This window comes from Guillardia theta (genome assembly GCF_000315625.1).
Source record: "Guillardia theta CCMP2712 unplaced genomic scaffold GUITHscaffold_6, whole genome shotgun sequence".
In the NCBI taxonomy this organism is placed as follows: domain Eukaryota; class Cryptophyceae; order Pyrenomonadales; family Geminigeraceae; genus Guillardia; species Guillardia theta.
This window is the reverse complement of record NW_005434668.1, coordinates 247,868-380,702: the sequence shown is the minus strand read 5'-3', so window position 1 is coordinate 380,702 and position 132,835 is coordinate 247,868. Positions and strand designations below refer to the sequence as shown.

The 132,835-nt window shown below is 49.6% G+C and overlaps 33 protein-coding genes across 33 annotated transcripts; 19 read left to right on the top strand and 14 right to left on the bottom strand.

Moving 5' to 3' along the window:
* Positions 1-840: 840 nt before the first annotated feature.
* On the top strand, positions 841-1,798 carry GUITHDRAFT_150354 (hypothetical protein). The gene is made up of 4 exons (XM_005840170.1): positions 841-1,003; positions 1,077-1,160; positions 1,207-1,260; positions 1,358-1,798. Exons 1-4 carry the CDS (start codon positions 971-973, stop codon positions 1,610-1,612), a joined length of 426 nt encoding a protein of 141 aa, XP_005840227.1. The 5' UTR covers positions 841-970; the 3' UTR covers positions 1,613-1,798.
* Positions 1,799-3,292: 1,494 nt separating this feature from the next.
* Positions 3,293-3,805, top strand: GUITHDRAFT_64500 (hypothetical protein; the record flags this gene model as incomplete). Its single annotated transcript, XM_005840169.1, has 1 exon — positions 3,293-3,805. A coding segment is annotated over one exon (513 nt), but the record flags the coding sequence as incomplete, so codon positions are not given.
* Positions 3,806-5,897: 2,092 nt separating this feature from the next.
* Positions 5,898-7,144, top strand: GUITHDRAFT_100952 (hypothetical protein; the record flags this gene model as incomplete). The annotated part of the gene is made up of 8 exons (XM_005840168.1): positions 5,898-6,060; positions 6,106-6,239; positions 6,292-6,519; positions 6,565-6,618; positions 6,665-6,805; positions 6,859-6,931; positions 6,983-7,053; positions 7,106-7,144. The coding sequence occupies 8 exons, from the start codon at positions 5,898-5,900 to the stop codon at positions 7,142-7,144; spliced, it is 903 nt and encodes a 300-aa protein (XP_005840225.1).
* A 2,073-nt stretch (positions 7,145-9,217) lies between these two features.
* Positions 9,218-10,805, top strand: GUITHDRAFT_100951 (hypothetical protein; the record flags this gene model as incomplete). The annotated part of the gene is made up of 3 exons (XM_005840167.1): positions 9,218-10,474; positions 10,535-10,639; positions 10,680-10,805. 3 exons carry the CDS (start codon positions 9,218-9,220, stop codon positions 10,803-10,805), a joined length of 1,488 nt encoding a protein of 495 aa, XP_005840224.1.
* Positions 10,806-11,047: 242 nt separating this feature from the next.
* Positions 11,048-11,477, bottom strand: GUITHDRAFT_100950 (hypothetical protein; the record flags this gene model as incomplete). The annotated part of the gene is made up of 2 exons (XM_005840166.1): positions 11,048-11,345; positions 11,395-11,477. 2 exons carry the CDS (start codon positions 11,475-11,477, stop codon positions 11,048-11,050), a joined length of 381 nt encoding a protein of 126 aa, XP_005840223.1.
* A 2,014-nt stretch (positions 11,478-13,491) lies between these two features.
* GUITHDRAFT_132991 (hypothetical protein) lies at positions 13,492-14,755 on the bottom strand (the record flags this gene model as incomplete). Its single annotated transcript, XM_005840165.1, has 6 exons — positions 13,492-13,584; positions 13,639-13,751; positions 14,058-14,086; positions 14,123-14,235; positions 14,492-14,599; positions 14,678-14,755. The coding sequence occupies 6 exons, from the start codon at positions 14,753-14,755 to the stop codon at positions 13,492-13,494; spliced, it is 534 nt and encodes a 177-aa protein (XP_005840222.1).
* Positions 14,756-16,548: 1,793 nt separating this feature from the next.
* GUITHDRAFT_64450 (hypothetical protein) lies at positions 16,549-17,490 on the bottom strand (the record flags this gene model as incomplete). Its single annotated transcript, XM_005840164.1, has 1 exon — positions 16,549-17,490. A coding segment is annotated over one exon (942 nt), but the record flags the coding sequence as incomplete, so codon positions are not given.
* Positions 17,491-23,481: 5,991 nt separating this feature from the next.
* GUITHDRAFT_100947 (hypothetical protein) lies at positions 23,482-23,721 on the top strand (the record flags this gene model as incomplete). Its single annotated transcript, XM_005840163.1, has 1 exon — positions 23,482-23,721. The coding sequence occupies one exon, from the start codon at positions 23,482-23,484 to the stop codon at positions 23,719-23,721; it is 240 nt and encodes a 79-aa protein (XP_005840220.1).
* A 1,929-nt stretch (positions 23,722-25,650) lies between these two features.
* On the top strand, positions 25,651-27,573 carry GUITHDRAFT_132989 (hypothetical protein; the record flags this gene model as incomplete). Its single annotated transcript, XM_005840162.1, has 6 exons — positions 25,651-26,485; positions 26,565-26,868; positions 26,911-27,004; positions 27,052-27,095; positions 27,294-27,363; positions 27,412-27,573. The coding sequence occupies 6 exons, from the start codon at positions 25,651-25,653 to the stop codon at positions 27,571-27,573; spliced, it is 1,509 nt and encodes a 502-aa protein (XP_005840219.1).
* An 892-nt stretch (positions 27,574-28,465) lies between these two features.
* On the bottom strand, positions 28,466-33,033 carry GUITHDRAFT_160985 (hypothetical protein; the record flags this gene model as incomplete). Its single annotated transcript, XM_005840161.1, has 6 exons — positions 28,466-28,824; positions 29,408-30,648; positions 30,882-31,144; positions 31,367-31,513; positions 31,572-32,073; positions 32,171-33,033. 6 exons carry the CDS (start codon positions 33,031-33,033, stop codon positions 28,682-28,684), a joined length of 3,159 nt encoding a protein of 1,052 aa, XP_005840218.1. The 3' UTR covers positions 28,466-28,681.
* Positions 33,034-35,702: 2,669 nt separating this feature from the next.
* Positions 35,703-39,375, top strand: GUITHDRAFT_132987 (hypothetical protein; the record flags this gene model as incomplete). The annotated part of the gene is given in 5 exon segments (XM_005840160.1): positions 35,703-35,738; positions 35,770-35,829; positions 35,877-36,334; positions 36,536-39,352; positions 39,372-39,375. 5 exon segments carry the CDS (start codon positions 35,703-35,705, stop codon positions 39,373-39,375), a joined length of 3,375 nt encoding a protein of 1,124 aa, XP_005840217.1.
* Positions 39,376-40,007: 632 nt separating this feature from the next.
* GUITHDRAFT_100942 (hypothetical protein) lies at positions 40,008-43,089 on the bottom strand (the record flags this gene model as incomplete). Its single annotated transcript, XM_005840159.1, has 13 exons — positions 40,008-40,510; positions 40,567-40,827; positions 41,020-41,053; positions 41,111-41,167; positions 41,334-41,423; positions 41,519-41,696; positions 41,848-41,969; positions 42,189-42,338; positions 42,395-42,520; positions 42,574-42,612; positions 42,659-42,813; positions 42,883-42,930; positions 42,981-43,089. 13 exons carry the CDS (start codon positions 43,087-43,089, stop codon positions 40,008-40,010), a joined length of 1,872 nt encoding a protein of 623 aa, XP_005840216.1.
* Positions 43,090-44,197: 1,108 nt separating this feature from the next.
* Positions 44,198-46,016, top strand: GUITHDRAFT_132985 (hypothetical protein; the record flags this gene model as incomplete). Its single annotated transcript, XM_005840158.1, has 9 exons — positions 44,198-44,353; positions 44,401-44,539; positions 44,589-44,676; positions 44,725-45,169; positions 45,222-45,281; positions 45,346-45,419; positions 45,514-45,571; positions 45,624-45,722; positions 45,948-46,016. The coding sequence occupies 9 exons, from the start codon at positions 44,198-44,200 to the stop codon at positions 46,014-46,016; spliced, it is 1,188 nt and encodes a 395-aa protein (XP_005840215.1).
* An 897-nt stretch (positions 46,017-46,913) lies between these two features.
* Positions 46,914-52,229, top strand: GUITHDRAFT_100940 (hypothetical protein; the record flags this gene model as incomplete). Its single annotated transcript, XM_005840157.1, has 27 exons — positions 46,914-47,003; positions 47,053-47,125; positions 47,186-47,334; positions 47,479-47,595; positions 47,648-47,701; positions 47,983-48,042; positions 48,279-48,386; positions 48,436-48,518; positions 48,576-48,663; positions 48,713-48,783; positions 48,834-48,905; positions 49,393-49,437; positions 49,774-49,840; positions 49,894-49,983; positions 50,041-50,099; positions 50,140-50,211; positions 50,263-50,389; positions 50,577-50,658; positions 50,708-50,844; positions 50,982-51,092; positions 51,135-51,173; positions 51,226-51,339; positions 51,386-51,501; positions 51,556-51,708; positions 51,757-51,854; positions 51,907-52,091; positions 52,140-52,229. 27 exons carry the CDS (start codon positions 46,914-46,916, stop codon positions 52,227-52,229), a joined length of 2,550 nt encoding a protein of 849 aa, XP_005840214.1.
* Positions 52,230-52,254: 25 nt separating this feature from the next.
* GUITHDRAFT_100939 (hypothetical protein) lies at positions 52,255-53,978 on the bottom strand (the record flags this gene model as incomplete). The annotated part of the gene is made up of 4 exons (XM_005840156.1): positions 52,255-53,249; positions 53,298-53,575; positions 53,695-53,764; positions 53,936-53,978. The coding sequence occupies 4 exons, from the start codon at positions 53,976-53,978 to the stop codon at positions 52,255-52,257; spliced, it is 1,386 nt and encodes a 461-aa protein (XP_005840213.1).
* Positions 53,979-54,475: 497 nt separating this feature from the next.
* On the top strand, positions 54,476-55,694 carry GUITHDRAFT_64327 (hypothetical protein; the record flags this gene model as incomplete). Its single annotated transcript, XM_005840155.1, has 3 exons — positions 54,476-54,607; positions 54,755-54,994; positions 55,053-55,694. The coding sequence occupies 3 exons, from the start codon at positions 54,476-54,478 to the stop codon at positions 55,692-55,694; spliced, it is 1,014 nt and encodes a 337-aa protein (XP_005840212.1).
* Positions 55,695-56,844: 1,150 nt separating this feature from the next.
* GUITHDRAFT_100937 (hypothetical protein) lies at positions 56,845-58,338 on the bottom strand (the record flags this gene model as incomplete). The annotated part of the gene is made up of 11 exons (XM_005840154.1): positions 56,845-56,955; positions 57,003-57,074; positions 57,124-57,179; positions 57,223-57,289; positions 57,338-57,406; positions 57,691-57,726; positions 57,783-57,830; positions 57,876-57,947; positions 57,996-58,028; positions 58,079-58,199; positions 58,283-58,338. The coding sequence occupies 11 exons, from the start codon at positions 58,336-58,338 to the stop codon at positions 56,845-56,847; spliced, it is 741 nt and encodes a 246-aa protein (XP_005840211.1).
* Positions 58,339-60,668: 2,330 nt separating this feature from the next.
* Positions 60,669-61,227, top strand: GUITHDRAFT_132980 (hypothetical protein; the record flags this gene model as incomplete). Its single annotated transcript, XM_005840153.1, has 4 exons — positions 60,669-60,827; positions 60,919-61,021; positions 61,086-61,145; positions 61,196-61,227. 4 exons carry the CDS (start codon positions 60,669-60,671, stop codon positions 61,225-61,227), a joined length of 354 nt encoding a protein of 117 aa, XP_005840210.1.
* A 1,604-nt stretch (positions 61,228-62,831) lies between these two features.
* GUITHDRAFT_150350 (hypothetical protein) lies at positions 62,832-63,562 on the top strand (the record flags this gene model as incomplete). Its single annotated transcript, XM_005840152.1, has 3 exons — positions 62,832-63,023; positions 63,222-63,333; positions 63,519-63,562. Coding segments are annotated over 2 exons (156 nt in total), but the record flags the coding sequence as incomplete, so codon positions are not given.
* A 3,387-nt stretch (positions 63,563-66,949) lies between these two features.
* GUITHDRAFT_156993 (3'-phosphate RNA ligase RtcB) lies at positions 66,950-69,079 on the bottom strand (the record flags this gene model as incomplete). Its single annotated transcript, XM_005840151.1, has 11 exons — positions 66,950-66,970; positions 67,021-67,077; positions 67,164-67,265; positions 67,309-67,399; positions 67,548-67,649; positions 67,700-67,784; positions 67,844-67,874; positions 67,923-67,982; positions 68,030-68,087; positions 68,141-68,208; positions 68,261-69,079. The coding sequence occupies 11 exons, from the start codon at positions 69,077-69,079 to the stop codon at positions 66,950-66,952; spliced, it is 1,494 nt and encodes a 497-aa protein (XP_005840208.1).
* A 557-nt stretch (positions 69,080-69,636) lies between these two features.
* Positions 69,637-70,289, bottom strand: GUITHDRAFT_150349 (hypothetical protein). The gene has a single exon (XM_005840150.1). The coding sequence runs from the start codon at positions 70,119-70,121 to the stop codon at positions 69,900-69,902; it is 222 nt and encodes a 73-aa protein (XP_005840207.1). The 5' UTR covers positions 70,122-70,289; the 3' UTR covers positions 69,637-69,899.
* A 7-nt stretch (positions 70,290-70,296) lies between these two features.
* On the bottom strand, positions 70,297-72,111 carry GUITHDRAFT_150348 (hypothetical protein; the record flags this gene model as incomplete). Its single annotated transcript, XM_005840149.1, has 15 exons — positions 70,297-70,373; positions 70,424-70,454; positions 70,501-70,613; positions 70,663-70,711; positions 70,760-70,868; positions 70,916-71,013; positions 71,056-71,118; positions 71,171-71,269; positions 71,316-71,364; positions 71,419-71,493; positions 71,540-71,574; positions 71,626-71,711; positions 71,763-71,815; positions 71,865-71,996; positions 72,050-72,111. The coding sequence occupies 13 exons, from the start codon at positions 72,109-72,111 to the stop codon at positions 70,534-70,536; spliced, it is 990 nt and encodes a 329-aa protein (XP_005840206.1). The 3' UTR covers positions 70,297-70,373; positions 70,424-70,454; positions 70,501-70,533.
* Positions 72,112-72,778: 667 nt separating this feature from the next.
* GUITHDRAFT_150347 (hypothetical protein) lies at positions 72,779-73,400 on the top strand (the record flags this gene model as incomplete). Its single annotated transcript, XM_005840148.1, has 4 exons — positions 72,779-72,898; positions 72,951-73,033; positions 73,079-73,193; positions 73,248-73,400. The coding sequence occupies 4 exons, from the start codon at positions 72,782-72,784 to the stop codon at positions 73,275-73,277; spliced, it is 345 nt and encodes a 114-aa protein (XP_005840205.1). The 3' UTR covers positions 73,278-73,400.
* Positions 73,401-73,572: 172 nt separating this feature from the next.
* GUITHDRAFT_132977 (hypothetical protein) lies at positions 73,573-74,394 on the bottom strand (the record flags this gene model as incomplete). The annotated part of the gene is made up of 1 exon (XM_005840147.1): positions 73,573-74,394. The coding sequence occupies one exon, from the start codon at positions 74,392-74,394 to the stop codon at positions 73,573-73,575; it is 822 nt and encodes a 273-aa protein (XP_005840204.1).
* A 958-nt stretch (positions 74,395-75,352) lies between these two features.
* On the top strand, positions 75,353-76,506 carry GUITHDRAFT_64331 (4-diphosphocytidyl-2C-methyl-D-erythritol 2-phosphate synthase; the record flags this gene model as incomplete). Its single annotated transcript, XM_005840146.1, has 8 exons — positions 75,353-75,490; positions 75,551-75,633; positions 75,685-75,795; positions 75,838-75,909; positions 75,956-76,079; positions 76,129-76,211; positions 76,270-76,342; positions 76,387-76,506. The coding sequence occupies 8 exons, from the start codon at positions 75,353-75,355 to the stop codon at positions 76,504-76,506; spliced, it is 804 nt and encodes a 267-aa protein (XP_005840203.1).
* Positions 76,507-77,878: 1,372 nt separating this feature from the next.
* On the top strand, positions 77,879-88,269 carry GUITHDRAFT_100931 (hypothetical protein; the record flags this gene model as incomplete). Its single annotated transcript, XM_005840145.1, has 18 exons — positions 77,879-84,736; positions 84,780-84,855; positions 84,897-85,007; positions 85,073-85,177; positions 85,226-85,320; positions 85,369-85,491; positions 85,535-85,657; positions 85,712-85,798; positions 85,853-85,948; positions 85,996-86,082; positions 86,133-86,256; positions 86,307-86,389; positions 86,990-87,064; positions 87,114-87,252; positions 87,296-87,354; positions 87,406-87,483; positions 87,534-87,610; positions 88,224-88,269. The coding sequence occupies 18 exons, from the start codon at positions 77,879-77,881 to the stop codon at positions 88,267-88,269; spliced, it is 8,442 nt and encodes a 2,813-aa protein (XP_005840202.1).
* On the bottom strand, positions 87,790-102,578 carry GUITHDRAFT_132974 (hypothetical protein; the record flags this gene model as incomplete). Its single annotated transcript, XM_005840144.1, has 8 exons — positions 87,790-94,715; positions 94,768-97,378; positions 97,967-98,049; positions 98,099-98,183; positions 98,241-98,306; positions 98,495-98,545; positions 98,751-99,510; positions 100,006-102,578. 8 exons carry the CDS (start codon positions 102,576-102,578, stop codon positions 87,790-87,792), a joined length of 13,155 nt encoding a protein of 4,384 aa, XP_005840201.1.
* A 7,962-nt stretch (positions 102,579-110,540) lies between these two features.
* On the bottom strand, positions 110,541-111,033 carry GUITHDRAFT_150346 (hypothetical protein). The gene is made up of 2 exons (XM_005840143.1): positions 110,890-111,033; positions 110,541-110,841 (listed from the first exon to the last, which is right to left on the bottom strand). The coding sequence occupies exons 1-2, from the start codon at positions 110,896-110,898 to the stop codon at positions 110,668-110,670; spliced, it is 183 nt and encodes a 60-aa protein (XP_005840200.1). The 5' UTR covers positions 110,899-111,033; the 3' UTR covers positions 110,541-110,667.
* A 3,261-nt stretch (positions 111,034-114,294) lies between these two features.
* On the bottom strand, positions 114,295-115,420 carry GUITHDRAFT_100929 (hypothetical protein; the record flags this gene model as incomplete). The annotated part of the gene is made up of 9 exons (XM_005840142.1): positions 114,295-114,325; positions 114,371-114,446; positions 114,499-114,582; positions 114,629-114,740; positions 114,791-114,874; positions 114,945-115,033; positions 115,077-115,134; positions 115,212-115,271; positions 115,349-115,420. 9 exons carry the CDS (start codon positions 115,418-115,420, stop codon positions 114,295-114,297), a joined length of 666 nt encoding a protein of 221 aa, XP_005840199.1.
* A 1,861-nt stretch (positions 115,421-117,281) lies between these two features.
* On the top strand, positions 117,282-119,458 carry GUITHDRAFT_100928 (hypothetical protein; the record flags this gene model as incomplete). Its single annotated transcript, XM_005840141.1, has 20 exons — positions 117,282-117,305; positions 117,351-117,415; positions 117,473-117,519; positions 117,569-117,612; positions 117,665-117,701; positions 117,747-117,820; positions 117,864-117,905; positions 117,952-118,069; positions 118,125-118,216; positions 118,294-118,335; positions 118,381-118,434; positions 118,484-118,540; positions 118,585-118,663; positions 118,710-118,761; positions 118,807-118,900; positions 118,944-118,991; positions 119,039-119,079; positions 119,141-119,241; positions 119,289-119,338; positions 119,387-119,458. 20 exons carry the CDS (start codon positions 117,282-117,284, stop codon positions 119,456-119,458), a joined length of 1,233 nt encoding a protein of 410 aa, XP_005840198.1.
* A 717-nt stretch (positions 119,459-120,175) lies between these two features.
* On the top strand, positions 120,176-121,634 carry GUITHDRAFT_53010 (hypothetical protein; the record flags this gene model as incomplete). Its single annotated transcript, XM_005840140.1, has 6 exons — positions 120,176-120,232; positions 120,278-120,476; positions 120,520-120,731; positions 120,792-121,374; positions 121,420-121,535; positions 121,584-121,634. Coding segments are annotated over 6 exons (1,218 nt in total), but the record flags the coding sequence as incomplete, so codon positions are not given.
* Positions 121,635-122,499: 865 nt separating this feature from the next.
* On the top strand, positions 122,500-123,470 carry GUITHDRAFT_44302 (hypothetical protein; the record flags this gene model as incomplete). The annotated part of the gene is made up of 4 exons (XM_005840139.1): positions 122,500-123,084; positions 123,135-123,259; positions 123,314-123,387; positions 123,439-123,470. Coding segments are annotated over 4 exons (816 nt in total), but the record flags the coding sequence as incomplete, so codon positions are not given.
* Positions 123,471-125,408: 1,938 nt separating this feature from the next.
* Positions 125,409-130,717, top strand: GUITHDRAFT_100925 (hypothetical protein; the record flags this gene model as incomplete). Its single annotated transcript, XM_005840138.1, has 24 exons — positions 125,409-125,605; positions 125,669-125,760; positions 125,808-125,843; positions 126,128-126,232; positions 126,531-126,688; positions 126,744-126,827; positions 126,951-127,017; positions 127,066-127,166; positions 127,217-127,466; positions 127,967-128,046; positions 128,092-128,263; positions 128,309-128,457; positions 128,504-128,598; positions 128,648-128,776; positions 128,838-128,961; positions 129,014-129,044; positions 129,155-129,237; positions 129,287-129,541; positions 129,598-129,695; positions 130,024-130,194; positions 130,244-130,303; positions 130,348-130,402; positions 130,449-130,520; positions 130,565-130,717. The coding sequence occupies 24 exons, from the start codon at positions 125,409-125,411 to the stop codon at positions 130,715-130,717; spliced, it is 2,817 nt and encodes a 938-aa protein (XP_005840195.1).
* Between the last annotated feature and the right edge of the window lie 2,118 nt (positions 130,718-132,835).

Below are 132,835 nucleotides of genomic sequence, written 5' to 3'. Positions count from 1 at the left end.
TAGAAAGATCGTGCAAGAAGATCGAGTCGCCGCGCTCAAGTGGCCTCTCAACGGCTACGACGTGATGCAGATCACCGGGATCCAGGTCTTTCCCACCTGACGCCCCTGCTACCCTGACACGTGGACGACAGCCGGGGATGCACCTCGGGTCTATCCTGGCAGATGCGCGAGATGACTACCTCGCCAGGGGTCCCTACTCACACGGTATGCAGGAGGAGACGTGGGGTGTGAGTGTGTCTGGGGAGGGACGGGAGGGGAGGGGAGGGGAGGGGAGGCAGGACGCTCAGAGGCTCTTGTTGTGAAGACCCTGAACTCGCAATGCAGCGGAGGCTGCTGCTGTAGTCCAGAGGCTTTACAAGAAGGTCTCAACCAAGAGCATTCAGATGCTGCGCCAGGAGAAGAAGGAGGCGAGGTTGAAGAAAATCGATTGTGATCCTGCGCTGGAAGACCTGCACAAGATCAAGAGCCCCTCCTTCCAGGTCTACGCCTCGGACTCCTTCAGCCAGGACCGCCCTGTCTACGTCTTTCGCCTCCGCCTCCTGGAAGTCGAGGGAGGAAGTGAAGGTGCTGCGCGCATGGTGGAAGTGCCGTCGTACCTCAACCGGGAGCTCTTCCGTGACATTGCAGTGCATGAGTCTGCGGGGATTTACGAGTTTGCGCTGATCATCACGTGCGACCCTGCCGACCTCGCTGAGTTTCACTTGACCCGCCCTCTCGCAGGCACGCATTCGACTTCGACTTCGACGACGACTTCACCTTCTATCGACGGAAGAATCTCAAGGGCTGCCCTGGTAGTCGCACATGCTCGTCCTCCCCATCTCTGATGACCGTCGGAGCAGGAGCTTCAGCTGCGACGCTGTGCATTGAAGAAAAGAAAGGCAAGCTGGAGAGCTACCAGATCGCGGCAAGCCGTCGAGATGACCTAAAGGACTTCGCCATCGATCCCTCCAAGTTGGAGGATGAGTTTGACATGCTGATCCATGTGTCGGGACAGCAAGCCAAGGTAAGCCCCTCTACTGCATGAGTCGAGGAAGCGAAGAGCATGCGAGGGTGAGGGAGACTGAGCAGACGTGCAGGACTTGAACAAGCACCTCAAGGTTATCAACTATCGGAGGATCCCTGGGTGTCTTATGTCAGAGGAGGAGCTGGAGGATCTCAAGGTGGGAGAGGAGTCGCAGGAGGACGAGCGACTGAACTTGATGGCAGTGGTCCTCTGCGAACGAACCCCCACAGGAGGAGGTGCAGACTGACGACGTGACGGTAAAATAGTTTCCTCCCCCTCCTGTTCCTCTCTCCTTCTCTCTCCTCCTCTCTCCTCCCCCCCTCGAAATTTTCTCACACCCAATCTTCATTGCAGCTCGACACCCAGCAAGTCAACCTCGCCTACCCCCTGCGTACCCCCCACAAGGGCCCAGCCAGCCTCGCTACGACGCTCATCTGCCACCTCTTCGACCGAACGCGCTCCTGCATTGTCTTGGAGCTCCGGCAGGGAGGGCCCTGGTACATCCGGGTGGACCTGCTGGAAATCCGAAGACGAAAGGAGTACGAGATAGCGATCCCCCGCACCATCGCCAGCCTCGGACAAGCGCCGGATCAGTACGAAGAATCCTAAGCATCTCCTCCTCCTCCTCCTCCTCCTCCTCCTCCTCCACTTCTCCCTCCCCCTCCTCTCCTTCCGGCTATGAACGTCTTGAGCCGCTTCCTGATGACGCTGGCATGGTCGATCCTCGACCTCAGCGCCTCTGCCTTCTCCCTCGTTGTCAGTACCTGTACAGTAGAGTAAACGCGAAATTCGCCCTGCTCCTGCTCCTGCTCCTGCTCCTGCTCCTGCTCCTGCTCCTGCTCCTTCTCCTTCTCCTGCTACTACTCCTCCTGCTCTCTCTCCTCCTCACCCGCTCCTTTAGTTGTTGGCTTCCTTCTCCTCCTGGAGGACCCTGCAGGCCAGGAGGACCGGGTTCACCCTCCCCGTCCGGCACTGCGTTGTAGCCCTGGGGTCCTGATGCCAACGACGTCAGTAAGAAAGTGAAGGACAAGATGACGATGAGAGAGAAGAGGCAGAGGAAGAGGAGAGAAAGGAGGAGAAGACCGAGAAGAGGTGGAGGAGGAAGCGGAGGAAGTAGGCGGGGAGGAGAGGAGAGGAGAGAAGAGAAAGAAGATCACGGGACAGAAGTCATCCGAGATCTTCGAGGTCAACCTGGAGGTCCAGGACGACCAGGAGGCCCGCGCGGTCCTCGCCTTGCGAACATGGACTCTAGGTATGCGTCCGCAGCACGTAGATGGTCAACGTCGTGGGAGCTGAAAGGAGGGAGGTAAGCACCTCGAACTGACCACGTCTCCTTCCCCTCACATCTCAGAGATCGCGTCCTCGTCGTTGTCGAACTTTCTGTCGAAGCTCTCCTGGCTGTAAGGCACTGCATGCAACCATCGTGAACAAGGGAGTGGGGTAGAGGAGGGGCAATGCCGACCGGTGCCATCGGGGGTGTAGTAGATGTAACCGACTATGCCGTTTCTTCCAAGAAGTTTGCTTCTACCAGCCGCAGCTGACGAGAGGCAGACGAGGAGGAGCAGAAGAGATAGCCTTCCCTTCATTTCAATGGAGCATAATTATCCTCCTGAACCTGAATGGGAGGCAAAGGTCAAACACTCTGGCATTCATGTGAAGAGTTCATTGTCTTTCTCACTGTCTTCAAAAACCCCACCAGGACAAAAGAATACATGCAACACAAATCACAACTTTAATTTTACCATCGTTGAACAATCTAGCTCAACATCTTTCAGAATGAGTTCTTCCTGCTTTGCCTGATTCCTTCCTTTCCTTCCATTCCCCTTCCCCCGTTCTCCTTCGCCTCCTCTGATTCTTCTCTCCTGCCCCATTCTACCCTTTGTTCGTAATCCTCTTCCTCATCCTCATCCTCCTCTTCCTCCTCTTCCTCTGCCTTCTGCCCCTCTTCACCCTCCCTTGCGTTTCTCCTTGGCTAGCATGTCGCCTGTCCATTCGCGGCTGGATCCGCCTCAGATGTTTGTGACAAATTCCAGAAAAAAGATTGGGGCTTTAGGCTATGCTGAGAGAAGGCAGTGAAGGGAAGGAGAGGCGACTAAGAGAGGAGACAGGTGGAAGGAGAGCAGGCAGCAGACGAAAATGCGCATGAAGACATGTCGTGTGTAAGGTGAAGCTAGTTGGTATGAGCTGTAAGTTGATGCTAGTTGGTATGAGCTGTAAGGTGATGCTAGTTGGTATGAGGTGATACCATGTGAAGGAGGGCATGTCTTGACTCCGGTTGCTCCTTGACGCATGTCAGAAGAAACGAATGCAGCGCAAGAAGCAAAGAAGCGAGACGCTGCTCTGCTGCAGAGCTTCAGGCTGTTTCAGCGAGCTACCCAGGAGAACCCGAGGGACTCGCGCTCTCTCTTCGGGCTGGCGACGGTCCTCCACAGGATGGGGAAGTTGCAGTCAGCAGAGAGTTTCTACCGCAAGAGCCTTGAGATCCAGCCGGACAATGTCGAATGCCTGACGAACCTGTCGATCCTGCTCGATGATGAGGGGCGATTGGAGGAGGCGTGCTGCTGCATGGAGAGAGCTTTCACCAAGAACTCGCGCGACCTGGGAGTCCTCAGCAACTACGGACATCTGCTGTGCAAACAGAATGATTTCACCAAGGCCGAGCAAGTGTTGAAGAGGGCCCTGCGGCTCTGCCCGACGCATGTCCTCTCCCTCCACAACTATGCCTGCCTGCTGTGGAGGAAGGATCGTGACATCAGAAAGGCCGAGGAGCTTTTCGCGGCTGCCCTGCGTCTGGACCCTTCCCACGAGATTACGCGCTCAGCGCTGAGAGACATGAAGGAGGAGGAGGAGAAGCTCGAAGACGCTGCTGACTACCAGGCACGCCACCTCCTCGCTGAGATGGAGCAGGAGCAGTCCCAGGACTCGAGAGGGTTGAGGTGCAGGTGCCCGAAGCCGAGGGGGGTTAGGGTGGTGGAGATGTCGGCGAAGCTCTTGACAGTGACGTTCCTGGTGGACCCTGAGAACAAGTGCTTCCATGCATCCTCCTCCTCGCTTTTCCCAACACACTCCCAGCTGAGGGTGAACGAGCACTGCTATCCCATCCTGACGGTGCACGGGGACCTTGTCTGCTCTGTGCAGCCTCTGCCGCTGCATGCTGTCTGCGCGAGACTGGAGGTAAGCGTGAGAATCAGGTACGGGAGCAGAGCCAAGTTCAGCTCCTGGAGCGATCCCTTGACTTTCAATCGCACGGGCAAGGAGGGAGGGGAGGACGGGCAGGAGGAGGGAAGTACGGCCCCTGCCATGGCTGCTGCTCTCGACGACATTGCTAGTCTTGGCGTCCGGCAACTCGCTCAAGGCTACGATCCTCCTGCTGGATCGCTCTCCCCCTCCTCAGAGCTGACTAGACCTCGTCATGGTGTGGACGAGCTGCTTGAGAGCTCCAGAGAAAGCGGGTTCAGGGAAGCGGCGGCTGGCCGTACGATCCTCGACTCTGACAGGGCTCCACGTCTTCCTGGAATGCTGAGAACCAAGACAAAGTTCGCAGGCTTCCAGCATCCTCCGCTTGCCATGCGCTCCTGGCTGACTTCCTCCTTCGACGATGAGTGCTCTCCTCTTGCCCCTCTCGAGCAGAAAGATGTGATAAGCCCCAGCGGTGATGATGAGATCTGTGCAGGAGTTGCAGGAGGAGGAAGAAGTGAGGTCGGAGGAGGAGAAAGGGATGCGGCAGGAGGAGCGATACAACTACCGCAGGACATGGCTGAGAGCAAGGCAGCAGGGCACAGTGCCGCGGGTGGAGGGGTAGCTATGGATGCAAGGAGCGACAAAGGAGAGGACGAGTGCGTGATCTGCATGGAGAATGTGCTGTCGCATGTGATTGTGCCCTGCGGTCACCTGGCGATCTGTGAAGTTTGTTCGTTGCTGCTCGAGCAAGGCGTCATCGACAGATGCCCTGTCTGCAACGTGAAGTCTACCCCTCCTCACACGATGAAAGTCTATCGCCCATGAACTTCCCGGAAGTTCAAGTTCCAGGGTGCTCGGGTCTACCTGAATGACTCAGTGATGCAGAAACGGCGCCCCGGCGGGGCCCACTGAGTGAACTTCGCTGGCACCAGGCACGGTTCCATAGCTCCCGGAGTAAGGTCAGAGCTATTCAAGCCGGATTCGGACTTCTGTTCTCAGAACTTATCGGATTCGGAAGTTTGGCTGAGCCTCGAGGCTCAGAGACGGTCTTAGCCGATCATGAGTCACCGGGCCGTACAGAGTAAACTTGTTAACTTCTTATCCGATCATCTATCATATTATTTGCAAAAGTTTCACCGTACGGTAGCCGGGTAGCCTCCCCTCGGCAGCCGCCCGGCCTCCACGCGGCGTTGTCACCGGGACCCGCCGCCCGGCCGCCCGGGGGCCCGGACGGTATGGCGGAGTACGGTCCGATCACCGTCACGGTGCTACGGTGCTGCGGCAGTGCCAACTGAGTTAATCGGAGTCCTGCGAAACTCCACAATTTTCTAAAGTCTCTCCGACCAAAAGGCCCTTCGTTTCCCGCAAAAAATGGTTCGGATGGGGAACAAGGGGAAGAGAGGCACAATTGGAGAGATAGTGAGAGCAAGAGAGAGAGAGAGAGAGAGAGAGAGGAGAAAGAGGTTGAGGCAAGATGAAGCAAGGGGGGAAGAGAGGGGGAGGGAGGAGAGAAGGAGACGGGGAGAGAGGGAGGGAAGGAGAGGGGAGGGGGGCAGGGGGGAGGTTAGGAGACAGGGAAGCAGGAAGGGACAACAAGGAGAGGAGAGCTATTTATCAGATGGGACGAGCGGAGGGTGTTTCCTTAGTATCAATGTTCACCATAATAACAAATTCCGTACCTTTGCGATTCGAGACTGTCTTGACTTTTTTCTAGATGCCTTCTGCTGATCAGCGCCCAGTATCCAACAGCAACAAGAGGATTCTGATCATTGAAGATGGGAGATTGCTCGGCAGTGATTCGGGCTTGCACAAGTTCTTCAGGTGCAGTCACAACATCGGGAAAGAGCGAGTGTTGTACCTACACATCGACAGCAAAGGTATCGCCCCGTCTTCCTCGTCTTCTTCTGACATGGTGACGGCAGTGCTGGAAGTGAAGAGAGCGAAGAGAAACAAGTATTCTTGCTGGTTCGTCGGAGACTCGTGCATCGCTGAAGGGGACTTCTTCCTTGCTACCAGGGTCGATCCTCTTTTCTTGGCGCTCCCTTTCCTGGAAAAGGTGAGTGGCACCCAGGACACATGAGTCTCCAGTGTTTTGACCTCTGGAGCAGGCCAGGAATAAGACGGCTGAGCACGCTGGCCGTTTCTGCAGCAAAGAACAGATTTTCATTGACAACCCAGACGATGAAAGCGCGTCGATCTTGAATTCTGTCACGAAACAAGACGATCTTTCTGTTTTGTGCGATGTACAGCTCGTTGGCGATGACCAGTACTTTCGGCTCAGCGATGACAAAGTTCTGGGTTGGATGCGATCGAAAGTTTTCGCTGTTGTCGAGTATGTATACCCGGGGTTCAGTTGCAGGGATTGGCGTTGTGATGCCAAGGTTGTAGCAGACCCTTCGAAGGAAGAGTCTATGTCAGAAAAGATCAAGTTGATGGTCAGATCCTGTGAAGATATCAAGGGATCCTGACCTTCACACACAGGAACAGGCCGATGGAATCCGGTCTGAGCGCGAGCGCATGATATTTGGAATTCTGTTAGTGGGAGATTACCTCGCCGAGCAGTGGGTGCAGAGCCTGAAGGCCTCGTTTGGGGTAACAGCAGAACATCTCACAAAAACTAAGGTGAAAGGCACACGTTGCGAGATGGGGTGCATCATAGCTCACTTACTATCCAGGAAATTTCCTCTCCAGGCGATGAGAGGTATCGCACTCACAACTCGGGGCCCTCCAAGAGGGAGGCAGAACAAGGTCCTGCTCTACCGGGGAATCTCCTCTCTGGTTCCTCTGATGCTCCTGCAGCTCCCGGATCGCAGCAGAAGAAATCAAAGACAAGTTCCAAGGCGGATAAAATACCCACAAAGGGCATGCAGGTCATCCGCTTCCACGGAGTTTCTCAATCGTCGTCTTGATGCTCTTCAGCAGGCAATGACTGCATTTTTCAAGCCAACGGCCAAGGCATAGCTTACGAGCAAGATACGGAATCAAACAGCTCGATGTCGTGCGATTGATGACCCTTCCCCCCTTTCGTTTCACTGGAGTTCTGCATTGGAGTTCTGCACAGTAGTCGATTTATTCAACAGTTATGTTACAATCTTGTGCGATACACCAAAGTCCTAGATTTCATGGTATAGATGCATCACTTCGCTCAGTCTACCTCTGTTTTGTTTGCAATGAAACTCAACGAGGGCAGTTTACTTGTAGCCGCATGCTAGTAGGAGGGCTCCACAACGAAGCTTGAGGGCTCTGCTCTCCATTCAAGATCAAGCAGGACGCTTACCAGGCGAGGGTCTCAGCAGCAACACTTTTGGCTCATCGATGGTATGGAAATATCTTTCCTCTACCAGCAGCGCCGTCCATCCAACTTTGAATTGCGATGAAGTTGAATCCTTTGAGTCCTCCCTGATTAGCCCTTGGCTGTTATCTTCTGAGAACTCCTTAATGAATCGATTATCGGTCATCATTATGCGATTCAGTCTCGTGTTTTGGATCATTATCTCAATCTCGTTCTGTTCTTCAACAGCAACTGGCGTTATCATTGCACAACCCATCTTGGATTTGCCAGATTTTCACGCACAACCACTAGAGCTTTCCCGTCTCAGGGCTTCCGAGTCAACATGTTTCAGCCTCCTTTTCGTCTTCCCAGCTTCAACCAAGCTTCGGAGACAGTCTGAACACACCACGTCTTCCCCGTTTTTGAATGTTTCCTCTCTGCTCCCCTTGCTACTCACTCCCCTCAGTCCATGAAACTCTATTCACTCAACGGCCTTCCCTCTTCCTTCTTGTCTCTCTCTTCTCCCTTCAAACCGCAGCTTCGCTCCTCACCAGCGCGCAGAAGCTTTCGTCCTCGTTCCCCTTCCTTGTTTCGGAGACCGTGGGTTGAGGCCTGATTCCCCCACCCACCTTCACCGTAAGTTTCTGCACCCTCCATTAAATGTCTCTATGAAATTTCAAATGTCAAGTTAATTATTGGAATATTTGATTGAAATATTCATAAATCCACCCACCCCACATCTCCGTTGAGACCCCAATATTGGTGAAACGACGGGGTTTCTTTTTTTCTTGGTTTCCTCAACGAAGTACCCCTACCCACCACTTTTGGTAAGTACCCCACATTAAAGCCATATTTTCATTCTAATTGATGGGTTACCTCAACTCTTAAATTTGATGACAGAGGGTAGGGTACACTACCGGCCTTGGTGTTAATGCGCCTTTCTTCTTGTCCACCAACACAATACCCACCCCACCACAGTACCCACCCCAACAATCCACTACTCTACCCACCCATCTTCTCAAACTAGTGTAGCCAAGGACCCTGGTAGACGAATGAAAATAGTACCCACCCCCACATGACAAGTCGATTTGATAACCCCACCCCTAGCAGGTACTGAAATCTTTCTTTTTCGTCTGCCGCTTTACGGTTTTCCTGCAGTCGACAATCCATACAATTTGACGTGGGTGGGGTACATCGAGATTCTGGGGTGGTGAACTGGAACAGGGTCTAAAGCACTCCTATCTGTGGGGATGTTGGACTCATAATAAGGGGTACAGACAAACGGAAGGCTTATGGACACACTTAGGGAATCACCAACCATCAGCCTTTACCCTTCAGGTGCTCAAGAGGTCTCAAGGTGTTGTGTGTCACGTAACAGGCCGCGCCCTTTTACTCGGAGCGGGTTCAAAGCCCGGAGTATACCTCTTTACTCAAAGTTCAGTTAAAAATCAGCACGAGGAGAGAGATTAATAACTAGTGAAGGACTCGGCCCGGCGGCCCGGGCCCGGCGGTACCGGGACCAGCATCTGAATCTGTGATGGCAGACGAGTGCGGGTGTAGGAGGAGGTACTGAAGCTACGATGATAGCATGAACTTCATTGAACTTGTGCAGTCTTCTTCTCATTTCATCCAAACCAACTTTCATTTAAGAACCTTCATGGCACAACTACTTCTTTACCCATGGTAGCTGGGGGGGCGCATCTGTGAAGAGGATGTGGCTCGGACATCCAGGCACGAAAACCGATCGCGCAGGATCATTCAAGATGCAGAGTCTGCCCTTCTCCATACCAGTTCTCAGCATCCTCCTCGCATCGTCGTTGGTTGCCAGCTTAGACGCCGAAGAGGAGCCATACGTTTACGAGGACTTTGGACGCTGCCACTTGGTAGGAGCTTGTCGAAGGACAAGCATAGTCAACGGGACCTGGGAGGACAGCGGTATCGCGTACAAACTAGAAAGGCTATGTTTAGAGAGGGCGCAGACCTTCTTTCGATGGTGTGGAAATGAAGGGTGCGAAGCCGTCGAGGCAGTTTACCTTCCAACAGCAAGACGCCGCAGGTACCCAGAGGGTTGTGAGATTCAGGGGACGAGAACACTTCAACAAGACCAGCAGCAAGACATGCGCAAAGATGATGATGAGGTAGACCGCCATCTTGCCTCTGTTCCTTCCAAGAATGCAGACAGCAATCCTTTCAAGGCCTTCGAGGCTCTGCAGGACGAGACAATGTTGCAGGTTGCTGAGAAGAAGGTACTGCTCGTCCGCATCAACCCCTTCACTGGGTTTGCCAATAGGCTCTTCGCAATAGCCTCAAGCATGATTCTTTGTCTTGTTCTGGGGGACAGAGGGCTATTGGTTGATTGGCCGGTGGATACTACTCCAAGGAAACATCCCAACAGGGAGTTGTCGTTTATGGGAGCACTTCACGATCTCCTTGATGTTCCGCACATCCTCGATTTCAACGTTGTTGTCACCAAACACGATGGAGCGAAGTTTCACCAGGATGTCAAGTTCTGGCATTCCTTCCATGACGACGACGAAAACTTCCTCTCGTTGCTGCGCACTGAGGAGGATCTTAACCAGCACTTCCGATCACGAGTGATCCAAGTTTTCTCATCCTACGGGTACTTCTACTCTCATCTCATCCTTGACAACCCGCATCTGCGAGCCCCGCTAGAACGGATGATGGGGAGAGAGTGCTGCTTCTACCCAGTCCTCCAGTACTTGATGAAGCCCTCAAAGATAGTTGCGTTCAGACTGTGGAGAATGAATAGGAGGATGCCAAGCCATGCAAACTTTACTGGAGTTCACTTGAGAACTTTCTTGATGAACGAAGAGACTCGTTTGACTGCGCTTCGCTGTGCTCTCAACCTTTCAGAGGGGAAGGAAGACGGCCGCATCTCTATCTTCTCAGACGCTGAGAAGGGCATCCAGGAGGCGAACCGATTCTTCGAAGGGCTTCACGGGGACAGAAATGTTTCTGTCCACGTCAGCAGCGCACATGGAAGAAGTTCCTTTGATGAGGTTGGACTGCGTCTATTGGCTTTTAACCTCCAATGTTCAGGGTAACTTTTTCCTTGGCAGGTGGTTGAGGGTGTAGCTTCGCTCTTTCATCTAGCTCAGAGCGTTCGAATGGTTGGAACCACGAACTCAACGTTCTTAATCTTGGCCGCGATGTTATCGTGCAAGGTAAGACATAAGAAACACATGTGTTTTCTTACTTGTGTAGGATCCGACTGGAACTGTTCGCCTTCATCATGTTCAGAACGGAAACTGCATCGCTGTGGAATGCAAGTTGCCTCCAGCACCTGTCCGATGTGTCGAGGTCGGTGAACAGCTGTGTACACCGAAATGATCGCTGTATTCTTTTCTGGCTTTTATTCATTAGTTTGGAATTATTTAGAAATAATCTTGACATATGTGATCAAGGCACGTTTATATTCATTTCAGATCATTGCACTGAAGGAAAGTAGTCTTACAACAGCAATGGAACATGTATAATCCTTCAAGAAAGTGCAATCAAGTTCTTGTACACATTCTACAATGAAAGATGCCGAAATTTCACAGAAAGACTTCTAGGGCACCAAGGATTGATTCTCAATTGTTAGAAGTCCAATCGCTATACACAGCCGCACTCAAACTGCTCATGTACACGTCACGGTCGTTGATCTGACAGTTATCGAACATTGAGTCTTTGATCAACGGGTTCTGATTGCGACTTGGCGGCTTGACGATGGGCAAAGTATCAACATAAGCATTACAATTACTGTACACAGTTGAGCTGCGAGGGGATCCTTGAAAGATTTCTAGGATCTCTTGTCCCAACTCTTCATCTTCACACAACTTGTCTTTGGAATGATATTCCCACTGTTTCTCATTCAATGGCTGTGACTCTCTGTAAAAAAAAGATCAGATATCCCGCATGGCAGAGAGACTTTCTTAACCTTATAGGCGATCCCGCAGGTGAAATCGGTCGGATGGGAGTAGGAGAAACCAACATAGGAGCTACGATGTTCGATTGCGCCATACTGGAAGGGCTTAGGCCCAACCGCTGTTACGAAGTCGTGGGGGGTTGTGGTGCAACGTGCGCAAAAATCTTCGAGTGCACCAACAGAAGATGAATAGTCAATAACAACTTCTGGCGCTCGCTAAATTGAGAAGGGGGGTGGGCCTATTGATAGTCCATCAATGTGTCGTTTGTAGAGAACAGAAACTGAGTTCTGCTGAATTACTGTAGAGCGGGACCACAGTAGCCGACGTTTAAGTAACTGATAGCTGCAAGGGATGACGCAACAAGGCACTGAGAGGAGAAGAGGAGGGGGAGAGAGGGGAGAGGAAAGAGAGAGTGAGGGCACTCAGTGCAAGTGAGGATGCGATGAAACCGAGTAGGAGGGAAGGGGAAGGATCAGTGCAAGGAGGGCGGGAAGGGTGGGTGAGTGGAACAAGGAGGAGGGGTGGGGGGAGGAGGATGCAACGCACGCGTGAAGGGATAGGATGGGTAAATCGGGGGTGGGGTAGGAAAGAAGCAGGGGTACTGACTCCAGACATGAAAGAAACAGGGGTACCCCTCCGTCTTCAGGTCCTTATTCATCCTTCCAGATTAGCTTCTTTAAGGAATCTTTGGGGTAGGGGGGTTGCAACAGTGGTTCATTAGGTGGGGTACTGAGATTTGGTGGGGTGGTGAAATGTGAAAGAGGCAGAGTCATGGGTAGAGTGGAGGGGCTGTGTAGCTCGGGTAGGTGATCATTCCGTTGGAATAGCTTCACTGTTGGTCGTAGCTCTCCTACCACCCTGATATGACCTACACGAGCCTCTATTAGACCACTTATAGATCCGTGGGGTCCTCTATTTTCTTTTGAAACCAAGGGTAGGTGTTTCGGTTTGTTTCAATCCGGTGGGTGGGGTGGTTTTTGCATCAGCTGTCTTGGGTGCTTTAAAGGGTTCAAAATGGTTTTAGGAAGGGTGGGGTGTCATAACGAGTAGTCTATATCCGTCGGTGGATTATTAAGTAGGGTGGGGTTAAGAGGTTTATTTTAAATGGAGCACTCGTGCCACTTGATGCGGACGGGGCTACAGTAGTGGGAGGTCAGGGGGTAATGGAGGGTATAGGACCCTACCCCTTCTTTACCACATGAAAGTTAGAAATGGAGAGGGTCAAGCTATCCTGATGGCTCGGTAACCTTTTACATCGATCTTTTGATGAGTAAAATCTTATGATTGAATCACACGGACCCCTGGTAGATTCATTCAAATGGGTGCTTGTGTATCAGGGGTGGGGTAATTTCATGGAATGTTGATTGGTTGGTGGGGGTACCCACCCTTTAGAACTCGACGGCCCCTCACTGCACGAAGGACCAGCATAGAAGGTGGGGTGCTTGTTGGGTCACAACAAAGGTTGTATTAAGAAAAAGAATCATGATCCGAGGGTGGGTGGTGACTAAAATATCATCATGGTCCCACAGGAAACGAAAATGAGTTCTTTCATAGAAAAGTGTCGTACATGTGAATCTAAAAATAGACTTTTCATTCCTACAGCTACTGAGGAGTAGACCAAAGTGATTCTTTTCACATGTTTTCCTTTACTGACAGGCTGGCTGGTACCACTGCTACATGTCGCCCCCCGGATACCATGGAGGTCACAATGGTGGGTATCTCCCTATGGCCAGCTGTCCTAGGAACATGTATCCTGCTTGCTCGTATAGCAAGGGCCCTTGAATCCTCTGAAGTACCCCTTCCTCAGATAAAATTTCAGCAGATTCAACGATGGGTGGGTTATAGATATGACCGGCCACCGACCCATGAGTCTTTTGCTCCTTCGCTCGGAGGGAAACGTGGGGCTTGATGGGACGTGACTCGGACGGGCGATGTGATGACTATCTATCACATAATAGATAGAGCAGAGGATACAGACAACAATACAGACAACTTGTGTTAGTATTAGTAGTAGACTTGATTAGAGTACTAGTGTGACCTTGAGTTGAGCCTCTCTCACTCCACCGACGAGCAGCTGATATGATGTATCCCGACAAGCGATCACACGATCATTCCATGCCTGCCCATCTCAAGCCGTTGTGCTCCGGCTTGAGCAGAGAGCTCACAATCAACTTGACCATGTCCAGCAGGGTCCTTGTGACCTTCACGCAAGGTAAACAGCGCTTCCAGGGATACCAGTCTGACACCAAACTGACCTCGGCTGCGTCATTGCCGTGCAGCTGGACGTAGTACTTCAGCTTGGCCTCGGTGCCGCTTCCATGCAAGCTTGCGATACCAGGTAGGGTCTTGTGAGGTACCAGGGGTGGTGCTAGGGGCTAAAGTTAATCAGATGCGGGGGGAGACAGGGGTCTGAGATGAGAGGGGCCTTGCAAGGAGGGGTACCTAGAGGAGTAGGGGTGATGGAGGGGGCTGAAGTGATCAGGACGATCATCATCATCATCATGATAAAGATGATGATGACGACGACGTCGTCGACGACGACGACGAGATTGATGCGATCAGGAGGGACATATTCGTTGGGCAGGTAACCTTGAGTCTCGATGGATTTTTCAGAGATAAAGAACGTATCCGATCCATGGGTGACGTGGCATGTAGCAACCTCTCAGTCTCTCACCCTTGGTGCTACTAAACCCGAGCGATCGCCTGGTCTGAGGGTCAAAGGAACATTTTCCTCATCACCTCAGCTGGCAGGACCGAAAGTCAACACTCGCACAGACCTTGATTACAGGCCTTGTAGTGCAGAGAGGTCTTGCAGCGAAGAGATAATGCACCAGCTGATTGCAAGCTGACAGCTGGAAGGCACGTGACCGGGTCAGTTGAGGATGAGGGATTAGGTATTGATTGAAGAGGAGGGTATACTGTCTCGAAGTATAGCCTCCTCTTCGATGAATCCGCAATGATCAGAGATGGAATAGAGTTGATCGCCAAACAGCCTGAGACTCTCTTCCATCACTTGTTGTTTTGTCTTCTCGCGTTCTCATCTGGTTGCGCAACCGTTGTTCCATTCTTTCTCCCTCAGGTCTCTGTGAGCCATGGGCTGCAGCTCACGGGGGCATCCCACGCTGACTGAGTCGCTAGCGCATGTGTCTCCCATGTTCTGACAAGGCTGTCCTGAAGGATGTTCATGACCCTGTTGTGGGCCAGTTGGAAGGCTGGCTGCATGGCCGTACAGCTGAGTTGGACGTGTCAGCCTCCAGCACATCCTTGTCCGGGTGTCTACAGAGCAGGCTGAACTTGCGCACTGCCGATCTCCCGGATCATGGCGAGGAACAGGTCAAGGCTTTCCTGCATGTAATATCCAGTGACCTCCATGCTGATCCCAGAGTGAAGGGCTAAGTATGGTGGCGTCAGGGTGCGGGTGGGACAGCCTTCCACGCAAAAAGAAACGAAATAGAAGGACAGGTGGAGTTTGTTTGCAGATGATATGATCTATCACCAGGCTGAACGTTTTCGAGGTTCGTGCCGTGAACACGGAAAAAGCAACAGCCTTGAAACCTGGAACGATCTTACAGGGCATCAACAATATTACTGTGAGAGCTGTACATTAATGGTGGCGCTTGTATGCTCCTGGCGCACAAGGAGCTGCTCTAGAGCTACGTCATAGTATCGTTTTACTCTTCCAGAACAATCATGGAATTCCACACGCTTCACGCAAAGTTCTTAACATCAACCCGACAGCCGGGGTTGAAGAAGAAAGCCTCCGTAAGCATTGTCAAAAACGGAGCCATCTGGACCATGTTGGTCTTGTTGATCACAGATTTCCTTGTCTCTTCCATCACATCGTTCAAACTCTTGTCCTCTGCAAGGATGTTCGCCGCAAACACCGACATGAAAGGTCCCCCACGCCCTGGCTCCCCATCGAACGCTACTTGTCCGGCCTGCGTGGAATAGACAACGCAAGAGTTGACCACGTCGATCCCAGGAGCGCTGAGCTTGTCTGTTCCGACATCAAAGGACCGAGAGACAGAGGCGGAGAGCCCGTTGCTGCGACAGCAGTCGAGTACGAATACAGTTGGATTTCGTCCCTTCCTTGCAGTTCGCAAGAAAGATTGCACCTTGCTGAAGGGCAGGGCATAGCTCTGAAGATCTTCTTCCATGTCTTCGTCCGTCAAGCTGTCTGCCAGAAAGCCCTTGGGGATGAGGAAAAGTTTCCCGTTGACTTCTACCGCATGCCCGATGAAGGCGAACAAGGCGGCATCACGGTCCTCCCTCACAGAATCCCTGAAGCCCTTCACAGCCTTTACCATGTCCTCGAGCCCCAAGTTCACCTCGAACTCCACATCCCACCCCAGCTCCATCAGGGCTGACTCAAGCTTCGAGCCGTCCATGATGGCGTTGGGAAGGTCCTTGATCTGCGTGTGCTGGTACTTCTTGTTGCTGATGATCAGTGCTTTCTTTGCTCCCGCTGGAGTTGCAAGCGACAAGGCTTTAGGGATAACAAGAGACCGCACCCAGGTGGTGCAACGCTCTGCTTCCATCAGCAGCCCATGCATGGACCTGCAGATCCCCGGGTTCTCCCGCCAGCGCCAGCCTTCAGCTGGCAGGTTGGGGAGCACCTCGCTCCCATGCCTTTCCTTCCACTTGTTGAGGTCCACGCACTTGCGATGGTACGCGAGCTCCACCTTCCTAGTCGTGTGTCGGATGTTCAGTTGCGTGATCATCGATGTGTCTCGCCTGTCCCGTGCGGCGGTCCACTTGCCCGCGTAGTGCACGTGCAGGATGACGTAACCGTCCTCCCCAGCCACACGCCTGTCGATGCGATCGAGCTTCAGCCAGTACTCGCGCTCGATGGTCCAGTTAGCCTCTTTCAGCCTCCTTCCGTTGGTGAAAGGGAATTCGGAGAAGCCGATGATCTGCGGGGTTCATCATTCGGAGAAACGATTCAACAAGTCGGACCTTGACGACGTCGCGTGGCCCCTTGTCGATCTGATCCAGGAATGCCTTCACGTCGTTGGGATTGAATTGCCTCGTGCTCTCCGCTTCCGGCATCCAGTTTGCCAAGGCAAGGGCCAAGTCGTGTCGAGTCTTGTTTTCACCAGCACTTTCAGGGTTCAAACTGACATCAAAATAGTTTTCCAGTACATCCTGGGGCCTCGGATTCCCAATCACCTGGAACAAGGTCTTACAATACAAAAATGCAAGACAAGAAAGAAGAAAAGGCTTACTTTCCCTTCGTCTTGTCGTCGGATGGAGAGACTGAGCAGAGCATCGTAATATTGTCCTTGAAGCGATTTCTGAAGGTCAATAAAGTTCGGGCGCGCATGTTTGCTGGCCTTCCAGCATTCCTGCATGATTCTGTAGCATCCCCAAGGACATGTCTCAGGTTTAGAGAGCCTGTCGCCCTCCAGCACCTTAGGTCCTACAAGCGAATCGTCTGTGAAGGCCCAGTAAGGAATCTTGCCGTAGGTCCAGACCTCCCACATGGTCACCCCGAACGCCCACACATCGCTCTTCTCCGAGTACTGCCTCCTCTCGATGCTCTCCGGCGCCATCCACCGCACTGGTCGAGCCGTCGAGCCTGCCGTGCTCACGCTCCCGGCCCTGCTCTCCCCGTACCCGCGCGAGGCCATGATGGACAGCGCGTAGTCTGCGATCTTGACGCTGACAGCCAGGTGATCCTCCGGGTCCAGGCTGAACACAAGCACGTTCCTCGCCGCCAGGTCCCGATGCACGACCTCATGCAGCGACAGCTGCACCATCCCGTCGCAGATCTGCCTCGCCACCTGCAGCTGCACCAGAAGACTCATCGTCTCCTCCTTCTCGGCGTAGTTGGACAAGATCCCATCGAGAGAGCCCTTGGAAGCGAACTCAGTCACCAGGCAGTAGTCGCCGGAGCTCGGCTCGATGCTGGTGGCGAGGAGGCGAAGGAGGTTGGGGTGACGACCCAGCTGTTGGAAGATCTTCACCTCCTGCTCGAACTCTTCTCTCCTCCCAGTGGGTCCGCTGCCTTGGATTCGCTGGATCGCCACGTCAGCGCTGCTGCCATGCGGCTGCTGCCACCGAGCCCTGTAGACGAGCTTGAAGGAGCCTGAGCCGATCTGCTGCAGGTCCGTGAAGGACTCGAAGTTCCACGATGGGATTTGACCCAACTTGAAAGAAAAGGGATTCACACATCATCGAGATATAAGACATGGCATAAAGGACCTGGGAAGCAACGTCGTGCTCCTCCCTCTCTCTGCGCTGCTGCTCCTCCCTCTCCTTGCGCTGCTGCTCCTCCCTCTCCTTGCGCTGCTGCTCCTCCCTCTCCTTGCGCTGCTGCTCCTCCCTCTCCTTGCGCTGCTGCTCCTCCCTCTCCTTGCGCGAGTCGCTGCTCCCCTCCTTTCGCTCGTTGTAGATAAAGGAGATGCGGTTCCTCAGGCTCGTTCCCTCCGACGACAGCAAACTACCGATCAAGCTCTCCAAAGCGTCCTTGGCCTCCGTCCACTTCGATCGGAATTCGTCGTGATCCATGGAGAGGTCCTTGAAGCTAGCGGAATGAACAAACTCGTCCCTCTGATCTCTCAGTGACTCCACTGCTCGTTCTAAGCTCGACGAGTCCATGTAGCCAGGATTGTTCACCAGAAGAGCTGAGAGCAGCGTGATGTCCCAGCTATCGATATCGTCTTCCTTCAGCCGCTCAAGCATGGCTTTGCCCAATCTACTTCGCTGGTAGTCATTCATCCGAGAGGCTATCTCTCGCCCTGTCCTGTGGTACCAGTTCTTGCCTGTTCTCGACTTGTAACATTTTCTCAGCACCTTCACCAAGACTTCAGTTCCCAGGCCCAGCATCAGTTTCATGTAACGGCTGAAGTTGTCCTGCGGCGTGAAGGTTTCTACCGGCGGGTCGGGATCATTCTTCCAGTCTATCACCGCACCTCCTTTCGTTTCGTTCTTGAGCGAGCAGCCTTCGATGATGCAAGAGGAGGGGACGACGATCTCGAGCCCCTTCCCCTCGGCCACGATCGGTCTGAAGCACTTCTCGATCGTGCAGGTGTCCAAGCGGATTTTTTGTGCATTGAAAGGTTGATTCCAAAAGACGCGAAAAGCTGATTCATTGCAGTCTTTGATGGTTGTCTCAGATACCTTGAAGGTTCCCCCAGTAGTATGGATACCAACCTTGCAGCCTGAAATGTTCAAGTTCATAAAGTTTGCCTCACAACAATCATTGGCCGCAACACCAACCATTGCACAATTTTCTATCGTTGAATTCTTCACGATAATTTCCTCAGCGCATGAACTTAAGACGATACCGTGCCTTCCACAAGGCCCAACCTTGCAGCCGTCTACTTGAAGCCCATGACAACCAGTCTCGTTGATGCAGACTGCGGAGCCGTTGGGGCATCTGACTGCGACGTTCTTCAATGTCAAAGATCCTGATGCCAGCAACACTCCACAACAGCCACCCGAGGTAAACGACAAGTTCTTACTCAGCGATGAAAGAGCCATGATGGAGAGAGTGTCAAGAACAACTCCAGAAGCAGAGATTCTCAGAGCAGAAGACCCGACAGATACCAACTTGGGTATCCCCGAGGTAGCACCAGAGGTAGCACCAGAGGTAGCACGCTCTGCCACAATACTGCAAGGCTTGGTGATCTCTAGAGGAGCAAGAAAGTACTGAGAGATTTCAGAGTTCTGGATGATGACAGTGTCGTCAGCTTGCAGCACCTCCAGCGCTAGAGACAAGGTAGGGAACTCTACCTCAACAGAAGCTCCTGACTCTGAAGGTTTTACTTCCCCTGCCTTGGCATAATGCAGCACATCTGACCCTTCAAACAGGACCGGAACTCCTCGAGGACCTTCCTTTCCCACCTGCTTTCCTGCCCTCCACTCGCCTGTCACCGTGTCCAGCACATCCATGCCTGCAGTTTGAAGAAGGCAAGCTGATAGGGCGGGACGAGGAGGGCAGGGCTTGCAGTCGAAGGCGACCATGGCGCCATGACTGGAGGTGATGGTAGCGAAGGGAAACGACATGTCAGGATCTAGATCCATTCTTCCTATCTCGATTCCATTCCTAACAAAGTAGATCGCACTGGCCTCATTCGTCAAGCTCAGTATGCCGCATCCTATCCTGTCTCCCGCCATGGATTTTGGTCCGAAGTTAATGTGATTGGATGAAAACATGTTGTTCGTGCAATAGTGCAACTTGCCGTCGTGGCTGTGATAGCCGATAGATCCCAGCTGCTTCCCCACCATAGACCCAGCATTGAAGGCCCCACAAGAAACCCCAACAGCAATACCGAAGTTGAGGTCTGCGTCTTTCAGTAGGAACACTTCGAAGTATGGATACTCTCTACTCAAGGGATAGCTTGCTTTCACAATCCCCATTTTGTTTGCTGATTCGCCTTCAAACTTGATCTTGCCCTGATCAAACTGCACGTGCTCAACCTGCGCGAACCTTGAGTCTTGCGGTTTCGACTGAAACAATGGCGCAGGAGGAAAGGCCGGGGTTGCTTCTCTGATCCTTGAACCATTCACAGTAGCAAAACCAGAATTGTTGCCAAATCCAATCAGACATGGTTGATCAGTCCTGCCTACTGGGCTCGGGTTCCCCGGTTCAAGAAAGCGACGATTAAGCAAATAGTCCCCGACTCTGAGTTCTTCAAAAGAGCTCCCCGAGTACACAGCCATGTGCGTAATCGAAAGATACATCCCTACTACTACTGCAGAGGCAGTACCTGTACCGTCAGGCCCTTTAGTGGCTTCATACTTGCAGATCCGTGTGTCCTCAATGCCACAATTCTTTCCATCCCCAAACTCTGACCCGCTGCTCGATGCCGCGCTCGAGCTCGAGCTCGCTCCAGCGCTCGACGACGCCTGGCTGCCTCCTGATCCGAGCCCAGCTGCTCCACCGAATGCTGGCCCGGTGCTGCCCCCGAAGCCCGACAAGGTGCTGCTCGTCTGCCCGAAGCCCGACAAGGCGCTGCTCGATGCTTCAGACAATCTTGAACTTGGTTTTAAGCCACTATGTATTTCTGATTTACCGTTTTGATTCAATGACTTCAAGTTGCTTGTTCGCCGTGCTCGGATTATTTTACGTGCGTTTTTTCGAGAGCTGAATTTTGGAGTGGGGAGCGTATCACAGCTTGTAGTTGTGTAGGTTGCAGCAACTGGTTTCAGTACGATAGAAGCTTCAATAGCTGTACCTGTAGGCTGTGATAGCTCACTAGCTGTACCTGTAGCCTGCGATAGCTCACTAGCTGTATCTGTAGGCTGCGATAGCTCACTAGCTGTACATTGAGACTGTGATCCATCCCTTTGAATCTCTTCAAGTTCCGAGCGAGTGGTTGTGATCGAGTTGGCAGAACCTGGTCTGCTATTTTGACTAAGAGGTCTTGTAGGCAAGGGTTGGTCTTCTGCCTTCATCGAGCTGACGCTTTCAGCTTGATTGGACAAGGAAAATGCAGGACAAGAAACCGAAGTGCTGCTGCTGCTGCTGCCTGCGATGCTGCTGCCTGCGATGCTGCTGCCTGCGATGCTGTTGATGCCTGCGATGCTGCTGCTGCTGCTGCTTGTGATGCTGCTTGAGGAGCTGCTTGAGGACCTGCTTGTTGTTGTGGTTCTGCTTGTCATGCCGCTGCTTGTGCTGCTGATGGATTTGGTGCTGCTAACGATACTATTGGTGCTGAAGGTGGTTCTGAAAGACATGTATTCAGGGAAGAGCTTGCATCCAGATTCCACTTCATAAAAGTCTGAAGCTGATAAAAAGTCTTGAAATCCGAACGACGTGATTGATCGGATGACCATTGCTTGGAGAGCACTGTCGGCTCGTTCAGGTCCATTGTAATTCTCACTGAGGGCTGCTCCATCAGATGTACTGTACATGCTCTTACAGCTCTTATATGAACAACGTAGCAGCAACTTTTACCTAGATTCAACGCATGTAATCATCCCGGCTACTGCTGCACGATTCTTTGAAAGACCCTTCAAAAGGAGGAGTATCAAACATTTGTCATGCTGACCTACGGAGCTCAATCACCTTTGCGATGACTTCTGAATTGGTTTTACCGAAATAGTAAAGCATCTGCAACTGGTCGTCAGAAGTTGTTGGTCGGCGAACTCTCACGAGGTATCGATGTCACTTACAATACTATCAACCATATGCTTGCTTCGAAACTTCTTGCCTCCAGGAGAAAACTGCAAGCAAGTCCTTAAGGGTTGTTGTGCGTGCAGAAAAGGTACCTCAACAACTCCCTTTGAGACATCTCTTGCACTTGGGTGTACCGTCACTGCATGATACGATGTTCTCCCGAACACATTTCGAACTTCATCAACCGCATTGAGAAAAAACAAGAAGGATATCTCTTGTTGATTATAATGGTCAGAAGCGATCAGCAGTGTGCTAGAAACTCTCTTCATGTCATACATGAGTTGAACGTCCTTCGTCCAAGGATCAAGGGACATACAACTGCAAACTCCTTCTATCGCAGGTAGCGCAACGTAGCCGTTCCATTGTTTTGTGCTCACAGACAGACCTGCACCACTCTTCCTCGAGGAAAGACTGACAGTGAGGACTATGCACGGAGAAATTTGGTCTCCTCCATCAAGAATATCTGACATACCCTCCATCCTCGCCTGGACTTGTGAACAAGAGCCGGCTCAGCGTGTTCTGCTCCCGAGGTTCTTTCTTTTGTCTCTCTGCTTGTGTTATCTCTTGTCTTCCCCTCCTCTGCGGTCTCTTGGTGTCTCTGATCTCGTTCCTGTTTCTCTGTCTCTTGTCTTCCCCTCCGCCTCCTCACTGCATGGCTCTCAGCACAAACCTGTGGTCTCTCCAAGCTCAACAAACCTAAATCAACTCGGCTAGCCGGCCTGTGACAGTTTACTCAAAGTTAAGTTAAAATCAGTACGAGGACAGTACTAACCTTCACTTAACTCCGCGCAGGACCTACCGATGTCGCTGTGGCCGCCGCCGAAGGAATGAGGGCCGAGTTTAAGTTCCTTTAATCGACAAAGGCCTCCCCTGGGAGTCCCGGACTCCCCGGGGAGTCCCTTTTTCGAGCCCTCCGACTCATACAGCCCCCTTGTTCGGAAGGGCATTAAAGGCAGCATAAAGGCGGGCCCGGGGGAAAATGGCAGGGGAAGGAAGAGGGGAGGAAGAACTTTCCAACGCTGAACTTCGCGTTGCAAACGACCAACCCGTTGTCACGGCGAGATAGGACAGGAGATAACTGTGAAAAGTAAAATGTTTGGCCGTCACGGTTTCAGGCCTGCAAAGAGCTGCGTCGCGATAACCGGAACTTGAGGTGATAGCGAATTGTGGGAATGGTAGATGGATGGTTGATTGCCATACTTGCCTGGTGAAAGAATGAAAATTAGCGTCTTGGAGAGTACCTTACGATCCACATTGTTGCCTGGGGAAATGCCAAATTTGCAAAATTCTACCAATGTTTCCGCTGCCCGCGATGTCGCCGCGTCCGATGACGCTGGCTCTAATGATCACGGTAGTGGTGTCTCATCATGACCCTGTCCCTATGCAAGGGGAATCAAATGATGAAAATGATTCCTCTTTGCCTACGACCATCAATTGCAATTTTGGAGAAAATGTCCTCGTTTGGCAGTTATCACCGACTGGTGTTGCGGAAGATCAACGACTGTCAAGTACACTGTGACCAGCTCTGCAGATCCTTGACGAGAAAACTCCACTCGATTGCTGGAAATTTCTGTTTCCGTGGAAGTATTTTTTCGGAGATTGTGACAAAACTGAATGTTGTTTGCTCTGGACGAACAATTCTTTGCCAGCAAATGTCAAACCATTCACTGTACATGAATGGCTTCAGGCGGACGGTTCATGGGTGTGTTGTTCATGAGAACTCTGCATCCACACGGTCCAATAAGGAGTTTATGGGGCAGCGATTACGACTCGGCCAGCCCGCCTGTTGAATTCGAACAATGGAATTGTATCCGACCCCTTATACACGCTTTCAATGCGAACAGATTGCAAACAGTTCGAACAGATTGCAAACAGAAGAAACCGATCCCCATTTGAAAATTCGGTATCGAAGGAAGGGTCAGCGGCCAGGAACAGGCAAGAAAAAGACGTGTGACCAACGCCAAGAACGGCCATGATCAAGTCATATTTCAACGGAGCATCTGTGATCGATGTGCACAATCACCTTAGACAGAGTGGACTGGGACTGGAAGAAAAGGTTGGAACTCATGGCAGGCTGGAGATTCAGAATGTTCTGTACCGGATACTTGGGTTCATTGAAGTGGATGCATACAAGATTTTCCGTATTGGAATGCCACCAAAAGAATTCCGATCACAGCGCCGTGGCCGCGTGAAAGCTTTTGGTGTTCACTGACGCCCTGACCGAAGCATTGATGAGAAATTCGTACGAAGGTTGTCCAGATTCATCGATTCCAAGAAGAGGAGGACAGGATAGCACAGATACCAGCGTGGATGATGACAGTCATGAATCAGAAGCGCCGTTGGATGATCACCAACTGATACTTGTCGAGCTTCACTTGTAGTACTCCTTCCAAGTAGAAGGGGATGTCTTCCATCAGGCGTCGCGCTCAGCGCGGCGTGTGCTTGACGCCTATCCTTCTTGCTAGCTCCAACGCTACTCGCTTGATTTTTGTTGTTGAGGTGCTCGTGCTCATGCTTGACGTCGACTTGATCAGCACTCAGTGACTCTGAAGCTGCCGCGTTGAGCCTGATCCCTGTCTCACAGTACCTTCCTCTGCTTGGCCAGCTTGCCCCTTGGCACGAAGGTGTCGGCTGTCAGCTCGACTGCAAACGTCTCGGCCCCTTGCGACCTCTCTGCCCAGCTCCCTGCACTAGCATGCCCGCAAGCGGTTGTACCTCTGCGGCGGCGAGAGATTGCAAAGCCAGCTGAAATCGATATCCTCGCTTGGCTCGGAGCTTGAACGATCGGTCACGGTCGTGCGCGATGCTGACTTCAGTTGCTCTGAAAACTCGCCCGTCGATGCTGTACTCTCTGCTGCCTTGCCGCAGAGTGCGATGGCTTCGTCATTCCGAAGGAAGGAGATGGTGACTGAGATGTCGTCTGCTCGTGCTATCTCAGGTCTGTAAGTCTCTATCGACTGAGTTTACTATGAGTCCCAGCTCCATCAACTTCATTTTCAATTTGTCTTCTTGTCGCACATACATCGAGGAGATGCCCAGGAGACTCTCATGGAGATGAAGGAGGTCTCCTGACAGGCCCGGCCTCCTAAACCCTAAACCCTAAACCCGCGAAGGTGCTGAAGGTGTCGTGTCCTTGTTTAGGAACTGGGAAACTCGGACACGAGCAATCTGTTTCCTTTCCTCTTTGGATAGATACCACATGATCAAACAACCGTTTCTGCACAGAAAGATCTGCTGTTCAGCACCCTAGGCTCGCAGGGATCCCCTCAAACTGCAGGGGAGGACTGAGCATGTCTGTTACTACTCCGGCGGCCTGTCACTGTTGCTCCGGCGGCCTCTGTCTGTTACTCCGGCGGCCTCCTAAACCCTAAACCCTATTATTATTATTATTATTTGAGTTTATTAGACTCTTAGTCGAGAATTTCATAGCTAAGAACCGTAGGCTATTGCTCTTCGCTCATCTTCTAAAGGGGTTCCCAACCTTGGAGGTTGGCCCTTACTAAACCCTAAACCCGTCTAAAGGGGGTTCCCAACCTTGGGAGGTTGGCCCATTGTCCCAGTATACTACTGCGGCCCGGGCCCCTAACTTGAACTTCGGAAATTAGTACCGGGCACAACTTTCATCATTGCCCTAAAACGCTTATCTGAAGGGTTTAGGTTTAAACCTGATCCAGGTACCATCATGCAAATGCGATCGGTAACGCGGATGAGAAGGATGGCGATGATAATGACGATGACAATGACATCTCCCATATTTTCCTTCTCTCCATCTTCGCATCAGCATCTGTCTTCCACTTCAACTCTTTCTTGTTCTCAAAGATCTTCCTGCTTGCCCGCCATATGCTTCCTAGGTCGGGATGGTAGGACCAGAAGGAGGACGAGACGTGGGACGCGAAACCTCATTTTCGCAACTCTCCGTGAGCCTCCTGAAAGAAGCCTGCATGATGATGGAGGAGTCGTGAAGGCTCTGGCGATGGAAGAGGAGGGAAGGTATGAAGAAGCATTAAATCAGATTGCCAACATTTTGAGAAACGATCCTGAAGACGCGGCGAGTCACTTTCACGCAGCTAGAATCTCCTCCTTGCTCACACAGAGAGATCCAAGCTATCGCCAAAGAGCGCTCCTTCACTTCCGCATAGCCATGTCACTGAGACCGGATTGGGCGCAGTGGGACGGGAAGTTTGTGACTTCCACGGGGATCAACGAAGTTCTTCGAGACTTCTCATCAAATATTGAGAGGAAGGAAGAGAACAATTCAGTAAGAGACGCTCTAGTCCTGCAAAACTTCTTGACAAGTATCGGATACACAGCAGCAAAGGTGCAACAGAGGTTCGGGCTTGCTGGAGCAAAAACAGCGGGGCCTTTTTACGTGCGGCGGAGGTTCGACCACCGACATGCACATCTGCTTGGCATGCAGACATCGCCACGAGACGAGCTAGACGTCGTCATCCGTATGCTCCTCCTTGGCCTCTCTCTTCCAGTGGAGCAGGTGCAAGAGCTTCTTGGCGATCAAGTTCTCTCCGCCATGACGAGGTTGTCGCTCGTCGGCCCCTCTCCCGCCATCCCAGGACTGTTAGTACCTCATGTACAGATTTTTCCCATCGACCCCTCTGCTCTGCTACGAGGGGAGAGCTCAGATGAGAGCATGGGACTGCTGATGGTGACAGATCTCATGCCTCCATGCTCTGCCGCGCTGGAAGAAGAGCCTGTCATGTACATCGGGCCCGACTCCCTCGGTCTAGTTCATCATGCTCCTCGCAAGGAAGAGGAGGCAGTGCTCGATCTGTGCTGCGGGAGTGGGATCCAAGGGATTGCAGCAGCGAAACTGTACGGCAAGCAGGTGACGTGTGTTGACATCAACGAACGGGCCGTTCGGTTTGCGAGGTTCAATGCGATGATCAACGGAGTTACGTCAAGTGTGAAGGTCGTGCAGGGCGATCTCTATGACTTTCATGACGAGATGGGACATGAGATGGGTAAGTGAAGATGCTCAAAAGAATTGTAATGTGACTGATGTGAGGAATGATTCGTCTGGTCTCACCAATCATGATGCAGGCTCTGAAAGTGAAGTTGTGGTGTCGCAGAGGAGGTTTGACGTCATCTTGTCGAATCCTCCCTTCGTTCCTGTTCCGTCTGATCTCAAGAAACGGGTCAAGCGATATGACGTCTTTGCTGATGGTCGGAATGAGAACACGAGAGTCAAACAGATGCGGTTGATTCTTGTTGCAGGAGGAGAAGATGGAGAAGCAGTCCTCAAAAGGATCATTACCGGGGCAAGCCGACACCTGGCTGCTGGAGGGAGAGTAGCGATTGTAACGGAGATCTTTTGTGCTCATCTCCTTCCGGAGAGGATGAGCAGGTGATGGTCGAGTGCGGTAGACATCCACTAAAAGACGAGCAGGTGGCTGATCGAATCGTCTCCCCTTAGCGAAAGCCGTGGAAGACGAAGATGGAGGTGCTTAGTACATGTAGACAAGGAGGAGAATATGTACACGGTGAGAGAGAAGGATGAACCTGAGCGACTTATTGAGGATTTCACTAGCCTGCCACATACAGCGAAGCCCGAGCTGGAAACAAAGTTGAAAGGTGAGCAGGCAAAACTTACAAAGAGACAAAGAACTTAGGAGCAAGAGTAATATGAATCAAAATGCGACGGAGAAGAAGAATTAAGAGGACAAGCAGGAGCAGGAGCAGCAGGAGCAGGAGCAGAAGCAGGAGGAGAAACGGGAAGGGAATGGGCAGAGGCTACGCGAGTGAAGATTAAAATTGTGACGTTCACTTCAGATTAGAATGGGAAGAGCACCTGAAGAAGATGCGAATAGAAACGGTTGGGAGGGGATACATCTTCCTCAAGGTATGCTGCTGCCTGCGACCAGCTGTTTGTGATCTCTTACATACACAGGCTGATCCTGACGAACGCGAGGCGGGGGGGGAGGAAGAGGAGGGAATGGGCGATGAGATCTTTCTCTCGTTCTCAAAAAGCGGGAAAAGCGTCTGGTCTCCAGCAAATTTGCAGTCAGTGATGGAGACTAAAAGGCAGCTGGAGAGTCTGAGAATGATATGAAGGCTAGACATCGCTTTGAGAATATCAAAAGAGGTACGATAACAAAGAACAAGACCAAATGAGAAGTAGATTGTGAACGAGAAGAAGGACAGTGTGAAGACTTTTCTTGCCTTTCATTCATTCATTCTGAATTCATTTCACTTGAAAAAGGTGGAAAGTCGCATTTATGTAGCACACTGAGCACTTGAGACCATCAAGGTAGTGGGCGAGCGAGAGAGGCGAGGAGCTGGAGGAAGGAAGAGGAGAGAGGAATTAGAGCGGAGCCTTCGTCCACTGCTGTATCCTGCTTGCAGCTGTAACCTCGGACCTGCTGTATGCCAGCAGTGGAGCTTTTCCCAAGGTCCGGAGAAGGGACATATGCATGGCTTTCACGTTGATTGAATCTTGTCTGACTCGACGGCAGGAAGCAGTTGCTTTTGACCATGAACCCTGACATTCTCCTCTTCCTCCAGCTTCGCTCGCAGACCTCCAAGCCATGCCATGTTGAAAGTGATGCTGCCATAACAAACTTGACTCCTTCTCCTCCTGGCGGGAAGTCGCATAACCGAGGGGCAGCCGCAAACTCCCTCGTCCCTTCGCTTCCTTGCAGCTCTGACTCTTTCTGTGTCTCCCTCCCTCCCTCCCTCCCTCCCTCCCTCCCTCCTCCCTCCCTCCCTCCCTCCTTCTCTCTGTCTCTGTCTCTGACTCTGACTCTGACTCTCTCATAAACACACTGCTTGCTCTTTCTCTGTCTCTGACTGTCTCTGTCTCTGTCTCTGACTGTCTCTGACTCTGTCTCTCTAGCAATCATCGCAACATACTATTGTTGTGTGGAGTTCTCTGACTCTGCATTTTCTTGGGACCACGGTTCCCGGAGGCTGCTCAGCACGAGGCTGCTGGCCTCGTCCTCTCTCATCATCAGCTGCGGGTTTATGGTTGCACTCGAGAAAACAAAATCCTCTTATCCAACTTCCGAGATCAGCCATCCGTGAGAGTCCGTGACTCGCCTGACGCTGCCGGGCCCGCCACTGACTCTCACCATGCCGCCGTTGCCCTCGTCCTCAGGCCATGGCTTGAGCTGCGGCACTGTACGGGCAAGGAGACGACAAGCGAGACTAAACCTACGACGCTACACAGTGACAGTAACAAGAGTAGGGCAGCTGGACGAGGAGCTGCAGGTGGTAAGAGTGGAGAGAGGTACAGAGAACTTGAGGGAACGAGAAGGCTGCTGCTCCGCCAGCCTGTAAGGAACAGGTAGGAAAGAGAGGAGACCTGTGCAGGCGGGTGAGTCAGCCAGAGAGGAGCTGGGAGACAAGAAGGGAAGAAAGAGAGGAGCTGGGAGACAAGAAGGGAAGAAAGAGAGGAGCTGGGAGACAAGGAGGGAAGAAAGAGAGGAGCTGGGAGACAAGAAGGGAAGAAAGAGAGGAGCTGGGAGACAAGAAGGGAAGAAAGAGAGGAGCTGGGAGACAAGAAGGGAAGAAAGAGAGGAGCTGGGAGACAAGAAGGGAAGAAAGAGAGGAGCTGGGAGACAAGAAGGGAAGAAAGAGAGGAGCTGGGAGACAAGAAGGGAAGAAAGAGAGGAGCTGGGAGAGAAGAAGGGAAGAAAGAGAGGAGCTGGGAGAGAAGAAGGGAAGAAAGAGAGGAGCTGGGAGAGAAGAAGGGAAGAAAGGGAGGCTTGGCAGTGGTGGCTGGAGAAGGAAGACGGGGAGCAGGAGGGCTTGGAGTAGGGTAACGAGGACATTGAACAGTTGATGGCAATGAAGGAATAAGGAGGACGACTGGGACTGAGGAGGAGGGGAGGACGAGGAGAGCAGGAGGAGAAAGAGGAGGAAACGAGGAGGAGCAAATCTTTCACCTCTCCGGCGGTAGCAGAAGGTCATTGTGCTGGTAGAGTTGTCCGTCAGGAGCAGCTGGAAGGTGGAGATCGACGTCGATCCTCGCGAGTATCGCTGGGTGAGGGAGAACCCCCCCGTTTGCACCTCCAGCACCTCCGTGCCGGGCACCATCTGAGAATACTTGCACCGATCGACAGGCTGGGCTGTCCCGTCGTCCACCACCATCTTCAGCTGGTCACCTGTTGAGAGCAAGCCGCGCATGGTAGCGAGCACGGGAGCGCCGAGCGGGAGAGGAGCGACGGGCAGCTCCACCACAGCCTGCGACAGCGGGAAGCTGAGCCCCCTCTCCGGTGCCCAGGGGACGACCCGGAGGGTCCTGTCGAGCAGGCTGCCACTGAGGATGCAGAGCTGGGCTTGCTGCTCGTCGGTGAAGTCAAGGGCGAAGTCTTGGGTGTGGAGCTCTGGAGTTCTGATGAGGAAGGGACCACCTCCGGGCAGCACTGACTGACAGTCTCCAACGCGCGTGATTTGCATGCTGTCGTTCACTCGCACCCCCGAGCCCAGCAGGGTGAGGGAGAAATACACCCCGCGAACAAAGGATCCTGGGCTGATGGGTAGGCTCTCCGGCAGCCCCAGCACGGTGATGTTGTCGTCCCACACTGAGAACTGAACGTCGTCGAACATGTCCACCTTGCGGGCTACCTGGAACGGCACGAGTTCAAGCCAGTGCCAGCTTGTCTGAGGCTGGGGTATCCCCAGGCCCTGAAGGTTGAAGGGGGCGAGGAAGGAGACGGCGCCATCGGTCAGGTCAATGAGGACAAGGCGGGTGCTGTAGAGGAGGAGGTAAAGCTTGTTGTCGCTCAAGCACGAGGGTCCTCCCACCAGGTCTGCCTCCTGCTCCGCCTCCATGACCTTGAGAACCTTGGTTGCCCTCCCGCTGTACGAGTTCAGGCTGAAGAGCGCGACTTCCGTCCCTCCTAGCGTGCTGAGCCCCAGCAGACCATCGTCGCCGCTGGACTTGAGGCTGCTGTTACCCGCAAACTGCAGGGAGAAGAAACCGTCGAACTTTGACACGTCGGGCTGCCAGCTGGCATGGGAGAGAATCTGTCCCGTCGTTGAGTCAAGTGTGAGGAGGGCGAGGAAAGAGGCGCTGAAGTAGAGCCCCAGGGTCGGACTGAAGGCTGAAAGTCCTCGCTGGAGAGAGCATTCGATCGAACCGCAGCTGGGAATGACAGCGAGCCGTGTGACGTTTCCGGAAAACCTGTTGGAAGGAGAGAGCAAGAGGAGATTGAAAGGAAGGAGGAGGAGAAGGGAGCGAGCGAGAGAACAGCAAGAGGAGCAGAACAAAAAGGGAAAGACAGGAGGAGGGAAGATTCGTGAATGGCGAAAAAGTGGAGAAGGAGAGAAAGATAGGTGAATGGGAGGAGGAGGAGGAAGAGGAGGAGAAACAAAAGTCAAACATTCTTAAAACACAACTGGGCATTTGCTGCTCACCTGTCAATCGCGCAGTAGTAGGAGCCGTCGTCCATGATCGCTATCCCCACCAGTCTCTCGCGCTCGACATCCCAGCGCATGGAGACGAGCTCGTTGACGAGAGAAGCACCGCTCTTGAGGAGCACGGAGGTAATCTCATGGGAGTTGAGGTCCAGAGAGACCAGGGATATGCTGTCGATGAACAAGACGGAAGAGAAGGAGGCATCGACCGCTGAGATCTGCTGCGCAACCTCCAGCTGGCTGATGTTGGCAACCTGTACAGCCTGCAGACATCCAAGTCACCGTGCAAGGCATTCGGGAACTCTATGTTGCTGGTGAAATCCGGCAGGTTTTGACAAACCCGTTGTCCTCCTCTCCTCCTCTCCTCCTCTCCTCCTCTCCTTGTCTTCACTTTCCCTCTTCTCTCCATTTGCCTTCCTCTCCTTCTCCTCTCCCCTGCTCCCCTGCTCCCCTCACATTCTCTTCTCTCGTCCTCCCTTTCTTACCTTATCGGGACTTGAAGCGTCAAAGGCCACCAGGATCCCATTGACCAGCGCCAGCGCAAACTGATGAGAGTCACTGCTGGGGCTGGTGAAGTCGCTCTGGTCGATCAGCTGGTTGTCATGACTCGAGATGGTCTGCACGACAAATTCCTGCAGAAGCCCAGCTATAAGACCACGGAAAAAGGTCAAACAGGTCGTCAGGACTTACGGGGAGCATTGGTGTAGTCTGTAGGAACGTCAGGCCGTCCAGTCTCATGGCGGCAGTGAACGGCTGGTCGAGGCCCCTAACGCCTTGTGGCTTGAGCTTGAGGATCTTGTTACCTCCGACCGAGATCGAGGTGCCGGCGATGATAAGGTTGTCAAAGGGCCCGTCGAAGAAGCCGATGCTCGCCTGCTCGAGGTTTGCTGGGGTGCTGTAGAACTCGATGCGGACCTCAGAGTCAGGGACCAGAGGGTTGCTGGAGTTGAAGCTGACGAGCAGGGAGCTGGGCACAGGGGAGATGAAGGAGGGGAGACTGAAGACAACGTTGGACATCGTGCCGGGGAGCAGGTGGACTCCGTTGACCTGCATGTTCATCTCGATCATCTCGTAGCTACTCACGAGGGTTAGCAGCTGGAAGGTGCCGCTGAATCCGCTGAAACGTCTTGACCGCACGCGGGGAATGGTGAGGTCAATGGTGTCAAGCTTGGTGTACTCCTTCCCTCCGTACCTGCTGCGCAGGGAGGCTCGACGGGTCGGGGAGGAAGACGCAGTTGTAGGGGGAGAGGTAACCTTGGGCAAGCCGCTGCGGATCGCATGCTCCTAACTGACTAGGGGAGGAGGAGATCTCGACAGGGTATCCATCCAGCTCGGTGTAACGAGGAAGATCCGGAGATAGGAAACCAGCTGGGAGTCTGACGAACGAGGGCTCCATCAGCGAGCCAGCTATCGCGGAGCTTTCACTGATAGTCAAGTTCCCCCTTGTGGCTGTGATCTGATAATTGCCGGTCAGGCCGTCATGCTGCGGCAACCGGATGTTCGAGACGTAGAGGTTTACCGGCACCCCTCCAGCATAGAGCTCAGCTGAAGTAGATGACACCGACCGCAGCTGGACTGTCTGCCCGTTGATCGACAGCTCCAGGTCCTGCTGAGTTTGGAGGGGCAGGTTCTCAATGATAACTTTCAGTCTGGCTCCAAACGCGTCCGCTTGCCACTTGTTGCGCATTTTGAAGGTGATCCTGAGCTGGGTCCTGGCCATGACGACGTCTGTACACGTCAGCACCAGCCTGCTGTAAATCTCCTGGAAGTCGACGCGTATGTTTCCGACTGTCTCCACCATCTCCAGCGAGTTGTTGGAGGAGGAGAACCCGTCGAAGATCCCGGAGAGAGTGATGGTTGTTGAGTTTGCAATGACAAAGTTGGGTACCATGTCAATGGTGACTGTCGCGATCGCCCCGATGACATCCGAGCTTGAGGAAGCAGAAAAGCTTGTTAGGCCAGGCACGCGGGCTGCATGGAGGAGACAAGGGCCGTTCATACGCTCCTGCTGCTCTTGGTTGACTTGGATGCTCGCAAGCTGCGAGCACTGAGACGCATGGGAGGGGTTGCGGAGGAGGAAAGAAAGGACCGTCTTGTTGCTAGATCTCATCGCCTCTGAGAGAGTGAACAGCATGCAGCCGGAACCTGTCATCTCCTGCTTGACCCACTCAGCACTTGTGACCTCGATGTTCGACCAGAGACGGTACGGGAACGATTGGTCGGCGGAGAACGAGTGGGAGGACGTCTGTGAGAACTGGATGTCGCAGATGGAGATGTTGGACGCTGGTTGGAGGTCCTCTCTTGGCTGGAGGGTAACTGAGATCAAACTGCAAGGATTTCAAATTCCACTTGTTATTTTGGAAATGCTGCTGTATGGACGTTACAGATCGTTTCCGTGTCGTTATTGTGAAGAACCAGCGCAGATGGTTACAAAACGTTATTTTGAAACGTCGTGGCAGGGGTCTCCGTAACGGCTGACTTTTCTATTCCTGGGCGCCACTTCGGAGAAATTCTTTCTCTGGGGTGTTACGATCACAATATTCACAACACAATTCTCAAATATTGATTCCTAAACTTGAAAGTATCATTATATTGATGAAATATTTCCGAACTTATGACCACTGATTTACACCCTTGTTGCCGATGATTCCGTCCTATCAACAGCAGATGATGAACACGGTTTTCGTCGCCTACAAGAATCAGGTACGGCATGTCTCTGAGGCATATGAAAGCACAACTCCTGCAAAAATGACAATCTCCTGTCGAACACGAACATTTCGTCTTATGTTTTATCTTTTCATTCCCTGTATTTCCTGTCGTATGCCCAACCTTGGAACTGTCTTGTCCAGAGGATTACAGCGTGTGGGACTCCAATGAGAATTTCTCTGTCAATGTTGTACATGTATGAAATTGAAACAACCGTTGCTTAATGAACTATCAGTAGAATGTCCTTGTTTCGTTGCAAGTGATCAGGCATGCTGGTTGATGGCTGATTTGTTAAATGTTCCGGCCTCAAGTGAGAATGCTGGATATGACATCGTGCTCCTGTTTCATTTCTAACTCTGTTCGTGGTTTCCAGGCCAACGGTGCTCAGCATCTGCAACAGCTGAAGGAATCCCAGCTTCTCTTCTTTGGTCTCCGTGACCACTTGTGGATGAGGGGTCCTTTTGTGGGCAAGAGAACGATGTAAACTGTGCTTGGGGGGTATTCGCCGATTGTCAATCATCCGGTCAAGTTTCAAGGCCTGGGATTGTATGCTGTGGTGGAAAAATTATTTCTGATCATGCTTGACATGAGCCGGTCAACATCATTGAATCTTGTGTACAAATATTGATTTTAGGGTTCCTTTGATTTTTCAGTAAGGTTGATTGTGTTGTAGTCTCGCGCGTCTGTGCGGGAATGTTTCATGAAGTGAGAGTAAACTTCGTGATGGATTGTGCCCTCCCTCAGAGTTTCAGGAGTAGAGCTGACCAGTCGTTTCAGGAGCAGGTTGGAGCACGAGCAGCATGCTGCTGTGCTTCAGTGCACTTCGAGAACAACACCCACTCCCCGTTCTCTCTCGTATAGAAAATTCCCCAGTCTCTGTCACTCAACACTTTGTGTTTCAGCTGTTCTCTTCACCAGTTCAACAACCCTTTCGTGTTCAGAAGATAACCCTGAGCCTCCACCCCACCCTCTAGATTTTGCGGCATGTCGTACAGCAACCACTGACTTGAAAGCTGTGATGCTGGCTGAACAGGACATTCCTGCAGGAGAGCAGGCGAGCCTTGCTGATCTGCGCGCATGTCGTCGTGTGTACAACGATAGAGCGTGCTGCGTCATTTTCCTACCTACGAGTTGGACGCCGTGCCTCCAAAATCAAGTGATTCATCAGAATGAAATAGTTCATTGAAATTTGAATATAAGAGGAAAGATTACGAGCAAATAAATGAAATTATATGTACCGAAGGCTTTGTGGGTTCCCGCCAATGTTGAAGGGAAGGGGGAGACTCACGCGGGGGTGCTGGAAGGGGCCGAAGATGAGGATAGGAAGTCAAGGGGACGAGAAAATGGTGGATAGCAGTATCAGAAGCAGGGATGCATCAAGAATGCAGGACTTGCGATATGTTATTCCGGCAATATCATGCAGTGCAGGCATGGCCATAGGAGAAGAGTTGTTACTGCTTGACTGAGGGACTGTACCGAGAGTGTGGGATGTTTTTGTGTCTAGATACTGATGTGGGTTCCAGTTGTGTTGGAGATGTCGACATCCACACCTTGTCTTGCTGCCAATGCAACTCCTATGCCTTCCTTGTGCCCTGATTGGAATGCCATCCTGCCGCCGCCTGAGGCTGCAGCTGCACCTCCCAAAGCTGAAGAGGTGCTACAGATTCTAATGCGAGCAGAACCTCTCAAGCTGTAAGTTGCAACTACCATGGTTCACGCGCTGACATTCAGTTTCGTTGTAGGAGGATGAACCAGAGGGGAATGGAGGCTTCTAAAAGGTTCCGTCCTGACTCGAACGAACTCTTGCAGCAGATTGAGAGACAGCAGCCTGGCTTCTTGGACAATCTCTATCTTCACCACATTGATGCAAGAGATTCCTCAAATCAGCCTGTACACTTGCCTGCTCCTGACCAAAGCAAGAGGAATGATAGGCGCTCGTTCACAAGCAAGCCTGTGACAGAGAAGGATTCGAATCAAATTCAACTTTCTAACCTTGGCGAAGTCGAGCTCGATGAGAATCAAGAGCAGAGCAGTCCATCGTTAGAGCTTTTATCTTCTCTCTTGAGTCAGTTGGTCGATGATGTGCAAGGTGTATCTATTTGCTGGGAAGACATCATGGAAAGCATCTGCGAAGAGATTACAAACGCTCAGGTGCAAAACAAGCTAGTTGAAGTTCCGACAGACACTGTACGCGATGTATTTCGTGCCATTGAACCTGCTATCAATCAGTGCAGCAACGAAGGTTTGTGGGAAGGCTCTCTGCCGATGCAATGCATGAGGTGTGCGCAGATGGCGATGCAGTTTCTGTCAGACGAAGTTCTCGGGCCGAAAGTGTACACAGATGAAACGCTTGAGTTTATTGTCAGGTTCTTGGAGGGATATTGCAATCGAATACTTTTGCCAGAATTGGAAAAGGCGCTGAAAGAAGAATTAGCAATTGAGGAAAAGAAGCCAGGGCGAAAACGAAAGTCGAGACAGAGCACGAATGATTTACGTCAAGATTGCTTTCGTCATGCATCTATAATGAGTGAAGCTATACAGTTATTGAACAAGATTGTCAGTATTCCCAACGTCAAGTTTCAAGATTCGGAATTGCTGCGAGTGTCCAACTTGTGCCTAAGCCTCTTCTTTGCAGAGGGTGCCGAGTATTTATATTACAGCCAACAAGCTTGCATCCCGTTGATGCAAAACATTTTTGCATATTATGATGGCCACAGAGAAAATATAATTCACGAATTCCTGGTAAGGTGCAGTACATGGAAACCAGCTACGAAGGATTTTTGCTATCAACTCTCCACGCCAAGACTTGCCTCTATCCAGATGTCTACAGCCCTTCTGTTGTCGTTATTGCAAGCCGTTGTGAAAAGGCCCTTAAACTCGGTTGATCGTGAGGAGACTGAAACCTCAAATACGAATGCTGCTCTTCCCTTGCTGCTTACGTTCATCAGATATCTCATGCAAAAGTTGATTGTGAAAAAAACTGACAAAGTGGAGGCTAGTGGTTACAAATCCTTCTATCAAACTGTAGTAATGGATGTTACAGTCGTTCTAGGGACACCAGAATGGCCGATTGCCTCCCTGGTCTTGAAGGCATTTTGGAAATATTCCTACGAGATGTGTATCAAAGATTTCCCTTTTGCTGTTAAGACGATGGCTGCAGATTTGTTAGGCAGCATTGTCATTCGTATCAAAGACCTAGCCATGCATGCCAACAGACCGGATATCATGCAAGAAGGAGGGCATATGACCATTCCTGATTACAATGATACGTTCAAATCCCTCGTTGGGCAACAGAAAGAGTATCTTCAGAGATGCAGTTGGATGAAAAATTTGGCGAGCTCTACAGAAAGTCCTCTTTTGCAAGACTCTGATGCCCCGGAGGATCTTTTGCACAAGCTTTTTGCTCAACAGTTACTTCTAAATTTCCTTGCAAACAAGCTCACTGAGGATTCCTCCTACCACTACGTGATAAGGACATGGCTTTACATGTGGTGTGAACAGACTGAATCGAACTCGGTTCATGCTTATTATGATCTAGTATCGGAAGATCGCAATTACAGAATACGACCTGATATGCCCTCGCCTAATTCGAATGAAAGTTGGGAATTTTCCAAATACCTGGCAGCAACTTTCGACGTTCAAGACATCCTAAAACCCTTATTGATACTGTTGAAGCATCCCAAAATGCCTCAATTCCGTCAAAAAGCTTTAAAAGCCCTTTCTCAGGTGGTTGAAATGGACCCTAATACTCTGTCAAATGAGAGAGTAAGAGATGTTGTTTGTGGAAGTATGAAAGACGCGTCGAAGGCAGTGAGAGCTGAGGCAGTCCTCCTTGTGGGAAAGTTTATGTGCCAGGAAACGAATCTAACCCTACAGTACCACGAGAGTATTTGTGAAAGATGCAGAGATACAGGCTCAAGTGTCAGAAAAGCTGCTATGAATATCCTGCGAGATTTGCTGGCAAAGGAGGGCCAAGACAAGAATGTTGTTGATAGTGCGTGTGTTGCTATCATTCCCCTTTTGAAGGACGAAAGTGACGATATCAAGAAGAGGACCTTCCAATTCTTGAAGGAGATGTGGTTTCCCGCAAGAAGACCAGGAGTTCCAGATGGGTCTGTGCTAAGCATTGTTTCTCGCTTCGAGCAGATCAAGAGTGTGGTGAACGCTGCCCATCGAAGTACAACAACAATAGGACGAGAATCGATATCTGTTATCGACATCTTACACGATTTTTTTCGAGACACCACCAATGAAGGTGAAAATTTTGTGAAAGAAAGTCTAGAATACTGTCAGCGGGCGCTTCAAGAAATTATCCAATTCAACGAGGAGTCAAACAACACACCAGATAAGCTGTTGTCTGTTTTTCGAACATTAGCTATGTTTGCAAAGGCCCGACCACCTCTGATTGCCAAGGACATGGAGTTGCTTCATCAGCACTTGTCCTCCAAGGGGGAGCAGAAAGATGGCAGTCCTTGGAGCAAGGAGCAGTGTGAGCTCATCGGAACTGTTGCAGCGATCTATGATTGCGTACTTCCATTTCTGAACGATCCTCCGGAACATCTCATCAAGTATCTATCCCAGGATCTTCCACGTCTCATTCAGTTTGCTCCCAGCATGCCACTGCTGACGATTTCAATTCAGTGTCTGTGCACGCTTGTGAAGAGTGTGGGCAGCATACGAAAACACTCTGATCAAATGCACGCACTGCTCACAGCTTGTTTCAACCGCGAGGTTAAACGTCTCAATGATGAAAAATTTGCTGCGAAACCACGATCCTTGTTGATTGCTGGAATTTTCTGCAAGTTTTCAAACTTCGAGATCACGTTGCAAGGAAAGAAGAGAAAAGCCATCGAGGACAAGAATGTCATGGAAATCTATGACACGTGCATTAAGCACTTTGTCAAGCACAAGCTTTTGCCGTTCAAACGTGCCGGCTTTTCATGTCTTGGCAGCATTTTTGTGAGGCAACCGAATTTGATCCTCAAGGACCCTGCAAAGCGCGCATTGGCCTCTGCTTTTGATGCGACCAGCACTGAAGAGGTGCAACTTGTCGCCATTTCTGCTCTCGCAGAATTCATAGAAGAAGACGTCTCTGATCAAGAATCGACTTGCTTACGTAACACAGTAATGCAGCAGTACCTGGAACGGATCCTAGCGTGTTTGTATAGCAAAAAGGAGGAGACTGCTTCTGCAGCTCTCAAATTGGTTTCTACCATTCACGATCGCGGCCAAGTGCATCCTCAGTTGTGCATTCCTGACATGATCTCAGTGCAGCAAAGAAGCCCTCTTTGTGCAAGCGTCGGTTATCAGGTGTTGAGGAACATTTCTGAGAAGTACCCAGACTACTACAGTCCTGAAGTATTCATCCAAGGAGTGATGAAGGGATTCAGCTTGAAGAAGGACTCGGACCTGATTGCCGTAGAGAACTTCTCCAGATGTCTTGAACTTCGGCTTCCCAACAAGAAGTTCCTTCAACGGCTTGTCAAGCATGCCATTGACAAGCTGAAGCACAAGATTGAATCTCACGAGCGGCAGACGATCGCATCAGAGGTCGAAAACCTCAAGTACCTCGTCAGCATTATGGCCTCTCTGCCCTACCCCGACCAGGAGATAGTCCAGTCGCTCGTCGGGCAGGCGAACGACGCAGGGATCATGATCGGAACCGCCTCCATCGCCATGCTCAAGGATGACACTGAGATCCCAGTCAGTTCTCCTCAGGCTCTCGAATTCATGGAGGAAGCTTCTCGCGCTTACCTGCTCGTGGAGTTGAAGAGGTTCCTGCAGGTAGCCTACCATAACAAGACTGTCTTCCCCGTGGAGCTCGTCATCCCCTTCAACGCTGCCAACTTGATTAAGTGCTCGACCGTGGAGGAGTGCGCGAACTTGCTGAACAACGCGCTGAGGCTAGCGAGCGAGGACAAGGTTCAGCCGCAGGCAGAAGGAAGGCGGAGGGGTCGACCGAGCAGGCAGCAGCCACAGCAGCAGCAGCAGCATAGGAGGCAGTTAGAGCAACAGCTGGACATTTCGTTGGACTCGGCGGGGATCTCAGCCTTCATGGAAGAAGATGAGTTCTCAGATGGCTCGGAGTTCAACCTTGAGGATTATGTTGACATGGACTTGTTGTGAGGGAGACGATGAGTATGTTGGAATGTTATTTGTAGATAGGCATCTATGGAGAGAGCTTTGCAAACAATTACGCTAAATGAGCACGGCTGCAGGACTTGTTGAGATTTCTCAACTTCTTTCTCGGTGTCTCAACTTCTTTCCCCTGGCAGTTTCTCCTCTCATGTGCTCGGCATACCGTGTAACTGTGGGAAAGATGTTTTCATCTCAGGTTTCGTGACTTGTGCTTGCAAACGTGCAGGTCGCTATCCTTCCCTTCAGTCGTCGAAGAGTGAACTTTTCCCTCCTAACTCATCGTCAGTTTCCTATCTCAGCCTCCTCAGCCTCCTGAGTTCCCTTACCGTCATCGTCGAACAATCCTTTTGACTTGCCTCTCAGTCCTCCTCCTCCTGCACCTCCTCGTCCCTTGTCAAAGGCGGAGCCGAGGTCCTCCCCCGAGCGGACGTCGGGCGAGGTTGGTTCCAACAGCATACTGAGCGCAACTTTCCTCCTCGCGTTCGTCTCCTCCAACTTCTTCTTGTTGAGGAGCTCCTGCTGCTTCTGCTCCTCATTTTGCACAGCAACCAGAGGCTCCTCCTTCATTTTCATCTCTCGCGCAAGCTCTGGCTGCTGCACGGGCTCCCTCTCGAACGCTTCATAGGAGGAAGAAGCAGCAAACGTGCTGGAGGGTGCAGAGGTCGTGACGGGGCGATCAGGAAGACGGAGGAGGGCAGGAGGATCATTGACAGGAGGAGGGAGAGATGAAGGAGGAGGAGGAGGGAGGGAGGAGAGAGGAGGAGGGAGAGGCTTTGAGGGCACATCTGCAACTAATAGTCAGGATGAGCGATAGGTTTAACGAGGTTTCAAAGTCACTGACCAAGAGGACGCGACGGGTCGGCAAGCGCCTGCTGTACAGCGGCGAGATCAGCAAGAGCTCTTGACAGTTCGGCTGCTCGTTCGTCGGGGAACGACAAACCACGCAGCACCGCCATGGCCTCCTGCATCTTCCGCGCCAGCTCCTGCCTTCCACCTTCCTGCACCTTGCTGGCAGCCATGGCGGCGGCAGAAGGAGGAACAGGAGCTGCTCCGACGATCACTCCGTTGATGAGACTGATCGCGTTCTTCTTCCCTTGCTCCGCTGGAGGAGGGATAGGAGGAGAGGAGGCGCGTTGCCTGCTCCCTTCGAAGCTCTCGGTGAAGAAGAAGGTAGTGGTAGGAGGAGCAGGAGCAGGAGCAGGAGCAGGAGCAGGAACACAAGCAGGAGGTTCTGTGTTTTCTGTGCGCTGGAGGTGTGCTGGTCGGGCAGGTCGGGGGACGGCTGGACTCTTACCCTCCCTCAAGTTACGAGCAGCTGAGATGAAGACCTGAGAGGAAGTTCAGGGAAGGAGGTCGAGTGACTTAGTAGGATAAGAAGACCGGACCTTGACATCCTCGACAGGAGGATACCGCATCAGACGCTGTAAGCAGCCCATGTTGTCCTGCAAGATTCATAAGAAGACACAGAGAGCAGAGGAAACGAGAGTGCGTAATGACAAGGAGTAGAGAGGGAGAGGGAGAGGAGGAGGGAGGGAAAGAGACAGGGAGGGAGAGGGAGAGGGAAAAAGGGTGACAAGGAAGAAATTAGCATGTGCGGTAGATTCGAACCTTCATCAGCAAGTCCGACCTGACGTAGGTCAACATAGAGAGACAGATGTAGTCCAGCAGTTCAATGTCTTGCCCCTTTGACTTGTTCAGCTGCAAATCACAGAACATCATTACATATCATAACTGTCTCCTCCTCCTCCTCCTCCTCCTCCTCCACATCCTCATAACCTCCACCTCGTCTTCACCTGATCTGCGAACATCGCGTCCCACAGGTATAGCACATCTTCGAGGTGAAACTCACGTCCCAGCAGGAGGCGGATCCATCTGAGTGCGTAAAGTTGAGGCTCAACCTGCAGCGACTGAAGATGAAGGAAGAGCTCGTGGTCCTTGTCTCGCAAAAGAACGTTCTGAACTCTTTCACATCTGCATGACAATCATCATCCTCCCCTCCTCTCGTGTTCTCCCCGTCCGTCTCCCGATCTCTCCTTGCATCCTACTCCCCCTCCTTTCCTCTCCCCTCCTCTCCTCTCCCCTCCTCTCTCCTCTCTCTCTCCAGTCTCCCCGTCTTTCTTACCTTGCGACCGCCTTGTTCGGCTTTGGCGTTTGTCCTTTAGGTACTTTCTGCGGAGGTTCGAAGGAACTTTTGCTGCTCAACATGAGAGCTTCAAAGAGACTGAAAGCATCGTGCTCGAGGTGCTGCGGGGAGAAAGTGAGAGAAGAAGAGCAATCATGAGCGAGGAAACCGCACGCCAAATCCTCCTCCTTCTTGTCAACTTCCACAACCAAAACCACCACCACCGCTGCTACTGCCGACTGTCCTCCTCCTCCTCCTCTCCTTCTCCTCCCTCTCCTCCTCCTCCTCCTCCTCCTCCTCCTCCTCCTCCTTATCATCGTCATCATTAACAACATAATCACCTCCGGGTCCATCAGCGTCTTGATAACCGAGCATCTCTCATCTGAATCCTGCTGCATGCCAGCAACGCTGTCCCGGCATGCCGACATGTCTCGATGAAGCACGGCGACTATGGGGGCAAGGAGCTCGTGCATGCCTTGCCTGTATGAGAGCTGCACAACCATCGCCATGAGCTACTCAGCGCCGGCAGGTCAAGTCAAGTCACAACCTCGCTATGAAGGTTCGACCAGACTGTCAGGACGCGGAGCATGGCTTTCTGCGCCTCCTCTTGCTTCAGAAACTCGTCCTCCACGTTGAGCCTCTCGATATCAATCATGATCGACTTCTGCAGCTCCTGCACGAGCAAGCAACTTCAACATGCAGCACAGCCCATGGCCCGGCACACACCTGCAGCTCGAAATATTTCTTCCACACGCTCCCCTCCGCCTGCCAACCCCCGTCAGACACGTCGGCAAGAGTGAGGAGGCGCAACCTGAGCGAGAGGGTTGTCATGGAGAGGATCCTTCTGGCCCCCGTCCTTGTAGGGGTCAATGAGGAATTCCTCCTTGAGCTCCTGGTATCGCTTCCGCCTCTCCTTCATGATGGTAACCCAAGAGAGGAAGCTCGCGCTGTCTGTGGGTAGAACGCCTGTGGGAGCGAACAAGACGCCAGCAAATGAGAAAAAGAGCATGCAAATCATCGCAGTGATCAGCATACCGAGGAAAACCCTCCAACAGACGCTCCTCATCGGCGAATCCTTCAGGTCTGGAATGCAGCTTGTTACTATCGAGATGTTGCCATGAAGGCAGTCTTACATCCTTCAAACACTTGGTCCCTCAACTTCACCCATGACTGTGAAGAAGAATCCCCCAAACCACCCGCTATCCTCTCTGAAAGCTCCTCAACCAGGTTAAATTGCGGCATCCTATATGCTCCCGAAAGTTTCTTGGGCTCAAGTTTCAGGCCTCCCCGTGCTCCTCTCAATGAACGCACTAGAGGAGCTTTCTTGGCTCAGATCTTTGCTGCCTCACCTCAGCCTCGTCCTCATCGGAGCTGCTCCTCCTCCAACCCGCTCGCCATTCCCATGCTGCCATGCTCTGCCATGATGATGCGGCGTAAGGAACCGAAAAGTCAGAAGGAACCGCTACCAACTACAAGGAACTGGGAATTGTTCCTCCTAAAGAACTTCATATTTGTTCTGTGACAGGAACGGAACGTATTTCTATTTTATGTCAGCAGGGATTGACCACCCTACCCCACCACTTAGGGTTTTCCGGTACCAGGGCTCATCATCAACTTGTACCACCTCTCAATTTTCCCCTACCCGTGTCTGCTCCTCAAGTTTTCAGGATAAGGACCCGTGTCCTTCGCGACTTCTTCCCTACAGTCTCTACTACCCCACCCACCCGTGTAGCCAACACCATCCCGGCCCCACCCACCACCACCACCCCACGGGATGTGCGGAACGCAAAAAGTGTTTTTGTAGCAGGGAAAGCTGTCTTTCACTACCATGATCATACAATTAATATAGACTTTATAACGTTTTTAAAAGTTTATGCGCCACGGAGCCATGGAGGGGGTGGACCGGAAGGGCGCAGGAGAAGGCGGAGACAGAGACGGATAGGATAGATAGATCTCGCAGTAGATGTGTGCATGATAATGATAAGGAGAGCTCAGTATCCTCAAGTCCCTTTCCCGTCACAGGCGCCAGGTCTGCACTGAGGGGAAGGCGGGGTAGTAAAATTTTGATCAGTAGCCGCGGTCGGAAGGAAATGTATTGTGGTTTCGGTAGGATTGTTTGTATGGACGCAGTTTTTTCAAAGTTATGACGATGATCATGACAATGATGCATACACCCTCTGGAGGATACATGAAAGAGTGGACGAAGCAGATGTAGTTACTAGATTCATTCGTTCAGATGACTGAGATATCCAGCGGGCTCGTGTGCTTTTCGGAATAGAGAGCGAAATGACAATGTGCACTCAGGCGATCCGAAGTCGATTTGCTTCTTAGTTGGTAGAGGCAGACGAGCATGGGCTGCATCTGTTCTTCGGAGGAGGATCCGGATGTGCCCACGCACCCGGTTCCTGGCAAGGGCTCGTCCCAGGCTCAACCCCACAAGAGTTCTCAAGACATGAGCATCTTGGATTTGAGCAAATCGAACGATGTGATTGACTTTGAATCCATGGTGATGATTGTTTGATGTAGCTGCCATGCCTCTAAACCCTTGCACAGAATCCTCGGAGGTTCAAGGAAACCACCATTCTGATTATCAAGGAGAACATGCTGGCTGTATTTCCAGCTGGGATAAGGAATTTTACCTCCCTGACAACATTCGACTGTAGCATGAACAGGCTGGACGAGCTTCCTGCGGGTATGTGACCATGCTCTGTTATCTCGTTGCGGTGATAGCTGCCTTGTAGAGATTGGCCTCCTAGTCTCCCTGACAACGTTGGATGCGAACGATAATTCTCTCACGAAGCTGCCAGAGGAGATTGGAAATCTCTCCAAGTGTGTGTCCGTTCGAGTGTGCTGTGCTGTCATTTGACCTGGAGCCAGGCTTGAGAAGCTCTTCCTGTACAAGAACAACATCACTGTCCTCCCGGATACAATCTGCAACCTGGCGGCCTTGAAGGAATTGAATCTTTTCAACAACAAAATCATCAAGTTGCCCACAAAGTTTTCCTCACTGCACAACATGGTGGAGCTGAACCTGGCGGACAACAAGCTGAAGACTACCCCTGACTTGAGCGGATTCACCTCCCTGAACCGCCTTGCCCTCTTCAACAACAACCTGGTTCTGCTACCTCCGCTCTCGGGCTTGGGGAGTCTGGAGAAGCTCGAGATCTACCGCAACAAGCTGGAGACGTTGCCAGACATGAAACAGCTTGACAACTTGCAGGAGTTTCAAGTGACCAACAACCTTGTGAAGGAGCTTCCTGTCAACATCGGGAGTTTTCAGGCCCTGACGACCATTGAGGCATCGCGCAATCAGCTCACTTCGGTATCGTGCTCTCGCACTCTCCACCTCCATGACATGTCGTGTTCGTTAAAAGATTCCGGACTCGGTTCTTGACTTGAAGGAGCTGGTCAAGCTCATGCTGTCTGAGAATCAGGTGCTTGTTTCATTCTGTTATGCAATCTGTCCAATGAGCTCCTCCTCTTATGCTCGTCTTTCAGATTGCAGTCCTCCCGACCGGCTTGTCTAAGTTGCCCCTCAAGACTCTAGACGTCTCCTCAAACCTGCTTGAGAGGTAGCATTGTCCCAGAGAGTTTCTGCCGACCTCTATCTTGTTCTTCCACCCGCTTCCCATCCTCCGCCTGCAGCTTCTCATTTTGACTGTGCAGTTTTCCTGACGTTGAGGGCTGCACGTCACTTACCAACTTGATGGTGGCAAAGAACAAGGTCAGTCTCTTTCCTCCTCTCTGTCTGCTGCACCTGCTCAGAGGACTTCCAGTTGTCGTCCCTCCCCACGTTCCTTGTCTCCGATTTCCCTTACATCAAACGCCTGACCTTTGACGGAAATCCTATCGATATGGAAGACGCCAGTAACCAGGTTGAGGAAGGGAGGGAGGAGAGGGGTCGGGGGGAGAAGGAAGGGAGGGAGGAGAGGGGTCGGGGGGAGAAGGGAGGGAGGGAGGGAGGGAGGGAGGAGAGGACCGAGAGGAGGGAGGGAAGAGGGAGTGGGGGGGGCAGGGGGGCGGCCGCAGATCTGAGGGCATAGATGGTAGTGCAAGGACGTGGGGAGTGAGCAGAAATGCAGCTGACCTTGGAGATGCAGGAGGTGGTGGAGAGCCTCAAGAATCGATTCAAGAGCATCCCTAACTCCAAGTTGAGCGTCATCGTCTGAGCGTCCCCGTTCTCAGCTCAAATCTCCATGTTGGCGATCACCTCGACTTCATGGGCAGGGGCTTTACTGAGGCTTCGGCTTGATTCTCACAAGTTATTCTTGCCCCGCGGAGCCTCCTTCGACTCTCTCCAACCCATCTCTGAGATCTATGATCCGAATATTTACTTGAAGTCAAGTTTTGACAATACATACATTGAAGTAATGATGTTCCCCACTGAACTGTGTTTCTCGGAGTCGGGGTAGCCCGGTGAACTGTTGTCCAATCGGGCCCGGTGACGCCGGCCGCGTGATGCAGGGTGACTCACGGTGAACCGGCCCGGCCGGGCGTTGCCCGACCAACCGGCGCTCTGATCCGGCGCCCAGGCTCTGAGTCTGCAAGTATGATTTGTCTGACTGCCGCAGTGACCGGGTGCCAGTGGCGGGGGCCTTGCGGCCTCCCTGGTCCGCCGGACTCAAGCCGCCGGACTCGAACGAGCCTCAGTCCGGGCCCCGGGCGGGTCCGATCCCGGAGTCCGATCCGAATCGGCCGCCCCGGCATATTTGACCGGCCCCCGCCTGCGGCCGGCACTGCGGCAGGCTGCCGGGCCGCGCACTGCATAGCGGTCCGGCGGGACGGTGACTCCGGGAGTTGCCGGGATCGGACGGTCGGTCACCATGGCACGGGTTTCTGCCGGGACTCCGGGAAGAGTCCGGGCCCGGCCTGTTGTCTTGACTCCCATTTAGACTCTGGGGCAGAGTGGATATTGTTGGGCTAAAGTCGCCATGGTCGTTCGGGCAGCAAAGGGCGTATGGGTGGCGATGGCAGGTAAGACGAACAGCAGCAGGAGCAGCAGGAGCAGCGGCAGGAGAGGGAGCAGGAGCAGGAGGATTTCATGTCTCTACTGTGATATGTGACGTATGCTAAAAGGTATAATGGTCAGTCAGAGCCTTGCCTTCATTACTTGTCCTACTCCAGTCACAAGGGACAACGCCTTGCAATGTACCAAGGTTCCCTGCACTCGCTTGTCGAATATCATACACACTTACCTGTCTGCAGGAAAACTACGAGGAGCTCAACTATCACTCCCCCAGCGTCTGGTACACTCTATCGTCAAACTCGTCCGGACAAGGTATGCGTAGTAGCCGCGTCAAGGAATGCAGGAGAGGAAGGGCTTACACGATGGTGCTAGTTTATCCTTTCTGGTGGATCCGTGAGTCTGCCCCATGCTGCCGTCATTGCGTGTGGGACCTTGGCTATCCGTTCATCGACCCAATCATTCTCGCGTCCGATAGAGCTTCGTCCAACACTACTGACGTCCTTGACTGCTCCAGATTCAAGGTGATGGGAAGGGAGAGGGGAACGAGGGTGTACGTAGATGAGGGAACAAGAAAATGGTGTAGAGCGAATGGGAATGGGAGAGAGGAGGGGACATGAAAATTGGGGGAGCAGGTATGCTTTTGTCTTGCACTGATAATGCAGCAGGTTCAATTTGATTCTTTGGATACAAGTGGAGATGGATATCTTTCTTCGAGCGAGATGGAAACTTTTCTCAGTGTCGATTTGAATGGATGGCTTGTTGCGCGTGATCGCCTCAACAAGGTGAGAACATGCTTTCCGTGGGATGGGTTGTCAACCGCATGGTGAATGGCAGACTGTTTTCTTTGAGTACACGGATTTGAACAAGGACTATAAAATTTCTCTGAATGTAAGTTGAACACGACGAGATTCATCATAACAGCGATGGATACTTCTGCATCTGCAGCTACTGGTGGTGGTGGTGGTGGTGGTGGTGGTGGTGGTGGTGGTGGTGGTGGTGGTGGTGATGATGATAATGATGACGATGACATATCCGATGATGATCGAGATGACGACAACAGTGGTGGTGGTGGTGATGAGATCAACAGTGAAGACTATAGAACGACACTCTGTTCCATCTTTATTCTCATGGTGTGAGGGCGTCACCTCCATTCTGACTGCTGCTTCTAGGAATGGCTTGTGATGAGGCACTTTTGGTCTCTGGTGCAACTTGCAGAGACAGGGCCTAAGGTTTCTCTCTTGGACTCCCCACCTTGTTCTTGTTCTTGTCACTTCTTCCTTCTCTGTGCTCGCTTCCCCTCTCCCCTCTCCCCTCTCCCCTCTCCCCTCTCCCCTCTCCCCTCTCCCCTCTCCCTTCTCCCTTCTATTTCATTTGCCTCCTGTCTATCTTTCGTTCCTTCCTGTGGTCCCCTGCTTGCTCTCCTCTTCCTCCCTCTTGCTCCAACTGATAGCTTGTTTACTTGCAGGTCATGATGGATGAAAACCTACCTTCTGGTCCGCTGGGAGGGTTTTACATGACAGAAGAGATCATTGACATCGTCGTCACCAACATTGTGAACCTCCTCCTCGAACAAGTAGGCCAATGTGGCAAGTGACTTCATGAGCTGACGACCTCCTCCCAAGATCTCTAGCTCGAAATGCACCTACTGCTCCTGCTGCCCACAGACAATCACTCCCTGCCCTTCATCGTGCCCATGGAGCAGTACGTGAGTCTGGCGCCCTCAAGGTTGAAATCTTCCGGCTGTGCATGACTTTCTGCGCAGGGGGATCAGAGTCTTCAATGCAGAGGAGAAGAAGTTCGTCCTGATAGCATGGGACTTGGATGGGAGCACGAGAATCTCGCTGGAAGAGGTAGAGGAGGATGAAACATGTCAAAGATTACTTGACTTGTTCTCTTCAGCATTATTTCCGCGTTTTTGCAGACAGGGACAGGAATGGAGTGATTGATGTTGAAGAATTCTACCTCTCTCTGTGATTCTGCGCCCTGTTGCATAGTGGAGAAACTGATGCTTGATTTCCAGGTACCAGAACACTCTCCCCGATGGGTCGCTCGACTCTTCTTCCATCAAGTACAACTTCAACAAACATGACCTGTAAGTTTCCAGAGCGACTTGTGACATGTGACTGCTGTGACTTGTGTTGACAAATGACTAAGTTTGTCGATTGAAGATGTTACTGTTCTGTTCAGTTGGAGAAGATGATCACGTTGCAGGAACAATGATGGAAAAGTTTCATTCCTGGAACGGAAATTCATCATCGCTGACAACAATCCCACTGACGGCGCACTCTCAGCGCAGGAATGGATCAAGGCAGGCAAGGGATACGCTGAAATTCGCTCTTCACCGCCTTATTTCATTTCGCTTCTGTTCCCTTTTTAATTTTTCATGCTCGATTTCTCACATTTCCTGATCTTTCATTTTCCTAACCCTCTTTGATCAGACTTGCCTTCCATCTTTGGCCCTTTCGATGGCCATAAGAGTCAAATCACAAACGTCGTCGACGAACTCCATTACACCTATTACACTGTCTTGCATGAATGTGCACTGCAAGGTATCAAGGGCGGACTCGCATCTCCTGCAGGGTTGTGAATGGTATTCAGGTGTACAAGCATATCAGAGATTGTTGGTAAGGTTTCCGCTGGCGGCCTGGTAGATTGAAGAACATGTTCGCTCACTGATGTTTTGCTCACAATGTCGTTGAAGGTGCAACATTGTTGTCTCAGCTCAACTCATCCAACCATGGATCACATTCAACGACACGCAGCCAAAGTCAGTCACTTCATTGAGTGCTCCATGCTCCCCTCCTCTCTATTCATAAGTGCAAGGGTTACCTCTGATTTCTTCCATCTAATTTCCTCATTTTTGCTTTCTTGTCATGCTCGCCTTGTCTGACTTGTTTGTCTTGCTCAACTCGGACATGTTTTCCCAATTGTGTTTCGTCGCCTCAAACGCATACCTGCAGCCTGATGATCGCAACGTGGAATGAAGTTACATCTCAACTGCTATGGTCGTCAACTGTCGTTCAAAAGGTTCCTGCTCCCCCTCGTGCTGCGTCTCTAATTCCGACTTGCTTTCTTCCCAGCCCTCGGTCGAGTACTCTTCCTTGAAACCACCCATCACTGGAGCAACGGACTACGGGACGATGCAGGGGGCGCTCTTTGCATCGTGGAAGGTGTGGAGGAACATGTCAAATATGACGCGCGTTCTTGACAACCTCGTCTGTCCACAGGGGAAAGTGCAGCTGGACAATGACTACACCTGCTCTGATTCCTTCGGCATCTCAACTCTGTTGTCCCCGCATGTCTATGACTGCAGTGACAGCTCCCAGCCTCGATGGCTTCATCGTTGTCGTCAGGTCGACCGCTGACACGATCTCCCTTGCGTCTGCTGTCATCTTCATGTAAGACACGTCAGAGAGTTTGGACGCAGTCTGACAAGAGACGGTCGTCAGGGTCTATTCATCCGCATTCGTCAACTTCGTTTGCTTCCTCTTCCTCCTCCTCATTGGCGTCGGGCATCTGCTGTGGCTGGTGGAGAGGAAAGAGAATCCAGAGCAGTTCAATCCGTTGTACGCCAGAGTAAGAAGAACCTGTTACTGCGTTCATGTTGCTGGCGGCCCTGCAGCTCCTCCTCGTGTCTGTATCCTCATTTCCTCTCGCCCCGGCTTGCATGCTGTGATGTAACCTCTCCCATCTTCCCCTCTCCTCTCTCCTCCCTTGCCTCTTTCACTATCTCTCACATCGCCCTCGCTCCTCCTCTTCTCAGGGAGTCCTCGACGGCGCTTGGTTCTGCATCGTCACGATGACAACTGTCGGTTATGGAGACAAAGTTCCTGTGACCGGGCTAGGTGACGTGGACATCGAGCCTCCTTTCAGCTGATCAAACTCGTACTGCAGGAAAAGCCATAACAGCCGTCTGGATGCTCTTTGGCATTATCGTCTTTGGGGTGTTTGCGGGTCAAATCTCCTCCAACGTCAACGTCTTGAGTGCAGAGGCTTCAATCAGTGACGTGACCACCATCGGGGGCTTCACGGTGAGAGCGATGGAGACACTCGTAGTAACATTTGAATTGACTCCTTTTGACCTCTCGTTCCTTGTCCGTACGTGATCTGAAATGCTCGATGACAAAACCTTGAGCCGAATGATCCTTTTGACTTGCTCTCCTTGCAGGTTGGAGTCCTCCAGTCCACAGATTTTGTGGAGCTCGATCAGATTTATCAGTTCACAGCGTCATACTGCCCGGATCTGAAGAGCTGCTTCGACAAGCTGGACAAGAAAACTGTGACACTGTGTGTGAGACGGAAGGAGCTGACGAGGTCGCAGGTCTCTGCCCTCCTGCTCCCTCAGGTCGACGTCCTGACGGTGAGCCGTTTTGCTCTCCTGCCAGCCCTGCTGACACAAGCTTGCTATCTAGTACTTCATCGAGAACAAACTGGCGCAGTCCAACTGTGGGAATCCCTATAGAATCACCGGCTCCCCTGTTCTCCAGGACAAGTACTTCTCGGCAAGGTTCTGCTCGTATGGAAGGGTGAGATCCCAGCAAGACTTCACCTCGACTCATGTCAACTACCCAGGAAATCTTTGCGGCGACTTACCTGGTAAATGGTGTCAACTCGATCCTGGCGACATTGAGAGAAAATGGCTTCACCGACGAACTTGCCCAGGCAGTTATGAGCGCTGCCGAAGACACGTGAGTAGCTCTGAGTATGTCGACATGTGCTCATGACAAGTCACGTTGCTGCAGGTCGTCTGCTAGCTCCTGCAGCCCCCCCAACCCCTTCAACCTCTCCGTTATCATCCCGGCAGCCGCCATTCTCATCTTGTACTACACCATCATCTACTACATCAACTTCATAAGGAGGAAGATTCAGAAGCAAACCATGGATGCTCTGTTCAGGTTCGTCCTGTCTTCGAGGTTGTAATTCTCTGATGCGTGTGATTGCAGCAAGACGTCAAACAAGACATCAGCTCAGATTGCTCTCTACTACGGGAGAAAGTGGAAAGAGCTTGCGAGACACAAAGCAGAGATCCGAAGAGTAGGAGGTGTTGTCGAGTTTCGACGTTCATTGCTTTATATATGAGTTGGAGTCTGCAGGCGAGATTTTACCTCCTTCCGTCCCCAACGCCTATTCCCAAGACGATCGCCTACTCCACTTCCTCCGGCGAGCAAAGATTCTCACCTCCGGCCAGACAAGAGACTTGCAGAGGCTGCAGGATGAGATGAAATCTTTTGTCGCCTCGACAAGACGGACGTGTAAGATCGTCGTCTTTGCGATCCTCGTAAGCATCTTGGATTATTTCACCCTGACCTTGACGGGTTGTTTGCAGCTCCTGGTGTGTGCAGTTACCTCCGTGGTGTACTCTATTGTAATCGTATCGAAAACCCGACAAGTTTATGTCCAAGTTGGCTCGCAATGAGCTGATCTACAGCTAGAAGATCTCATCACCTCAGCCCGTCGGTTTTGCCATCTTCCATATTCTTTCGTCGACCTACCATGTAATGATAAATCCTCGCTCGCTCTGCGAATCCTCGCTCGTCCAGCTCTCGAGCTAGATCTTGAAATGCCTTGGCTTCTATCTTTGCAATCTCCTGCACGTCGGACGTCGAGGTCTTTGGCATGCTCTTACGATGAGAGCTGTCTTCCTTCCGGCGATGGCCGGGCAGGTTCGTGGCTGTGGAGGATGAGGAGTTGAATGTAGAGCCCGAAGGCTCTGAGTTGCCGCAGTATTCCTTCACTGGCCCCGAGTGATCTCTCACCCTCTTCTTGGCTTCTCCCAAGAATTTCAGCTTTTGGAAGGATCGATACCAATCCAACACCAGCTGTCGGCGAACGCAGGCCTGTAGGGTCTGTATCGTTTGGTCGTCGCTGTTGCTTACCACCGGGACATCATTGTCCAAGACGTGACTCGCTTGCCTGACCGAAGGGTCCAGCGCTTCCGCTGCAAACATGACCTTGGCGTGTATGCTCACCGATCTTCCCTGAGGATCCTTGACAAGTCTTCCCTCCCTCGTACGCAAAGAAAATGATTCGCAGATCGTTTGCCCGCGAGTTATGGGAACCATGACGTAACCGATGGCGTCTTTCCATCGAGATGTGTTGTCGTGCACACTAAATAACACCCCAACCTTGTCATCATCATCCAGATCTTCCTCGTCGACGTGTTCCACCTCATGCTCTCCTTCTTGTACTATCTTACATGCATAAGCCTTCCAGACATAGAATCTCTCCCACCACGATGGGTTGCAGTCATTGTACACTACCTCACTCGTAATCTGCGGCCTCAAGTCGTGAATGCGCAGGGCTGAACTCTTTTGTTTGTTTTCCTCCATCTCTGAACCTGCAAGATTGTGAAGAGAAATCCTACAAAACGAACTAGGCGTCCGTCCAACTTCTGGGGAGGACAAATTCTTTCCGAATCTCAACTCGATCTTCACACCTGAATCAAGATCAGCACACAAGATCGAGCAGACGGCAAAGAGATTACATGGAACTTGATGCGAAATGAGAGGTTTCACGACTGAAGTGTACGAAGACTGCAGGTTGCCCATGTTTGTGCTGATCTGCTCTGTGATGAAGTTGGGAGGATCTACATTCAGCAATGTGAAATGATGCGCCTTGTCGTTGTAGGCGCGCAAGCTTTCATCATAGCTGATGGAGCTGGCAAAAGATTGTTCGACAGAAGTCACGATGTTTTCATCCGATGTGATCCTAGGGACATACTGCGGAGACCATCGGCAGAACAAGGTGTCTGGGGAGTTGAAGCTGTAAAGACAGGTCAAGTCACGACCCCAGATGAGAGTGACATCCAAGAAGAAGCACGCACACAGAGAGTATTCAAGTTATCATGCATGAAGGAAAACACATCGTCCGCGTTCTCTCACCTTCTTGACTCAGCTCCCTTGATCTTGCGCGATTGAGGGGAAAGGAAGCCCGGTGCAGCCTCGTCGGGGGCTGTGAAGATATCTTCACATGTAAATGGCGACTTTGGCCAGTATGATTCTCCATCAGGTACGATTTTATCATGCATGATCCTCAGTGATCAGCCGCCGCTGCTTATCACAGTGTGCAAGACTTCCGAATCGAAGAAAATTCAAACTTGTTTCTCGGGTAAAGTGCCAGGACCAGTCCGGGTCATTTTCGCCTGCTCTAAGATCTGCATGTGCATCTGTCGTCTCTCGTTTCTATCAACTCTCCTTTTCTCCTCCTCCAACTCCTTTTCTCCTCCTCAGCATCCCTCGCAGCATCGCCGTGTGTCCCAGCTACAGTAGCGCCATACCGGCCCTAGTCTTGGCGCCTTGCCTGCCCGAACGCCAACACCGGTGCCATTTAGGAGGATACGAGGGGTAGTAGTGCGACCGGTACTTGGATAGCGAACAATCCGGTCAACGAGGGGTATGACTCACCCTACCCCAGGACTTCCACTTCAACGGGTGATCTCGAGATGGGGATCGTCCGATAGTATAAAGTACGGGTAGGTATTACAACGATCACAGGGGTACCTCAGTGTAGTATGTCAAAATGGGGGGTGCATTTGTACCTCGGGGGTGGACAGAAGTGGGGTGGGGTACGTTTACACTGGGTGACTCTTATTAGGAGTTTGGGAGGTGGGGTAGGGTAGAAGGAAAAAAGGGAAGGCAGAAGGCGCAACCGCGTGCAATGGTGATGCGGGTGTGCGTCACGGGAGCGGCAGGCCAGATCGGCTATGCTCTCCTCCCCCACATCTGCTCTGGGAGAACGTTCGGACCGTCTACGAAGATCATTCTCCACCTCCTGGACATCCCAAGAGCTCAACAGGTGAGCGCCAATGTTTGCAGAACGAGGCTAAGGAGAAAAGGAGGCTGGGAGACGGGAGGGGTGATTTTGTGGATTGAGTTGAGGATACACGAGATCTGGTGGCGATGGGAGAATGAAGTTAAGGCTACGAAGTGAGATGCATGGCAGGCGCTCATGGGTGTGAAGATGGAGCTTGAAGATTGCGGGTTTGACTTGCTAGAGGAAGTGGTGGTAACCTCCGATGCGAACGTGGCCTTCACTGGGATCGATGCCTGTATCATGCTCGGTGCATTTCCCCGTGGACCAGGGATGGAAAGAAAGGATCTCCTGGCAAAGAACTGCAACATCTTCAAGGAACAAGGCAGATTGTTGAACGAGGTTGCCTCAAAGAACGTCAAGGTGGTTGTGGTATGAAACGTCGTTCCTGAAACGGATGTGTTGCTGACATTATTTTTGCTGTCTTCAGGTCGGAAATCCTGCAAACACGAATGCACTTGTTGCCCAGCAGTGCGCTCCCTCCATTCCTAAGGAAAACTTCACGGCCCTGACCCGTCTGGACCATAACAGAGCACAGTCTCAGATTGCTATGAGGCTCAAGGTTCCAAGCTCTGCGGTAGAGAACTGCACCATCTGGGGGAATCACTCCTCCACTCAGTATCCCGACGTCTCCAACTCGGTCGTCGCGACTGCGCAAGGCAAACAGAAGGTTGGTGACGTGATCCAAAACCCCGGGTACCTCCACGGAGAGTTCATCAAGGTTGTGCAGCAGAGGGGAGCTGCGATCATCAACGCCCGCAAGCTGTCGTCTGCCATGTCTGCCGCAAAGGCGATCTCAGATCATATGCACGACTGGGTCGTGGGATCGAACGGCAAGACTGTCTCCATGGCGGTGCCCTCTGACGGGAGCTACGGGATCGAGAAAGGGTTGATCTACTCCTTTCCTGTCGTCTGCTCAGCGGGCAAGTACACCATCGTGCAGAACTTGAAGGTCGATCAGTTCTCGAGAAAGATGATGGATGAGACGATGAACGAGCTGAAGCAAGAGCGCGACACTGCCCTCGCTTTCCTCAACAAGGACGCCGACACCATTGCGCGGTCGAAGCTCTGAAGGGCTTGCTGCTGCTGCTGCTACTCTCCTCCCGTTGCTCTTCCTCGTTGTGAGCTCGCTGTGTAATACATCACATGACACTCTAGACTTCATCCTCCCCTCCTCCTCTTGCTGCCTCGTTCTGAAGTTCCTCCGGGAAAGCTTCTTCGCCCGGTGCTCTAGTATTATCCTCTGAAAGAAATTTCCTCTGAGGCGGTGCAAGGCATGGTCGGAGCATGGTGAGCCGGGAGAGCTGGAGACTGCAGGAGGGGGAAGGAGGTAGGGAGGAGGGGGAGAGTAAGACCAAAGACGGAAGGACGAGGTCAGGAATAAGCTACTCGAGCAAGAGAGGAAGGAAGGGTCAGGCCAGGGAGACAGGGATGAAGAACGTTGGGATCTGACTTCAAGTTCAGGTGGTTGTACTTGTCCTTGCCACTGAGGTGGATCATCGTTTGCTTCCTCCTGTGCATTTTCCTCATGATCCTGAGCTACGTGGCTGCCTTGATGGTCCTGGAGGGTAACGGGAGTCGCTCTGATCGACGAAGAATCGCGGGGAGGGGAGGCAGGAAAACGAAGAGGATGCCAGTCGAAGAGAACATGCTGGAAGAGCAATCCAAGAACTTCGAGGTACCTCTTAAGGGCTCGCTGTCGTGCTTCACTGCTCACCTTGACTGCCCAGAACTTGCAAGATTGGGATGATGTGCAGCAGCAGCTTGCTGCAGAGAAACGATACGCGTACAAGGAACAGGGGGAGAATGTTCGACCGTCCAGGGAGCTCCAAGTGAACAAGTCCAAGGTAACGATGCTGCGCATTGAAACAGTGTTTCCAACTCATTGCTTCATATTGCCCAGATTTCATGACAGAATATCTCACTATTTCTGTTACTACCTCCTAAAATTTCTGCTTCTCGCCTCCATCCTTCCATCGCTCCTTGCGTCTCCCTCTCTTTCCTCTTTGTCGCTGACTATCCCTGTCTCGCTCTTTCCATATCTTCCTACCTCCCGTGCAGTTAGGGAGGATGTACAGCGGTCACGAAGACCGAAAAGATACAAAGTAGGCTGTACAGATCCCTCAGTGAATACTAAGTTTACCAAAGAAGATGTAGCATCTTGTAAATGTAGGACTCGAAGAAAGAACCTCGTCCCTATGCATCCCCAGCTTGCACGCAAATCAATCGTAGCGGCTGAGAATGGTAACCCACGACACATCTACACACGCCGTCCACAAGGCCCTTAATCTCAGAGGGATCACGGAGTAGCAGATGATGTCCATCGGAAGCATCTGCGACACCATGACGAGAATCATGTCACCATTCTAGAGTTTCTCACCTTGAGCCCCTGTTGGAGCAACTCAACATGAACTTTCCAGTAGATCGCTTTCTTGAAAGCCGATGTAAATCCCTACAACATTCCTGGTAAGCTGCCAAGTTCCTTCTGCATTGATGATGACCTTAGCAAGATCGTGGTGCAAGTCCATGCCCAACCCTTCCCCAATGTATCCAAAGCCTATGCAGACTGTAAGGCTTTCCGATTTAGCAGTCTTTCTTACCAGGGCTGTCTGTCGCCAAATTCATGAGGAAGATGTAAGAGAAGTTCCAAAGGCAACCCCACACCACCTACAAGGATTCAAGTCAGGAAATCCAATGCTTCTGAAAAGAAGAAACCTGATCCAAGAAAACTTTACAAACGATGTTCGCTAGATTTGATTCAAAACATACAAGATAGTCTACAACCTGTAAGCAGTAAAAGTTAATATTGTAAAACTGCAAGAGAGATCATTACTTCAAAGAACATGTGCAGGAGCGGGCCGTTGGCAAACATTCCCACCAACGTGGAATGTAATACCTTCATTAGATTAGAATGAGTGTCTAGAAATCCTCGCCTAGCGTTACCGAGTAATGGAAGAAGGCGTCTAAGTATATGCCCCTCCCTAATTGAGGGTGGTAGAACAACCCACATGATATTGCCTAAATCCAAACATGAATTGTCTGGTCAAGTGGAATGACTTGGTGGAAACCTCTCCCAACATGTAGATCGTCCCGCTCATGAGACCCTGGAATTGAATGCACAGGGTGAGGCTAAACAGAGGGAGATCGAAATACTGTCTACCTTCTCCACGTATGGCCTTGCTATGTCACGCTTTCTCCTCCTTGGACCCTGAAAACCCTTCAGCATAGCGACACATCATTGATTTTCTCTAACAGGAGAAGCGAGAGGTCGTGTCGCCGCCTCCTGAGGCTCCATGTCGAGTATGCAATGCATCGCCTTCAGGCGCTGCGTCTCCAGGATTAGTCGATTCGTCGGCTAACATCCGCTACTCACTTGTCGTAGATGTCTGTTCTTGTGCTTAAGAGCCTGAAAGACAGAAGATAAGACTTGTTGCGAGCACAAGGACAAACCAGCACCTGAATCTCAGACCTCAGCACCTGGTTCGTTGCTCTTTCGTATTCCAACTTCTCCCGTAGAGTGTCGGGATGGAATTGCTGCTCTTCTTCGGTCTGTATTCTCGACCGAGTCCTTGATGCCCTAGCACAGCCGCTCACTCACATCACAGAAAGTTCCCGAATGCAACTTACGGGGGAGATAATGCTCGAGGAGAAGGCGAGGACCTCGGTGTCCTCTTCCGGGGAACTGGACTCTTCCCACGGGTTTTTCTTGGAGACATCAACACACTGCCTCCCCTTGCCATCTTGGAGGCAATCTTCTGGTACCAATAGACTGCCCAGCCCGGTATCCTATCTAGCTCATTCAACGTCACAGGAGTTCAACAGAGAGGGCCAAACACCAAAAATCGTGAAACCTCGCAAAATTCAACAATCAACGACCTGAATCATGATGATAGGAATCAACAGGAGTTGAACATGATGTAGGAAAGCATCACAACAACAGTGTAAGAGAATGACGATCTTTGCAGTAGAAATTTGTTTGAGGTAGACAGAGATAAACAAGGCTGTTCAAATCAGCGGAATCAAACTGGAGAAACAGGGGGAAAAATCGGGGACGTCAATAATACCAGCACCATGAAGTAAGTGGAAATGGGCATGGCATTGAGCGAAGTATAACTTGATGAGAGTGAGGGAGAGAGAGAGAGAGCCAGGGCGAGAAAGGAAAGGTGACAATAACGCTCAAATCGTGCCATCATTGCCATCGCAGGAGATGCAAAGGAGGCTCTGGAGGAAAAGGTTTGGGATTGGCAAGTCAGACACCTATGGAAAACCCCTGCTTTAACACCCCCCAACACCTATAGAAATAAATTCATCAGCGCCAATAGGTAATAGTCTATATGGTGTGTCCTCAGAAGGGTCAACCTCCTAGGAAAGGGGGCTGCTTGCCAACTTGTAATAGAATAAGGGGCCGATTGAACCGGGTCGAACGGCCATGCCAACAGAGTTTTCCTCAACTCTAACTTCTAACAATAATCCTTCCGATTTTATTGTCGGTTATCAATTTAACTTGCAGAAAACAATTGGTTCACGTGACATCTTCTTGTTGAAATTTATGACTCGTAGTAAAAGTTCATTTTTAGTACGACAGTTGGCAGTAAACATACCATTAGAAAATCAGTTTTTCTCCCACAAAATATTGTCCTCAGCTAATGGAGTGAGGCACTTGACCGAATTTTACTGTGATTTCTATTGTAATATATTTTGTTTTTTTGGGTTCTACTTTCTAGTCGTCGGACCAACAATACATAAACAATAAAAATATGCATCGAACAATAAATTTCACTGAATACCAGTACAAGCAATATGAGTTATTGTTTTATTATGTTTTAGAATAATGATTCTCGTAGAATGTTTATTTAGAGGGGTTTGCTGGCGGAGGAAAAAATTGCCTTAAAAGTGGTTTTAGACTTCAATAAGTATTTTCAAAGGTACTCCGATGACTTGTTGGAGAAATTCTCGTTGACTGTCACAAAACAGTCAAGAAATAATTATTTCAAAACACCCAAATATGAGACCGCTGAAATAATTAGAACATTATTGAAATAGTCCAACATGACTCACCAAATAATGAAAATAGACACCCATCTTGATATCACATATTGCCACGTGGAAAGGATCCCAAAAAGAAGTTTTTCAATGAATGACATTGTTTTTAAAAATAAAAGTAAATTGTATTTCATACATTTAATTACTTAAATTGAAAAGGCAAGCGGAGCAAACGAAGGATGGGGGAAAAGGTGAAGAAACAAACCCGCCTCACCAAATAACTATGAAAAGGAAAAGGCAGCAACACCTCTAACCCTACTTCAAAGTTGGCCGTCACGCCGCGCCGCTCCTCCCGGGCCGGCCGGGCCGGGCAGTCCGGCGAATCAGTGCGGCAGAAATCCGAAGTGGCCCAGATAGAAAGGAAGATGTTCCTCGACTTACAAGCGAGCTCGAGGTTGCAAGGTATCAGTGCTCTGATCTCACACGCCGCTTGAAGGTGATGGCGCAGGCACTGCCGGCGAGTCTGGCACCCGGCCCGGCCCCGCGGGCCGCCCGGCCCACTGCCGCAACTCAGTGCCGCGCCCGGCCTGGCCGCGGGCACTTGAGAATCAGTGATTTGAAACCAATTTGAAGCTTGCTCTGGGAGTGGAAAGCCTTTTTGCGCTGCCGATACTGCAGGGTCCTGGCCCCGGGCCCGGGTTGCCAGCCGCCGCGGCGCGCCGCAGCCGCGCCCGGCCCGGTACGACGGTCACCGTGCCAGGACTGCCGTAACTTAAAACCGGAGGCTGGGCACCAACGGGGGCACCAACAAAGGGACTGGTCAGATGGGGGACGGGGGACAGCCTGAACTGCGAGAAGAGGCATGAGCAACAATGGTGCGAGGAGAAGAAGGGGAAACTGGAGGGAGAGACATCGAAGATGTGTCAAGCAGGGAGATCAGAAGGAGAGGGACAGAAGGAGAGGATGGATTGCGGATAGGGGTTGGGGTGAAAGGAGGGGGAGCAAGGAGGGTGGTTCATAGAAATCGAAAACTTACCAAAATCTATGGACACAGGGTGGAACCATGAGCATGATGTCCACTCAAGCGTTGAGAAAGGCGTTGTTTGCTGGTGTGCTTCTACTCGGAGTCGCACTCGTAGGCATCAACCATTTGGGACAAAGGAGTTCGTCGCTTCTGGATGTTGATGCTCCTGGAGCAGTAGACACCAAGAACAACTGGCAGGTAACGAGGGTGGTTTATTTCTTCATCCTCTTTTGATCTTCAGAGCATGCTGGTTCATGTCTTTCAGACTAAATGTTCCATCCTTTTGTAGCAATGGTATAATGCTGGAGCTGGGTTTGACCCCGCAGCAAAACCGGTCACTACATGGCAGATCATTCGCTCGAACTACCCAAGAGAACCTTACTATGATCAAGGTCAAGACACGTGTGTGTATATTTTTCCTTGTGACGGCATCGATTTCTTTGTCTGTATGCGCAGATGCCAAAGACTTATACGAAATACACCCTGAATACTTCGAAACGGCGAAGCCATTGAGGGGTATGAGTGTGAAACAAAAGATTCCTGACAGGAACTTACATCGGCTGCAGACTATCGATACCAGCAGCGAGAATGGAATTAAATTTATTCGTTACTGGCGCCCGTTGGTGACACGTCAATCGCTCTGAATTTTGGAATTCTGAGCAGCTTGTAATCAGCCTGATCTGTAATATTGTCCTATATCATTTTGAACTTAAAGTACACAGTGTACCAGAGCAAATGCATAATGTTTGTTGCATATCTATGAGGGGAGCTTTGGGTATTCTCACGAAACCTTCAACATGGTTGGAATTTGTATATTCCCAGAAAAACGATTTCTGAAAGCCCATATTCTATCCTCTTGATCCATTGTGATGTCCTTCACAATCAATCGGAATGAATTATCTGAGAAACGAATGCGCAGCTCTCACATTGAAAGCAAAACTGCATCACAAGAAACAACAGTTTAATTCGTCCAAGTTTAATCCTCACAAGACCAAATTTACAATTCAAGGCTGCAGTGTGCAAGGTAGCCATAGCAAACGCGCGCAAACAGAGAAATCTGCAGTATGTGGTCTTGAGGATTAAAATAGGACCGCAAGCGGGGCTACCTTCTACAACAACATTACATGAAATGAGGAGGGTCGTTGAGGGCCTGTACTGCTAGCTGGTATTGAAGCTTCTCCATCTGCAGGCTCGACTTCCATCATATTTTCATCCTCCAATTCACTCGTTGTGATGTACCATGCAATCCACTTTGGATCAAGCGGAACGTGGCCTTCCACCTTATCCAGCCTAGTATCTTTAGCCTCGACGTTTTCCCTCACAAGTTGCCGTCCGCCATCAACCACAGCCGCCATGTCGCAACCTCCCCCAAGAACCCGATCTCGTGCATATGGCCATCTATCGATCCCGAGTCTTCGGCAGACAGACTTCAGTCCCGTCAACGACAGTCCCTGTAGAAGAGGATAAGGTCAGGCGTATGCGAGCACTTCTGCTAGTTGAGAGTTTTTACCAGTTTTTGTGCCGCATCAGCTTGACGAAGGTGAAACAAGCTTGCGACAGCATCTCTTGTGAAATGGAGCTGCCTTTCTTTTGGACGGGCTTCCTGGCCCATCTTTCGTCTGGGACGAATGACTGCTGTTGTCGTAGCTGTCGATGTTACGCAAGGAAGATCAGAGACGCAGTGAGACATGCTAAGAGGCGGAAGCAAGAGGTAGAGATGGTACTGAACGTGCTATAGAAGACGAGGGAGAGGATGCAGTGAAGTTCGAGTTGGTCGCCAGAGGAAGAGCGGGATGCGAGGATTTCTAGTGGGTTTCGCAGACCAGGGCAGGGAACCAAAATTGCAATGAGAGGGGTAGGATAACCTTCGGATTCGGGAAAGAGGGTTCATTCCGAGTAAAAGAAGTGGGTGGGGTCGTCAAACTTTGCCGACTCCGGCGACCTCTGATTTACTACACTACCCCTACTCTCTATGTTTCAGACCCCCCGATTGTCATCATTGATCAGTCATACAGGCATAAGGCGGGAGGTAGATGGAACTCCGGAGCTCCTGTGCCTGTAGTAAAAGTCGAAACTCCATTCGCAGGCGTCCTAACGGTTGACTGCTTGGTGGCTTCAATCCAAAAGGCGCGATATCGTGCGGCATCACAGATGTTTCCACGCGACCTTTCATCCGAAAAGCCAGGCAAGATAATTCCTAGTAAATTTCACGTATTGTACTGGAGTGATTCGATTAAATTTCAAAATTCTCTACAAGTTCCAAATTGAAACTACGTGACAACTTTTCAAACGCGATCCCCACCAACTGCTAGCTTTGTTGACAAGATTTTTCGGCTAGCAGCTCCTTCAGCTTCGCAATGGTAGCTTCCTGCGCCAGCAGCAACTTGTCCTTGTCTGCTCAAGCCGAACCGTGAGTCATGACCCACAGTCCGCCCAAGCTGGCGTCTCCTCACCTGCGATCTCCGACCGGAGCGAGGCGATCAAGGACGCGTTCGACTTGATCGTCTCGTCTCGTTCCTGGCATCAACTCAGAGGAGCTTCTCTCTTGCCAGCAGCTGATGACTGTGCTCACCTCAAGCAGCTGCGTCAGCTCCGATATCGTTCGATCAGCCAGCTCGAGAAGAGGAGGGAGCGAAGCTTGCTGTCCCATGGCTGACAGCTCCTCCAGGAGCATCTGAGCTGAGGGTCTGTCCTCAGGGTCCCTGTAGGCGTGCAGTTTCATCAGCCGCATCCTCATCAACTCCTCCCTCACTTGGCAAGGCACTTGACGGCAAGTCCGGCGATGATCGGATACTCTTCCGTCATTCCTTGATTGAGATGTCAGGCTGTCGCCTCTAGCTGCACTGACATCGGACCTTGAGGGAGCTTGCCTTCCCTGGCTGCAGTCAGCACGAGGATCCTCTCCATTCCAGACCCTGCAGCACAGCGGGTGACGAGGTGAGGCGGTTGGTAGCGATGGTACCGAAGATGCTGAACAGCTCAACGAGAAGAACCCCCAGGGAGTAGATGTCTGACTTCTCGTCGCATGACTCGCCTGCTAGTCGTCATTAACTCTCCTTCATCACACACGCGCTGCTCGCCTGAAATCTGTTCCGGAGCCGCATAGAGAGCCGTTCCTACCCCCCGAGTGTGCATTGAGCCCACGACTTTAGGACGGCTCTGATGAGTATACGAGTGAGATACAAGTAGGTAGGCAGGAAGGAGGCAGGCAGGCAGGCAGGCAGGCAGGCAGGCAGGCAGGCAGGCAGGCAGGCAGGCAGGCAGGCAAATCGTCAGGTTATACCATCGGCCATTCTGCTCCTTGCGAGCTGCTGTTTGGAGGAACTCCGGGAGCTGAAGGTGTGAAAACATTAGACACCTCTGAGGTACTGCGAGACAGGAAGAGACAAGCAGGAGAAACACTCTTGGCCAAGCCGAAGTCTGCGAGTTTGATCACGCCATCCTTTGAGATGAGGAGGTTGGCTGGCTGCAGGGGCGAGTGAATCCTGCGCATTCTTGTTTCGATGGTCCGCACCTTGAGATCTCGATGGCACAGCCCGAGTTCATGGATGTGCTTCAAACCTCGCAGGATGTGGATGAGAATCTTGAGGAATAGCAAGAGTCAGATGGGTGATCCTCTCCTTCTCGCACCTGACCTGCAAGTTTCGATCGACGACGATCTCGCGAGATGGCTCGTCCTGCACTCAGCCAATGACAAGAGGCAACTGCTAACGATCAAGTACAAGCCAATGTGAGAGTGTTCGATTGTGACAGAGCTCCATCTGAATGTAGAGAACAACATCTCTCTGAACCAGATCGGCCTGAATCTCAGCAACTTGATGAGGGAGTGTCAATTAACGCAGTTTGTCGAGTCAACTTGCAACTCAATGACTTGCCTGCCTTTCCCACGCAGCGATTCATCACGATATCATCATGCTCGATCTTCTCAATCACCAGCTGTGATGATGCCATTAATATCCAGCGAGACCATGCGATGCAATAACTGACCTCTAGCGTACGAGATATCAAGCTCTTAACGATCTTTCTTCGTTGATCAGCACTCATTTCATCCCACGCTTGGTTAGCGCTGAAGTAGGAGCTCCCGCTTGACCTCTGCGATCTGACTTCTGGATCTTGAACGTTCATCGCATCTGACGAGGATATTTCGTTTTGAGTTCGTGAGCTACATTGAGTGGCTATCAGTCACAATCATCTGCATTTTGAGCAAACAAGACCTATGAGTAAATGTATTCCAGCTGGAGTCGGACACAGGGCTAGCCCTGCGCTTTTGCTCTTTATCCACTTTGTTTCTGCTCAAGTGTGAGGAATCTTGGCCTCCTTCTCTTGCTGCGTCATTGTCCAGAAGCTCTTCGTCATCGTCCTCGTCCTCGTCACCCCCACTTCAAACAAAGTAAGTGTTCTGGAATCAGACCTCGGTTGCACCTCAATTGCGTGTTTTCGTCATCGGCATCCAATCCCGCGACATCCTTCAATGACAAGTCATCCACCATCTCCACATATTGAGGAGCAAGTCACTTTCTGGGGCCCTGATCTCTCGGTCTCAAGCTCAGCCCATGCTGCGTTGTACTGGACAAAGAGGCGTCGTCAGCTCATGTATCTTCCCTTCTCAAGTGGTCAACCTTGACGACGTTAGCATGCTGCTCGATGTGCGAGAGCGTTGAAACTTCTCTGAGCACTCCTCTTGCAAACTGAACCATCTTCTTCACTGACCCCTGCGAATCTCGTGACTGGACACGCTTGCTCGACACGGGGCTACCGCAAACTTGGATGCGCTGAGGTGAAGCTCCTTCACGCAGTAGTCATGCTCGTCAACTTGAGACACTCACGTCAATTTCACTCGCTGCCAGCAGGCGGGTCACTCACCCAGGTTATGGCATCGCCATGCAGACCCAAACCCTCCTCTACCCAGCAAGTCGTATCGGATGAATTCACAGTTGAACCGTCCTGCCAGCATGATTCAAAACAAGCGCACGGACGCACGGAAGCATAGGGAGCAAAGGTGATTGAGAGATCGTGACCGATGTTCTTGATGGCTGATGAGTTGAAGACTTCCATCTGAAAAGGCACAAGTCCGAATCACTCTGGGTCCCTCAGAGGACAATTCACATGCCTGTAGAAAATCCGACGAGTCTCCATCTATGATCGTATCCGACTGTTTGGTTCAAAGTACATCAGTTGCAGGATTGCAGCAAGAAAGACATACAAGATCCTCTTGAAGATCCAAAGCCTCATCCAGCGGACCATCCAGCTCGTCCATTTCCTCTGAGATTTGCCTTTGCTGATACAACCAGATTCATGAGCATTCAGGAAGAATTGCATCGCAATCATCGTGTCAGAATTGTCAGAATATCTCGTTATCGTGTTCAGAAAGGTTGAAGTACCAGGCTGGCATGCTTTGTCCATGATTCTGCTATGATGCCCTCGCCGCAGAGTTTCTCGCTGTCATGACCTCTCAATGCAAGCCAAACGACGCCTGCCGGCGTGGAGCTCACCAAACACTCTTCCTGACGGAGTTCGAGTGGCATGTTCGCTCTAGAAGCTCAAGAAACGAGGACGTGCGACGGTGTTCATCCTTGAGCAACATGAGCACCTCGTCGTCGGAGAATCCATCCAACCAGTCCTGCAACGAAGGGAAGTTTGTTCTTATTGAAGAGAAGAGCAAAGTCAGCAAATACCTTGACGATCTCTCTCTTCTCCACATTTGTACTTGCAGCATTGCCCTCGGTGCCTCGCTCTCCTTCCCCTCCTCCCTTCCTTCCCTCCATCCCTCACTCCCTTCTATCCTCCACCATGGCCATTGTCTCCCCGATTTTGCGACGAGGGCAGCAAACTAATAAGCTAGTCTCATAGCCTATGAGCTCATTATGGGCCGGGGGCAGCACTGGCTACTAGCCCTGCAGTGCTCCGATCACAGTTGACCGTCCGACGGACCGTCGGGCCAAGTCCTTCCAAGTTGGCGGCGCGGCGAGCCGCTGAGCCGGCACGCCCGGCCGGGTACTGGCTCGCCCGGGTTCGGACAGCACTGAACTGAGCAGGTCTCAATTGGGCGGGGGAAGTTTCAAGGTTTAGTTTTACAGAGTTAACTTGGCACGTTGTGGCGGCAATCAGTCACGACTGTGGCAGTGCGACAGACAAAGAGGTCCTGAATCCGCTCGAAAATCCAGTCCGTTGATCGAAAAATCTTAACGCCGCATCCTTTAGCCGCTGAGGCTACTACCGTTGAATCAGGCCGATCGACCGAAACTGTTACTATCAGGTAGTCTGACTCGTAAGATGCCAGGGCCAAAACTGATGCCCTCGTTCTCTCTGAATCAGCTGGTCTATCCTTTAATGACGGCGATCTTCCATGACAACTGTCAGTGTTTGCCCAATGAAGGCAAGATACTCTCACTGGTCTCAGCTTCACAACTTTGTTGGATATGCCTGCAGCCTGGCACGTATCCACCACCTGTGATACGAAGAAGTTACGGAGCAGAAGGCAGTGGAGGAGGAAGAGTAGATTTAACATGCAAGATGAGCGGGGGGCATTGCGACCTGTGTAACGTCCTTGTACGACTCAGGGGCTTCTTCCATGACCAACTTGGGAGAAGCGACGCGGATCGCAATCCCTTTGTCTTGTAGAACTTGCAGCACGTCCTGTTTGCTTCTTGTCAATCTTTCCGTTGACAGAAAAATTGACCTTGTAATCTAAATTGTTTCTGCTCTTGTTCCTTGAGAGCGCTCTCCCAGCTCCGTGGCAGGTGCTTCCGAAAGTTTCTTCCATTCCTGCGCTGACGAATCACAATAACGAGGGAGAAGGCAAAACAGCAAGAATCTGAATTTCCTTTCTCGGTTCCTGTCAGCACATAGCTGCAAGTTCCCATGCTGCCCCCTGCACCTCATGTCAACCTGGCACATGTTTATCTGCAGGACTGGGACGGACCGATGAGCACAGGCTGTCCTGTGAACTGATAATCGACCGGGATCAAGGGATGATGAGGAGGAAATGCACGCGTCGAGCCCTTACGATGAACAAGAAGTCTGAGAAGTAAGGTGAGGCATTAAGAAGGAAGAAAAGCAACCCATTTCACTTCTTGATATTGCCGTCCACCATGTGCTCTTCTACTTTTGCAATGTTGTGAGAAACGTCGTAGATGAGGTGCATGTCTAGATCGTCTGGTCGTGTGCACCATCTGATCAGTCTTTTTCCATCACGTCTCCACATGGCAACAAACCGGGGGTACTCTGAAAGACTTTTGCGAACGCCTGCAAACGACGTGAGGCATTAATCGAGACTTTCAGGTTGCAAGGGACCTGACGAACTAGAAACGTCATGGAAGAGCGATTGACCCAGGCGTAATTCGCTGCTGCTGCCTGCAACTGTGTGAGGCTCCCCGTGAACGAGCTCCTCCAGCACGCACCATGGCCGCCAGGTAGTCTTGCCCTTCTTGCGAGTCGATCCTTGCGCATGACAACTGACTGAGAGGAGCATCAACGTGCAGGAGCGCCATGTCATTCCTTACGATACATACCGATCATTGGTCCTGATATTGTCGCGATCCATCGCTTTGTCCATAGCAGTCAGAGCGTCTGTCGCAACCTGACACCAAGAGATCATCGGTCGTATGCGATATTTTTGTCGTCGCATGCACCTGATGGCCAAGACCTCTACTTCCTGAGTGAATCATCACTACTACCTGCCCCTTCTCTTCGATTCCCATCTGCGATGCCGCTCTTGCATCAAAAATCTCATCCACGACTTGGATTTCCGCATAGTGGTTCCCTGCTCCCAACGTACCAAGCTGCGGCAGTCCTCGCTTCTTTGCCCTAGAGGAGACTTTTCTCGGATCTGCCTGAAGCATTCTGCCATATTCTTCGCAATGTTCTTTATCCTCCGGCCAGGAGTATCCTTCCCTCAAGCTCCAGTCTATCCCCATCTCCAGAGCCTCCTCCAAATCGTTGCTGTTTGTAGGAATAATCCCCTGTGAACCAACCCCGACAGGGATGTGATCGAATACTGCCTGCGCAAGTTTCTCCTTGACAGGCTCGACGTCCTTCTCGAACAAGTTGGTTCTGATCAGCCTGACTCCGCAGTTGATATCGAACCCAACACCTCCAGGTGATACCACTGCCTCGGGATCGCTCATGTCGAACGCTGCAACATTACCAATCGCAAACCCGTAACCTGCATGCACATCTGGTAGAGCGATGGATTTGCCGACAATGCCAGGAAGTGCTGCAACATTGGCTAGCTGCTTCATGGCCGGAAGGAAGCCGCCCATCCCCGCTGCAGCGCCGGATGTCTTTGAAAACTGCTTCAGCTCGTCGAAGAGGAGCTCCTTGATCTGCTGGTTGACGTAGAAGACACCAGGGACTCTCATGTTGTCTACGAATCCTTTGTCGATCCTGTAGCATGTCCCGTCCACCTGCTTCACATACTTACACTCCTCCTCGTAAGTTCTCACTACCATGGCAGGACAGCGGGAATGTTTACATAGCCTGCCTCAGAACATAGCGGGCCCGGCCTGCCGAGTCGAGCAATCCTCAAAGTCAGTGTTTTGAGAAGAACAGTTCTAAAATTAAAAAGTAATGTCCTTTCAGTACAGATTAAAATATTTTAAGATATTGTCAAAGGACTGCATTTTTTGGTAGAAATGTAATGTATTCAAACAAGAAGAATGCTTTTTAAAAACCTCTCAATGCGGAAAAGTACGGGTGATAAAGAACGTAAAAGTACGGGTGATCAAATTATTTGACCCAATTTCAATATAAACGATGACAATTTTCTCCACTCCACCTGTACAGCAACAGCCACGTGGATGTGGGTAAGGCATCAAAAATGATTTAAATGTTTTAAAAAGTGTCTCCTTTGTGAAGATTTGTAATGAAATCTAAAAATGTTGATCTGATGATGGTGGAAATAAAAACATTGTATAATTTTTAAACAATACAAAATAATGTATCTATTACATAGATAAATAATAGTTATAAACTTAGTTTTAAATCCGAAGGGTCAACCCCGACGGCTGAACCGCAGCAGGTGACTCTCCATGGCAGCCGCAGACGTTTAGCACATAGCGCTTCGCCTACATCTTTCCCTCGATCTTTGTGGTCACTTTAGTTCCACTCTTGTTCAGTCGACATCCCCTTGACGCTCGATTCTTAGAGCCACCTTTGCTGTTTGCCTTGAGAAAAACACTTTTCAACAGTTAGCTGTGTGTGAATATCTGATGCTTTTCGTATGCAAAGAATGCTGGCCGCAAAACTGTGTTAATGTACTTTCTGTTTACTTCAAATGTTGTGATTATGTTTTCGTTCATTAGCACATTGTCTTGATTCTTGACAAGAATATGTTTGTGATTGCTGGATACGATTTGCAGTGTAACTCTCCTGATATTTTTCCTGCGCAGCTATGTTCGGAAAGAAGGTTTCTGGCCAATCTACCCAAAAGCTCTTCATGACCCCAGCGATCACCTCCGCGGTGACCCCCACTGGACGCTCTTTCCAGAGCATTCAGCAGGAGGTTGTTTCTCTCCTGTGCGATTGTTTCAGATCTAAGAAATTGTTTAGGTTAACCGCTCCGTGGGTTTGAGGGGAGTCAACAGCTCCGCCTTCGGTGAGCCTTTGTAAATGGGTGGATCAGTGAAGGAGATGTTCTTTGAATAAATCTAGACGACTCGATCTCTGAGTGGAAAAATATCATGTTCACTCAAGAAAGGAGCTTGTTATGACTATTATCAACTATTAGTTTCATCTTCTGGATTTCTGCACGTAGTGACATTCAGATATGTCAATTCAATCAGATAGGTAGGTACCTTGGCCAATTTAGAGCTAGCGGCTTTGGGTCTGGTCCGATGGATTAGATGTTACAGATCCAAACAATTTTGCTCACCGTTTCTTGCTTTCTGGCTCGTTTTTCTCTTCATCATCCAGCACCTAGAAGAAATATGAGCATCAACATGGCGACTTGCATGCCACTCTGTACGTCCGCCGCCTCCTCAGCTCCTGCAACGTTGATCAACTTGAAGGACACGAACAGTTCATTCATGGAAACCTTCAGTGATCGCAGAGCAAGCACATGTGATTCTTGCCCGAGTGCTTTCCTGATGATGGCAATCATGTTGTCCCCAAGGTTCAACTCTGACCTTTACCTTCCACAGAACCTTGTCGCTGTTCGACCATGAGTTCATCTGGATGTCTCCATCTGAGCATGCAGTGATCACACTGTTTGTCAGTGACTCAATCGAGATTGATCGAATCCTGCAAGTCCATTGACATCCTGTTTACGAAACATTGCATGTGCAAACCTGCTCGACATTTGGGGCAGTTGATTGACTGTCTTCCCGTTTCGCACATCCCACACACGGACAATCTTGTCTTCTCCACCAGTGAGCAGAGTGTTGGCCTGAAAACTAGTAAAAACAGACATCAATGAGGCACAGCTTACATCATAAAATGTTGCTGTTAAGGGTGTCCGACTATGCGCAAGATTTGAAGTCGGGGTATCAGACTAAAGCGGCAACAGTGAGTAATTTTTTCAAGCGTATTGACGACATGAGTACATTGGCGTCGTATATTTCCACAGAGTTTCCGATGATGGAGCAAAACCCCTCACTCTTGGGTATCCATCTAATACATTGAAACGAACCGTACCCTTTGGACTGCATGAAGATGTGATTAGCAAAGTTGTAAAGAGTGCTTGGTTACCTCTCTTTTCCTTGTGTGCAACAAAGAGCCTTTGACTAGATCCCACAACCTTTTATCGAATGAATCAAGCTTCGAATGGCAACAATATAAGAAGAGCTTGAACCTGATCGTGTTATCTCGCCCACAAGAGATCAAAACTTTTCCGCTGTCGTGTATGTCGTGGTCTATCACTCCGCCCCTATTGTAATGATTAGAGTAGAGCATTTGCAGCAATCATGGTTTACTTGTGTCCTCGTAGAGTAGACAGACACTCCCAGTCCTGCAGGTCACCTTGAGAAAGGAGCGCAGGGCAAATGAAAAGTCATTTTACCTTGCACCGCCAAATCAACATAGTCCCATCGTCTGACGAGCTCACCAGATTGAATGACCCGAAAAATTTGAGAGAAGTGATAGGACCTGCCAGGCTGAAGTCAGAGGTTGAGAAACATTCATGAGGACAGTTTTTACCCTGGTGTCTCATGAGGTTGCCTACCTCTACAAGTTTTCGAGTATTGAAAATTCTGTACAAGGGATCAACAAAAATGTTCCGAGGCCCACGCCACCTAGTACCTAATTTCTTCATCGTTCCCTCCTGATACCAAATATTTTCCGGAAATTGCTACTGCTTTAATGGGTCCAAGATGAGCAGGGTGGTTGAATACAGGTGTTGCCGCCTCATCGCCCTCTACCCTCCAGCCGCAACTAACAAAGCGTGAGCTCGCTTGTTGCAAAGCTTCATCAATTGTTTCACGTACAGCGTTCTCTCGTAGGTCCCTGCTACAATGAGAGCTTTTTGTTTATCTTTGGTATTCGACATCTGCACTCACAAACGTCAGATCTGTGTTGATAGTCTAGAAACAGTTCGAGTTCCAGCTTGGAAGCCAAGAGAAACAAAGCATCGCTGCCATACAAGACTATGTCTATCTCATCATCAGTCCTCACTGCAGTTCACCATACTTGCAACTTGATCCTCCTACATGCCGCTCATTCTTTCATATCTCCGTCCGGCCCTCCCATCGACCATCTTCCCGATCCATCTTCACGTGCGAAAATCGGCATTGCCCACTAGTCGCGGCCGGGCGGGCAGTGAACGGCCGGCCGGGAAACTTGTGATCGGGCCGGGCCGTACTTCACTCCGATGACGCGGGTCACCGGGTCAGGCTAGGCTACCCGGCGGCGGGTGTGACCGGCGGCGGAACTAGCCTATCTCAGGCCGGGGGCCAGCCTGATTGTGACTCAGCGGCGGGCGCTGCGGCTGCAGTGGCAATCATTCAAAGCCAGTGGCACGACCGTACGGTCAGACACGGTACGGTCCCGGAGTCCGATCCGAGGTTCAAGTAACTTATTCCGACTGAGTTCTGAGTACTAATGATCCTAATCACCGATCAGGCCGCCGCTTGCCCCGGCGGGAGTCCGATCACCGGCGGCGGTGGATTTTACTAAACTTGGTCAACTTAAAAGCAAGAACTTTTGAGTCCAACCGCGGCATGGAAGGCCCATGCCCAGGACCGGAGAGGAGGGAGGTGGAGCAAGAGGGGAACGCGGAAGAAAACAAGGAGGAAGATTATGATGCAGTTTCAAACCCAGTCAATCCTCCTGATGAGGTGTATCCTATTGCCTGGTTTTTGTCCGGCTAAATGGGGTGTGACGATACAGGAGGTTGATGTAGCGACCCGCGAACGATTCATACAACGAGCTCTATCTGAATCTGCTCGGCTGCGCAAAGAAACAGGCAAATCGTGAGCAGAGAACTGTTCCTCTTCCATGGTCTGATTCTCTTGCAGTGAACAAAAGCGTGACGAAGTGAGGTCTACCATGGAGGGCGGCGCAGCGCGGATGGCTGAACTAACGTCAGAACACAACGAAGAACATTTCTCATCATTCGCATGCGCAAATCCAGTGAGACGAAGACTTCTTGTCAGTCAGTATCACAAGTTTTGAATGAGATGGCAGGCGCCAGGAGCTGGTGCTGAGAATGCTTGAATCCGATACAAGCTACTGTGACTTTTGGGTTGAGCTCTGTCTAGCCTTGAACTTGATGAATTTTGTATGAATTTATTCTTAACTGGATGATGACTACTGATCTAATAAACTTGAAGAAAACTTAGTTTGGCAGCCTGCTGAGACATTCTGTTGCTGTTGGATTCGACTAGATGGTTACTGTACAGGAAAGCAAGACATGGTTGGTCCAACGTAGCAAATACGCAGGAAATATGCAAGAAACCCGATGAGATACGTGTCAAAGCATGACATGAGAATGTGAGGCGATGAAACAGGCTCATTCTTGTTGTATCCCAGAGCCTTTTCGTAGAATGCCAGACACCTTCTGATGATTGTACAGGAGCGACCCTGCCGTTGTGAAGACAAGCCCTCCAACGAATATCCAGCTGAATCTTGAAGCACCAAGCAGAGGGATGTTAAGACAAAATACAAGACTTGTGATTGGAACCAAAACTGTACCAATGACGAAAGTTCCCACTGCTCCGCCCCTCTTTGTAAGGGCAATCCCAGATAGATTCAGGCTCAAGTTTGCGATCATATACGCGAAGAATAGCCAGGGCATGCAGGAATGTGTTGCTCCACTGAAGGCAGCAAGACCTTTTTGGAAGTAAACCTGTGGAGGCAAGCTGGTCGCAATCGCTAGAGTCAAGGGGAGCAGCAGAAACGTGAATATGCACTGTGCCAACGAACCAAAGCAGCTGACGATGATGATGTCCAATTCACCCTCCTTGAGGCATTTCTCCTTGAGCGTGAAAGAAATAGCGGAGAATGCAGAGGAGAGAAGGTATAATCCTGAGTATGCCCAGAGCTCTATACGATGCTGCTGTGTGACAAGGGCTCCTGCTGGCAGCTGTGGGACAGTACAAGTGAGCACACCGATCAGAACCACGAAAACGCCGAGAAGCTGCAGCTTGTCAAAAGACTTCTTGAGAAGAAGACGAGCAAACAGCACAGACCACAGAATTCCTCCTTGGCCGATGACACTGATGAGACTGCCAGGGAGGCGAGCGGCGGAGTACAATGCAAGGAGAAAAGTCAAGGCTTCAAGTGCACCTATGATGGCGAAGATGTTCCAATTGTTTCTGGCGTATTGGATCATTGAGTCATTCACCTTTCCTATTGACTTCCGTTGAACCAACAAGATGCTGTAAGCAAGCACATAGCTGAGAGTTGCAAACTGGGAAATGAAGTAGGTGTACTCTTTCATGGGCACCAGTTGCACACGGTACAGAATCCTGTTGACAACTGCAGTGCATAAGAATATTGGAAACAAGACACTAGGATCTCTCGAAGACAAACGCGATTCTTGCGAGCTCATTGAAATTCTATTGCTCAAAACTTCACTCCTTTTCATCATTGCTAGGCCAGGTGACAACAAGGTGGCGGGACGCAGCTTCAAGGAAGAAGTGTGCAGGCGCAGATGAGATATAGAGAGCATAAAGCCTGTGACATAAGCAAAGTCTGTCGATAACAACGACATCACTATCAACAGCCCCTTGCTTGACTGCATTGCTCCCCCCCCCCCCGACCCAGAACTTTGTTACGGATCTGATACAAATTGGGATCCGAGGAGGCCGTGAAAATGGTGAGGGAAAAGAGGGGAGGAGGGAGGGAAGGAGGGAGGGAAGAACATTCCATGCAAGACAAGTTCAGTTGGAGCTTGTGGTCTCAGTCCTGATACGAGCGAGGCGAGCGGCGGTGTGTATACCTCATACATGACTCCTCGTCTCAGGGCAGACTGCTTTCGTTGGAGCTCGTTTTCCTTACAGAGCTTGCGCTCTGTCCTTTCTTGGTCAGCGGGAAAGGTATGGATCATGGTTCACGTGATCGTGATGTTTGACATCCCACACTGGTAGATCTCTTCGGATTTGTAACGGGAACAGGAAGATGTCTCGACCGCAGCGCCGCAAACGGGTGACAGATTTCAATTACTGTGAAGGCGAAAGAATGACTCCTTCCAGGCTCTACAACTCGAGGTGGATGTGCCCAGCGATTCAGATGATGGCAAAACCTTCGACATACTTCAGGTGACGATGTCTAACCACCATGATCGGTCAATGACACGCCTTCTCAGCCCGGCAAAGACAAACATCTTCCTGCGTATCACCAAGAAGCGAGATGATGGTTTCCATGAGCTGGCGTCAGTGTTCCAGGCTCTCAGCCTTGGAGATACTTTGAAAGTCTCAGTCTTGGAGGTGCCTGTCATGCCTACTTCCACGTCTGAGGTAGACCTCGGGTGACGTCTCGCCCAGGAGTCGGGGGGGAAAGATGTACTGCGGTGCAACGTGGACAGTGTTCCCCTGGACGAGTCGAACTTGATCGTGAAGGCATTTAACTTGTGAGGAACCACAGTCAGTGCAAGCTCTGCTCTGAGCTGCTCCGTGTGCAGGTTCAGGAGACGAACGGGTCAAAACAAGTTCTTTGACTGTGAGATCGACAAACGAACGCCCTTGGAAGGCGGTATGGGAGGGGGCAGCAGCAACTGCGCTACAGCATTATGGTGATGCCCCTTCCTTCAGTCTTGTTCTTAGCATGAAACCAGGGCTGCAAACGAGCTGTGCGGCAGTCCGGCTTCAACAAACCAGCTCATCGAATGGGGAGGCGAGCTCGGGAGGTATACGTTTCAAACTCCTTACAGGTTATCAATAACTCCTTGGAAGCGACGTGGGATTTTTCCTTTCAGAAGGCACAGCCTACTGCACTGGACGCGGAGAGATTGTGGAGAACGTCTCGCCTCCTCTTCAAACGCCTCAAGGAGCTTTCTGGGTCGTCAAACCCCAAGAGGTTACCTCGTGGTGGATGGTATGATCGCTAGCAGCTGAGATTGCTTCAGGGTTGCCCCACTCCCCTGGTCTATAAGACTCTGGGATTGAAGCCTGGAGAAGCTCTTAATGGTCCAGACCCAGTCGCACTGCGGTAGAGTGATGTAGATTACGGTCGCACTTTCCACTTACATGCTCCCATGGAACCACAGCGAGCGACTCGTCAGGGAAGGGCTCAGTCAGGAGGTTTGTGTCAACGATCTTGAGCCACCCGCACAAAAGGTCGTAGGACCAATCGAATTTCCGAACGCGAGTGACGCTCACAGCAGATCCTCCCCAAGCTGAGTCAGATAAAGGATGCACTGAAGAAAGACGGTTTCCACACTGTCTTGTTATCTGGCAGCGGGGCGACGACTTATGCCTTGCACTCGGTATGTAGCTGCTGTTGAGGATTTTTGATCCTTGATACCTGACTTTCTGTCCATCTCAATCTCTTGCAGGACCCAAAAGCAGATCCAAGAAAATCTCTGGAGGCCGCGGGATTGTGGGACAATGCGATGTTCGTCGCAGGGCCCTTGAAGTTTGTCAGCAGGACAAAATCAGAATGGTACCAACTGTGAGCTCAAAATTATTCATGGACGAATCAAGTTCTTGACATGCACTCTATTGAATTATCACCATGAAAAAAAACAGAATGAGATTAGCAAAAATATCTATGTAAACAACTTTGAAAACTAACTGAGCAACCAGAGATAACATGAATGTCTTTGGGGTAACAAATCCACAATGGAAAAATAGTGACAATTTTCTGCCGGTCTTCACGCTCCCACAAATCCAATCGGAACAATTCGATTCGTACAATCTTGCAATGGTGAAAGGCGAGAATTTCGTATATTGTTTGAGAAGCCTTAAACCAAAGTATCAGGCAAGAAAGAAGGCAAAGACAAAGGAATGCAGAGAGGTGAGAGTCATCACCATCAGACTGGTTGTTTGAATTGTTCACTGGTGATCTCTTCAAATTCACATATACGATGTCTTCGGAGCCCTGGTTCTCAATAGTGACAATCCTGCGCTCTCCTCCATCTCCTTGACCTGTAGAGAAAAGCCGAGCCTGACAGAGGTCCCTTCACGACCGACGACTAGTTTCTGAACGAATTCAGGTGACTTGCACCAAACATCCAGGTCGTTCACTCTGTGAAGAATGCTGGACAAAACATCAGCTCACAGCAAGCATCAGCTCCAGCACTCACTCTCCCCTCTGAATCAGCCCACACTCGTCCGCTGGTCCACCTGGAATGACAGAAGCCACTTCCAGCGCACCCTCAATATCAACAGCAAACACGATCCCCACCCCACACAACCTGCAGACTCCATGAGAGATCGGTATGCTGGGGTCGGGCGCCCAATCTTACCTTGCAGAAGGAACGGCTATCATGGGCGGTTGGCATCCCTGCTGCGTTAGGACAACATTTTGGCTGTTTGCATTTGAGTTTCCACCGCAGCACCGAGAATCGCAGCACGCCAAAACGTTTTCCATCTGCAGCGCATAGGAGGGTCAGCAAGGAATAATTCTCCTCTCTCTCTCTCCTCTCCTCTCCTCTCCTCTCCTCTCCTCTCCTCTCCTATTCGGCATCATCTTCATGTTGAAACTTTCATCCCTGGAAGGCATTTTCGAATCATCTGACCCGCCTCTCAAAGTGTTTTACAGCCCAAAAAAAACTTTTCCTGCTTAAAACAAAAAGTCAAACCCGGGTGCGTTGTGAAACCTGTGATCTTGGGCAGGAAAGAGAAGGCGAGGGCGATTGAGCGGGAGTAAAGGCAATGGCGGGGAGGTTGATATGGCTGATGCTGATCCTGGTCACGTGCTTGGAAGGCAGTGAAGACATGACTACTTCTGGCTTCACAAGCTTCGTGCACTCTTCCTCTGATTGCTCCATGGCCAGTGTCGTACGAATGAGCTCCTTCCTTCGTTCTCGATGCTATCAGTCGAGGGAGGCAAGATGGCTACTCGAGACATGTCAGCAGGGAGTGGTGATACGACGATTCTGCAACGAGTCGTGCAAGTCATGTGAAACCGAGCAAACTGTCATCAGTTCGTGTACGCCTACCCAGGAAGGGTACTTCTCTTCTGCTAGCTGCCAATCCACTTGGACCGCGAGACCGGACACCAACTTCTACGTACGGAAGACTTTCTTGAATGATGCAAAGAATTTGAGTGAGTCGTGCTCTTCGACGCCAATCTCTGTACTGTATCAGAAGGAACAAGAATGTATCCCTGACTCAAGTGGCTATTATACGGTTTACCGCATGTGCCGCAACCAGGCATACTTACTGCAGCAGTGTCAGGATTCAAGATGTAATTTCTGCTTGGATGTCTTCTCAAGAATTTTAGAAGTCTGCGAGTTATCCAGTGCCAACTATTCTACGATACATTCGAAGGCAGGGCAAGGCCAGACAATCATGTCAAGTAACAACATTTCGATTGCGGAAATGCCTTGCATGGGTTTTGTGAGCGACGTTTTGGTCCCTCAGCCAGCTATTTCCCTGTCTGGTAGTAACAGCAAGACCAGCATGGGAATCGCTGACGTTGCCATTAATTTGGAATCGGTAGGAAACCAATCAGAATCTGTCACCTTGCAAGGGAATCTCATGGCAAAGACAAGGTGCGGAGTCCTTTATTACACGGACTTGCGCATTGACCGTATTGGGACATATCTTTTGAAAGTCGAAATAGCGTTCTATCCTTCTCAAAGCACATTGAAGGACATAAGGCTTACCTCTCAAACGTTCCATGTTTCATACGGCAAACCTCAGAGTATTGTGATAAAGAGCCCAGCCAGAGGTTTGAGGATTGGCTATCCATTCAAACTTCAACCTGTAGTACATGTAGTAGATGTTGGACAAAATCTTGTACTGAATGCTGCCCTTGAAGTTACGGCAGTTTGCTTTCCAAGAGATGTTTGCAGGCTCGGATCGTGGTTCTCAAATGGGACATTAACTCAGATCTATCAAGACGTTTTGAGATTCCGACTGATACAGGGATCATCCGCGTTTCAAAACTCAAACTTGGGAATATACACAGCTGATAGATCAGCAAACATGCTTTTTACGTCATACCCGTTAGCGACGGCACAAATGCGAATGGTCTTGGGATATAATCCGTACAGAATCAATATGGTGAAAGCTTTGCCTTTCCCCTTGTATGCTGGCATTCCCATTCAGCTCCTGATTCAACTGTCAGCTAGGTATGATGAGCCGTTCGGTTGGTTTGATCGCCGTCCGGCTGTTGTCCAGGCAACACTCTTCAGAATCAAGTTCACAACTCACACAGAAGCGCCTTTCGAAGGCAACAAGAACGCAACAGTCGATTATGATGGCCTTGCCTCCAACGAAGTGTCACTAATGGAGGTAGACTACGTGTATTACTTCCGCTTTACTCTTGCTTTCAACCTGGATGGAATAGATATCTCACTTCCAACTGTCCTCACGGGGACTTTTAACGTTCTTCCTGGTCCAGCATATGCGATTTCTCCTTCAAACTTTATCCCACCACGGGTCTCGAAGGCGGGTATTGCAATGGCTCCTCAACCGACATTCATCTTAGTGGACAAATATGGCAACCAGAACAAATCATGGCCTCCTCCTGTTGTGGCGTATGCAGAAATATTAAATCAGTCAGCTTTCAATCCTTTGAGAGATGGAGATACGTTGCTCTTTGGAAACAGCAGGATCAGTTTCGTCGCTGGAGTTGCTTCCTTCACAGACTTGTTGTTCAAGAGAATCGGTAATTTTCGCCTCATCTTTGCGTCTCAAAACCTCTTGGGCTTCAACTTTACGCTGGAGGTGATGTATGGAGATCCCTCATCGCTCCTCCTCTTCCAGGAGCCTAGTGGACTTCTATACTCCAAGGAGTTCGATGTTCCGCCGATTGTTCACGTTGTCGATACCGGCAACAATGTGGTGGACAATCAGATTTTTACTATCACTGCAGAGCTCATCACCAATGGAACTTCCTTCTACTTCTGGCTACAACCGCAGATCTCTTGGATCCTCCAGAACCTTGAATTCCAGCCTCTAGTCGACAACAACGATCTGACGTATTATGAGCCTGCCTTGTTCTCGACGTGGGACCTTAAGTTCAATCTGGGGGCTCTTTATCACATCCGAAAGGTGATGATCAAGTACATGCTGACGGCAAACGGTCGGGATATCACTTTGACGAGCGTCCAACTGCTTTCAAACGATGGTACTGCCCCCGTTGCCATTTCAACCTTGTCAAACTCGCCTACGTTGATGGATCAGAAATCGAACGTTTCGGCCGTTTCCATCTTCACCATCGGCACAGGCTCTCCGGCGGTCCAAAAGGTCATTGTGCGAGTGCTGGGTACCAGCTCGGGCAGTGCGCCGAGAGTATCAGGGATCAATTTCTTTGCTGGATCAGTGCCGACTTTGACGACGACGACTGGATTTCTCTTGCGGAACACAACGATGGGAAGGCTACAGTTCTCAGGTCTGATGATAGAGGCCCAGCACAAGGGGTTCTTTGATCCCCAAAGTCTCGAGGACTCGAATGTTTCTCTAGCTCAGCCTTGCAAGATGTCCCTGAGATTTTCCGTTATGAGTGCAACACAATCCATACGATCCGTCACTTCCCGATGGTTTCAGATGTCCCACGGGCCTGTAGAGATAAGGCCCCTCACTTATCCTACAAGCCTTGCCTTCAATGAGACGATGACCCCTTCTCTTGTTGTCGAGCTGCTGGATCAGTACGGGGTCGTTGCCACGTCCGGAAGTTACGCAATCAGTGCCGTTCTCATCCGCCAGTCTCGAGAACAAGCAGTGGAGGTCAACAGGTTTGACAACGTGTCTGTCAACGGAAAAGCTTCCTTCCGCATCACGTCACTAGCTGCTGGTAACTTCATCATCCGCGTGACATGTGGGTGGATCGTGTCTGACGTCGGTCAGTTGGTTGTCTCGCCCGGTCTTGCTTCAAACCTCCTCCTTGTTCAAGAGCCGCTAGACTGGGTCGCCGGCTATCCTCTCAACTCCCAACCCCTTCTACAAGTTGTGGATGCAGCCAACAATCTCGTTGAAGACGACTTCTACACAACTGTCTCTGCAAATCTGTATATGAATGGTACCAGTATCTCAGATGGAGATTTTCCTTACCTTACCAAATCTATTCAAGGCATTGCAAAGTTTTCAAACATCAAAATCAACATTGCTGCTGACAACCTAGTCATAGCTTTTGGAATTAACAATTCCAAAGTACTCATTGCCTTCTCCAAACCTTTTCAGATTCGCAAGGGAAATGCTCAACAACTCCTATTGCGTCGTATGATCGGTCGATGCGTAGCCCAACAAAAATGTCTAGAGCAGCCGATAGTGGATGTCAGTGACGCAGGTGGGAATAAGATTCAAACGTCGGGAAACTTGAGAGTCACAGTCTTTTCATCTTCAAATGTTGACGTCACGTCCGATGTTCTCCCCAGAACCAATCTGTTTCCCTTCTTCGCCGGAAGTCTCGAATTCTCAGATCTGATGTTTTCCAAGAACGGGACCTTTGCGCTAAGCTTTTTGGCAGTTGAGCTCGAGCTGGGGATTACGAGCGACTTCTTCGACGTCACCATGGACGCGTCTAGCCTCGAGGTCATCGTTCAACCCTCATCATTCCTACTGTCTGGCGAGGCAGGAGTAGCCCTTGTCCAACAGCCCCAGCTCGCCATGTTGGACGAGGCAAGGAAGGTCGTCAGCACCAACGCCTTACTGCAAGCGATTGTCTATGAGAACAATGAAACTCAAGGAGTCAGTCGCTTCTTCCCTTCATCTCAGGACGGCATCTTTCGCTTCACAGACCTTGTAGTGTACAAGGCGAGCAAGTGCGTTCTGATCAAGTTCGTCGCTATGGGGTTACCTCAGTCGGTTTCAATGGAGGCTCTTTCACTACCTTTCGAGATCCGATACGGTCAATCAAGTCGGTTGCAGGTCCTGCAACAGCCAGCAAGATGCTCAGTGGGAGCTGAGTGCCAAGTTCCCCCGAAAGTTGCCGTCATGGACAAGTTTGCGAACCTCATCGAGTCGAGCGATTCGATCGTGGTGACAGCTTCAGTGATCAGCGCTGAGAACGACAACCTCATCGACCTTCTTGCTGACTTCACTCAGAGCGGAGTTGTCTTTTTCTCTCGTCTGGTACTTACGATAGCAGGGGAATGCTTGTTCCTGCGATTCAGTAGCTTTCCACTCGCGTCCGCTGACTCAGATCATTTCCTTGTGAAACCTGCGGCCCCTTCCTCCCTCCTCCTTGTCCAACAGCCAGCTGCTCCTGCACCAGGGGAGCCGCTAGGGACTCAACCTAGAGTAGCATTGAAGGACAAGTTTGGGAATCTATGCGTGGATGCGCAAGTCAAAGTGACTGCGACCATCGATCACTCGTCCAGAAGCATCTCGATCAAGGGGCAAGAGACTGCTGGCTTTCAAGACGGATACGCAGCTTTTACTGACTTGCGAGTTGACACCGCCGGAAGTTTTCGACTGAATTTCACGGTGGATGAGGACGAGGCCATTTCCGTCGCTTCAAACCTGTTGACTCTCACTCCCTCCACCGCATGGGACATTAGCATGCTCAGACAACCTGACGGAATCATGTCCATGGCAAGGCTGCAGAGGAGTCCTGCCGTGGCCATTCGAGACAAAGGAGGAAACCTGGTAGCATTGTCAGGAGTTCCGATAACAGTCGCACTGAGATCGACACTTGTATCATTGTCACTTTCAAATCGAACAGTTCTTACTGAGGCTGGTGTGGCTGTGTTCACTGATATAGTGATCATGGGGAAGGAGAAACATGTCTCGCTATCCTTCACCACTCAGAAGGGATTGTTAGACTCTTCATGGGCGTATGATGAGATTGTTTCCGTCTTCTCAGATCAGTTCGACGTGGCTGGTGCTCCTTACAATCTCTCTGTGGAGATGAATGTAGAGAGGTATGTGAGAGCAGGAGCACCGTTTGTGAGGCAGCCAGTCATCAGAGTCATCGACACAAACAATCTCACAGCTTCTTGGTGTCCATTTCAAACTTGTTCTGTCAATGCTTCCTTGACATGCAAGCTTCCTGAGTCCTGTCCGGTATTGCAGGGCACAACCCAAGTGGTTGTTGTGAAGGGACTGGCGATCTTCACGGACTTGTCTTTGCTCAACACAAACAATGGACAAACATTCAGGATCATGTTCACTTTGAATGAGACGATTTCCGCTCTCTCGTCAAATTTCACCGTATTGCCTTCAGATCCACATCGAATCTCTGTAGAGTCCATGCCTTCACAGAATGACATTCTATCGGGAATTTCCTTCAAAGTTCAGCCTCGACTTTCACTTGTAGATTCATATAATAACCTCGTTCCTGTCTCAACCTGGATGTCGTGTAAGCTCCTACAAGCAGGGACAGCTCGGTCACAGTTTCTGATCTATGGGAATTCGAACATCTCGGTTGTCAATGGATATGCTCAGTTCACTGACTTGTACTGCAAGGCTGCGGGAGACGGATTTACCCTGCTGTTCTCGACTCCTCTCCTTGAGCCTGTACAATCAGGTGTGTTCAGAGTGACTGCTGCTTCAGAGCCAAGCTCCCTCGCCTTCCTGCAGTCAGCTCAAGGGTTCCGATCCTCCGCTCCCTTCCGCATCCAACCGTCCTTGACGGCCGTTGACGCGGGAGGGAACCTGGTGCCGGTGAATGAAGGGAGGGTAACGGCTCAGTTGCTCTTAACTCAACCCGCTGCGGATGTGACACTTGTGGGCACCAGCTCAGCAACTTTCTTGAAAGGAGTCGCTGCATTCACAGACTTGGCGGTAAGTTCTGCCTCGAGTGTGGTGAAAGCACAACTTCTGTTTGCCTCCAGCAATTACGATGCACAACTCAAGTCTGACTACTTCAATGTTTCCGACTCGGCTGGAGCCCGTAGCCTGACTTTAGTGCAACTCGTCTCAAATGAAAATCTTGCCAATGCAAGTTTTGCTATCCAGCCCAAGGTTGCCAGTATGGACATCAACGATGTTATCGTAGACGTGGAGAACACCATCCCTGTCAATGTCTCGATACTTTCATCACAAAGCTGTTGTGGATACGTAGGTTACGACTACGCGGATGCAAAGATCTATGGAACAACCTCAATTCTACTTGAAAAGGGAATTGGAACATACACGGACTTGAGAATCGACAAGGTTGGAAGACATTTACTGCAGTTTTTTTGCAGGCTACGTGATGGCTCGATAGTTCAAAGGACACAGTGGATATACATCCTGATCAACACACCCTCGCGCATTGATCTCTATCAGATCACTGCAGCCGCGAGCACTGGAGAGCCTTTGTCAATTCAGCCGGCAGTGATTGTGGTGGATGCAGGAGGCAATCGAATCCGGGATCAGCGACAAGAAGCCTCGGTAGCTACAGTGACAGCAGCGCTCTTCATGCCCGACATCTGCCGGTCGATGCCTCAATGCTGCAGCACCAGCGCCAGCACTTGCATCAGTCTTCAGCTCAACGGCTTGCTGGGGCAGACAGTCCAACAGTTCGATCAAGGTGCGGTGAGGTTCACAGACCTTCACATCGACAACCCGGGCCTGTGGTCCATCGTCTTCATCACCGATGGGATCTTGCCTGCAGTTGTCGCCATCACAGTCCAACAGGTCAAACTCTGAGGTGTCTCTTGTTGCTCTGAACGCCTGGCAGGGATCTGCTGTTCAGCTCATCGTTTCTTCTCAACCGATTTCAGTTGCGGCAGGCAAGACGTTCTCGTGCGCTGCAGGTGGACATTGAGGAGGTTGTGAAGATGTTGACAGCAAGAAGGTGTCGCCGATGCCGGAGGAAATATTATCAAAACTCTTAGCGGGAATTCATACCCAGTGAGAATCAATCTGAACTCAAGCAACCAAGCGTTGATGGAGACACAAGACATCGGTACTTCAATCTTGCAAGAGGAAAGAAAAACGATTGACTCTGCGATGTAGCTTTACCAGTAGCAGGTGTCGCCACCTTCTCCCAAGTCAGAATCTGGACTGTTGGGTCTTGTTATCGGATTGTTTGGTCTTGTGATGGATTGAAAGAAGCAGTTTCCGACATCTTTTCAGGTTTCGAATCTTTGAATTCATCGAGATCTTTCCTCATATTTGTAACAGTTTATCCTGGCATACCATATGGTTTAAAATTCCTGCAAGAACCGCTGCCTTGCTCGCTCCAGGGATTTGTTGCAGGAACAACAGTATGCAAGCAGGTAGACCTACTTCAACTTAACAAACTCCTTTCATAGTGACATTGTTAGCCAATCTTGCATATTGTGGACGAGGGAGGGAACAACGTCATTTCATCATCATCTTACTTCCATGTTTCATTGTCGGATTCCAAAGGCAAGGATGTCACCGCAGCCTTATCAGGGAATCTCATGGTAGCTGCCGCTACTTGCTGTTTCATCCTCATGATTTCTGCAGGTGGAGTACGTCAACGGGCAAGCGTCTTTCAAGGATTTGCGTGTTATGTCTGTTGGAACATTCTATTTCAACTTTTTCACTACCAACGGAGCTGGGTTTCAAATGTCCTCCACAGCTTTCTCGGTATTGCGGCGTGAATAATTCGGTCAAGCGGGGATGATGCATAATACTGAGCAGGTAATCACTGGATTGGCAAAAGCTCTACTTGTCATCGTTCAACCCAATTTGGGTTCACCTGGCTATCCGTTTTCTCAACAGCCTGAGGTTGCTGTTATTGGATCATTGATTTTCAAATGGAGTCATACTCTCTATAAACAGATTCAAGTAGTTGATGACGGCTACAACGTGGTTGCAAACTGGACAGATCACATAAGAGCTGAGTTACTCAAAGGAAGCAAAACGTCATTTCTCATGGTATCATGTCGTTGAAAAGTACCTGTGTATGAATGATCTTGTCAAAGTTCTTCAACAGCAGCAGACCCGATTGTCGAGTCGATGTTGACGGCCAACTTTGCGAGAAGCAGCCAGGCGAGGTTTTGACTGCAGAGGTGAATATGCATCACGACCAACCACTTGAAAGACATTGAAAATCTCTCAGGTCAAAGATGGCCATGCTTCCTTTGCAGGGCTACGCATCGATAGAGCAGGGCAAGACTACACCATTCGCTTCTCAAGTCTGAACCTCAAGTCTGTCGATTCCTTGCCTGTTATTATCACCACAGGTCTGCTTGGAAGTGAAGGGATAGTTTGATGCTCAAAGCTTGTCAATCAGGCCGTCCGTCAAGGTTAGCTATTCTCATCGAACCCTACGGGGCGATGGCAGGAGAGTACATCTACTCGAGGCCATCTGTACTGGTAATTCGATTCTATCGAGTGATCGTTAATTTCATTCAGCTATTTGAATTAGGTCGTGGACGAGGGGGGAAATCGAATTTGGAACATAAGTTATTCTGCCACTTCTGAATTTTTAAGGCCAAGGAAAGATACTCTAGTCAAGGTCGAAGTTTTCAAGCAAAACGCGAATCTGATCGAAAAAGTAATTTTACTTGATTGTTATTTTTCTTCAACGAATGTGTAATCTTTGCTTAGTCAGAAGCTTCAAACTCCAGCATTTTGGTTGCATCAGTTCAAAGCGGACTGGCTGAGTTCACACGAATTCAAATCAACACGTACAATCAATTTTCCACTTTATTACATCTACCTAATATCAATCCTTTTGACTAGCCCAGGAAATTTTTATTTCCTCCGATTTTCGTCGGCAGACTTGCAGATGGCAGAATCAAGGAGGTTTTCTGTCACCAGTATTGCGCAAAAGCTCTACCTGCAATTTACCAATGGAACTTTTTTCATCGACAAAGCAATTTATCCTCCCCCCATCGTCTTCATACATGATTCTGATGCGAGAGTAAGAGAAGGGTGGCAAGCGATCTGAACTAACCAGACATCAATGCGCAGGTCGTTGAACGAGCCAACGATGTCATCGTTCAACTGGCGATTATCTATGACGGCTATGGGGCTTCTGAGATAATGGTATAAGGGACTCTGGACGACTTGACGTAATCTTATCGCCTTGGATTAGGAGTTGTCGTCAAAGAGTTCAATCACAAGGAATGGGATAGCAGTCTTCACAGATATAGTCTTTTCACAGCCTAGAATGACATACAAGATCCGTTTCACGGCTCCGTCCCTCTTCTCTGCAGACAGCGAGACCTTCGAAGGTACTTTGGAACCCTTTCAGAGACTTGCTGAATGCTCCTGCAGTTTTAGGACCGACTAAGATCAAGGTGATCTGGTCGAATGATCTTGTTATCAAATCTGGGGTGATGTCTCATGCACTATAGCGAGATTGCTGAACGTGTCAACGATTTTAGGTTGCTTTCAGCGTTCAACCCCAAGTTGTATTTCTTGACTCGCATAACAACTCTATCCCAACGCATCAAACTGCAAAGGTGTTTGTTCTTTATGAATGTCAGGCGGGCAGGGTGATTGATGTTGCAAGGTACTTGCTGAGATCAAAATCGGTAGCGGTTCAAGAAATGGAATGATTTTTGGAAATAAGTTTGCTGTTGTGCAATCGTATGCCGAGAATAATCTTCCAAAGTTGTATACTTTCACTGATTTAGGGATAGCCGGCCCGTTCCAAGGTTACATTATCAATTTTTCTTGTGAAAGCTTTGCTTGGTCGGTGGAATCTGCAGACAGCGCAACTTTTGATGTTGTGTAATAAATGATAAAAGAATCATAATGACATGATCTCATGTGACAAATCCACCACAAAATTCAAAACACCTTTGTTCACACCAAATCGTCTTCAATTCTCTATTCAGGCTCTTAAACGGAACAGGCAAAGGTGAGACTGGACATGTTGATATGCAGCAAAGATAGCACTCTTGATAGTCGAGGATAACATTGCTGATCGCACATATCTGCAAATATGTTGTCACCTGGGAGGATGCTGCTGCATTGCTTAACTGATTCAACAGAGTAGGGTCTGATGTGACGATATTGCTTGAATTTGCTGAATTCAAAAAGCTGCCTCCAGCCTGAGGCTGATTTTGAAGGATATTGATGAACTGTTGGATGACAGCAGCTGGGGAAGCAAGCGTCGTCGTTGGTGACCCCCATGATATCTCGTAGGTCACGATTATGCTGCCGGGTCTGATTGAAACTACTCTCACTCTTGTAACAGGTATCCCGACCAAGTGAGCAAACTCAACTTCAAGCTGCTTGACTAAGACTGCCAGACCGTATTTCGACACACTTGCATTGAAGTCAAGTTGTAAATTCACGGTCAGTTGGGAAGGAGGGCCGATTATGGCCAGGCCGGCTGCTTGTGACTTGGCAGTCACTTGCCCGCCACCACTCCAGATAGATCCAACTGTGAGTCGCACGTATGAATCTTGAGACACATTCCTGCTACTTGAAACTTTGCAGTACAGCAAAGAATTTGAAACCAGTGTAATCGGGTTGCAAGGCAATGAGCTTCCATCGTTGAGAATCAGCGCTCCGGCAACATCGGAAGCGTTTGGACCGAAGCTGTTTCCAATCACTGTCAAAGTAAGGGAAGTAAACGGTTCAACGTATGATGGCACTATTTGTGTTATAACTGGTGCCTGAAACGAAATCGAACTTTTACCAGCTGATATTCGTGAAATCATTCCACTCTCATAAATTGCTATAACCAAATGCTTTCTCCCAACCCATGGGCGATAGGTACAAGTGACTTTAGTTCCTGCGTCGTCCAAAGTGACAACATTGTTGCACATTTTAGATTTTGACAGATCAATACTGTTTGCAGTAGCCAAAGAGCCAATCCAGATGGTCAACCCTGTGGCAGTGAATCCACCACCTAACATTTCAATGTACATTATTCCTCCAGTCGTGCTTAAAACTGTGGGAGAAATTGAAAGGACTTGGAAGTCAAAGTAAAGATAGTTGCTGATGCCAGCACTGTTGTAAGCTGCGATTCTAAAGAAATATTGTAAAGACTGGCGAAACACAGAGAAGACGAAGAAGACGTTTGATCCGTTTGCATGTACGGCACCCACGGTGCCTAGCTGACCTCTATTACATTCCAATACATTGTTAAGCAATACTGCCCTCAGAGCATAACTCGAACAACTTGGGTCGGACGTTCCTATATCTGGCCGTGTGTTGAAGTTATACCCAGGGTGAATTATGTGAATTGAAGATATTTGACCTGCAGTTGTGAAATACTGCGCAAAGAAGTCATTTGATTGTTGATTCAAGACGACAAGGGTCCCGTTAGGTTGCAAACAACCAGATCCAGGGGCTACGATCTGAATATTGAAAATCGACGATGAGATGGAACTTACCAGCATAACCTCTTGATCAATTTTGACGTAACTTAAATAAGTTGATACAGATTGATTCAGGAAAATATAATTCTGATCTGCAGACGAGACCGCAAAAATCAAATTTCCTATCTGAATGGAAGGATAGTCTAGTGGGTACCCGGAAGGATTTATCTTGATGTCCTGATACTTGCGAAGAAGTTGCAAGTAGTCCAGGCTTCCAACGAAAGGGGCTTGACACGTGCATGCGCTCAAGCCAAGGTCACACTGATCGTAATGTGCTGACCCACTGCAAGGTGAGATGAACGTGACCAGATTTGTGAAGCCACTGAGGAGTTGGGCACTTTGATAAGTCCTGATGTCTTCCGTGAATGACTTTCCAAGGGGATTGCACCAAGAATTCAGAGAAGATGACTTTAAATCGCAACCTGATCCCCATCCTTTCTGAATGACTACACCAGACGATGGTTTTTCAAAGTCCGTTGCCAATATTTGAATCAATTTCACAGCTTGGCATACACAAGCATCGTAACCTGCCCCAGGGATTCCACTGTGAGTCCCATTTGTGAAGCAACTACAGGTACCACCTCCCAGGACAGAGCTGTGATTTGCAGCTTTTGTGTTCAACACTCCACGTTCAACAACCCATCCCTCAACAGTAATGTTCTTGATTCTCATTATTTCGCTCTCAATTCTGACATATCTATCAAGCAATGCAGGAATATTCAAAGTCGTCTTCAACATTGTCGAAGTTGAAGACAAATCTGCATCTAGCCAGAACAGACTATTCCCAACTCCAGGGAATTGGCTGAGGTCATCTGGGATGCTAACAGTTTGGATGTCATATCTCCAGTACTGATCTGACGACATTTGCAGCAGAAATCCCTTCCTGGGCGTATCCGCAAAAGGAAACTGTGAAACCCACTGCAACTTGAATGAAGACAATGAAGCCAATACAAGATACCTGGATGTTGTAGCGTCAAAGACAAGATTGTTGAAACTTGGATAAAGAATTCCTGATTGATCAGAGATGACAACCTGTATTTGAGACCCAAATAACAAAGAAAAGTTGGGATTGGTAAATAAAATCAATTCTTCGGAGAAGGAGTTGAAAATTGCAGAGCTGATCTCGTTGCTAAATGTTGTATAGTTTATATCCGCGTAAAGTTTATGCAGACAATCATTCCTATTACAAAAGGACAAGGCGCTTCCATCTGCGCTTTTGAATTGATTTAACTTTAGACTTATCCAAGATGCTGGAGGCAAATCAAACGATGGAGAAAAGCTTATGCTGATTTGAGTTGGTTGCAATGGGATTTGAGAAGAAAATTTCACGGAGACATTCAAAGTGTCCTGACTGACCGAAGAAAATATTGTTGGAGATGCTGGAATATTAATTGCTCTTGCACTTGAGTCAACCTCAACAGCACTGCTTCTGAACCGCCCATTGAAGGCAGTTACACGTAATTTATAAATCTTTCCTGATTGCAGATCGAGCTGACCCGACTGTGAATAATCGGCAACAGGAATGCCATAACGCTGAGTCAAGCTACTTGCGACTGATCCATCCTTGAAGAGAAGAGTCGTGCGATTCGAATCAAATGAGAGGTAACAGGGCAGTACTGTGGAAATGTTTGTTGACTGCGACGAGATGAGTCTGGATGTGTATGTCACCATGACGACACTTTGATGAGCAAAGACATTATCATTGACTTTGATGATAAGCTCGCCAGCCGAACTGTATGAGGATTTCCAGTATCCGACCAAATGGTCATCTACATACACGTCGAAGTTGATCGTTTCCAACAAGATCTGGCCATCCAAGAGACCATTAAGGGGAACCTTGAGAGTATCTGTGGTTCCAAGCGAGACTGATGGTACCAATTTTAACTCTACAAGTGAAGAGTTTGATAGGTTTGACGATTTTTGGTACTGTATTTCTATGGTTTGCATCGGTCCCATGCCGACACTCAGCGCACACAGTTTTGTTGGTCTTTGCGTGCTCAAGCAGTCTGCGGTGCTAGTCTGAAATATAGTGTTGGTGTGCGAGGAACCTCCATAATCTCCAACAGGCGCACCATTTTGACCGCTATCTCCGACAATTCCAGATGGAATTCGTTGCGCGGAGGCTTCAAAAATTGAGCATATGTCATTGGTTGGGAACTGACCTGACCCCAGCAAATCCACTGATTCTGAGCAGACAGTCCCTACACCTCCATACTGCAACGGGCCCGACCAAGTCAAGTCCATGGAGTTGGAGTCTTGCAGGATGGGCAGGAAAGAAGAAGATACTGCAACACACCCATTCCCTTTGCAGTTATCAAACCTTCCACTATTCTGGGATCCTATCACTTGTCCCACCACTTTTCTGGGCGGATACCAGCTCGACACGTTTGCGTCCGGAATCACAAATCCTGCAAAGGAAGGAACAACCAACGAGACAGGAATCGACTCGACCAACAACAACGAGTCTGGGACGGTTAAGGTCATTGTTGAGGACGTTTGGTTGAAAACGGTCACAAATAAGCCTGACCCCTCGCTGGAGACCTCAAATTGAGCAGATACATTGTCATTGAGAGATCCAAAAAGGCCGAGATCTATCTTTATTTTGTCTCCTGGATGAATGCTTCGATCTGGAATGAAATCGATCTTGATTGAAGTCCTTGATCCTATTGATACATTGTCGTATGACATGAAAACCTGTATGGAAAATCCACCGCCATCAAAATAGTCGGTGCCAAGCTCTGTAGCCAGAGGAAATGCTTCTGAGTATACATCTTTTGCTTTGGGACAAGATCCATTGAAATCCTGGAGATTCAAGAGTCCAGGCTGAGACTGATTGCACAAAATAACCTCGATAATAAATCCAGACAAAGGATTTTGTCTCAAAATTACAGGCGGATCAAACTCTAATCTGAATGAATTGGAATCATAATTTACAAACTTGACATTGGTTGGAGGATAAGGATTTGAGAAAATGTCAAAGAACGTGGAATCAACAATCGTAAAAAGCCCTCCATTTCCGTTGTCTGCTGCGGAAACAACTTCGGTGTTGATACCACATAGAAAAGATAGTTGAACATTTTCCACTCCAAGCATAGAGTTCATGGTAGCAATTTTAAGGTCAACAAAGGTGAAGGCAACAGCTGAAATACTGATATTGTAATCAAATGCCGTATCATTGACTGTTACCGACCACACGTGATTGAAACCAAATGACACCGTCGATGACGCAGCTGGAAATCCGCCGAAATAAGCCGTCCTGTTGCCTTGCGAGGAAGGCATCGATCGATACTGCGAGTGGAAAGTTGAAACCGGAGTCACATTTCCAGATAGTACAAGCCCAAACAAACTGCAACTTCCCCCACAAGAGGAATCCTTAATCACTGCAACGAGAGGGGTATAGCCGTGAGTGTTCCAAGCGACACTGAACAAGTACCCATCTCCACTGATGGCCACGGCTGGTTGCACACGAAAGACATGATTGTTCCCTACCCCATCAGGAGTGCCTTGTATACCATCTCCACCTTCCAATCCAACATCGACTCCGTCACCGCCCGGTTGTTGAATCATAACCATCTTATATGGTCTGATGAAGAAGTTAGAATTTGGAGAGAATCTGGGATCAGGGAGGAGGACGTTGCCATATTCAGCTGCAAAGCTTGACCTAACATTAAAGGAATTCGCACTTTCAGTGGTTGGACTGAAAACAAAGCGCAAGATATAGCCAGCGCCAACAACAAAATGGACCTGGAGGTCATAAAAACTGGCAATACCTTGAGAGACACTCGAGACGGTTCCATTGATGTGTCCTAATGAGTTGGACAAGGTGTATTGGAACTGTTCAGAGCTCTCACTTGCGCTCACACAAGCATTTTTCTGAGAATTCGAGGTAGCACATTTGGCTTGAGCTGCTCCAAGAACTTGATCAGGCTCAGAGTCCGTCAGGGATATTTGACACTGCGGCAAACTTCCAGAGAAATCGTTGGCCGTCGAGAAGGGGGTGCTATTATCACATTTCATCAGTCGTGCAATGACACAAGCTGAGCAAGACGCATGTTGGATCGTTTGATCTTCACTATCCAACAAGCTCACATGCAGGCTTGAAGGCAGCCCATTGACATTGAATGTGTCATTGCTTGTGCCATCAAGTTTTACAACCGAAAGCAAAGAGTCCGCTGCAATTTTCGAAAAGTTTGAACCTATCGATATTCCGAGTTTTGCAGGGACAATAGAAAATGAGTTTGAGAAGGCAGAAATGTTGGGATATTCACGGATTAGAAAGAGCAGTCGAAAATATTTTCCCGCTTGATGCTGAATTTTCAAGGACAAACTTCCATTGAAGATCGCTAATCCGTTCTGAATCAAGGTACCGTTCACTCTGGCTGATGTGGGCAACATATCATCCGGATAAATGACTTCCGCCAGTGAGTTGTTTGAATTCGAGTCTGTACCATTTTGTCCTGTCACAAGCTTTACAACCAAGTGCAACCCATCAAAACTGCCTGAGCTGCTAATATTCTCCTGCAGGCCTTGCATTGACACGACCAATGGATCAGGCAGCAACACAGTCTGGTTGCTCTGCACTATCAATTGAGAAGGTATTGCAGTGAGAATTGCTAGTCCCTTGGGATAAATTGAAAATTCATTGGAAATTACAGTAGCTCCAGGGGTACTGAACAAAAGCTGGAAACCGTTGCCCCCAGTATGCTGTACATTGATGGATGGAAACAAACAAATTTGGTTGCATGAAAGAGTCTTGAAGACATCTTCGTTTGAATTGTAATTGCCATACAAAAAAGTCCCCAAATCTGTTTGACCATCCTTAATCAAAGTGACATATACCAAGGTATCAAAACAACACGACTGGAAGCTACTTCCCACAAGAATTGAAATCTGTGGAAAAAATTTTCCATCGACATTGCTGATGATGGAGGAATTAGGCTTCAGACTCAACTGCATTTGAGTGATTCGAACAGAAATTCCCGTCTCATTCGTAGAGATAGAGTTACTTGAAAAGCAAAGACGGTAGAACCCTTCGATCGGGCATGCTCCGGAGAAAATCTTAGGGGTGCCTTGAGGACTGCAACCTTTCCAGTCGAAGTATGCTGAGAGCGATGAGGACACAACGCTAAACCCTGGGAAAAGAGCGCCTTGGACCAGTAGAGGAGTGTCTTGGCAGGTATAATTCGCATGCACCAGCGTCACAAAATGATTTTCAACTTTCACAACTGCACCAGAGTTGATGGTTACCGTGAATGAATTTCTCGGAGCAAAGGCCTCAACAAAAGAAGTGCTGTTGGAGAAGGAGAGACTAGATATGATGCCTTGAATGTATACGAGAAGTCCTGTATCCGTAAATAAATCTGGAAAAAACAAATTCTTGAGAAATGGACACAACAAAAAATGTAGAAATACCTGTTGAGTTTTGAAATCGATTCCTATAACAAAGTCTATAATTTCCGGTCAACATGGAACTTGAATCCAAGTGAAATGACAAGTTCGAATCTATTGCCAACGATTGCAGTGACGCAGCAGTCGAACAAGCTAAATACTCAGTGACCAGCTGGATTTCGTCACTAGTGGACGCGATTTCAGTGACAGATTTCAAAGTCAATTGATTTTCGCTGAATTGTGGGACATAAGCCTGAACGGCAAAAGACAATGCATTGACGTAAAGCGCTTCGAAGAGAGGTGCAACGAATGGAGAGATTGAAACAGGAAACGGGGTCGTTGACTGAGAGAAAATAAACATCTTGAAATCAGAATTGTTCGCGGGAATGCCGGATGCAGGGATCCAAAAGTTCGACTCCAGTGTAATCGATTGTGTTACAGAGGAAGGGAACGGAGTATTCAGACCTAATTCAAATCTTAGATAACTTTTTGATGACTCTGAGATCCAGAGAATCTCAGTAACATTAAGGCTATTGGCATTAGCTTTGATGTACACTGGATAATACACATGCTGGTTTGCTGTGAATGGAAGTGAGAAATAAATGTATGATCCATATTCAATTTCGATTCCAACTGTAAACTCCATCGTGATATTGCTCTTTGCACCAGCTCTCGGATTTCCAAATGAAAGAGAATGGAATGTCGGTATGCCATAGACAGATAAAGGTGCAGTTGCGTTGGAAAAACTCATTGTCAGTGATGAAACGTTGGCTACACTTGACACAGCATAGATTGTCAAATGAGTTTGTTGAAGAAATAACGGATTTTTCAATTGAAAATAGAAGGAGTACAGATGATTTCCATCCATAAGATGGTTGACAATAAGTCGAAGTGTGCCTGTGGTTCCATCATAGACAGCACTGTTTCCGAATGCAGAAGTCGAGCCAGAGTTTGCCTCATCGAAGATCGGAATCGTTTCAGTGGTGACAATTCCAGCTCCATAAAGTCCGGAGATGTAGATTGAGTCCTGTACTGCAAAGTTGATCTTGGTTTGAAGCATAACGCTGATATTATTGAGCCCTCCGGCTAAATTGCTTGACCCATAAATTTGCCGAACTTGAAATGGTTGAACGACATACAGAGGCTGAGCACCAGTTGTCACACCCAAAACATCATTTAGTTTCTTGGTGACGCTGTAACATACAAAAACAACGTTTTTCACGCACATACTAATGTTAGGCGATTGTTGAGGAGAATTTGGATTGTAGGCTTGAAAGGTAAAATGGTACAAATCCACATACCATGTCTCGACAAGTTCCCACGAAATGGTTGAATCAGCTTGGCTGTAAAGTGCTGTAACTTGAGCGACAGCATTCGTGCTATTGAAAGCAGAGATCGTCAAGTTAGAAGACGATTCACTCTTCAAAGATCCTAAATTCATCCCGGTAATCTTCAGAGACGTGTTCTCTAGCAATGGAAGGCTGGGCTCAAAAGAAAAATGAAATGTATTCAATCGCCCCACAAAAGGATTCTCTTGAAATGCGCTCAGGTTTTTCAATCTCACAATCAAGATGAAGAAGGGAGCTTGATTCTCATTCAATCCAGAAAGCGAGAAATTTGACGGCAGAAGAAGCGAAGTCTTGATGAGAGCCACATAAATCCCTTCTCCTGCGACCGAGCCTGACACAAAGATGTCCGGAGGGGCCTGCGCTGAGGAAGGGTTCACGAGGCTGAAAGAGAAAATTATTGACTCCGAGTTGAGAGTACCGTTGAGTAGAGTAAGCCGCAGAGACCCTTGAGCTTGGTTCCAGATGCCGCATGAGGCTTGGGTACCGTTGGACAGCAGTGAGGCACTAGGTCCATACAAGGACAAGCAAGCGCTATCTGCTGACTGACTGTTGACAAGCCCTGAGATCGTGATGGTGCTGGCGGCTTGAAGGTCACAATTCGTCCTGAGCGTGACCGACAGCGTGTTGTCAGCGTTTGCAAGCGGGCTGCTCTGTACCACCACTGCCTCCTGGAAGTAGGCGAGCACCGTCCTGAAAGCACCAGCGCCCTGGGACACACCGAGACGGCTGCTGTTGGAGGTTGTCATAAGCACCTGCGACAAGGGAGCAACACTGCTGCCTTCTCCTGCGACCGAGCCTGACACAAAGATGTCCGGAGGGGCCTGCGCTGAGGAAGGGTTCACGAGGCTGAAAGAGAAAATTATTGACTCCGAGTTGAGAGTACCGTTGAGTAGAGTAAGCCGCAGAGACCCTTGAGCTTGGTTCCAGATGCCGCATGAGGCTTGGGTACCGTTGGACAGCAGTGAGGCACTAGGTCCATACAAGGACAAGCAAGCGCTATCTGCTGACTGACTGTTGACAAGCCCTGAGATCGTGATGGTGCTGGCGGCTTGAAGGTCACAATTCGTCCTGAGCGTGACCGACAGCGTGTTGTCAGCGTTTGCAAGCGGGCTGCTCTGTACCACCACTGCCTCCTGGAAGTAGGCGAGCACCGTCCTGAAAGCACCAGCGCCCTGGGACACACCGAGACGGCTGCTGTTGGAGGTTGTCATAAGCACCTGCGACAAGGGAGCAACACTGCTGCCTTCTCCTGCGACCGAGCCTGACACAAAGATGTCCGGAGGGGCCTGCGCTGAGGAAGGGTTCACGAGGCTGAAAGAGAAAATTATTGACTCCGAGTTGAGAGTACCGTTGAGTAGAGTAAGCCGCAGAGACCCTTGAGCTTGGTTCCAGATGCCGCATGAGGCTTGGGTACCGTTGGACAGCAGTGAGGCACTAGGTCCATACAAGGACAAGCAAGCGCTATCTGCTGACTGACTGTTGACAAGCCCTGAGATCGTGATGGTGCTGGCGGCTTGAAGGTCACAATTCGTCCTGAGCGTGACCGACAGCGTGTTGTCAGCGTTTGCAAGCGGGTTGCTCTGAACAATCTGAGATAGAACAGTAGTGGCTGCAACAATGTACACTGGCAGAGATCCCGCAAGGATACCTATTTTAGAGACATTCACAGGATTGAGCTGTGTTGAAGGAATGCTGGAAAAGTGTGTAAAGGAAAAGCCGGATACCGTCCCTGAACGAATAAACACTCGTACAGCTATGGAAGGTGAAATCTGAGGTGTGAGTGAATTTGTCAGATAGAAAAAGATTCTGAGAACTGATTCGGAAGCTACTGTGTTCCCGTAAGGATCAAGAAGAAGAATGAGACTGCCGGTAACCTGATCCCACCCTGCTCTTCCGATTTGATTCTGAGAATCCACAAAGAGAGAGGAATTGGGACCCCCAAGTTCAAAACCAGATCCTGTCCAATGAAAGTCAGACTGAGCCAGGGTCAGGTCATAGAAGAATACCAACTGTCAAAGTCGCTGAACCAGTGATTCCAGAAATTGTGAGAGAAGATCCAGGCGCAAGGTCACAAGACATCGAGATGTTAACCTAAGCAAAAACATAGGATTACGAACTAAAGTATCATATATGCTTGCGCCATCATACCGATATCTTGTTCAAGGCTCCAGCAAGAGGATCGCTTTGTTCAATGGCGCTAAAGCTGATGTAAGGCTGTGTGATAAACAATGCCGCTGAAGCATATGGCACGCCTTGCAGACTTGTGTTTGTGGATTTGACTGGAACGGATCTTGAACTTGAAACAAATGTCCCGAAATTCAAATTGGCATACATGTTGATTTGAGGCGAAGCTGATGAGAAGACAATTAGAAATTGAACGCTTTCGCATTCGAAGTTCTTACCTTGGGGTTCTTGTGAATTCTGCACCAAAAAAGATATTTGATAAGTGCGACCTGTCAAGAACACAGAACCAGAGGTAGTCTGCAAAAGAAATACTCCGAAGGATTGAACGAACAACGTTGATGTCCATGAATTGGATGGGCTTTGTAAAATGCTGAGGCCTGAAACACTGCTTCGGGTCAAAGTCCCAGTAAGACCCATAATCGATATTGTAGTGTAAGTCGTCAGTGTATTGACACTTTGCGAAGGAAAGCGAACCGTCAACGCGTAAGCAGACGAGCCTGTCCACACTCCAAGCGAATTCTGAGCGGAGTAAGCAAGGAGATTGAAAACAAATGATACACCCAAAACGTTATCAGCAAATGTCAATGGCGTGAATTGGGTTATGTTTGCGCTCGAAGAGATTTCTACAATTTCAAGCGGGCGTTCAATGGGATATGCTTGCGAATATCCAAACCAATTGGAGAATACAGACGACAAGCTCGTCTTCGCAGACAGATTTTGGAATTGAAAAGCAGAGAAGTATGCGCCTGCAGCTATTTGCCCGGAAACAGAAATTGTGGGAGATGTCTGTCCATTACTTGGGTTGGTTACCGTGAAATGTATCTCATAACTCTGATTGGCAAAGAGATCTTGGATGCATTGAATCTTCAGGGTACCATTGTTTTGAAACCACCTGGCAGATGATGGAAATGTCCCATCCGAAAATAGGTATGCATGAAGTCCGCCGATTGGAAAGGAGAGATTGGTCAAAGTTTGGGTTTGCAAAAATCCGCTGAACTCGAGCCAGGAGCCATTCGCTATGGTGCAGTTGGGAACAATGCTCAGACTAAGATTGTTCGATTGATTGATGAATGGCCACGTCTGAGAGACCAAGGAGGAGAACCATTTCGAGCTTGTCTTCGAGTAGTCTAACAAGACCTCCTCACCATCATATACTCGTGAGGGCCATGAGAAAGGGCTGATACATGGTTCGCTGTATCCTCGACCATAGTCTGCAAGTAATCCAGAAAAGTACCTACTGCAGGTCAGAGTTGTGTCCAAATTGAGACCTGGTGGTATTATGAATAGAGGCAATCTTCCGCCTACTATTTCCAATACTGTAGCATTGTCCTTTTCGATGTCCGCTACATGAATGAAGGAATCATGAGCTCCAAAAAATATCGTTGCAGATACTGAAATCGAAGGAGACATTTGCCAAGTCTGTGAATTCTGAACATGGAATGAAAAGGAGAGATAGTTATCGGATGTAAGAAGTGAATTGAATTTGATCTCAAGAATTCCAGGGCTCTGAATCCACGACCCCGTAATATTTGCAGTCGATTCATCAAAGAACAGTGTAAAGTTAGCTGAATCGAAAGTTTGTGTGGTATTCAGGCCAACCAGTGTTACTGTCGAACCCGAGGTTATATCACAATTTGCTTTGAGAGTTGCTGATAGAACATTTTCTGCAGACGTAAGAGGGTTACTCTGACTCAGCAGGGCAGTAAGGAAACGTGGGATGATAACGTACATTGGGCTCCTCCCTTGATACACGCCTTGCACAGGCTCAGTAGAAGAATTCATCAGACCAAGATCGGTATATTGGCTGCTAGGAATTCCAACACCAGGAATTCCAATGAGGAAGTATGAATCATACTTCCCAGACTCGATCTGCCCATGTACAAATATTTGCTGGCCTGCCTGTGCAATGTCAATATTCTGCACAGAGAAACTTATTGTGTAAATAGAATAAGAAGTGAGCCCAGTGTTGTTTAAAGACATAGCGACAGTGCCAGTATTTGCTATCCATGATCCAAGCGAATTGATCGATTGACCACCTACTATTTGAAATGCAGAATTGTCCGGAGTTGAAGTGTTCTTCAATCCAGATATGGTCAAATTTGAACCAAACGGTACATCACAGTTTGTAGAAAGTGTCAGAGTGATGTTGTTTGAAGCTCCAGCAAGAGGATTGCTTTGGCCAATGTTCCGCACAACAAATTCTGGAACAATGATGTAAAGTGCCTGGGACCCATTTCTAACTCCCAGGGCGTTTTGATTCGAAGTGTTGAGTAGAACACTGGGAAAGAAGGGAGCGCCGGGCGGGAAAGAATTTAGAGTACCTTGAGCTTCAACAAAGATGTCGGGAGGATGTAGAGTACTGTTCCATGAGATCGAAATATTGTATTGCAGTGACAAAGTTGTCGAAAAATTTCCTGGCATCTTGATTTGGACAAATCCAGTTGGAGAGCTAATCGAAAATGATATGTGAGGAGTAAGTTGCACAATGGACTTGACAATAACTGCTTGATTGCAAGATACATCATAGCACTGATATACAATCAGAAATGGAGTGGAAAGCGTGATAGAGGAATACTGCAAATTTAAAAAACTGATGTCAACATATACATTCAGCGACCCGGGGATTGGAAGATTAATCTTCCAGAGGCAAATCAAATCATTGTGGAGAAAAATGTCAGCAAATTGCAAGAGCCCATCAAAACTCTGATATTGGTTGCATCCGCACAAGCTGCTGCACGTACAGCTCGAGGCATCCGCACATGCAGATTCGTTTGAATGGATGTCAAGGTATGAGATACTGGGATTTCGGATATCGAATGAAAAGTGTATCTGTTCAAATGAAAGTATTGCAGTCTCGACTGTCAAAAGAATGGTGTTGTACAGTCCGGGTTGGACTGAGCCATACCCCCCTGTAGAATTCGCCACAAAATGAAAATCCTGCTGAAAAGTAGAGTTGTATATCTCAATGAAAGCTTTATCGAAGCTTGCATAAATGAGGTTCGACAGCGTAATGATTGAGCCTCTTTCAAGGTTGACGTTGGTTTCGAAACTAACAAACATAGAATTCGAGGCAGATGGCAAAGGAGAATTTTGGAAAATGTACCCAAAGGAAAAAACTGGCGTAACCAGTTGTAAAGGATCGGAGCCATTCGTCACCCCAAGGATGCTCTCGTGCAGTTTGTTCAAATCAAACATAGACTGGCCGTACATTCCTAGCTGAACATATCCACTTGCATACTGCGAAGGCGATGTCTGATCGATCCCCCCGTTGGTCAGGTTGAAAATGATCGTGTAACTAGTAAGTGAGTATGCCCCTGCGCTTGTCATCACCAGAGTACCATTCGCTCGGCTCCACACCCCCACTTGCTGGAAGTGACTCGGACTTGATGAGATGGCCAGGGAAGAGTTCTCTGTGCTTGCGCCATACAGTCCAGAGATCGTTACTTCAGAGCCAGCAGGAAGGTTGCAGTTCATCTGCAAGGTCAAAGTCAAGGAGTTCAAGACTCCGGCTACAGGTGTGGCTTGTGTCATCAGAGCTTGTACAAAGCTCGGCTGGATGATCTCCAGTACATTTCCTCCGTTGCTCACGCCAAATATCGTGAGATTCTGATTGTAGATCCGCTGCAACCCAAAAGTGATTGACCCATTCACCGATATGTACACCGCGGGAGCTGACTGCGGCGCAGACGGGTTATGGAACTGGAAATTGAAAGAATACAAGGTGTTGACGTAGAGACTCTTCACCACAGTCAAGGTAAGGGCACTCGCTGTAAACAGACCGAATGACTGCGTTGTGCCATTCGAAAAGTAGTCGACTGCATCGGTAGTAGCGTTCGCCATGCACCCGCACTGGCAAAGGGGATTCCCAGAAGGGTTCCCGTTCTCATCACAGCTGCAGCTGCCGCAGGAGGGCCTCACACACTGACAGCCGCACTGTGCAGGACCGCTCGGCGACCCAGAGAGAGAGCAAGAGCAGATGTCGCTCGAACACACCGCAACACATTGACACCCGCAGGAGGCAGGGCCAGCAGGTATACCATCGGTGCAGGAGCAGTTCGAGAGGGTGCAATCAAGACTGGAAGAGTTGTAGGACACGGTATAGTTTGAGGCAACCGGGGCATAGGTAACATTGGAGTATGGGAGATATCCAGCTGTGTAAGACAAGGGGGCGGAAGAGGAATCAGCGTAAGCGCCGTCGAGACCACTTATTTGTAATTGGGAGCCAGCAGGGATTTGTATGTTCGCTCGGATCGACACTGTCACTACATTGATTGAATCAACAAACGGAGACCTCTGAACCATCACCACAGTCTCAAACGTGGGGGTGATGACAAAGAAAGGAAGGTAACCATATTGCAAGCCAAGATAAAAGTTATAGTTGAACTCAAATGATCGAACATCGAAGGTGCAAATCAAACTTCCGTTCAATAGCGAAGTACCCGACAAAGAAACATTATCTGCAGAGTGATCGAAAGCAGGATTCAACAACTGAAACGAGAAAGAAACATTGGAGTTCGAAGAAATCAATGAAACCAAGGAAATAACAAGCTTCCCAGAGTAGGAATTCCATTCACCAGTGGAACTGAAATAAATCGAAGATGAGCTCACCGCCAGGCTGCTGCTGTCGCCCGTCTGCGACCCCGTGAGCCCGAGGATCGTCACGGTGGAGCCTGCGGCCAGATCGTAGTTTGCTGCCAGCGTCACCGTCAGCGTGTTTGTCGCCCCGGTCACCGGCGTGCTCTGCTGGATAGACCTCGTGCTGAAGCTAGGCAGCAGTACCTCAAGCGGCAAGTACCCGCTCGACACCCCATACAGTGAGGTAGACCCCCTCGTGTCCATCACCTCCCCGCTGATCGACCCCACCGCGGACCCTCCGGACTCGATGACCCCGCTCACGTTCGCCCCCGGCGACGACTGGCTTGACGAGGGGTTGGTGAGGTTGAACGTCACCTCGTACGACGCTCCCGACACCATGCCTCCCCCCGAGCTGGTAAGCACCAGAGTCCCGCTCGCCTGTACCCACGCCCCGCTCGTCCCCAGCACTCCGCTCGTAGAGCTCACCGCCAGGCTGCTGCTGTCGCCCGTCTGCGACCCCGTGAGCCCGAGGATCGTCACGGTGGAGCCTGCGGCCAGGTCGTAGTTTGCTGCAACGTCACCGTCAGCGTGGGAAACGTGACTATAGATGGCAGTGCTCTGCTGGATAGACCTCGTGCTGAAGCTAGGCAGCAGTACCTCAAGCGGCAAGTACCCGCTCGACACCCCATACAGTGAGGTAGACCCCCTCGTGTCCATCACCTCCCCGCTGATCGACCCCACCGCGGACCCTCCGGACTCGATGACCCCGCTCACGTTCGCCCCCGGCGACGACTGGCTTGACGAGGGGTTGGTGAGGTTGAACGTCACCTCGTACGACGCTCCCGACACCATGCCTCCCCCCGAGCTGGTAAGCACCAGAGTCCCGCTCGCCTGTACCCACGCCCCGCTCGTCCCCAGCACTCCGCTCGTAGAGCTCACCGCCAGGCTGCTGCTGTCGCCCGTCTGCGACCCCGTGAGCCCGAGGATCGTCACGGTGGAGCCTGCGGCCAGATCGTAGTTTGCTGCCAGCATCACCGTCAGCGTGTTTGTCGCCCCGGTCACCGGCGTGCTCTGCTGGATAGACCTCGTGCTGAAGCTAGGCAGCAGTACCTCAAGCGGCAAGTACCCGCTCGACACCCCATACAGTGAGGTAGACCCCCTCGTGTCCATCACCTCCCCGCTGATCGACCCCACCGCGGACCCTCCGGACTCGATGACCCCGCTCACGTTCGCCCCCGGCGACGACTGGCTTGACGAGGGGTTGGTGAGGTTGAACGTCACCTCGTACGACGCTCCCGACACCATGCCTCCCCCCGAGCTGGTAAGCACCAGAGTCCCGCTCGCCTGTACCCACGCCCCGCTCGTCCCCAGCACTCCGCTCGTAGAGCTCACCGCCAGGCTGCTGCTGTCGCCCGTCTGCGACCCCGTGAGCCCGAGGATCGTCATTTATTAGCGTTAATATTATAACCCTGGTGCTGCCAGCGTCACCGTCAGCGTGTTTGTCGCCCCGGTCACCGGCGTGCTCTGCTGGATAGACCTCGTGCTGAAGCTAGGCAGCAGTACCTCAAGCGGCAAGTACCCGCTCGACACCCCATACAGTGAGGTAGACCCCCTCGTGTCCATCACCTCCCCGCTGATCGACCCCACCGCGGACCCTCCGGACTCGATGACCCCGCTCACGTTCGCCCCCGGCGACGACTGGCTTGACGAGGGGTTGGTGAGGTTGAACGTCACCTCGTACGACGCTCCCGACACCATGCCTCCCCCCGAGCTGGTAAGCACCAGAGTCCCGCTCGCCTGTACCCACGCCCCGCTCGTCCCCAGCACTCCGCTCGTAGAGCTCACCGCCAGGCTGCTGCTGTCGCCCGTCTGCGACCCCGTGAGCCCGAGGATCGTCACGGTGGAGCCTGCGGCCAGGTCGTAGTTTGCTGCCAGCGTCACCGTCAGCGTGTTTGTCGCCCCGGTCACCGGCGTGGTCTGCTGGATAGACCTTGTTGCGAATATAGGGGTTACTATGTATCCTGGCTTTTGTCCGTCCTGAACTCCCAAGGAGCTTGCGTTGCTGGGGCTGAGCGTTTGTGTTGTGGTGTAGATCGGGTTGTTTCTATTCGGAATCTCGGCTTGAATTTGGATGTCATTTGCCAACTGTGAAGAGCTCGGACTCTGTAAATTGAAACTTATGTAGTAGTTTGTGTATGAGGTAGTTTGACCTTGGATTTTGAATTGGAAGCTTTGGCTTGTCAAATTCCAAATCGCTGTGTCGGCATATATGTTGAAGTTGCTGGAGTAAGTTATGTTTCCTGTCTGAGTCTGAAAGTTCTTGAAGCCCGTCAAAGATATGATAGTTCCCTGGATGAAATCCACATTACTTTGTACCGTCAACGTTATGGTGTTTTCAATGTCTGGCAGAGAATATTTTTGCTGTACATAAGTGAACTCAAATGTTGGTTGCACTACTAGTAAGGGAGAAGCACCGGATGATACACCAAGAGCTGTTGAATTGTCCGATGTCATTTGACTGGCAGGAATGCTCACGTTTCCGCTTGATGAGATGTGTATTGAGGTTGCGTCCTGAGGTTTTGTAGGATTTTGTAATACAAAAGAAAAAGAATAAGTGTCTCCATTTACAAGTGTCTTCCCATCATACAAGTTTAGGATAAGGTTACCATTGCTCCATAGTCCTGTATTTGGTGTTGTGCCATTCGAAAAAAGATTTACAGCATTTGCGTCCAGTGCTGTGAGATCAGCCGGATTCGAAACAGTTGCGTTCTGAAATCCAGATATAGTCAATACGGAGTTGTCTGTATATGACAGATTGATTGTTGTTTGCAGAGTGACAGTGATTGTGTTATATGCTCCGATCAAAGGATTGGATTGTGAAATTGTTTTGATCGAAAATTCGCCAGCTACTGTCCTGTAGGCTGCCATCATCAAACATGCCAGACAACAAAAGCGTTTGTTCATCTTAAGCCTTCTCATGTCTAGTCGAAGCGCTGGAGAACGTCATCGTACATCAAGATGACCGATTTGTGCATCCCCCGGTGATCTGAATTCCTTTCGATCCCCTGTCACCATATCGCTAGCGGCTTTGCTATCAGGACCTACCATACAAGCATACTACTAGTAAGCTTTACTCAAGTTGACCCCCACAACAGACGATAAACTTGATCCACTGATCGTGCCGGATCCCGGAGATCACAGCCGCGATCCTGTGGCCGGAGAATCATACTCTCAGGGCCGGGGCCGGCCGGGCGGCCCCGCCGGGGGCCCCGGCTGCAGCCTCTGGCCCTGACAGGGCCCCCTCTTCTTTACTCGGCTGACGAAAGATCCTGGACTGGATGCGTTTGCAAGTCGAATCACCGTCTGTGACGTCTTGCTGCCGCCCGGGTTTGGCAACTCACTGGCAGGCTCGGAGCCCTTGTTTCGGCGGCCCGGCCCCGCGGGCCAGTGCGTATTGCACTGCGAGCTTTAACTTAACTTTGAGTAAAGGCTTTGAGTAGAAAACACGTGGATCACTGTATTCACTCAGGTATTCGGATCACTGACGGAATACAAGTTTGTTAGACTTGTACTAGTCCAAAGTCACGCAGACGTCACATCGACCTTAGTTGTAACACGACAGTTTTTGCTCAAGACCGAGTTTAATGTACACAAAACCAGAGTTGAGGAGCACATGAGAGATAGACTGTATGCAGGGATGTGAAACCCAAGCATCCAGACATGAGAGGACCTTAGCAAGACGGCTAGGAAAGCCCCCCTCTTCGTCCCACACGCTACATCGTCCGCCTTGCCAAACACGTAAGTCGTCTTGGTTTACAGGAGAGTTTTTGTTAACTCGGCGCTATCTGACTGGCACGGCTGGCATACGTTCCATCCTCCCCCCGAGTTTCTGAAATAGTACGTTACATCGGACGTCAGAAAGTCACACAAACAAGCTTGAAGAGAATGTCAGCAGAGTTCCAAGTCAAGATACGATGATACAACGTCAAGTTCACAGTCATGCTGAGTGGGCAATAACCATTCAAGGATTGTCCATTCTGAAGAAGAATTTCATGCAGGGCTATTAGATGATTATGTGACGTCTGCGTGACTTTGGACTAGTACAAGTCTAACAAACTAGTATTCCGTCGGTTATGGGCCCCGATTACATGCTCAATCATGTTGATCTTATATTTGGTTAGTTGAATTGTTTACTGGAGTTTTTTCTTTCTTGGCATCGTTTCGTTACTGTCGAAAATTCATGCAATTCAAGCCTTACAAATTCGGATGACTCCTCTCTTCAATCAGGCTCTCTCTCTAGCCGCAAGTTGTTTAGGCCTCTCATCTCAGCCTCAATTTGTTTGATTGATCTTCGAATTGGAAAAACAAGCCTTCCCCAGCCAGATTGGTCGGTCGAATATCTGCTTAACCGTGTGGAAACGCACTTGAAGCTGATTCGATTTTAATCTTCTTGATCTTTGAGTAGGATCAAATGGAACTACCAGGAGATCTGGCGGAAGTTTCATGTCATGGAGCTAGGCTGTGGCATGCATAACTGGAGCTACTTCTGGATCGGCGAACAAGGTACTACTGCACAACAATCTTCAGATGCCTTGAAACGGATGTTCCAATCTCGCGGCAGCAATCTCTGGTCACAAGTTCTTTACGGTTCAAAACATTTATCTTTTGGTCTTCAAATGCCGGCGGGCACGCTCTCTCTCTCTCTCTCTCTATCTCTCTTATCTTCTCTCTCTTCAGACTCTCTTATCCTATACTCTATCTCTCTTCATTGCACCCGCTCGCTATGCATCTCCCTTATCTCTTTACTGCACATCTAATAGCCCTGCATGAAAATCTTCTTCAGAATGGACAATCCTTGAATGCATTCCATTGGGTTCTCAACTGGATTTTATTCCGTCTCGGCGGGGTCTTTTTCTACCTGGATTTTTCTTAATGAATAGGTTTTGGATTTCAAAGTGAAAATTTTCCTTGAAATGTTTTACTTCTGTCAAACCACGCCATTTCAAATTGTGGGATCCTGCCAGCACCGTGCCATTTCTAGAATTTAAACGTTGTACAGAATGTACCAATGTTGTACACGGTGTCAGTTTGGGAGACTCACGTTCAAGCAGATCGCGCCCTGTGGGCACCATGTTGTGAGATAAATACATCATTGTGATGACAAGAACATCTTTTGATGCCAAATTTGACCAGATTTGAATGTATCATGTGGGAAAACGACTGCATTTCCTTTAAGCAGAGTGTTTTGAGGATGATGCATATCATGTTGCAATAAGAATTTTGTGGAAAGGAAATATTTGAATCTCAGTTCGTTGAGTTGCGTGTAAATGCAAATATGCTTTGAAGCATTGTGAGCATAGTTGTAACTGTGCATTGACTTGTAAGGTACGCATTCAAATTTGCATGCTCACGCTATCCAATAATTGTGTGACTTTCCTTGTCATACTTGCACTGAAACACCTCAATTCTGATGTTCCAAAGCCCTGATCAGCTGTTTTCACACTTTCAGAAGGGAAACATGAAAGGAATCGATGAGAGAGGCAACCTTCGAAGACATAAAGGAAATGCGATTCTCCTTATTGCGATGACGGCCTAGCTTCCTGTACCAGAATGCTTCGTCGGTTGTATATGAAACATATTTCAAGAGACTTGCTGGTGCTTTGCCATGATTGCGTTTTTTGAGGCTTCTCCCAACGCATTCCACAACAGTTTGAGTCTTGTGAAATGCTCTCAACAGCCAGTGGCATGGCGGTTGTAACATGTCATTGGAGTTTGAGAGGCTGGGGGAGGAGAGATGAGGGGAGGGGGGAGGGGGGAAGGAGAGGGGATAGGAGGGGTTGGAAGGAAAAGCGAAGCCTGGGAATTATTGATATGCTGATCGCGAGAGACTGGGAGATGCCAGAGGAGAGACGGTTCACTCAAGACCACTAGCGAGGAAGGGAGGAGGGCTTGGAGGAGAGGCGAGGAAGGAGAAAGCTTCGGGTAGAGGCGGTTTACTTGATACCACTAGCGAGGAAGGGATGCCTCAGAGCCTCCTGTGCAGTCATCCTCGTGCGGGCATCGATATCGAGGCAGCGGCGTTTGAGGAAGTCCCAGATCGCATGTTTCTCCTCCACCACCAGCCAGCCCTTGCCTCCCGCTTTCGCGCTCAGGGAGCTTGATAAGGTCAGGGCATAGCTGAGATGCCGTTCGAATGGTAGCATCCCCAGGCTTCCCGCCACCATCCTCATCCTCATCCTCATCCTCATCCTCATCCTCATCCTCATCCTCATCCTCATGATACAACAACAACAACAACAACAACAACAACAACAACAATACCAACAACAACAATTTTACTTCAGCGTCGAGCTTGCATTCTTCGATGACATCTCTGATCTTATCTCTGTACTGACCCGTTTACCCATAGTTGTGCTTCCACTCAGCGTCCATGCTCTTGATGTGCATGCGCAAGCTGCAGTGCTCAGACCATACAGTCAGACCAGCGCACTTACTTACACAACGAGTGTACCAGTAGATCTCCATGACCGCCATGTTGTCATGTACAGAACGGACAAACGAACAAACGAACAGTACGGACAAACGAACAAACAAACAGTACGGACAAACGAACAAACAAACAGTACGGACAAACGAACAAACAAACAGTACGGACAAACTAACGAACGAACAGTACTGACAAACAAACAAACGAACAGTATGGACAAACAAACAAACGAACAGTACGGACAAACAAACAAACGAACAGTACGGACAAACAAACAAACGAACAGTACGGACAAACAAACAAACATTCCCTTCAAATTTCAAAGTGTTAGCAAATATTTTGGATGTGTGAAATCAGATTGGTTACATTTTATAATCAGACGCAATGGGTCGGGCACACATGTCGCGCCAACGATGATTGTTTCCTGGGGTTGCAACACGCATAAGCCCACAATCAGCTGCGTTGAGAGGCATCGAGACTAGAAGAAATGGAGATAATATGTCCTCCAATGAAAACATTGACTTTCAAGATGTGCCACCTTCCAGTTTACATAAACCCCTGATCTTGAAGATTCAAAGTTCCTTCCTATCTCAACTTCAGAGTTCGATTGAAGTTCGATGGACAAATAGCACCCTGGGCTTACGGGTTCTTTTAACTCCTGGTTGTTGAATCCGCTATCATGAAGATCACGGTGATCTATGCCAGGTTGTTCACAAGTGCGTTTCTGCTTGGCAACAAATAGCAACGCTTAGCAGATGTGATTGTTTACACATCCTCATTGTCATCCCTATTGTGATCAGTAGAGTTTCAATTATCTTTGGTGAAAATTCAAACCTTGTTGCCAACATGATTCATTTAGGATCCTGGCACCTCTGTTTCGATTTGCATGCAACATCATTCTATTTGTTTGCATCTCCTTCTTTTGAAAAGTGTATCTCAGAGTGTTATACGGTCTACTGTGACATCCTCCCGAAGTTCCTCCTGTCCTTTGCGTGCTTTGTGTTCTGTGAGCCGCTACTACCAGGACAGTGCTGCTTCAGAGCTGTTGTATACAAGGGACCACAGTAATCACCATCATGGTGAAGAATCTTTTATTTGTTGGCAAATAAACAAATAAACAATCTTCAGAAACTGTTGTTACGCAGATTCAAGTTTGCATGACTGATACAGCCTCTGCCTACTCTATATATCGCTTGATCCCTGGTATCACAGCCTAGATGTCAAACATGCAATACTATCTCGGAGTGTGCAAGACACTTTCCTGAAATTGCATGGTTGGAGCAATTGCGAGACAGGATTTGCAGAGAGAATAAGCATTTGCACGGGTTGTCATGAAACATGCTTCATCAACATCATCGGCAATGCCGCAGTAACACGATGATACGATTCACTGCCGTGATTATCAGCGTAGAAAGGAATCTCATATCGACACGTCTGAAGCAAGCATCTGATACAAACGATTATCTTCTTAAAACTCTGAATATCGCCAACCATATCATGTACCTGCCATTGTCCAATCAGCACATCTACAGTGTTCCCGATGCAACTCACTGGCCACATGGGTTTGTGCCACGAAGGATACCGTAGACCATGAGACAGAGAGAAACACAAGGTAGACACTATTTCGTATGATGTTTTTGCTTACCATCACAGTTTCAAAATACATGCTGAGATCGGCTGTTGCTATGCCATCTTCTGTCCATTCTGAAATTACACTTGAACATTTTGAATGAATCGTCATTGTGCAAGAATTTGAATTTTTTGCTCAGCTTTGACATCATCTTCGGCCTAAGCTAAGTGATCTAAGTGGTTTTAGTGCAATTTGAGGCAGCGTGGTAATGATAGAGATGTTGCATTGGCTTTATGTTGAGGAAGAGATGTTGAGTTCAAATCTCTTGCTACTTCTTGAATTTCACAGAAGAGACAATGAATTTCACAGAAGAGACCAAGTCATCACAAATAGACAAGTAACCGTATCTTCGTTTCCTGCATATCAATGCATGGTTGGATTCGAAGTCTCACATTGTTCATTATCGTCCTTACGCGCGTCAATGGGACAATCTCACCATCTCTTGTTCGTCGAGGGAGGGGGGGGCTGGAGTGGAGACAAATGGGGGGACCCCCTACCCATCATTTTCCCATTTGAAATTCAGAGACTGGGGGGTAGAGGGTGAACCTTGGTCAAATTCGAACCGTAAAACTCGCAACGCTCGAGAGTGTGACCCACCCTACGCGACAAGGAGGTTTGGAGTGGAAATAATGGGGTCAAAGGCGTGGCGATTCAAACCCACATCGCGGCCACCCCCCTCGAGTATAAGACTCTAGCTCAGGTGGGTGCTGTTTGACCACGCGTTCGAATCCTAACGGCAATCGAAGAGATTGCTTTTCAGCGTCAATTCCACTACCAGAATGCCCAAGACTTTTATGATTCTCGCCCACTCCTGAATTCAGACTACCTACCCTGACTTCATCTCTTCTGAAACATACGGGTGGTGTAGAGGTGATAGTCGAGGGAGCTCTGCCAGCCCACGGGAATTGCTGACATTGACAGTACAAACTTAGTACGGAGGGGAAAAGGGGATCCTGATACAAAAATCCTTGAACCCGGTAAAACTCAATTATACCTCGGTACAAACAGGCTAGCCTGGTACAAACAAATCCAGTCGAGAACCCAATGGAATGGTTATTGCCCACTCAGCATGACTGTGAACTTGACGTTGTATCGTCGTATCTTGACTTGGATCTGCTGACATTCTTGTTTGCGTGACTTTCTGACGTCCGATGTAACGTACTATTTCAGAAACTCGGGGGGAGGATGGAACGTATGCCAGCCGTGCCAGTCAGATAGCGCCGAGTTAACAAAAACTCTCCTGTAAACCAAGACGACTTACGTGGCAGGGCGGCGGCATGTAGTACAGGATGAAGAGGGGACTTTCCTAGCCGTCTTGCTAAGGTCCTCTCATGTCTGGATGCTTGGGTTTCACATCCTAGCATACAGTCTATCTCTCATGTGCTCCTCAATTCTGGTTTTGTGTGCATTAAACTCGGTCTTGAGCAAAAACTGTCTTGTCACAACTAAGGTCGATGTGATATCTGCGTGACTTTGGACTAGTACAAGTCTAACAAACTTGTATTCCGTCAATCACTCTGTATTCATTCAAGTTTACTCTGGCAGGCCGGCGGCCGCCCCCGCCCGGCCGCCCGGGCCCCGCCGGGCCCCGGGCCGGGCTCGCTGGGGCAGGCTGGTACGCAGATAAATTTTTTGAGATGGCGGGATATCGGGAGGGGGGAGCTAGAGTAGGAGATGAGGGAGGAGGAGAGCCGATGTAAGAGGTGCTCTTGATAGTTGATTCGATAGATCTCGCAATGTCATCAGGCTCCAAGAGACCAAGAGATAAGCAAGGCAAGTCACCTCATCCTATATTCGCCTGCCATCACCTGACGAGTGGTAAGGTGGGAATGCACGAAGGCAAAAACCAAAGTCATCTGCAGAATCTATTTCTTCTAAGAGCGATGGTGCTCTTTGTCTTTACTTTGGTGATATATGTAATGGGTGAAATGTAGATACGGACAGAGTTGCTGCGTTGAACCGAAGAGGTTCCTAACTTGTTTCCTGACGTCTTCGCTCACGCCAACCAGGAAACATCCGTCTGGTGAAAGTTGGGTCAAGGATATGTTTCCAGTGGGCAAGGAAAGAATGGTATAGAATCTACTGCATGCCCGGTCTTAGCTGATTCGGTACTGTTTGGATTTGTAAGGTACTTTGGGACATTGATCTCATCAACAAATACACGGAAGTCAGCATCGTTTCTCTGCGATTTCGTAATACTTACTCGAGACACTATTCATTATTAGTTGGTGGAATGTCGAATGGGATGATGATACAAAGAATCAAATTCTACTGGCAGAAAATAACAATTTGTCAGTTGGAACATGTTTTGAAATGCTCAAAATGATGTTGCTTGCAGAAAATGGTTCACTTTGGAAGACGAAAGAGACGAACGGAGGTGTGTGATCTCTTCTGGTTTCCAAGTAGCAAATCAATTATTTTTTGCTAGAATCCAGAATTTGCAGGAATTACAGGATGAGGAACTGGATGACATTGAAATCGTTAGAAAAGACTCGTTGAAGCTGTTTAATCACTGATTTTTTCTGTCAAAATACAGCATTCTGAAGACATGGAGGAATCTGCTGAAGGTTTCTACGATGTACACTTCTTTATTTCAGCCTCACGAGGTGCATTTAGGAAGCACTGATTCCAAAATTGAAGAAGTCAGTAAGCCAGAGAGGTCTCAACGTGCTCTTCTACATACTGTCTCATATCTCACAATCTGGTTTAGAAATGTTACAAATATTGAAAATCAGCTGAAGAGCTCTGGTGACCTTCCGAGGTTGCGATACCCATTATTGATCGTTGTGAACTGCAAAGAGATCTCCAATCGTAATGCAAAGAGTTCACTCTCCCACCATGAGTCGGCTAACTCCAATCCGCAATCGACAGGTGAGATCATGATTTGATAGCAAGAGCAATTCACCGAAGTGATAGGGACTCAAGATGTTAAATCAGAAAAATTGGACGATCAAGTGCCTGAATTTATACACTCTATCATCTAAATCCATTTCCATAGGTGCAAGAAATTCGACAGGAAATCAGCGTTCTACGAGATCAGGTACAGATTGCGGTATCGCATTTCAAATATTGATGCTTGAGAATATGAAGATTTTAGAAATCCATCGTGCACTCAAGGAAATGGAGAGATCACTAACTTCTCAGCTCAAGGAGTGCAAGGTATTGTTTTGATCCGACAGCTCGACTCGCTTACGAAGAACACAGGATATTGTCATTCGAAAGTCGAAGGGTGACTAGCTCCCCACGAAATGATTTGTAGGTGCACTCATTTTGGGTACAAATCAGTGGTTGGATTTGATAAACTATTTATTTCAAGGATAACGCCTTCACCCTCTTGGTTGTCGAATGGATTGGTATCTGCAAAAGCAGTCACTTTCAACAAGAAAGTAAACGGTCTGTCACCTCCTTTCATACTCAGCTTGGAGCTGCATTGCGTTGTTTTCTTCATCGATCATCCTTTCTGTTTCTGCTGCGGAATCTGCTTTTGTCTCAGAAAGAATAATATGACCACGATTCTCGAATCTTGGAACCTCGATTCACGTTCGATTCTGAACCTACTATATCACGCATTTCCTCTTCTTCCTCCTTCATGTCGATTTCGGCTTTGATTTTCTCTGTGTTGTGGATCACATGAAACAGCGTTAGGAAACCCATCTGTACCGAGATCGACTGGAGCTCCAGCAAGGAAACTTTCAGAGGGAATTCCCATCCATTCGCAGAGGACTTCGATAGTATCGACATGATGCAAATAGACAGCCTTTTGAAGAGCGGTCTACAAACAGCAGTGCGTCGATTCTCTTAATCGATATCAAGGATGATTACCTTGTTGTAATGATTTTGAGCCCAGGGATTGGCGCCGCATTCAAGAAGTGCTAGACATGTATCGGCATGCCCCTTAAATGCCGCCTGTGATGAAAGTGAGAGAGTCACATTTATGAATCAAATCTGTCGCCACAAGTAAAGAATCCCTGCTCACATAGTGTAGAGGCGTCCACCCAATCTCATCGCTCTGACTAGGATTTGCACCAAAGTCCGTCAACCTCTCTACGACTTCAGAATTTCCATCTGTTCGAATTGTCAGCATTGGATCCACCATTTCCTGACATACAAAAGCTTGCATAATGCATTGCAGTCCAATCATAGTGGTTTGGATCTGTGGAATTAACCTGCAAATTCATGAGCATCTGGAAGATAGGAAGGTATTTCTCTTGAAGTGACCATTGTCAAAATACTACAAACTCACCTGTGCCCCTTTATTCACTGCAGTTTCAACTCCTTCAAAGTCACCGAACTTGGAAACCTCCTGCCATAGTATCAGAACAAGCAAGAAAATCCAATAGAAAACCCAAAGCTTTGCATTCGCTTGAAAGTTTTTGTTACACCATTGACAGAAGTCTTCAAAGTTGACATCTTGTATTTTCTGCAGGTGAAGAAGGTAAAACGAATTGACATCTAGCTTGCTCAAGAGAAGGCTTACGTTCTTCGGTTTCCGAGGCAAATCAGATTCAGATATACCATTTGCAAGGTCATATTTTGCGGATTGGACTGGATCCTCAGAATCATACCAGAGTGAATGGTTTTGGACACTCTGGTTAAACCTTGGCTCGGCAGCAAGAGATTTCAATGCACTAATTTCATATGGAGAAAACGCGTCTTCGTGGACAAGCTTTTTCCCGTGTGAGATCTGTCCATCTGCTCCGCCCCCTCGCAATCTATATAGCATTATGGTAGATCGTGTGATATCTCTACCACTATTAGAGTACGCCTTACCATTCCGTGAGGAAAAGGAAATCGCTACATGCAAAATGAGGAGATTGAACTTGCAAGCTACCATGCCCTCTCCCTTTTCTGATACTCATCTCATCTTTTGCTTGGTTTCCTTTCTTCCAAAACGAGACGAAGATTGTACTGACGTTTCACTTTGTCTTCATAATCTCAACCCGCCCTGCCCTGACACCCACGGACCACATTGCGTCCGTCGGGCACCCAAGCATATTCCACAAGCTGAAATCAGAACTGAAAATTTGAAAGTTGACATTCCATTTTGCAGCATTTTGAATCATTTAATAAGCACGTGATACTCACGTGATCAGTCATGGATTTGTCAAGTTGTGTCATGTGACACCACGTGACACCTGAACCTTCTAGATGCGACGGGCTACAGACATAAGGGGTTGGGGGGGTACTCATTATTCCATTCTATAGGTGGGGTGATAATCATCATAGGGTAGAGGTCACATTAGGGACCCTCGCTCCAAATACTTTTTCAGGTCCAGTACCGGGTCCTAATTTTCATGTGAGGGGTAGTAGCGACGTGTTGTGTAAAGGGTAGGGGTGGGTGAATATGCTGCTGAGGGTATTTTCTTAGACGTAGACGGGTTGTGGGGGGTAGTCAATGTAGTAGAAGGGTGGTCTCTGAAGGAGGGGGTGAAAGTATGATAGAGAGAGGGTGGGGGTATTCAGGATTCAGAATGGTTGTTGTGAACGCGATGAGGAATGCAATGTCTTGGGGAAAGGAAGAAAATAGCAAGATACCTTGCGCTTGTGTGGGGAGAGAGGAGGGAGTAAAGGAGAAGAGAAGATTGTAGACAAATGCTGAGTGAACAATGGACCAAACTTGCTTGAACCATGAATGGCCTGAGTGCATTTGTTGTAATGCTGTTGAGCTCTGTATTTCTTATTTGGAATTTCCCAGGTGAAAGTGCATGTGAATTCCTCTGACAAAGACATCGAACCGTTTCCATAACATGCGTCAACCGAGCTTGAAAGCTTTTTCGTCAGCCCTCGTCGTCCTGATCATAGCTGAATGTGTGCTCGGGCTGCCCTCCACTTCGGCTGCTCCTGCAAAGTCTGAAAGTCTCCGGGACAAAACATGTCTAGCTACTCCCAAGCAGTCACCGATTCGAAATCTTAGGTTGTATATCCCTTTGGGAGTAGGTGCAGTTGCTTCTATGGCCGTAGGGATTATTTCGACCACAACTCCCTTTATTCCATGTTTGCTGTTGGCCGAATTTCTTGTAGCTGCAGCGCTCTTCGACTGGAAAGCCTCGCAGTATCAGTCTTTAATTGCTGATAATACCATCGACATTGACCAGTATACATGCTCGCGGCCATCGATGTATGATAGGGCTAAGGTCATTCGCTTGCTTTTCATCAAAAGACGGTAACAGAACTCTGACAGGTGGTGACGCTCCATGGCTTCTCAGTCGGCAATCACAAGAGATCACTAGAACCTATCAAGCTTGGATATCAATCATCGCCATTCGTGAAAGGTCTTGTTGCAACAAAGAGATTGCAAGAAGGGCTTTCACCAATGTCATTGGATCTCTCGAAGAAAGTAATTAGGTATAATGCTAAAGTACTGCATTGACATGGTTTGTAGCCACTGGTGGTTGGTACAATAAGGATGGGATTTGGCCATCATCGTATTGCTTATTCTGCAGCTTCGTAAGCTCTGTCCTGAAGGAATTTCGTCCCTTGACCTTTCCCCTCTCTTCATTCTAGATGGGGCCTTGCGTCTGGATCGTTCACATTTTTCCACGACCTCCTTGGTGATCGAGAGGCACCATATCTCAATGAATTTTGAGTTTTGATTTAAAGCGGTCGAATCCAAGGAGGCTACTTTAATCAAAGAAGCAGATAAGGTATTCGAAAGTATCATTCTCCCTCTGGAGCTGTGAATTCAGTGGGTTTCAGGTCTACTCGAAGGGGTCACGACTTGCTTCAGAGCTAGGTTGCCATCTCGGCATTGTATGTGACATGATAACAATGGATGCAGGAGGTGTTATCGAAGCACTGTGGGGATCTATTACCAAAAGTGGAGATGCGTCATCATTGCGTTGTACATACCAGGTACGGATTTCTTTATTATTCTCTCTTTGACCATATTCAACAGCTAGCTGAGAATTTGAGGCCTCTTCTGCTCGATATTCCAAAGGTGCCATGAGTTTTCTGGTATTTGTGATCATTCATTCATCATTTAGGATATTCCAATCATAGCAACGCACTCCCTTGTTGGATTAGTTGCGGTGGCTTGTGGTTTTAAGAACGTGATCAATCTCGTGATCGATAATTACGCGCAGTGGTTCGTGATTGTGCCTGGTATCTCATCATTGAATTCCTTTATTGTTTAATTGTCTGATCTATGCCTCATCAGGTGCTATCAATTTGGTGCAAGGTCCGACGAATTACGCCATGTTCCATAAGATGGGTGTTCCAACTTCTGAATTGAGATTGGCCGGGCACTGGGTGCCGTATGACATCGTTACAAATGTCTCACTCCCCGTTTTGCCTTGGCATTGTGGCTGAATCAGCTTTCCTTACAGATCGATTCTGATTGCGAAAGGCGTCGGCAGAGGCTGAAGGATGTAATGGTTTACTGATACCTGAAGCACCGCTTGACTTTTTTCCAGGAAAAGCCACTGCGTATCCTTTTGCCCGTTGGTGGTGCAGGAGCCCAAAGAAAGGTGTCTTAATTCTCCTTTATCGGAATTCTCCATCCTTATTTTGAATTAGTTCGTCACCTCGTTACTAGAGGCCTTGGCCGATGAAATCAAAGCTGGAAGTGTTCAAGTATGTCGAATCAGTAATTCATAGAAATTTGATGAGTTTTGTAGGTGGTGTTGAACGCTGGAGATCATGCTCACATGAGAGATGCGTTTGAAACGTCTTTCAAGAAGATGGGATTAAGTTCTGGTACAGTCTTTTGCGGTGAATCAAACGCTCAATTATTGCTTTGCAGAAGATGTCACCGTCTTTGGAGATATTGATGGAGTACATAATTTCTGCGATGAGTAATGAGCATTTGAGATCCGCACAATACGTTGAGCAAGGTGTAGGATGAGAGCGGGCAAGGAACCAAGGACGGGTGTCACGATGTTCAGCTTTAAAGACTACTTCCCGGCAGTTGCTGCCACTGATCTCCTTTCGAGGGTGCTGTATTGAAGACATATATCAAGTGCTTACAGTCTTCTAGGTTGTGGATGTTTTAGCATGCAAACCATCAGAGCTTGCATTCTATCCTGTATCCAACCTGATCTGCTCGCCCTTTGAACTTACGTGTGTGCTTAGGTCCCAAAACTCATGATTCGCCGGGTTGGTGACCATGAAGCGTGAGTCATCATGATACGCTCAATTTTGTTGTGTGGGTTATTTTGTTCCTTTTTTTTATAGGTACTCCGCTCTTCGTGCCTCGGAGCTTGGCGATGGAACTCTTGAAGTCAGAGAAGTGAAGGATGCTGTGGAGTGGATTCAGTTGATGAAAGACAACGCTGGTAATACCATGAGTTCCACTTGTTTTCTCCTTTCTCAAGTTCTGCAGGAATACTTGACATGATGAACGACAAGATCATTGCAAATGGAAAGCAGGGGGTGATGCGTACCTCCATCCAAGGGTTTAAGGTTGACCTTTGTCACCAGGTTTATGACGGGTGCAAGGAAGCCGTAAGACTTGCTCACGAACTTGCTGGCTACAAGGGATCGAGCGAGTAATTGTCGAGAGTCAGTTCTTTGTCAGATAGAGGACACAATTTTATTCTGCATGAAACAAGTTTTTCTGACAATCCGGGCCTGTTGATTTGCTTCATTGGCGGGCAACAAGCCGCCGCGCCGAGCCGGGTCACCGTTCACCATCACTCCTAGTGGTGATACACTGTGATGCAGTGGCTCTCCTCCTGGCGCTCGGGCCGCCGTCGGATCAGTCCGGCCCCGGCGGGCCGCTGAGACCTGGCAGGCTGCTGACCTGGCTGAGCCTGGTGGCATTCCGTATGGATCGGACAGCACAGCAGCACCAGCAGCAGCACAGTCTGCAGCACCGTGGCACCACAGTCAGGAGCCTCGGGTTCACCCAACATCCGCGGCCTCGTAATGCGTCCGTTTGTGGCAATGTGGCTAGTACTGTTGGCCATGTCTTTGCCCCTGGCGCAAGCGTTCAGTTGCTGTCGCATGCCGAGGGGTCATGGAGACATGAGCTACCTGTCTAGCCTAAATGCAGAAAACCACATTGATAAGCTGATCAGTCGACGGTTTGACCCTATGCTGCTCCGACCGAGCGGTTTTTGCAAGACCTGGTTGAAATCCACAACGCAAAGAAGAATCTTGTGCAGTTTAGAGACTGGTAGAGAAGTCACAATCTTGAATTATAAGCTCACCATGACATGAATCTGTATAGAAGGCAATTCTCAAGCACAAGAACTCTGGGGAAATCAATGGTATCCCCTTGGATTTGAAAAATTTGTCAACAAGGAGAAGCCTTGTCAAGTATCGGTGAGAGAACAAGAGTTAAGGTTTTGACTTATGGAACAAGAATAGATTCTAGGTACTTCAGTCGTCCTCTGGTACGAGAACACTTCCTCGTCCTGGCGTGCAGCTCTGGATCGCTGCCCTCATCGACTGGTCAGACTGAGTGAAGGACGAATCGATCCTGTTTCAGGTAACATCAAGAGTACGTGGGATAGCTCACACATAACAGGAAACATTGAGTGTCCCTACCATGGATGGAAATTTCGCGGTGTTGACGGTATGAGAAGTCGAATTTGTGATTTGAGGTTGAGCGCATGACGCGGTCAAAGGGTCCTGTACTTGCATTCCGCAATCCAAAGATGAAGCGAAACTAGAGCGAGCGCCCTCAAGGCTTATCACTCTTCCTGTTCAGTGCAGAGATGGGATGATATGGTGTTGGACGGCAAGACTGATGGGTAGCGAGGCCGAACCGGACCCTTCCAAACTGAGCGCCATGCTGCTCGATCGCATAGGAGCCCCTGGAGTGAGAACTCGTTTCCTGTGTCTGCATGGCTATCAAGATCATCTGATGATGACCTCATAGATCATGCATGTCGATTACTTCCGAGATCTTCCCATGGATGCAACCATTCTCATGGAAAACGTGCTGGATCCGTCTCATCTCCCCTTCACCCATCACAGGACGATCTCGCGAAGGGAAAGAGCATCTCCACTGACTCTGGCCATGAAGCAAACTGTGAGCCCTTCTGGTTTCTCGGCGACAAAGACGGCAGGGGATACACTCAATACGTCGAAGACCGGAGGGAGCGTGGAATTCATTGCTCCCAACACAGTGATATCTGCCACCAACCGAAAGCAGTCGTTCTCAGACTGGAACGTGGTTTATGCTGTTCCCCAATCTCCTGGATTGTCGAGAATCTATGTCAGAATCGTTTTTGAAACTGCAAAGATGCCTTTGCCCCTCAGCCTTATATTCAAGTTTGCCTTTTCTCTCCCGTCCTTCCTTCTCCACTTGAACAACCACAAGATCCTTGAAGATGATAACGTGTTCCTGCACTTTCAAGGGAAGTTGTTGCAAGGAGAGGCCCGCTTTCGGAGGGGAAATCTTCTTTCTCCAGACTGGAAGACAAGATTCTTCCTTCCGACGAAGAGTGACACTTTAGTCAGTATGAAGCAATCACGTGTGATGCCTTAAATGATGTTCCATTAAGGTGCCTTTCGTCAATGGCTCGACAAGTACACAGGGGGGGAAGGAGCCAGTTGGTCACCGTATGCGACGGAGTCGAATTCCAATCAGTTGGCTTGGAGGCATGAGGAGCTCGTAGAGGTGAAATATGTTGTGCTGCCACGTTGAGTTGCTCTGACAGAGTCACAGAGGTTTCAGCGACACACGAAGAAATGTCAAAAGTGCTTACAAGCATTCAAACTATTCTGTAAGATATTCGGTTTATGTGCTGAAGCATCAAATTTGATTTTTCTCATCCCAGCCTCCCTCAAAACGATATGCAAATGGACTACAATGATATGTCTGGCCTCTGCAATTGTCTTAGGTCCTATCATCGCATCGCTTAATGTATATGTGTGCTCACTCGTTGAGCAGAGAAATTTGCGCTCAAGGCTGCTCTTTGCACACTAGCGATGGTGGCTTTTATGATGAACTCCTTGTTTATGAAACTCACCAGGGTAAGGATTCTTCGCTGCAGATCGGAATGACTGTAACTCACTCGTGATGTTCCTGGTCAGTCCATGGAAGTCGGAGCTTATCCACCACCGAGAAATGCTTTCTTAGATTGATTGAAACCCTTTACACTGATGAAGTTGACTCTCAACTCACACTGCTACGTGACTGTATGCTGTTTGTATGATTTTCATTCCGAGTCGATGACCAACAATGATCCTGAACTCTCGACCGTACCTCTATCGCCGCGGCCAAGAGCCTTTTTAGAGTCACGGTGCACGCAGTGCCAGTGCACTGAGCCTAGTACTACTTGAAAAGCCCGGGCCCGGGGTGCGGCCCGGGATTCCAGGCCGGGCTCGGCCTTCTGTCCCATGTTGCGCCTTCAGAAATGATAGCAGCCATAGCTACAGCGCAGACATGCTGGGCGACGATACCGCGCGTGACGAGACAAGTGGGTCCAGCATGGCTGATCAGTTCCCCGCCTCCTTGCCCATCACAAAAGAGATCTCTGCCTCCATGCTCCAGGTGGAAAGCTATCCACCCATCCCTTCCAACTTTGAATCTTGCCGAATTCAAGGAAGGGAGTCGAGAAGACAAGACGTCGTTTGCTCTTAAGCTGAGAGATGCATGCGAGTCTACTGGAATGTTTTACCTGACTGGTCATGGGATCTCTCCAGAGGAAATGCAAAAAGCCTTCGAATCTTCGAGGCATTTCTTTGAATTACCCGCAGAAACGAAGAATGCTCTGCCCTGTAAGAAGGCAGGTGGATTCACACGGGGGTACTTCTCAGTGGGTGAAGAGAGTGGATCTCCTACCCTCTTTGAAGCAAAAGAAGCATTTTCTTATGGGTATGAGTGGGATCCTGATCTTAAACCGGAAAACCCCTTGCAAGGACCCAACATTTGGCCGGATCTTCCTGGTTTTGGCTATGATTGGAGGCAGCCGTTGCAAAACATATTTACCAAGAAGGTCCAGATATCTGAACAACTCACAGATGCGATGGCTATAGCTCTGGGCCTCGAGGCGGATTCGTTTTCAGATCTCTGTAAGGGCGGAGACACGATCTCCCTCATGCGGATGTTCCATTACCTTCCTTTGTTGTCGGCTTCTGCGAGCGTAAAGGATAGCCGATTGCCTCAGGAACTGATTGGCAGCAGTCCACATACTGACTGGGGCTGGTTGACAATCATTTTACAGGTCCGTACATGAAACTGTTCATGAAACAAAAGTTTTTATCTGTCCTACAGGATCCAACAGTAACTTCACTCCAACTGTTCGATAGCAAGACGAAGAAGTGGTCTGATGTTCCGCCGATTCCTGGTCATCTCCTTGTGAATATCGGAGATTATGTTTCCTTGATGACAAAGTCGCGGTATGAACGACTTAAGCGACCCTAGTTCAGTTTGTTCAGACTGAGATTTCCCAGGTTCAAATCTCCACTTCATCGCGTGAAAATCAATGACCGCGAGAGATATTCCTTTGTATTCTTTTACTACACTGGTATGATTTGATGTGTCATTTGTCAAATTTGATATTCTTGCTTTCGACTAGCATTCAATGCCACTGTTCCATCGTTAGATGAGAAGGACGTCGAGAAGTATTCTTTGCTGAAAAATCAGAACGTTGAAGAACGTGCAACAGGCGATGATGAATCAGGTATCGATCGATTACAGTTCGTCAGTCGTTTGTGACCATGTGATTTACAGCCAATACCAAATCGTTTGGTGAATTTATTCTTAAGAAATGGATGCAGGTTCAAAGGTAGGACAATTCTTTTCAAACATTCAGTCCATACACTCCTATTCATCTCTATCATATTGATACACGTTCTATCAAAATCTTATCTGTTGATTTACAACAAAAGCACACCTTAACCCTAAACAAAGCTGTATGCTCACACACATACTCCCATCATCATCATGATGATGCACAGAAAGAAAGGAATAGACAATCTCTGTTCAGACAAGGAAAACACCCATACACGTCCCTCAAGGATATTGCATACTACTTTCTAAAAACATTCGGAAATTTCTTCCTCATAAAGTTCTCGAAATCGTCTGCATGCTTGCAAGCAAACCTATACCTCCTCCCAGTATCGGCCTCCTCAAATTCGAACCAGTCTCCATTTTTCGCATTATAGTTCCATATCCCATGACCATATCTGACACCCCATCCTCCAAACTGCATGAGATTTTCTTTCCAATTCGAGAACCCCCTTTCCATCGAACCCTCCTTGATGTTTGCGATTAGGAGTGACTTGCGCATCATACCCATTGACAGGCAGTAGCCGAACGACAGAGAATATCTCATGGCATCATTTTTGTTTTCTTCTCCTCCCTTTGGTGCAACAGTGATCTCGAACCTCCAAGTAGGCGGCAGCCACCATGTGAGCGGCAAGAACATGGGCCGCCAACCCTCTTCGTAACTTTCAGCCATGTTTGCCCTGAAAAATTCCCCCACTTGCGCCCCCACGTCTGGAAGACAGCACCTCTTCTGCTATCACACTATTTCCTGCCCAAATCTATTATGACCGCGGCCCGGCAGGCTCGGACTCCGGGCCCCCCAGGCCCAGTGCACCGCCGCCCGGCCCTCAGGCCTCCCGGCGGCCTCCGAGCCTGTCCGGCGGCCCGGTCCGCTGATCATCATGGCACACTGCCGCATCGAGTCCCGGATCACTGAGCGGCTTTGAAACTTTCTAATGAACAGTTGTCCAACCCACCGTGACGGTGCCACGGTGACTCCGAGGCTCTCCGAGTCCGGCAGGCCCGGCCACACGGCCCAGGCTCCCGAGTCCCCAGCCCGGACCCGGTACGGTACTCTGGCGCGGCTAGCTCAGCTCGTGACCGTACTCGGGAGCTGCGTGGTGCGGCCGCTGAAGGCACTGGCACAGGTCGCTACCGCCAGTATGGCCGCTGATCAGCGTCCCGGACTGCCCGGCTACGGTAGTAGGCGCGCGGCTAGTCAAGACGCCGTTTGGCCACTGTTGCCAGTGCCACACGCCGGGTGTGCATGACTCACACACTACGCCGGTGGCAGCCGCGGACCCGAGTCCGTTTACTCAAAGTTAAGTTAAAAATCAGTACGAGAGTACGGTCAGTCACGGTGTCTCTCGCGGTTCAGGGGGTCACTGAAATTGTCACCTAGCATATTATTTTTCTTTGAAATACTGATGGAAGTTTTCAAAACTACAGAACATGGAATTCAGACTCGAAATATTATTTCATGTTCTCAAGTGTTATTACAAAATTTGAAACAACAAGATTGCGTTTGGTCCATCTAGTAGGATAGATTTTGAAGGCTCGGTTTGTCGGGTCGACTGATAACAAGAAAAATGTTTTGGTATCCGATCGCTGCCGCAACTTGAAACATTGAGATTGTTGAGAACAGATAGAAAAGATCATGTGCTACTTCTTTTCATCATCCGTTGCATTGTTGGTGTGAAATTACAAGGGCAAACGGTCAGTAAGAACACCAGTAAAGTGTTTGAGAAAATTTTGAGTAATACGTTTTACGTAGGTTTCATGGTGGATTACGGTGGTGAAGCCATGGAAGCCGCTTTCCTCAAGGTCATCTATCTCATGATATTGAACACGTATGCACTATACCATACCCATGATATCATGGTCCAGGTCGCGCAGGCCGGCCAGATCGTGAACTTTTCCGATTATGCAATCGCCTTCGAGGCTGCAGTGAACAACATACAGTCCAAGAAATCCAGGTTTTCGAAGAATCGAAGCCTCTTATTATTTATTATTCCAAAATGATTTGATTTACGTCTTAGGGATTTTGCCCTGCGGCATGTTCAGATGGCCTTGCTTGTCTTTTGCGGCAAAGGCTCAACAGCCATTTTGGGAGCTTCGTCTGCATGGGATGGTCTGCAAAAGATTTTCTCTGCCAGCACAACTAAGCTCATACTATAGACTGGTGTGGCGAAAACAGAAGGCAACAAAATGCAGGTATTCTCGATGCACCTGAAACTACAAAGCCGACTAAGCATTGAAAAGCCGATCAAACTCCTTTCTTTCGAACAGTGCTTCTTAGCGCAGTCAAATTGGTGCTTGCCTCGATGCAGCACGGCTCACTTCAATTACTTGACTCATTGGATATTGCCTTTGACCTCGAGTCACCAATGTACTCCTTTCTTCGACCTTCGAACGTGGATGGACACGAACGTGCTCTTGCTTTGCGAGAGGTGCCTTTTGCTTGCTACTCGTATGAATCCTCATACAAAAATGCTTAGGAGCTGCTGCAAGTATGGTATGCTGGGAATGGCCCGTTGAAAAGGCTCTCTCTCGCGGATGGATGGGATATCAAGCCTTGGAGATCTGTCCGCTCGTGTTTGCAGGTAACGATACTCAGATATGCGAAAAAGGAATGAAGTTTCTTGCAGTCTTCGGACAAATCTATTCAAGTTGAAGGTACAGCAAGTGCACAAGCTAGTAATCTTGTTGCCGCTATACAGCAGTTCCGGGCATCATATCACTCAGTCAGGAATGAGCGCTCGAGCAATCTCCAACGAAGACAGCTATGTTACACATCTGGGTTTCTTGATCTGGTTGAATGCTTGAGGGGCGAGAGCATTTTGTTGGATAGATCAGATTTTCAGCATAGTTTCCTCGATGATCACATGTCAACTTCTATAGACGAGATCAAGCAATTTGTTACCCAAGAAAGACATCGTTTCAACGAGCTTCAGAAGAGGACAAGATCAATTGCAAGTTTGACCGAGAGCAAAGCAGCTCACCTGGAGTTGGAGTCTGTTGTGAACGAGAGAGACAATGGTCGCATTCGTCTTTGCGAGGTGATGCATATTCTAAGTTGAAGGGAGATGAGTTTGGTGATTCTTGTGCTGAAAGGTTTTGAATGAGGCCATTCAAAAGCTTCTGAGACTGATTGAGAATGAAGAAGATGAACCTGATCAAGTGGAGGCACAAACCGATGTTAGTATAGTAGCTGATGTCATCAGGCGCCGTATAGTTCGGGCAGATACACGAAGATTTCACCTTGTCAAAGTACACTCGTACACTGAAATCTGTTGAAGCTTAATTGAAATTGGAAAACAGGCAATGATGCAGGCCCGAGATGGAATGGACCATTATTCTGCGGTGCGAGCTGCCTGGATGGAAGCAGGTGATTGGAAGAAAGTTGTACAGATTTGATGACATGATAAAACCCTAGGGGTGATGTTGAGTGGTATGGGAGAGAAATCCAATCATGAGATTAGTTTTTCGAATCGCATAGCGATTGAGGCAATTGAAGCTTACGAGGAATGGTGCAAGGTATACAGGAAATCTCATTCAAGTTGAGTATGTGACATTCTTTGAATCAGGTGTGTGCGTTGGACCAAATTGCAGGAAATACGGATGAAGCAATTCAGATGCTGGAAACTACAATAGCGCAGAATGCTATTGCTTTGATGAGCCTGAATGAGGAATCTCAAAGTACCCAAGCATTATCCACGTTGCTCCCTTATGAGCCCAGCAACAATTTGCTTTTTCCCAAGGCTACAAACTGTGACTGCAATGGAAAACCTGGATCAAATGAAGACGACAAGTCTGAAAATATGAAGAGCGGAGATTGTGACAATGACTTGACGAGTTGCAGTGAACCTTGTATCGTGACGAACTGCAGTCAAAGCGACAATGACTCAACAAATGAACTGACAGATGAAGCAACGTCTGAACTAAACAATGTGAGCACTAGGCTTTCAAACAAGGAACACACATCGTCCTCTTCGCAATGCAGTGCCACTTCTTTTATGGAGAATCTCGAATTGAATTCAAGCTTGCCCGGGCATGAGTCCTCAAGGAGTGCAGATGGAGCAATACAAATGGCGTTGGAGAGAGCAGGAACCTTGATTGATGACGAACGTAGTGTGTTGCGAAAAGACCTTATATCCATATTTCCTTCTACTATTTTGTTTTCAGCTGGAGATTTTCTTCATGGGATTTTAAACGCCAAGCTGGTAATGGTCCTCGTCCTCTTTGATCTGTCATTGATATCATATCACAGGAAATTCTGAATCTGATATATTCAGCATGCTCTTCATTTATGCAGGAGCTGAAACTGCATCAATCAGTGGCAGATCCAGACGGATCTGTTGTCAAAAGGAAGCAAGACGCGATCGTCAAGATCAGAGACGTGCAGGAGCAATACGAAGTATGTATCATGCGATTGAAACAGCTCCATGACGTACATTTAAAGATTGCAAACGAAGAGTTGGAGGAAGCGATTCTCAAAACTAAAGGAAAACGAGCGATGAGACGAGGTCTGGACCTAGATGAGCTCCGAGCCGATGTCGCTTCAAAGAGACGTTTAGCACATGATGCCGCAAGAGCCGTCGAAAATGCCATTGAAGAATTGACGAAATCTTCCTGTAATCGTGATTGCTCATCGACGGGGTTTTGAAAGTTGTTTTCAGATGACTTTCCAGAGGTTGTTCGTCATCTCAGAGCCGGCCTACCAAAGGAGCTGATGCCAGTGTGGCAACCATCAAAGTCTCTCTCGTACTTTGAGAGTTGCTCCATCATTGAGACGGAGTCAAGGCATCGCGTGTATCAGGTCCTTGAGGTGAGTAGAAGCTCTGCTGTTGCTTGAGGTTGAGTTCGAATTCCAGGATGGGAAGATGTACGCGATAAAGGAATTCATGCTTCATGATGAAGGGTCTCTGAGAACATGCATGCGTGAAGCGGCGCTCTTACGAAGACTGAGGTAAGTCTGTAGCAAGGGAACTGTTCCTGACGACGCGATGTCGTTGCAGACACCCAGCCATTGCTGAGATCATATCCGTCTTCGAAGAATCTGAACCCACTCGTCACTCGATCTTCATCCAGATGCCTTTCTATCACTTTGGCCCTCTGGATGCTTGGATTCGACATCATGACCCTAGGTGAGTATCCGATTTACATTGTACTTTGCTGTAGTTTACGTTGCTGTCCATCACAACGTAGATATTTGAGTGTTCGTCGTGCTTTGCTTGACGTGTTGATGGCGTTGGAGCACCTCCATGACAATAATGTGGTTCACTGCGACGTGAAACCCGCGAACATCTTGATCGGAGCAGAAGAAAGAGCAGTGAGTTTGTTCTCTCGGACCATTCTTATTGGGACAACTGAAATCTCTTCAGAGACTCGCAGACTTTGACATCTCTGTCGATTGTAACGCAAGAGTTTCGGTCCAATATGCCAAGAGGATTTCCACATATGTCGGATTCACTCAAGGCAGACTGATTGCCGAAGCAGTGACGCCCAAGTTGATTTCGCTTCAGGTTTTGAAGCACCGGAACTGTTTGAGACGGGCTCGTCCAAGGCAACCGACATGTACGCGTATGGACAAACGATAGCGCTTGAGGTCACGAACCCTTCAAATCGATCGCCTCCTGCTGATCGATTGCTGCCAGGTCGTTCTCAATGCTTGCCTTGAACAGCCGAGTGAGGTGGACGAGCACAAGGAAGAGCCGAGCGAGCTGAAGGCAGATGAAGTCATCTCCCATGAGGAGATGAACCAGTTCGATTGCGACAGTCACTCCGACCTTCAGTGTCTGCAAGATCTGATCAGCGGTCTGAGAACCGCGGTTGTGAGAGAGAGACTGTCAGCCAAGGACGCGCTCAAGCATCCCTTCTTTCTGTCCGTGACCTCAAAATGCCAGGAGAAGGTCTCCAGAACGAGCTTGACAATGAGCTGACCAACTGAGTGATGCTGTGCGTGCAGACCCACGCGTGTTGTATCGGAGCGAGCGATCAATGTGTAGATCGCAACCTCTCCTTAGAGGTCGGCATTGAATGTCAGGAAGGACACTTCACTTGCAGGTGAGCTGAGGGGCTTCGAGTCGACCGAGACGAAGTGAGGTCTTGCAGATGGTGTCTGGCATCGTATGTGCAGGAGATGGGTGCATCAGAGCTGCGCCAGCGGGAGGCGAGGGAGGGCAAGGTCGTTGTCTCTTCCAAGAACTCTCACATCCCCTGACGCTCGTTGAAGATATTCTGCCCCTGCTATCCGATGTCGTGTAAGAGTGCTGCTTTCACCGATGGGGCCCTTGCCGCCCGACTTTCGCACAAGACCTTCGAAAGGCACGCGCTGCATATCCTCCCGGAGGGATGGAGGAGGAGAGGGCCCAACTCTCACCCTCGTCCTCAGGTACCTCTCCGCTCGGCTGGATCTGCTGGAGTCGCAGAGGAGGTTGGAGATCGAAGAAGAGATGCAGAAGCAGATGGAGGCAGAGCTGAAGAGGCTGCTGCTGATGGAGGAGAAGCAGAGGCATGTCCTGGCTGCAAGGACTCACATCGAGGAGGACATCTTACAGACCAGGTGCCTGAGCTCGTCGGGGAGGAGCAGGAGAGGCTGACTGAGGCTACAGGTGCCCGAACCCCTCCTGCCGGCAAGTCTACTATGACTTCGAGGGATGCTTTGCTCTCCGGTGACCGTCCGGGTATCAGGTTACGGTTCTCATACCTCCTGCAGATGCCTCAGGTGTGGTGTTGCGATATGCGCGTGGTGCGGGTTGGACTGCGGAGCGGTGAGAGCCGCATGCGGTCTGTCTGGTCGTGATCCCTCGGGACCAGGACGCTCATCATCATGTTGCCAACTGCGTGGAGAAGCCAGCAGGAGCAGACGTGTTCTTCGGCACCTCCGAGGTGAAGCTCAGCTGGAGTTGCCAGTGTGACTGACGAGCATACAGCAATATCAGCGAGCTGTACATGATCGCTGTGTGCGCAAACTGCAGAACTTCATGCAAACACTGCAGCCGGCAGTAGCCGAGGGTGTGCTGGAAGTTCTTCGGCCTCTTCTCAAAGATCGTCTGCCGGGGTTTGCAAGGATCTACGGCCTCTGATGGGAGCAGGGGAAGGAGGAGAGTATCATCTTAGTGCATTGGCATGCGGCTTAAGTCATTATCACCTAGTTAGTATTTATGAGGAAGAGCTCTGCGGGCGGACGGGAGTCTCGAATCTTGGTTGTCTCGGAGTTTTCATCGCAGAGCTGAGCTTGGTGTCAGCTGGGGGCTTGTTGGTGGAGCTCCTGCGACTCGTCAGTCTCTCGACAGGGGCAGGACGTCCCAAGTCTCACAGCAGCGCGTTGACGTTGGTCCTCCGGCAGATCCCCGTGTAGGAGCGAGGATCCTGCAGACGGTCGAAGACGTCAACCCGGGGGGTCCCGAAGGCTTCCCTCCCGTGCTCGCCCTCCTCCCCTCCTTGGCCGTGCTTGTCGAGTTGACCCTGCCAGCCGTCAGCTGGGCAGCTCCCCCCACCTGCTCCTCACCATGATCCTGGCGCGCAGGAGGTTCTCCTTATCGGCCTCATCGTGGCTTCTCAACCGAAGGCTCTCGATCCTTTCCTTGCAGACATCGAGCCAGTCGAAGAAGGCCGGGGCCGTCCGCAGCTTCACTTTGATCCTCTCCAACCTCTTGTACTTGCTCTGCCCCACCTTGTTGCGCTGGGCTGTCAGCCTGTCAAACACGTTGATCTTAAAGTCTCTGCTGGGGTTCGTCCCCTCCGCCTTCTCCTCCTGCTCTCCAACCTGCTCGAGCACTCAGGCAAGGCGGGCAGGACATCTCTTACCGTCTGCTTGCTGAGCTGCATGCCTCCTACCTCCAGCACCTCCAGCACCTCCAGCTCTGCTCCCTCCTCCTGTCCCAGACCCTCGTCGCTCTCCTTCCTCGCCTTCTGAATCACCTTCTTGAGGCTGGTCAGCTTCTCCGACAGAGCCTTCACGGCCTCCGACGGCTGGTCGATGGCGGTTGGCATGCTGATCACGGTGTCCTTGGAGAGCTCCCGCTCGACCTGCTCGAGCTTCCTCGCGTAGTCTTCGTTCTTCTCCCGCAGGTTCTCGTTCATGTTCCTCAGCAGCGCCAGCTCCTCGTTCCTCATCCTCATGATGTCCCTCAAGTTCTCCGCCTGCATCCCGCCCGGCGTGCTCGGAGGCAGCAGCTTGTCTGGGGTGACCTTCCTCCCTCCCTCCTCGCCCTCTCCCTCTCCCTCCTCGTTCACCTTGGAGTAGAGCAGCAGGCACTTCTCCTCGTGCATGGACTGCAGCTGGACGCATCGGTTCTCGAACTGCAGCTGGGCTCTCCTCAGCGCTCCCACCGCCTTCTCCTTCTCCCTGTTCTGCTCTTCGATCGCGATGCGCTGCAGCTCGATCTGGGCTCTGTGCCGGAGGTCCGACTCACGGAACAGCGCGGCCTTCTTGAACAGGAAGCGCAGCAGGAACTTCGCCTCCGCTCCATTCGCCTCCTTGATGGGCGCGTATGCCTCGGGCACCTCCATAGTATCGTCGTCTGCCCAGAGGCCGGAGGAGGACTCGAAGTCGGGAAGGGACTTGAGCTTCCTGTCTATCTGCGCGATCCTCTCCCTGTTGTAGTCAATCCTCGTGTTCTTCTCCTCGATCCCCTCGTTGAGCAACTCGATCTGCTCCTGCAGGTCGTCCGCCGACGAGCAGGACGACATCTCCGACGTCCTGTCCTTGCTCTCCCGCTGCTCTCCCCAGGCTTCCACCGGCTGCGCCCGTTTCCCCGCGCTGACGGTCTTCCTCTCGAGCTCCAACTGCAGCTTGTCTCGGCTCGCCACCACCTCCCTCACCTCAGCCCCCAGCTGCTTGTTGTCTGCCTTGAGCCGAGACAGCTCGGCCTGCAGCTTGCCTCGCTGCCCGTACTCCTCCAGCATGTTCTTCAGACGCGTCTTGGCGCGATTCATCTTGAACCTGTCCACCTTCTCGCTCATCGGCACCTGCGACCTCGTCCTGATCTGCAGCCCCTGCCGCCCTCCTTCTCCCTGCGACACCATCACTGAGGAGGAGACCACGGGCGCGCTGATCTTCTCCGCCTTCGCCACCCGCGCATGAGCAAGGGCGATCTCCCGGTTGTTGCGCTGCTGCGCCGCCCGCTCCTCCTCCCTCCTCCTTAGGACGCTCTTGAAGTGCGCGTTCTCCCGCTCCAGCTTCTTGATGGTGTACTCCG

Excerpts from the sequence above, each read along its gene's own strand:
- GUITHDRAFT_150354 (XM_005840170.1), top strand. The coding sequence starts at position 971 with ATGCTGATCCATGTGTCGGGACAGCAAGCCAAG. Across the intron at positions 1,161-1,206 it reads AGGAGCTGGAGGATCTCAAG|TGGTCCTCTGCGAACGAACC; the intron begins GTGGGAGAGGAG and ends ACTTGATGGCAG. Across the intron at positions 1,261-1,357 it reads TGCAGACTGACGACGTGACG|CTCGACACCCAGCAAGTCAA; the intron begins GTAAAATAGTTT and ends TCTTCATTGCAG.
- GUITHDRAFT_150349 (XM_005840150.1), bottom strand. The coding sequence starts at position 70,121 with ATGCTCTGGAAAGAGCGTCCAGTGGGGGTCACCGCGGAGGTGATCGCT.